A 126,241-nucleotide genomic window follows, 5' to 3' on the forward strand; every position below is an offset into this window, starting at 1 on the left:
AATTAAGGAAGAAACGACTTGATTTAATTACACTCGAGTGAAAGCAAAAGAAAGTTAGCAGTTATGGGGATGTGTAAAGATGAATGAGAGGAGAAAGAAGCAATAATAGTGGAATGATGGCAATATCTTCAAAACATCACAAACATTCATTAACATACACATTTGAATGATTAAAGACTTTGTAAAACAGTAGGGCAACAGCAGTGGGGATACAGAGGCCAGAAAAGATGTAGGGAACAATGCACAATGGAAACTGAGAACAGGCTGGGGTAGTTGATCAGTGTTTGGGAAAAACTTGGTAGAGTATCAAAACATGGATTAGCTACTGAAAATGGAAGGAATTTGGGAAATTTAACAATATCTTGGGAATATAATAAAGATTATCATGAAAAACAAAATTCACTGGGAAAAGATTCAATGCTCTACATCACGTCAGTGACTGCATTTCTAAAGTATTTCATTGGTTGTAAAACGGTTTGAGAGTCTGATGGTAATGAAGAGCACTATACAAATGCAAGCCTTTTTTTTTCCAATGGAAGTAGGGCTGGAAGCCCAAGGTGGTAGTGGTGGGAAGGCAGAGTACAGGAAGGAGGTAGAGAGCTTAGCGGCATGATGTAAAGACAACAATCTCCCCCTCAACATCAGCAAAACAATGTCATTGACTGCCGGAAGCAGAGTGGAGGACACGCCCCTGTCTGTATCAATGGTGGTGAGGTGGAGATGATCAAAAGATTTAGGTTCCTCGGAGTAAAGATCACCATCAATCTATCCTGGTCTAACCACATCAACACTACAGTCAAGAAAGCACAACTACACCTCTACTTCCTCATAAGGCTAAGGAAATTCAGCATGTCCATAGTGACTCTTACCAATTTTTATAGACGCACCATAAAAGTGTCCTTTCTGGATGCATCATAGCTTGGTATGGCAACTGCTCTGCCTAAGACCACACGAAATTCCCCATAACTGTTAAACTTGTTTTGCTTTCACTTGAGTTTAATTAAATCATGTTATTTCTTGTTTAGTTTGAAACTTGAAGATTTACATTTTAATGATTAATCTGCTTTCACCAACCTCAAGACCATCAAACAAACCTGTCTTCCTTCCATTGACTCCGTCTACACCTCTCACTGTCTCTGGAAAGCAGCCAACATAATCAACGATTCGTCCTACCCAGATTATACTTACTTCCATTGGGCAGATGATGTAAGAGTTTGAAAACAAGTACCAACAGATTCAAGAACAGCTATTTCCCTGTTATCAGACTTATGAACAGATCTCTCTTCTATTAGAGCTGATCTTTCTCTGCACCTTCTCTGTAGCTGCAACATTATATTCTGCATTCTGTTCTATTACCCTGATGTATTTACGTAATCTATGATTTGTCTGGTTAGCAGACAAAACAATACTTTTCACTCTATCTTAGTACATGTGACAATAACAAATCAAAATCAAATTTAAAAAAAGTGCAAACCTGTGTACCTCAAGTAGAAAATTGTGGTCTATGATTTGATACTGGGCAGTAATATTGACCCCAGACAGGAAAACAGAGCCACCGATTTAATTCACACTTATCCTACCTAATACTTTTCCAGAGATCCTCACTATCCTATCTTCCAGGTACAATTGTCATGAGTAGATCATGAGACCTCGGAGCCAAAGTAGGCCATTCTGCTGATATGATAATCCTTAACTCTGCATTCTTGTGTTTTCCCCATAACCCTTGATTAACTTACTGATTAAAAAGCTGTCTCTGTCAGACTTGAATATACTTAATGACCCAGCCTTTACAGTAATCTGCAGTAAAGAATTCCACAGATTCACCACCCTCAGAAAAGAAATTCCTCCCCATCTCTGTCTTAAACGTGCGACCCCTTCTTCTGAGATTTTTGCCCATTGGTCCTAGACTTTCCCATAAGGAGAAACAACCTTTTCACATTTACCCTATCAACTAAGAATCTCACCCAATGCCTCATTGGCAAGAACCTTCAACCAAACATAAATGATCATAACACCCTACACTGGACTCACAGCTAGAATCCAATGGGATCATGGCAAGGCCAAGCCAAATCTACATCACACTTTGAGCTACTTTTGTCAAGAAAACACTCAACCTGTAACCTCAATAAAGTTGAATATCAAGTGCAGCTGGGGCTAAGGGACAACATAATCTCCAAGTTTCCCCTTGAGATCACATACTATCCTGACATCAAGATAGGTTGGCTGTTTTTTCATTGATGCTAGGTCAATGTCAGGGACCTTCTTCCCTAAACTTTGGGGACATTTTTATCACAAACTGTAGCAATTAAAGAAGACCCTCCATTAAGTTCTCAAGGACAACTAGGGATGAGCTGTAAAATGTTGGCTTTGCCACTGATACCCACATGCTGAAAATAAATTTGAAAGATAACTTACTTGAATATTGGATACATCTTCAAACCCGTTATTACTACAATCAACAAAACTAGGAAACGCAACACAGTCATGCAGTTTATCCTTGCCATGTTCAATGGTAATCCTGCAGGAAAGAGAAAACTAGATCATTAATGTTAATTTTTAAAAAGATCTTAGAACTTGCATTCATATGTTTTTGCACAGCTTCAGGTCACAGAGTCAAATAACTACTTATGCAAAATATGTTAATTTGGGAAAATGCCAATTTGCTCACATTAAGGTCCCACAAACTGCCAAAGGATGAGTGATCAGTCATCTGATTGGGGTAGTACAATCTCCACCACTTCAAGCAAGTCTTTATTTCACACTGTCATCAATTTCAAAATTGCCATTGATAGTGTTTTAAGTTTAGCTTGGACAGAAACAACTGAGATTAGTGACTATTTCATAGCTCATTAAAGGTGCACATAATGCAAGTACAAACTTCTCTAAATAGCATTTAGTTAATGTTCAATTAGGGTTTTATGTATTTATAATTTCTGAAGTGGTGTGAGGTTGCGGTTTCTACATGTAATTTAAATAAAACTGCAGCTCATAATTAAACTACATGGAAGGTGCATTCCTGCTACTTATTAAAATAATTCCACATGGTATACTATAGCAGTCAAACCATATTCATACAAAAGCACCCACGACAAGCAGCAGGGACTATTATTTGCCAGTATCTAAATACTTGCACTGAAAAGATGCCATGAGGTCTTTCAAGTCCACCTGAGAAGGACATTTGTTTAATAGCTCATCCGAAAAGTGACACCAAACTGCCAAGATGTGAGAAGCAGTTCAGTCCGTTCTGCAGGGTATAATCAGCCAACCACTTTTTCTAACGTTACCTTGAAGTAGTACCTGGAAGCATTGCAAGAATAGCTTAAAATGAAAATGTATCCATGGCAGCACAGTCTGAAGCAATTGAATTGCTTGCTGTTGGAATTTACTGTAATAAAATGAAATGCACACCAACATCAAGTCATACAAGTTGATATTTTCACTTTCTTGATGGCAAAGTACAGGTGAAGTGCTACTGTGTTGCAATGTGTTAGGACAATTCGTTCTATAAGGAACTGTTCCACTATTAGAGGATAAGAGGATAGAGAAACAAAGGCAAGGCTGCAACAAGGTGGACTTTATTCCACAAATGAGATGATTTCAATGATGTGGTTCGGTTTCGTTTTAGCTGCAAATGCTACTCAAGTCTACATGCTGTGCTACAGTGTGTACATGCTAATGGTAAACAAGATGGTGCCATAGTGAATGCAGTCCCTGCTCCCAAGAAGGTCTGATGCTGGGAATTGGATGAACAAATTGGACTCAAATCTTCCAATAGAGTCAGAGTCAGATAGCACAGACAGAGATCCTTCGGCCCACTAGGTCTATACCAACAAACCAAACACCAAACTACACTAATCTCATTTAGCTGCACTTGGTCCCTGGCATTTTAAGTACTCATCCAGATGCTTCTTAAACATTGCGAGAGAACGTTTCTCCACCACCCTCTGAGGTAGCACATTCCATATTTTTACCACCCTCTGGGTGAAAAAATTTTTTCAGAGATTCCCTCTAGTCATAGAATCATAATCATACAGCACAGAAACAGACCCTTTGGTCCAGTCAGTCCATGCTGACCATAATCGCAAACAAACTAGTCCCACCTGCCTGCTCCTGGCCCCTATCCCTCCAAGCATATCTTATTCATGTACTTATCAAAGTGTCTTTTCGATGTTGTAACTGTACCTGCAATCCACCACTTCCTCTGGAAGTTCATTCCACACACCAATCATTGTCTAGTGTAAAATGGTTGCCACTCACATCTTTAAAATCTTTCTCCTCTCACCTTAAAAATATGCCCCCTCGTCTTGAAATTCCCCACCCAAGGGAAAAAACATCTGCCATTCACCTTATCTATACCCCTCATGATTTTATAAACCTCTAAGGTCACTCCTCAGCCTCTGACACTCCAGTGAACAAAGTCCCAGCCTATCCAGACATTCCTTATAACTCAAACCCTCCATTCCCAGCAACATCCTGGTAAATTTCTTCCGAATTCTCTCCAGCTCAATAATGTACATCCAATAACAGGACGACCAGACCGGACACATTACAAGCCACTTGCTCCTCATCTTAAACTTACACCCTCTGGTCTTAGACATGTGTGCCATGGGGAACACATTCTCATGATCTACAGTTGATGCCCCTCATCATTTTGCATATCTCAATCAGACATCTCCTCAGCCTCCCCTGCTCCAATGAAAACAAACCCAGCCTATCCAGTCTGTCCTCATAACTGAGACTTTTCATCCCAAACAACATCCTGTTGAAACTCCTGAGCACATTGTTTCATGCAATCATGTCTTTCCAATAGTATGGCAACCAGAAACGCACGCAGTATTCCATCTGTGGCCTAACCAATGTTGTAATAAGACTTCTTTGCTCCTATATTTTATGGTCTGGCCAGTAAAGACAAGCATCCCATATGCCTTCTTCTTTACTCTGTCTACCCATGCTGATGCCTTCATAGATTTATGGACTTGTACAGCAAGGGTCCTTTATTCCTCAGTACTCCCTAGGGAGTTACCATTCATTTGAGTGTATCCTTCCCATATTGGACCTCCCAAAAGGCATCACTTCTCACTTATCAGGATTAAATTCCATTTGTCATTGCTGTGCCCAATTTACCAGCTGATCAATATCAGACTGCAGCCTCAGACCATCCTCCTTACTAATCAACACCACCACCAATTTCCATGTCATCTGCAAATTTACTAGTTATACTTTCTGTATTCACATCCGAGTTGTTAATGTGCATAACAGACAGCAAGGGTCCCTGTGGTACCGCTGGTCACAGCTTTCAATCACAAAAACATCCCTGCACTATCGCCCATTTCCTACTGTTTGTAAGCCAATTTTGGATCCAGTTTGCCAACTTGCCTTGGATCCCATGGGCTGTCACCTTTTGGACCAGCCTTCCATATGGGACCTTGTCAAAGGCATTATTGAAGCCCATGAAAACTACATTAATACACTATATATTTAGCCATCTCGACAAAAAACTCAATTAAATTAGTCAGACAGAATCTCCCTTTAACGAATCCATGCTGGCTACCAACGATCAATCCCTGCCTTTCCAAGTGTTGATTAATCCTGTTCCTCAGATTTTTTTTCCCCAATAATTCCCTTACCACTGACATCAGACTGACCGTCTTTGTTCCTTCTGATATATTTTCCCTCTCCAGCACTCTCCATTCCCAGATACCTAATTTAATTTGAAATAAGATTTTTGAGTGGAAAGTGGAACTATTTAAAGCATTTTTGACATGCTTTGGGTTTGATTCTTGTAAATTAAGAGAAAATTATTTTATTTCACATTAAAATCTCATGTTCTACCACGGGGAGCAAAACATCAAAGCTCGACAGGAACATCAGTTCCCTTAACTGCCATTTTCTACTGAAATAATAGGACATTTTAGTTTAGAAAAGGGTTATATTTTAATACAAATACTTTGATCAAAGGGTAAGCAGCAGAGCAAAACAAAACCTAAATCTGATCTTGTGAGGAGCAGCTATTTGTAAACGGAACCCAAGCTCTGGAATTCCTCTCAAAACTTCTCTTTACCTTTTACGTTACAGTTTGAAACCTTCATCTTTGACCAAATGTTTGATTAGCTGTAATCACAGGATCATAAAATTACTAGGATGCAGAAGGAGACTATCAGTCCATTGTGTCTACACTGGCTCTCTAAACATTTTAAGTTGGTGCCATTTGCATGTTTTTACCCCATAACCCCACACACTGTTTCTAACTGAACACCCGTGCAATGTCCTTTTGAATGCCCGAAATGAACCTGCGTCCATCACATTTCCAGGCAGTTCTTTCCAGACCCCAATTATTTGCTGTGTGAAAAAGGTTTTCTCACTTCGCATTTGCTTCTTTTGTAAAACTATACGCTCTGGTTCTCGATCTCTTCATGAATGGAAACAGTTTCTCAGTATCTAGATCTAGACTCCTCTTGATTTTGAACACTTCTGTCAAATCTCCTCCTAGCTTTCTCTCTGCCAAGTAAAACTTCGATCTTTCCTCATAACTGAAGTATTTCATCCCTGCAACTAATCTTGTAAATCTCTTCTGAATTCTTTTCACTGCATTCACATCCATCCTACAGTGTGGCACCCCAGAACTGTACATAACACTGAGGTCTAACCAGTGTCCAATGTAAATTTATCATAACCTCTTTGCTCTTGTATTCAATATATGCTGAGACTACTGTATCCTTTATTAACAGCTCTCTCTACCTGTCCTGCCATCTGTCAGCTTCTGCTCACCCTTTAGAATAGTACTTTTTATTTTATACAATCTCTCCATGTTCTTTGTATTAAAATGTATCACCTCACATCTCCTTGCGTAAAACCTTACCTGCCACATGTCCACCCACTCCAGCAACTTGTCACTATCCTTTTGAAGTTCTATAGTGATTGGATAGGAAATAAATAACTCCTCCCTCAGATTTCAGGGATCGAATTAGAAATGATGAAACACAGAAAACAAACAAACATAGTCATATCTATAATTTTACACAGTGTTGCAACATAGAATATTTGTGTCCGCTACTGTTGGGAAGGTTAAAAAACCCAAGTTCAACCTACTGAATCAGACATGTTGCCACAAGGCTGGGCTCCTTAACTGGAAAAAACAATAACCACCCTCTATTTCTCTCAAAGATTCATTAGGACCTTACAAAATCCTGCTCAACCACAGATTGGTGGGTTAGGCTAGGGTATGAACTATTCCATTTCTTTCATGGGATGTGGGTGTCAGCAGCATAGCTGGCACATGTTGCCCATCTCTAATTGCCATTGAACTGAGTGGCTTACAGGGCCATTTAAATAGGGTGGTTAAGAATCAACAACACTGCTGTAGGTCTGAAGTCACATGTAGACCAGACCAGGTAAAGATGGCAGGTGTCCTTCCGGGGAGGGAACCAGATGAGTTTTTACAACAAAAAACAATGGATTTCAATGTCGCTGTTTTGTGACATGGCGGTGCTGTGGTGAGATTTGATCCCAAGTCTCCAATGCCTGTGGACATTACCACTACACCATTGACAAACTCTAGCCCCAAATTCCATGCTAACACTTTATAATCCCATTTCACCAAGAAATTATTGGCGTGACCTTAGAATCGAATTGCTGCCAACTGAATTGTTACCATTTATTTCTCAGAGTATCTGTAACCAGTTCCATAAAGAAAACTGTTCATACCAGATGAAACAATCAATCATTTTTCTTGCCAGTTATGTACCGTGCATGTACAAGAAGCAAAACAGTTACAGACATGTTGTGTACTGTCCCTACCAAGTGCAACAGTTCAAGAAAGTGCACTCTCTCAAGGGCAACTAGAATTAGGCAATAATGTTGGCCTTTCCAGCATCACACACCCTAGGAATGGATTTTGTAAAAGCATTAACTTTACAAAATTAAACAGAGGCAAGAAAGTAAAATTTTAGTTTGTGATATTGTTTGGCAAGTGGGTCATCCCTTATTTAAAACAAAAAACTTCCATTCCAATTTGCATAAATATTGGCCAATGCAGCAGGGAGAACTCCCCTTCCTTTCAGATGGTGCCATTGGATTTGTTTATCCACCAAACCGACTCATTGTACATGTTTCATTTGAATGCAAAAATGCAGCATTCCTTCAGTTCTGCACTGGAGTGGCAAAAACGCTGATCACATACCCAGCTTCCAAGCAACGTCTTCCAGTAGGGAAGAATTCTTATGCCTATAAGCAGCAACAACATCACAACTTTTCCACAACTCCCATTTTTCCTGATCCATTAAACACAAGCATGCAGTAAAATACGTCAAAATGGAACCGTAGCATGTAAATAAAGATGATATTGCCATTAAAATAAACCTTTCATTTGAACTTGGCTGAGGCTTTGCTATAATGCAGTCTCCAGTACAGAATCTATGGACCCAGAGATTAATACAGCCCGCCGAAGACCCATATCTCAGTAAAATACACATTCATCATAGCAGAAACTACCTGAGCCAACGTACATTGTACTACGATCTGAATATTCAAATACAATGATCCACACAAACAGTTCTATGAAGTGGCCTTGTCAACCCGTTGAACGTACGTTCTAGAGATAACAATATTCGACATTTCGCTGTCTCACCACTTCCCACCCATTTACAATATGGTAATAACGAATAAAATTAGAAGAATATTGAACGCAACTATGCCCCCAACAGCTTCCTGGAGATGCATTTTTAAATCCTGGGGATTCTAGGATATTCCTGGAGGGTTGGCAACCTTTATCACTGTCGGGGCTGATTCCAGCCTGAACTGCTAAATCTTAAGTGAAATGTAAGCAAAAGATTGTAATCTGTAATTCTTCAGTAATTGCAATTAAATCTTGTAATGTGCCACGAATCCTCAGAACGTGATTCTGGGATATTCCGCCTGAAGACGAGGAGTGATTAAATAGAGATAGACAAAGTCTCCTCCCACTGCTAAGTCCTTGAGTGTGCGAGGACAGCTTTGACCCACTGGAGTCTTCAGCTCGTACTGATGTGATCAATTCCCCGTCTCCAATCCTGAATACTCACCTCGTTCCCGTCGTCCAGGCATCTCCACTCGGCTGTTTCGTGTCTCTTCCAATGCTACTCTCCTCTTCCGCTTCCCGCAGCTCACTTAAAGCAAGCCACCCAATTCTCTCTCTTTCACTTTAGGCATTTATCGTCGTAGGACCTAAATACCTTGCACCTGCGCAAAGTTAGTTACGAATTATGTATTGTACAAAATAGTCAATGCAGAAAATAATAATATGCAGTGTACAACATCAATGTCTCTAGTACATTTTATATAAGACAAATAATCTACAAAAGAACCTCTAAATTCAAACACAATAACGGATAGTCAAAATGCTCACCCTGCTGTCTCGAAATGGAAATCGCTCAATTCTAGAAATAATTGAGTGTGGGTACATGTGGAGAGTCTGGGATATGGAATACCACTGGGATATAACGTGGTAAACTACTGTTTCCCACAGACAGGCCAGGAACAATTGAAGTATTCAGTTTTTTTTTATCACGTTTTAGACCTTTCTAACATGCTTTGCATGCAGTGATTTTACGCCGAGAGCTATCGCACAAAATGCCCCAAAGTGCTTCATGGCCAATTAATTATATTTCAATTGTTGTTTTTATTGTAACATAAAATAAGCTAATTTATATATGGAAAAGTCTGACATTGAGCTTTGAGATAAATGATTAGATAATCTGTTTGTGATACTGATTGAGGGATAAACAGTAGCCAGCAAAACAGGAGTATCCCCCTGCTGTTCTTTGCAAAGTGTTGTGGGGTCTTTTGCGTTTACCCAAATGGGTAGACAGGGTCTAAAATTTATTTAACATGGTCACCCAACATAGCAACACTTTCTCAGTACTGTACTGAAGTGTCAACCTCAATTACATAGAATCGAAATGCAGAAATTGACCATTCCATTCAACAGGTTTTGCCAATATTTATAATGTGCGGGGGTATCTTCCAACTGTAAATATATCTCAATATTCCACACCCATATGAGGTTGTTGACTTGCTCGCCAAGCTGAACGAGAACAAGCCAGCTCGGCGAGCAAGACAATAATCTCACCCACAACCCGAGCTACAGATCTTTGCCAAAGTTTTAAATCCACACCCATTTCGCTCTATTCTTATCTCCATTATATCTTCCCTTAAACCTAGTAAATCTAACTCTAACAACCACTGCATTTGGGAATGAATTTCACATTGACATTTCTTCTTGAGTTCACTGTTCAAAGGTATTGTCCTGCTTTTTTGTGCATAGGATGCACTTGGGTGTTTTTCCACTCTGTCGAGTATGTGTCAGTGTTGTAGTTGTTCCGTGGTTTCTTGACAGTTTCAAGCTTGCCGAGCATTGTTGGAACTTCACTCGTCAAGGCAAGGAGAGAGCATTCAATTAAATTCCCACCTTGTTGGCAGAGAACAGGCTTTGGGGGTCATGAGGTGATTTAATCGCTGCTAGAGTTCATAATTTCACAAACTAAATTATTTGTACAGTCGGTCCAGTTAAGGTTCTTATTAACGATAATTCCCAAGAATGCCGAGGGGAGGCTGGACTGAGAGAACCCTGGTATCTTACGAGCGTGTAACAGAAGGTGTAAAACTTGCCCTTTACGTCCTTTCCTCACTGTCCACGATCCCCGAAACATCTCCTCGTTGAAGCAGCATTTCACTTGTACTTCTTTCAATCTAGTCTACCATATTCGCAGTTCACAATGTTACATTGGTGAGATCAAATACAGACTGGCTTTGTAGAACACACTCCTTCTCTCCATAAAAATGAGTAATCTTCCAGTTGCTTGTCTTTTCAATAAACTATCTTGCTTCCATGCCAACATCTCCATTCTATAAATAAAGAACTGAGGGGGCTGGAAATCTAGAACATTACGGAAATTACTGCAAAAACTCACCAGGTCTTGCAGCATGTGTGGAGAGAAATCAGAGTTAATGTTTTGGATGCAGTGACGCTTCTTCAGAATTTCTGTTCTATGTCTGTTGTGGTGTTCTTGCAAAGTTTAATGCAAGCTGGAGAACCACCACTTCGCTCGACCTTTAAGTACCTTACAGCCTTCAGAACTCAGATGTTAAATTCAATAATTTCAGAGCATGAACACTGTCCTCAATGTTTATTTTGATTTCTCTCATCCTGCCGCAACATGTCTTGCTAATTTCTTGTTGGCTTCGCTCTCAACAGAACAGACCTGTTTTTCTCTAATTCAAACGAACCATTCATGTCCATTTTACATATAAAACTCTCCCTTGCTACGAGTAGCGTACCCTTTGTCTTTAGCTCCGGACTCCTTCACCATCTGTCGCACTTACTCATCCTTCCCACTTTGTCAAGAGTATTGAAATAATACGTTGTCGCTCGCTTCAAATCCGAAGAAGTCTTTGGACTCGAAAAGTTAATTTTGTTCCCTGTCCACGGATGCTGTCAGACCTGCTGAGATTCTCCAGCATTTTCTGATTTTTAAAAAAATTTCATTCTTTCGGATATTGAATTTCATTTCCTCATTTATTCAGCCACCTCTAAGTCTGTTTACATTTTTCTGTGTTTTGATGCAGCCCTTCACGTTATCTAAACCCACTCCTATATGATGTCAACCGATGTAAAATTTTGATACAATTCCTCCAATTTCTGGGTCTGAACTATGTGGACAATAATGCACCAGGTGCGACAGCTTCACATTTATCCGTCCAAGAGCCTTCCACTAGGTCCGAAGTTTTTCAAAAATACAACGGGTACTTACTTCTCCCCTCAAAATATCCGTGTTGACCAGTGTGTCACTTTGTCTAATTGTCTGTCCCTTTTGCTCTAAGTTTGCTATTTTTGTGCTTTGCGAATGGCTGATATCCGAATGCTGAGCTACTTGAGTTGGTTGTCACCGTGGGTAAAATTTGATGCCACGTTCAGTGAGTGGGCTCTAGGACAAACGTACTGCAAAGGTGCACCAAATGTTAACACTGTTTACGAAGAACCCACAGCCTGCTCTGGGAACAGAAATGTTAGGAGTGGTGCAATAGCAACATAAATGGCAAACGGATCGAAGATTGTGATTCTGGATTTACTGCTCGAAGTCAAAGAGATCAAAACATTTCATTCTTCATCAAGTGGACTTTAGTTATTTCTGTCTCTGATCTCTGCTACAAGGTTGTGTCTCCATCATCATACACTGATGGGGTGATGCTCTTCTGCTATCTATGATTTTAGTTGAATTTGAGACACTAGAAATCTGCGAACACCGGGATTGTAACAGTAGATGATGCGGCACAATAAAGTAATAAACGCCTCACTGTCCAAATTCCATCAATAATCACTCTGACAGCAAGAATATCCTAATGACCAATTCCACTCGCGCTCGCTCGCTGAAGGGAAGGGACGAGCAGCTCGGGCGGACCGATTGTTAGTGGGTGGTGCGGCAGACCGGCACATTTAGATGAATGAACGAGCGGACATATGTAGAAACGGACCAGATTCCTGGTTGTGAGTAGAATTTGCAGAGAGTGAAGTAAAGCAAGGGCTGAGCTGAAGGACGGTGGGTTTGGGGGTGGAACGATGGTGAACAGAACCCAGTTGGAGGATTGCATCGAGTCCAGGGAGGGTAGGATTGATGACGGAGTCTGGGTTTTCTAAACGTCAGTCTTCCTGCTCCTCTGATGCTGCTTGGCCTGCTGTGTTCATCCAGCTCTACACCTTGTTATCTCAGCCTCTCCAGCATCTGCAGTCCCTACTATCTCCGTAACAGTGAGGTTTTGTTTAACAACAATTCGGCACCTCGTTCATTGCCAGATCTTGTTGAATCAGTTTTACAGTTTGCCTTAAGAACATTTGAATTGGGAGCAGGCTTCTTGGTCCCTGGAGCCTGCTCGCGCAATTGCATAAAATCGTGGTTAATCTGATTACTCCTCATTTCAGCCTGCCCCCAATAACTAACCCCACCCCCGTTTCCAAAGAATCTATCTACCTCAGCCTTAAAATATTAACAAAAATATCCACTTGTACCACCTCTGAGGAAGAAAGTTCCAAAAACGCATGAGGATATAAAATCTCCTAATTTATTTATTAAATGGGTGTTCTTTTAGTTTTAAACAACAACCCGGAGTTCTGGATTTTCCAACAAGAGGAAACATCCTTTATATCCTGTCAAGATCTCTCAGGATCTTGCATACTTCAAAGAAGTCACCTCTTCCTCATCCAAACTCTCCTGGATACCAGGACAACAAGGTGCAGGGCTGGATGAACACAGCAGGCCAAGCAGCATCATAGGAGCAGAGAGGCTGACGTTTCGGGCCTAGACCCTTCTCTGATTCAATTTTAACTACTATCTCTGATTCAATTTTAATTTCTCCAGCATCTGCAGTTCCTACTATCTCCTGGATACCAGCTGAGCTTGACCACTTTTTCTTAAAAGTCAACCTGTCCCTTTTGGGAATTAGTCAGTTAAATCTCTGAACTGCTTCCCATGCGTTTACTTACTATCTTAAATAAGAAAACAAATTCTGTACGCCACTCCAGATATGGTCTTATCAATGCTTGTTACAACTGAACCATAACCTCCATACTTTTATATTAAATTTCTCTTGCAATAAATTATAAAATTCTGTTACCATTGTTAATTACTTGCTGTTTCTGCATATTAACTTTTGTGATTCGTGCATTAGGACACAGGTTACTTTGCAACTCTGCAATTGCTCACCATTTAAATAATGTGCTTTTTTATTCTTCCCACAAAATGGACAATTTCCCTTATTGTCCTCAAGTTGTCACATACCCTCCTTTTTCACTTAACTTATTTACATGTATTAATATATACCTTACCTACATATGTAGCCTTTATATTTCATGTTTGCAACTTGCCTTCCTACCTTTCTTCGTATCATCAGCAAATTTAGCAACCATAATTTCAATCCCTTTATCTAAGTGACATATAAATTGTAAAAAGCTCAGCACTGATCCCTATGGCACGCTACTTGTTACATCTTGCCAAACAGGAAATGACCTACTTATGCCTACTCTTTCTTTCCTGTTAGCTGCTAAATCTACTAGTCTTGCCAATGTATTACCACCTACATCATGAATCTTTATTTTCTGCAATAACTTTTGGTGTGGCACCTTATCAAGTTCCTTCTGGAAATCAAAGTTCAGTACATCCACCTTTTATCCATGTCCTTTTTATCCAAAACAGCACATTTAATTTCTTTAAAGAATTCCAATAAATTGGTCAAATATGATATCTCTTTCACAAAACTATATTGACTCTTCCTAATTACCTTAAATGTTTTGAAATGCACTGCTATAATGTCTTTAATAATAGCTTGTAATATCTTCCCTATGATGAATGTTAAGCCAACTGGACTATCATTCAGTTACTAGTGGTGTACCTCAAGGATCTCAGTTACTAGTGGTGTACCTCAAGAATTTCAGTTACTAGTGGTGTACCTCAAGGATCTGTTTTGGGCCACTGCTGTTTGTCATTTTTATAAATGACCTGGATGAGGGCGTAGAAGGATGGGTTAGTAAATTTGCGGATGACACCAAAGTTGGTGGAGTTGTGGATAGTGCGGAAGGATGTTGCAGGTTACAGAGGGACATAGATAAGCTGCAGAACTGGGCTGAGAGGTGGCAAATGGAGTTTAATGCGGAAAAGTGTGAGGTGATTCACTTTGGAAGGAATAACAGGAATACAGAGTACTGGGCTAATGGTAAGATTCTTGGTAGTGTGGATGAGCAGAAAGATCTCGGTGTCCATGTGCATAGATCAATGAAATTTGCCACCCAGGTTGATAGCGTTGTTAAGAAGGCGTACAGTATGTTAGGTTTTATTGGTAGAGGGATTGAGTTTCGAAGCCATGAGGTCATGTTGCAGCTGTACAAAACTCTGGTGCGGCCGCACTTGGAGTATTGCGTACAGTTCTGGTCACCGCATTATAGGAAGGATGTGGAAGCATTGGAAAGGGTGCAGAGGAGATTTACCAGGATGTTGCCTGGTATGGAGGGAAGGTCTTATGAGGAAAGGCTGAGGGTCTTGAGGCTGTTTTCGTTAGAGAGAAGAAGGTTAAGAGGTGACTTGATAGAGACATACAAGATGATCAGAGGATTAGATAGGGTGGACAGTGGGAGCCTTTTTCCTCAGATGGTGATGGCTAGCACGAGGGGACATAGCTTTAAATTGAGGGGTGATAGATATAGGACAGATGTCAGAGATAGGTTCTTTACTCGGAGAGTAGTAAGGGCGTGGAATGCCCTGCCTGCAAAAATAGTAGACTCGCCCACTTTAAGGGCATTTAAATGGTCATTGGATAAACATATGGATGATAATGGAATAGTTTAGGTTAGATGGGCTTCAGATTGGTTTCACAGGTCGGCGCAACATGGAGGGCCGAAGGGCCTGTACTGCGCTGTAATGTTCTATGTTCTATGTTCTATCATTTCCTGCTTTCTGTCTCCACTTTTTTTTAAAAGGAATTGCATTTACTATTTTCCTATCTAATGGAGCCTTCGTCAAACTTTGGAAAACTAAAACCAACTATCCGAATGGCCACTTCTTCTCAGATCTGAGAATGAAGTGCATCAGGATAGGGACTTGTCATCCCTCAGCTCTGACAGTTTACTGAGTACCACTTCCCTGGTGATTGTAATTTCTGGAGTTCTTCCGTAACATTTCCAAATTAACAGTTATTTCTGGGATGTTACTGCTATCCTCTATAGTGGATACTGATGCAAAATACTGGTTTAATTCATCTGCCTTCTTATTTTCCATTATTAATTCTCCAGATTCAATTTCTATAGGACCAATGCTTACTTTGTTAACTATTTTCTTTTATAAATATCTTTAGAAACTCATTATCTGATCTTATATTTCTAGCTGGAGTTTTCTTGTGCTCTAATTTTTTCATCTTTATTAATTTGAGTTAACTTGATTTGAAGGTACAATCTCAGGATTCTAACCCAGGTCTGTGGCCACTATACTACTACATTGACAAAGGTCAGCATAGCAACGGTTAAGGGCTTGATGGTTGGCAGTTTTGGCAGTGAAGCTGAAATTCTTTTCTGTTACAGGTGACTGTTCAAGGCTAGCACAATGAATACAAGCCCGGGCACAGTTGGCAGTGACCCTGTCATCCTGGCCACTGCTGGTTACGATCACACTGTCCGCTTCTGGCAAGCACACAGCGGTATCTGCACTCGAACTGTGCAACATCAGGATTCTGTATCTGTGCCAGTTTGTATGTGATTATACCTGATTATTTCTGTGGTTCATGTACATAGACACCCAGGTCACTCTGAAGACCAAAAACGTCACAGTCTCACCTTTCAAAAAATAATCAGTGTCATTGAACTTTTCCTACCAAATTGTACTCGTTCAACTGTCTCTATCCCTCTACAGCCTTTTTATGTCTTCCACACTGCTAACTTTCCACTTAACTTGTACCATGTCCAGACTATGATACTTTGCATTCAGTTCCCTCCTCTAAGTTATTGATATAACTTGTAAAAAGCTCAGGCCTAAACATTAACCATATCTTTTTACAGTTGCCAACAGTAACGTATTTCTTCTATTCTTACCTACTCTTTCCTCTCTTTTAACCAATCTTTATCCAGTGCAAATATTGCCAATCCCTTGAGTCCTAAGTTTGTTGTAAAAGCTTTTGTGTGACAATTTATCAAATGTTTTTTGGAAGTCAAATACACTCTATACTCATAGGAATTTAGAAGAATATAGAAACAAAAAAAATTATGAAGGGAAAAGGTAAGATAGAAGCAGGGAGGTTGTTTCCACTAGCGGGTGAAACAAGAGCTAGGGAGCATAACTTCAAAATAAGGGGGAACAGATTTAGAACTGAGTTAAGGAGAAACTTCTTCACCTGAAGAATTGTGAATCTGTGGAATTCCCTGTCCAGTGAAGCAGTTGAGGCTACCTTGTTGAATGTTTTTAAGGCAAAGATAGATATAATTTTGAATAGTAAAGGAATTAATGGTTATGGTGAGCAGGCAGGTAAGTGGAACTGAGTCCACGAAAAGATCAGCCATGATCTTATTCAATGGTGGAGCTGGCTCGACGGGCCAGGTGGCCTCCTATTTCTTACATTCTTGTTTGCTAGATCTCCCTTATCCATCCTGCTTGTTACACCTTCAAAAAAATGCCATTGGATTTGTCAAAAGTAAATTTGCATTGACTCTGTTTAATCATACTATAATTTTCCAAGTACCCTGTTACCACATCCCTAATAATTGATTCTATGATTTTGTCTGCTACTAATGTAAGACTAAATGTCCTATCAATCCCCATTTTCTGCCTTTCTCCTTTTTTAAACAGCAAGGTTATGTTTGCTCCTGTCCAATCCTTAGGAATTCTTCTGGAATCTGTGGGGTTGTGGTAGACCAAATAGTTTTGGAAAACCAAGCATCCAAATTAAATATTTTTAAAAATCCTGTTTTGAGCAAGCATGAGCTTCTTCTGCCCTGTCCCTAGCAACTGTGGATCTACATGATTATCTTCCATAAAGGGACTGTGAGCGCACCTCAATTCACAATCTCCATAGTGAGTGAACTAGCCCACTCTACAATGCACTGTGGCAGATACGTCCCACTCCTAGAGTCATACAGCACGGAAACAAACCGTTCAATCCAACTAGTCTATGCTGAACAAGCTTCCCAAATTAAACTCGTCCCACTTGCTTGTGTTTGGCTCATATCCCTCTAAACCTTTCGTATTCATGTACCTGTCCAAATGTCTTTTAAATGTTGTAACTGTGCCTACATCTACCATTTCCTCTGCAGTTCATTCCACATAGCAACCACCGTCTGTGTGATAAAGTTTTCCTTCAGGTCCCTTTTAAATCTTTTCCTCTCATCTTAAAAATATGCCCTCTAGTTTTAAACTCCCCTATCTTAGGGAAATCATTTCTGAACCCCCTGCAATTTAATAATATCCTTCGTATAGGGGTGACCAGAACTGTATACAGTATTCCAAAAGTGGCCTCACCAACATTCTGTACAACCTCAACATGACGTCCCAACTCCTATACTTAGTGGTCCGAGCAACGAAGGCATGCGTGCTAAATGCCTTCTTAGCCACTCTGTCTACTTTTGATGGGACATTCAAAGAACTATGTAGCTGAATCCCATTTCACAACACTACCCAAGGCCCTACCATTAAGTATATAAATCCTGCCCTGATTTGCCTTACCAAAATGCAGTACCTTGCATTTATCCAAATTAAACTCAGTCTGCCACTCCTAAGCCCATTGGCCCAATTGATCAAGATCCCATTGTAATCTTAGATAACCTTCTTCACTGTCTGTTGTACCACCAATTTAGGTATCATCCGCAATCTTACTAACATGCCTCCTAAATCCTCATCTAAATCCTACCTCTTGACTCACACCAAACCTGCTTCCAGTTGTTCATCATTCATATGCTGTTCAACTTAATGTACAATCCCTGAAAAGTCTATGCATCCCCAGAGGTCTATGGATCACAATTGTAAGATATTAATTTAGATAGAAATGTGAATGAGTATCACCTTGTTGCATAAACAGTATGTGTACATCAGCATTCAGATAAACAGCAGTTTAATAAGTTACACAGTTGATGGCACCTACCCTGCTTATACCATTATACAAGGATATGCAGTGGTTGATGCAGCATACTTTTAATGGACAGCAAACATTATGCCTGTATTTTATGAAATGTCAGGAATATGCAGAATTCAGGATTTGTTACAGGAAGTCCCATAAACATTTATATTATGTATGGCTTCTTCATGACAAGCTTCTTCATGACCATTTATTGTGTAGAGTGAACGAGCATCACTGACTGCACATGTATGCATTCAAAATCACCAGTGAAATCTTCAGTGTTTTATTGAAGATCCAGCTAGGAGCTAAGTTTGCAAATGACTGTAAATTCCTCTTTCATTTATTCTGCTTCCTTAACGAAGTTTCCAGCAAGTGAATGCCTTAGAAATCACCCCAGACCGCAGTATGATTGCAGCAGCAGGTAAGCAGAGTTTATACTGTATTCTTCATGGTTTTTAGCCAGCCCTGTGGTAATGACCCTTGCACCTAACTCCATACTGGGAAATGTGCAATAATTGAATTCCTTATCAATAGTGAAAATATAATCATTGTTTGAAATACAACTTGTGTTTAGTTGAAGTGAAATTAGTAACTGATGCACACATTACTCTTAACATCAGGTATTCTTACATCCATAGTTTTGCTTCCCCATGGGTGAGAGAAGGAAAGGAGGGATGCCTTTCTCAATCTCTGTTCTTATTCAAGGCTTATCAATTATTGTACTCGTGCCCAAGGCACTTAATTTTCCTGAAAGGTGGAAATGAATGGCATTATTTCCCCACCGGGCCTGATGCATCATGTTTTGTGCCCACTTTCTTGAAGAACAAGAGCTTCGTTTTTGACCATGTCTCTGCACAGTCTTATAACACAGACTATGATTTGAACCATGTTATGTGATGTAAAATGTGCACACATTGCAGGCGCCACCTGGTAAAGTTACTTTTCTGGTCCACCTTGTAGGGTATCAGCATATCCGAATGTATGACCTAAATTCCAACAACCCGAACCCAGTCATCAATTATGATGGAGTCAGCAAAAACATCACCTCAGTGGGATTCCATGAGGATGGGCGCTGGATGTATACTGGCGGGGAGGACTGCATGGCACGAATCTGGGACCTCAGGTAATTATATGAGACAAACAACAAATTGTCAGCTGTGGTCCATTCAGGAGCATTCTCAGATTTAAGCCAGAAAGTTGTGCATTAAAGTACCACTCCAGAGACTTGAGCACATAATCTTTGCTGACGATGTTGTCGACATTTAGCACCTTTGGAATTGCTGTCTTTTCAATGCAACATTAAATATATGCCTTGTTTGCTGTCTTGGGTGTATGTGAAAGCCTCCATTGTATTGTTCTGAAGAGGAACAGTGCATTTCTTTTCAGTATTCTGCGGACTATTTATCCTTTGTTAATTTTAGGGGTTCATAATTACAGTTACCCGATATAGGTAGTTGACAATTTGCAAGTAATTATTAGATAGTTTATTCAGATTATTAAGAAACGGCAGCTTAGATATGATACATTAGCTAATTAGTTAAAGCGAGTATGCAACGATGATAACCGGGGTGGCTCACAAATACCAGAGAACAAACACACTTTTGGCGCAGAATGTGTCAGTCTCATTTAGTTTGTGAAGGCATCATCCTGCTGTCCAGCCAAAATGTTAGGGAACTCTTCTCTGGGTCTTTATCCTTCTCTTCTGATCCATTTTCTATCTGGAGAAGACAGCTCCCTGATGAGGACTGCTGCTTACAAGGCCTGCCCAATGAGGACTGCCCTCTGCCCCTGAGCACTTTTATTTCTAGGTGATGGTAGTTTACGCTATGTCACTGAATTGTCTGAATCCGTTTGGTCAATAACCAAGGGGCAGCTACGCATGACATTGGATAACTTTGTCTCCTTGCTCACCTCCATCTGAAAGTTAGTTTTTGTTCCTTCCAAGAACAAAATCATTTTATTTTCAAAAACATAGATAGAAGGCTATTTACCACTGTAATACAGTTAAATGAGTTAAAATGCAGAAGAAAGGCAGGCTAATACAAAAGGTGAATTACAGAAAGTTGGTTGAGAGATGGGCAAGACTGGCAGCTTAACATTCTGAGATTTAGATGTTTCTGGGGTGTGGTAGAGAGGGATGTAAAAGAGGTGGGGGTGTTGCTTTACTGATTAGAGAGAATATCACAGTTGAACTGAGGGAGGACACCTTGGAGGGCTTATTCAGCATGGCCATAGGGGTAGAGTTCAGGAATAGGAAGGGTGCAGTCACTTTGATGGGATTGTATTACAGGCCTCGCAACAGCCATCGATTGATAGAGGAACAAATATGTGGACAGATTATGGGAAAATTTAAAAACAACAGGGTTGATGTGGTGGGGATTTTAACTTCCCCTATATTGACTGGGACTCGCTTAGTGTGAAGGATTTGGATGGGGAAGAATTTGTTAGGTGTGTCCAAGACAAGTTTTTTGTAACAATATGTAAATAGTCCTACTAGGGAAGGGGCCACCTTAGACCTGATATTGGGGAATGAGGCTACATAGGTGATCGAAGTTTCAGTGGGAAAGCATTTTGGGAACAGTGACCATAATTCTGTAAGTTTTGAATTACTCACGGATAAGGGTAAAAGTCGTCCTCGGGTGAAAGTGGTAAATTGGAGGAAGGCTAATTACAACAATATTAAGCAAAAACTGGGGAATGTAGACTGAGGGTAGCTGTTTCAGGGTAAATCCACATCTGTCATGTGAGAATCTTCTAAAGGCCAGTTGATTAGAGTTCAGGTTCAGCATGTTTCTGTGAAAATGAAGAATAAGGATGGCAAGGTTCGGGAATCTTGGATGACAAAAGGAATTGAAAGCTTAGTCAAAAATAGAAAGGAGGCATACATAAAGTTTAGAAAACGGAAGAAGTACGGACCCCTCGAAGAATACAAAGATAGCAGGAAATAACTCAACAAAGAATTAGATTGGCTAAAAGGGACCATGAAATGCCTTTGCCGGATGGGATTTTCCGTAATCCTATAACAGTTTGTTCATATGTAAGGGAAAGGGTAGGTCCACTCAAAGACAAAGGAGGGAATTTATATGTGGAGCCAGAGGAAGTGGGTGAGGTCCTTAACGAACACGTTGCATCAGTATTCACAAAGGAGAAGGGCATGCTGGATGATGAATCTCAGGATTGCTGTGTTGATATTGTGGGCATTTCAAGAAACAAAAGGAGGTATTGGGTGTTTTAAAAAGCATTAGGTAGGCAAGTCCCCAGGACCTGATGGGATCTATCCCAGAATGGTGAGGGAGGCAGGTGAGGAAGTTGCTGGGACCCTTGACGAAATCTCTGTATGCTCTTTAATCACAGGAGAGATCCCATAGGACTGGAAAATAGCCAGTGTTGTTCGTTTGTTTAAGAAATGCAACAGGGATAATCCAGGAAGTTACAGGCCAGTGAGCCTTACGTCAGCAGTAGGGAGATTATTGAAGAAGATTCTTAAGCATAGGATTTACTCACATTTGAAAAGTATGGACTTATTAGCGATAGGCAGCATGGCTTTGTGTGAGGAAGGTCGTGTCATGAGTTTTTTGAGCAAGTGACAAAGTTAATTGATGAGGGCAGGGTGGTAGATGTTGTCTATATGGACTTTAATACGGCCTTTTGGTAGTGTCCACCAAGGCATGCTGATACAAACGGTGAAGTCTAATGGGATCTGTGGTGTGCTGGCAAGATGGTTACAGAAGAGAGAGTGATGGTGGGAAGGGTAGAGACTTGGGCAGCGAAATGACAGATAGAGTTTAATCCAGATGAATGCGAGGTGATGCATTTTGGGAAAGGTCTAATGCATGGGAATAGTATACAATAAATGGCAGACCCTCAGTAGCATCAACATACAGGGAGATCTAGGCCTACAGATCCACAATTCCCTGAAAGTGCCAGCACAAGTGGATAACATGGTCAAGGAGGCATATAATATGCTTGTCTTCATCGATTGGGACATAGAGTGTAAAAATTGGCAAGTCATGTTGCAGCTGTTTAGAACATCAGCAGCATGCTGGCTCAGTGGTTCGCACTACTGTCTCACAGAGCCAAGGACCTGGGTTCGATTCCAACATTGGGTGACTGTCAGTGTGGAGTTTGCACCATCTCCCTGTGTCTGTGTGGGTTTCCTCCCACAGTCCAAAGATGTGCAGGCTAGTTGGATTCGCCATGCTAAATTGCCCATAGTGTTCAGGGATGTGTAGATTAGGTGGGTTTTAGGGGGATGGGTGTGGACTTGTTGGACCGAAGGGCCTGTTTCCACACTGTAAGGATTCTGTGATGATCTATGATAGTCAAAGAGGAGGAGCAATTGGAGAGGCTTAGGATGCAGGCAGCTGAAGGTGTAGCCACTAACAGTGGAGTAGCTGAAACTATACATGTGTAAGGGGCCAGAATGAGAGGAGCACAGATACCATGGAGGGTTGTGGGATTATAGAACTGTATAAAGATACATGGGAGTGAGGTAATTAAGGGATTCAAGAGTGGACAGACTGTATCTTTTATTTTTCTGTATTTTTATTGTGGACTTAAATGAGAAAAGAACAGTTTTAAAAATCAAGGATTACTGAAGGATTTTGCACATTCCAAAGATATGCAAGTTGGGCAGATTTGAAATAAAATGTCCTTAGTGTATAGTCTAGGTGGATTAGACATGGAAGTGGGGGGATACAGTAGGGGGCTGGGTCTGAGTGGAAAGCTCTTCGGAGGGTTGGTGTGGACTCAATGGGCCAAATGGCCTCCTTGCATACTGTAGAGGTTCTATGAATTCTCTACATACAATTACAAAATGGCTTGGACAATGCTGAATGGGCAGAGTCAGTATGACTTTGGGGCAGCATGGTGGCTCAGTGGTTAGCACTGCTGCCTCACAGCGTCAGGGACCCGGGTTCAATTCCACCCTCAGGCAACTGTCTGTATGGAGTTTCCACGTTCTCCCCGTGTCTGCATGGGTTTCCTCTAGGTGCTCCGGTTTCCTCCCGCAGTCCAAAGATGTGCAGGCTAGGTGGATTAGAATTGCTAAATTATGCATAGCGTTCAGGGATGTGTAGATTAGGTGGTTATAGGGGGATGGGTTTGGGTGCTAAGCTCTGAGGGTCAGTGTGGACTTGTTGGACCAAAGGGCCTGTTTCCACACTGTAGAGATTCTATGATCTATGAACTTTAGTTACGCCACATTTGGACTAATGTGTACAGTCTGGTCGCCACACTGCAAGAAGGATGTGGAGGCTCTGAAGAGGGTACAGAAATGGATTACCAGGGTATTGTCTGGTTTGGAGGGTATTAGCTATGGGGAGAGATTGGATAAACTGTGTCTGTTTTCTCTTGAACTACGAAGGATGAGGAAGCAACTTGATAGGAGTTTAACATTAAAAGAATGGATATTCGGAGTTTTTTCCCCAGGGTAGTAATGTCAGTTACTAGAAGACGTAGGTTTTAGGTAAAAGTGGGCAAGTTTTTTATACAGAGGACGGTAAGTGTCTGGAATGTGCTGTGAGAGGAGGTGCTGGAGGCAGATACGTTAGCAACATTTAAGAGGCATCTTGTCAGACGTATGAACAAACAGGGAATAGAGGGATACAGACCACATCTTGACAGATATATGAATAGGCTGCACTGTTCTTTGTTGATCCAAAGCATTTCACAAGTGAAGTATTCTAATTTGAAAAATGTAACAACTAATTTACAAACAAATAGCAATGCGTTAATAACGACATCACTTTTTTACTTACTGATGTGATTTGGATATCAATGTTGGCCCAGATGCCAGGGAGAACTCTTCCTCAGATATTACCATGGGACATTTTATGATCACTCGAGACTAGAATTGGCCTTGGGTTAATATGACACCTCCAACAGTGCAGAGCTCCCTTAGTATTGCATTGGACTATCTGCCTAGATGTTTATTCAAGATACTGAAGTGGAGCTTGAACCCATAACCTCTATAAGTCTGTGTCACAGGCATGGATATTGATTATTCTTCTATTCATACTTGAATTCTGAAGCTGGGCCTAATCTCTAAGCAGACATGTACGACAGATGGCAGAATGTTCAGGTGCTTCATATTTGTGCACATTATGTCACAGGCATGTGTTTAAATAGACAATTTTACTCAACATACAAACAACTTAAGCTAAGGAATCGTTTTGCAATCTTATCACAGTCCTTCTTAACATTGTGTATTTACCTGATGTCCTATCATGACCATAACAATCCACAGAAGCAATGACCATTTCAAGGTCTTGTAAGTAAGCAGTGAAGAGCTTTTTCCAAACATTGAAATATTTGAATTCTGCCACAGAGCTAAGAAAGTGGAATATATCACCTGTCCACAATATTTAAATAAGGCAGAAGGAGTGCTCATTTATAAATCAAAGAAAGCACTGAAGTGCATAATCAGTAAGATGTGGGTTTGTGGCTATAACTGACACTACTATTCCCATAAATCACATCATAAGTAGATTGACCTCTTTCATCCCACAAACTCATTATTTATTTTAAATCTGTTACGATGCCCTGGAAAATAGATTTTAACTTGCAAGGGGATACAGGTGTATGTGTATTCAGGGAAGGTGTTAAAGAAGAAGAAATTGCCATGACCTGACATTAACCTACCCACTGCTGTCTTTAACTCATGTGCAATTTGAGGTGGATCTGTGATTTAGATATAGAGATCTGAAGATTTAACTTTCTTCTGACTTTAACTTGGTTTCCTGGGATGTCTGAAACTTGTCAGGATCCACAAGTTAGGGAGTATAATGGAGATTGATGAACCTGGGAAATTAACTTATGGAAATCTTTTACATACTGAACCAAAACAGCTGCTTCTTTATGTCGTTTGGCAGCACAGAACTTGACTATTTCTGAATAAAGATTCACTTTGTTGAAGGGATAGTAAGAACTGCAGATGCTGGAGTCAGAGATAACACAGTGTGGAGCTGGAGGAACACAGCAGGCCAGGCAGCATCAGAGGAGCAGGAAAGCTGACGTTTCGGGTCAGGACCATTTCTTTCTGAAGAAGGGTCCTGACCTGAAACGTCAAATTTCATGCTTCATTTTGTTGAAGCTTTTCTTCTTGCGCTTGTCAGGTTAATTTGCAATAATATAATTTAAGGGGAAACCAACATTTATACTGTACAAGAGGAGAGTACTGATTGATCGGCAAGTGAAATTTGACTGATACAGATATAGAGAATGGCCCAGTTAATAACAGCCAGGTTTTGTTAACATTTTAAACTAAACAGGTTGACTTTGTTTGGTCAAAACTTTGCCCTGAGCAATGATCTATTGAATGGCTGGGCAATTCAAGATATGCAGGGTAATGAGGCAAACTTGGATCTCACCTGAACATAAAGAGGAGCAACACCAGGAATGGCAGCTATCTTTGACTCAGCAACCTGACACTTCACAGGGCAGGATGACCACAGAGCTCCAGTCCACAGGAGACAGTTTCCTAATGGGGTATTTTGTAACTTTCAGGACATGATTTAACAGTTATCCTCTGGAAGCACAGAATTTATTGGCAGAATTTCATGGGATGAGGGTGTTACTGGCAAGTAACAGCGTTCATAATTCCAAGTCAGAATGGTAGGTCACTTGGAAGGGCTGTTGCAGTGGTGGTGTTTCCATGTGTGTACTACCCTTGGTCCTTCTAGACATTGAGGCAGCCTGTTTAAAAGAAGATTTGCTGAGCAGATGCCGTGCACATTGCACATCCATACAAAGAATGTGATTGTTGCTCACATCTGCATTGTTCTGGAAGATTTCCTGTCCAGTGAATCATGTAGGCACATTTTGCTGGTTGTGGTCAAGATGCCAGATTTCTTTGTCTTCAGCGTCTTCCAGGAAATAGCTGGTAACATCTGAAGGATTTTACAATCTGTGCTGCAACAGAATATCTTCCAGGCTACTGCCATGTTTGCAAAGTCTGCCACTTATGTCCGTTTTTGCATCTTAGAATGACAGTCGGAACAAGAGGGTCCTTGTATTAAATGCAGTGACTGGATTCCTACAAGTGCAGACAGTCAGATTACACCCGTGAGGCATTCCAGGCTTCATCAAATAAACCAGGAGTATTTAGGAGTAAAGAAGGATTCCATTCCAATATTGTTTAACTGTTCTATAGAGGATAATCATGCATATCTGTGTAAAACATTTAGGAAGTTGCCGTTGATACATTCATTCTGCATCAGTTAGGTCCCTCGCAGATCTTCCAAACTCCAAGCAGATTTAACAGATGGCTAATTTGAGACAAGGAATAACCTTATCAGATATTGCTGGTGATGCCCGTGAGGATGTTTAATTGTTCATTAATGCACAGGAAAGATATAACAGAAGCCACATGAACATAAAGATGGTTATTGTGTAAGTAGTTAGACTGTTAAAATGTGATTGAGTTGCCTGGACAGATATTGAACACCTTTTAGTATACACTAACATGTATCAAATTATAGTGATCTGATATACTTTGAAAAACATGGCATAGCAGAAAGGATTGGAGCTGCAGAAGACAAATCTGATGACATTGCTTATCTTTGGAGTCAAACCATTGAATCTATTTTTATTTCAATCTTGAATCTCCAAATCTATTCACCATGATTTTTCAAGCACATGCAACCTTTCAAGGTCTCTACACTCCTTATTTATGTAACTTCCTCCAGCTCCACAGCATACCAAGGTTTCTGCATTTCTGTAATTCTTATCTTCTTGTGCATCTCAAGGGTAATTAGGGATGGGCAATAAATACTACCTGGACACAGACCATCATATTTCTGAATGAACAAATAAAAAAATTCATCCCACCATGTGCCTTCAGTTGTCTGAGCCCTGAGCTTTGAAATCCCCCCTCTAAACATGTTTGCCTCAGTTTGCTCCTTTAACATGCACTCCTTAAAACCTACCTCTTTCGTTAAACTTTTTATTGCTGCCTTATGACTCCTTATATGTCTCAACATCATAGTTGATGATTTCAATTTGATGATTTGATTTATTGTAGTCACATGTACCTAAGTGCAGTGAACAGCTTTGTTTGCAAGTAGTGCAGCAGATCATAGGGTGCTTAGACAGAGTGAGGCATACAGGTTATACTGCACAGGAGGTGCGCAAAGCAAGAGCAACATTAACAAGATCAACATTATTTGAAGTTAGGGAGTCCATTCATCAGCCTAATAATGGCAGGGAAGAAGCTGTTGTTTGAATCTGTTGGTGCATGAGTTCAAGCTTCCTGTACATTCTGCCTGATGGAAGGGATTGTAGGAGAGCATTACCAGGGTGGGATGGATCTTTGATGATGTTGGCAGCCTTTCCACAGCAACAAGAAGTGTAACTGTCATCCATGGCTGGGAGGTTGGCTTCCGTAATGGTTTGGGCTGTGCACACAACCTTCTGTTTCATTTTATACTGCTGTTCCAAAGTGTCTTAGGAAGTTTTATTACATTAAAGATGCTAGATAAATTCAAGTTTTTCTCCATCTGAAACTTTCTCTCTCAACAGGTCACGTAACCTGCAGTGTCAGAGAATCTTCCAGGTCAATGCTCCTATTAATTGTGTCTGCCTGCATCCCAATCAGGTAAGGGGCAACACTGCACCCCCAAAACTGCAGACAGACTTTGTCTGTCAACCCACCCTGAGAAGCTGTGTGTGGTTTGTAATGGAGACATGCAAAGAGTTGAAGCTGGAAGTCTTATCTTTCAGTTTAGCCACAGTATGCATTTCCTGCCAGTGTGTGGCACTGCTGCACTCTGCAAAGTCTCTTTGTAATTTGCTGGTACTGACTGGGCTGGTGATCTGATCCAGTCTGACTTAAACTGTTTTGTCCGAGTAGCTCCTAACCTACAAAATCAGCTAAAGCATTGAATGTTTCTGTTGTGAAAATCAAGAATTTAGATAGGATAATAATAGTTATGGTGTTACATCAAAGATTTTCAGTGCTGGACACTGTACATGTGTTGAAGAAAGTAGTAACTATTTCAGATCAGCAAAAATGACTGATAAGTGCAACCTAATTGAAGTCAGCCTTTAAACATGAGCAAATGAAGCAAAAGGATGGAGGTTGTTATGATCCATGACACGACCACCGAATTTATGTTGCAAATTGGCTAGGGAAGAGTAAAGTTTTTGTTTAAAGTAGACAAAGCGTGAAATTCCAAGTACTTATGAAGAGAATCAAGTCACCACTTTCAAGGATTTTGAATAAACAAAATAACATTTATTACACAAAGCTAGATAGTGGAACAGTTTGATTTTTTAAATACAGAATTTATACTCTTAAATTATTCAGAAATAACAAGATAACTATGGATTTTGTACAAACTGTGGTTGAATACCCATAGAGCACATCAAAGATGCAGACCTTTCAAGACACATCCCAGTTTTCTCTGTAATCCTCCCAAATGTCAATGACACGGCACTTCTCTTTACAAGGGATTTCAATTCTTCACTTCCGAAAAATCAGCCTTGAATTCCCTTTGAAGTCACTTCTTTACAGACAGCCTCAACGATAGTTCACATCCCGGCACCTTAAACCCCTCTCCTGACACTCCCCCTGGATTCTTGAAACTGCACTCCAGCTACTTAAAGATACAATTCTAGCTTTTCTTCACACTGCTATTTTCTGTAAGCTAGCACTGTCCCTGGGTTTCTCTGAGCTCCAGTCTTTCTTAGCTGCTGCAAATAAATACTGCATCTGGGCTTCCATCACTCCTGAGCCTTACCCCAACACTCAGCTGCACCTACTGACTCCCCTGACGTCTCTGAGCCCTAACTGCTTAGAATTTGTTAAAGCACACCTTTTCAGGATGGGACTCATTCTCCCTGTTGCTGTCCATTTATCCTTTATCATTGTCATGGGTTTTGTGGCATGGATTTGCACCATTCCATGTCCCATGGCCAATTTTTCACCCTCTGCAATCCTATGGGTGCACTTTTGACATCCATATGGTCAAGCCCTTTAATATGTAAAACAAAAAGACAGAGAGTAAATATTTCCTGTCACACTGCTCTTCTGAGTATGTGCTGGGACTTCAGGGCCTCCTGAGAAATAAAATCCTTGCCAGAGGCAGAAATCAGAGAAGTTTGAGTTTTGAAACCAGTTGAAGAAGGTAGCAATGCTGAAATCATATGATGACCGGATAGTAATAGTTAGGGCGTAGCAGGGCAGCTGAAGTTCTGAAATTCAATGCTGATGGATGCCTCGATTACTAATTATGTCTTCATATAATGGAAAATGGCAAAAATAGAATATTCTTTTAGAGATTGGATTAATGATCAACTCTCACAGCACAATGGGAAGTCATTCTCCTGTGCTAGCTCTTTGAAAGAGTTCTCCAACCAGCTCCACTCCATCCATATAGCTGTGCTAAATTTTCTTTGAAAGTATAAATCGAATTCCTTTTTGAAAAATAGTATTGAATTTGCTTCTTCCATATTTTTGGAAAGTGCATTCCAAATCACCATAACATGCTGTGTAAAAGAAAATTCCCCTCATCTTCCCTGATACTTTTGCCAAAGACATTTAAACCTGTATTTTCTTATCTAGTCTATCAAAATGACCTCAGAATTTTGAATACCTCTCATTATATTTCTCTACTTTAAGGAGAACAACCACTGAATTGCTTATCAATGAAGTCTTTAATTACTAGTAATGTCTGAGTGTCATTGCAGAAATTATGGGGCATTCTGCTCAAGAATGTTAACAGCATCAGCTCCAGGTGTGTTCGTGTGCTCATCATGCCATCCTCACGTGGAATGTAAAACCTGTTTTGGACTGTGGACCATGTGGATCATATTCATGGGATATTGCCACTATTGTTTTACAGGCAGAGCTGATTGTTGGTGATCAGAGTGGTGCCATTCACATCTGGGACCTGAAAACTGACCACAATGAGCAGCTAATTCCAGAGCCAGATGTTTCAGTCAATGCAGTTCACATCGATCCAGATGCAAGTTACATGGCAGCTATCAATAGTTCGGTAAGTGACATTGAACCATGAGCAGTACGTATCTTCTTTTGTGTTCAAACTAGACTGAGGCATAGAGTCATACAGCATGGAATCAGACCCTTCGGTCCAATCAGCCAGGTTCCCAAACCAAACTAGTCCCACTTGCCTGCATTTGGCCCATTATCCCTCTAACCTTTCCTATTCATGTACTTATCCAAATGTAACTCTATCTGCATTCGCCACTTTCTCTGGCAGTTCACTCTTCTGTGTAAAAATGTTGCTGCTTGTGTCCTTTTTAAATTTTTCTCCTCTCACCTTAAAAATATGCTTAAAAATAAAAATATGAACTCACTCCATGCTAGGGAAAAGATCCTTGTCAGTCACTTCATCTATAATTTAGGAAATCACAGATGAATTTTTCAGGACCAATGCTGGTCGGTGAGAGCAGGGGCCTGGTGCTGTTGGTTGGGAGCAGGGACCCGGTCCTGAGCTGTGGGAGCAGGGGTCTTGTGCTTTTGGGTGGCAGCAGGGGCCTGGTGCTGGGCTGTGGGAGCAAGGGCCCAGTGCTGGGCTGTGAGAGCAGGGGCCTGGTGCTGGTGAATGAGAGGAGCGGGGCCTGTGTTAAAACAGTGGGATTGATGGAACCAGTGCTGGTGGAGAATTATGCAACCAACTGTCAACCTAATGTTTCTTCCTGCCTAACACTTGTTTCACTACAATTTCAGTGCACAGTGGCACTGAGCTGTTTTTCCTTGTCCATCAAACTTTGTGTCAGGAGTCAGTAGTGCTTTTTGGTTTGTCACACTGATGTTCAGCCTTCTCGTGCTTCTGCTAATCCTTGTTCTGTTTGGAGGGATTGATTCCCTCCCTTGGTCAATACTATCCATAAAATCTTAGCAGATTAATTGATTTCTCTGTTCTTTCTTTATCTCCAGGGTAATTGCTATGTGTGGAATCTGACAGGTGGAATTGGTGATGATGTCACTCAGCTCATTCCCAAGACCAAGATCCCAGCTCACAAACGCTATGCTCTACGCTGCAAATTCAGCCCTGATTCCACGTAAGTTCTTCCATTTCTGTGATATCCTAATCTGCTATCAAACTGTCTGCTCAGTGTCATAAGTGGGTCTGAAGTATTTCAGGAAATGATAGTTCATCTTATACCTGCTGCAAAATACTTTGCTTCCTGAGACCCACTACATGACTGACTGTTTCACTTGGCTGGTTGACTGGTTTGTGATGCAGAATGATGTCAACAACATGGGTTTAATTCCTATACTAGCTAAGGTCACCATGAAAATTCCATCTTCTTGACCTTGATCCTCACCTGACGAACAGTAACGCTAAGGTTAAATCACCACCAGTCATATCTCTCTAATGAGAGAGCAGTTCTCTGGTCCTCGGGGTCTATTGCGGCTTTACATATATTTTTAGATTAATCTGTAAGAGAGCATAATTTAGGCAAACCATGACCCTACCCTCTTTGAAAGTGTGCAGTAGGAACAATAAATCCATGCACGGACAAATTGCACCCTGAATAGGCCAACAGCGTGCTTCACCCGATCAACTATTTCAAAGTAATAAACGTCTGAAAAGTTTGCAATTTTCTTCATCCATTTGTTTTGTTTAATGTAAAGTCTAGTAACAGACTAGACATGATGAAATAATTCTGTTCTGAGCTTTGTACTGAATCAGTAGACTCTCTCTTACAGCATTTATTGTCAGCATTTATCCTAGTTTTGCTACTTCAAGTACACAATGGCACTGATGCGTCTTTCCCTTGTCCATCAAACTTTATGTCGGGAAGTCAGTAGTGCTTCTCTGTTGTCACACTGATGTTCAGCCTTGTGCTTCCGCTATTCTTTGACCTCTTTGGAGGAGATAGTTTCCTCCCTTAGTCAATATTATCAAAAAAAGGTTAGCAAAATTCATTTATGGCACCCAAGGAGGCCATTCAGCTTCAATGCTGGCCCTCTGAGAAGAAATCCAGTCAGTTTAATGCTGCCTCTCCATCTGCATAGTCCTGCAAGTTATTTCCCTCAAGTGCCTATCCAGCTTCTTTTTGAAATCATTTATCGGTTTCACTTTCGCCACTGTCATTCTGGGTGATTAGAATTTGATACATTAAAGATAAAATTCTACCTTGCCTCCCCTGTATTTCTTTTCTCAAAACCTTAGATTTGTGTCCTCATAGTGCTTGGACCTTTAGCTAACGGCAACAGCATTACTTTATCTTTATTGTAATTTAGCACACCCCTCTTATGATCTCGCCTCAATCTCTTCTGCTCAATGGAGAACAACTGCAGCTTCTCCAACCTTTCCTTGTAGCCACAATCACTAATCCATCCAACATTTGGGTAAATATCCTCAGTTGAATCATCCTGCCTTCCACATATGGCTGCTAACTCTCCCTATATAACAGTTGCTACATTCTAAGTAATTAGTTAGGTGTGATACTCTTTAAAATGTTCCTGGAGATATGTTAAGCACACATCAGTCCCCCATTTAAATTATGAAATGTCAGTGCAACAGCCAACTGAGAAGAATGCAACATCAATTGGGAAAAAAATACCAAAAAAGCAAAAAAAATGCAGATGTTGGAAATACAAAACATTAATTGGGCACTGAAAACAAAGATGTATAACAATTTTCTTCAACAAAGTGCTTAGTATCTGTTTTGGCTATAAAAAAGGACTGTGTCCCACCGTGCTGCCACCTTGGCAATCAGGAGGGAGTAGCCTGAGGAACTACTCAACATTGACTGTGGACTACATGAAGTCTCATAGCATCAGGTCAGACATGGACAAGGAAACTTCCAGCTGAGTACCATGTACTAACCCCCTCAGCTGATGAATATTCCTCCATGTTGAACCTTGGAGGAAGCGCTGAGGGTGGCAAGGGCACAGAATGTACTTTGGCTGGGGGATTTCAATGTCCACCACTAAGTGACTTGGAAGAACCACGACTGAGTGAGCTGGTTGAGTCCTAAAGGAAATTGCTGCTAAACTGGGTCTGCGATAGGTGGTGAGGGAACCAACAAGAGGGAAAAACATACTTGATCTCATCCTCATCAATCTGCCTGCTGCAGATGTATAAGTAAGAGTGGCCGCTATCCAGTCCTTAAGGAGACAAAGTCCTGTCTTCATTTCGAAAGTATCTTCTATTGTCTTGTGTGGCATTATCACCGTGCTATATGGGATAGACTTTGAACAGACCTAGCAACTCCATTGGGTATCCATGAGATGTGGTGTACCATTTGCAGCAGCAGAATTGTACTCCAACATAATCTACAACATTATAGCTGAGTATATATCCCCAATCCACTATTGCCATGAAGACGGGATGAAGCCTGGTTCATTGAAAAGTGCAAGAGGGCAGATTAGGAGCAGCATCAGACATATCGAAAAGTATGTGTCAACCTAGTGAAGCTACAAAACCGGACTATACGGTGCCATAAGCATAAGCAACAAGTGACAGCTAAGCAATTCCATGACCAGGTCTAAGCCCTGCAATCCTGTCACATCCAGTTGTGAATGGTGGTGCACAATTAGACAACTCACTGGAGGAGGAGGCTCCTAAATATCCTCATTATCAATAATGAGATGGCCAGCACATCAGTATAAAAGATAAGGCAGAAGCATTCACAACAATCTTGAGCTGGAATTGCTGAGTTGATGATGCATCTCGGCCTCCTCCAGTGGTTCCCAGCATCACAGGTGTCTGTCCTCAGCCAATTTGATTCACTCCATTTGATATCAAGAAACAGTTGGAGGTACTGGGTATTACGAAGGCTATGGGACCTGACAACATTCCAGCAATAGCACTGAAGACTCGTGATGCAGAACTTGACACGCTCCTTGCCAAGCTGTTCGAGTACAGTAACAACATTGACTTCTACCCAATAATGTGGAAAATTGCCCAGGTATGTCCTGTATACACACAGCAGGACAAATCCAACTCAACCAATTGTCACCCCATCAGTCTACTCTCAGTCATTGGTAAAGTGATGGAAGGAGTCATTAACTATGCTGTCAAGCTGCATCTGCTCAGTGATGCTCAGTTTGGGTTCCGCCAGGGCCACTCAGCTCCGGACCTTATTACAGCCTGAGTTCATACACCTGGACAAGCGCAGGCAATTGAAGGGAGAACTTATCAGAACTAAATGACTTGTGCTGGGTACTACCCTTTCAGAGGATACATCATTGATATTAAAACTACCTGACGATGTCAGACAAGCTGCCACTGAGAAGTCTCAGGCTAACGAAGCTTTGAATAGTTTAGAACAAACTCTTTTGTACTCCCTATTATTGCATATTATAAGTTGATTCCATTTTAAATCAGATTGTTAACAATGTGTTTTATAATAATCCTGCTTGAAATCATCCCGTCAATATGTATTCTAGAACTATATTACAGTCCTGTTACTATTTCCTTCAGACTTCTTGCTACATGCTCAGCTGATCAGACCTGTAAAATATGGAGGACTTCAAACTTTTCACTGATGACAGAGCTTAGCATCAAGAGCAACAATCCAGGAGAGACATCACGAGGCTGGATGTGGGATTGTGCATTCTCTGGGGATTCACAATATATTGTCACAGGTAAGAAGAGTGCCATACAAAAAAGGAACTGGTTCCATTTTAGCTCTGCCTAGAACTGCTCTGGTATTATCATCAGGTTTACAAAGAGGATGACGACTCACTCCAACTTACAGTTGAATTCATGGAAATGTTTGTGATTTAGAGCTCTTAAAAAAGTCTTCTTGATTCATTGCTGTAGATCATGATGCCAAAGTGGGTTCTCACAGATTAGTATTATGGAAATATCAGATGGCAGACCAGTTTAGAGGAGTCATGGGTTTGAAATAGAACTCAATTTGTGCCTTGAAAACCTTGCATACTCTGCTTTTCAAACCAAGCTTTGCTTAGTGGCCTTGAGTTGGAAGGTTGTAAAGTCAAGTCCTGCTCCAAGACTTGAGCGTATAATCTAAGGTGACGTACCAGATTAGGACTGAGAGATGACCACACTGTTGGAGTTGCTGTCTTTCAGGTGAGCCATTAAGGTGACGCCTGAACTGACCTCAAATGGGCACATAGGATTCTATAATATATTTTGAGAACAAGCAGAGAAGTTCTTCCAAAGTTCTGTTGAGTGTTTGTCTCTTAAATAACATCACTGAAATAGATTGACTGGTCATATATAACATTTCTCTTTGTGAGTCTACCCCTGTCAGGAAGTTGACTGCTGTATTTATTGCCATAAACAATGATTACACTTCAAGATACTTAATTGCCTTTAAACCATATTGGAACCCTGTTTAGGATTGTGAAAGATGCTATATAAATGCAAATTATGTCTTTTAAAAGTACACTGGCTTGATAAAACCATTTAGGTAACTGAGCAGTGAGCTCAAGGCCTTTATAAAGTATGTTAACATGATTTTAATCCAGAAGACTAAATTGACGGCTGATGAGCATTCTTTGCATACTGAAGAGTAATGTTGTTTTTCTCGATCACAGCCTCTTCAGATAACCTTGCGCGCCTGTGGTGTGTGGAGACAGGTGAAATTAAACGGGAGTACAGTGGCCATCAGAAGGCAGTCGTGTGCCTTGCCTTTAATGACAGTGTTCTGGGCTGAAGATTTCCACCCCATCCCACCTCCATCCCTCTCTTTGCCCCATTCCCTTTTCCATTCCAAGCTCTTTTTGAAATTAATTCCCAGCCGAAATTGTTCTTTGGAAGCCTCTGTGAGATCAATCTGAGCTGCTCAATGCTGGAACATATGTACATGCATCTTTGGCAGGTTCAACCATCACATGACTTGTGAGACAGTAATTAATAGCCCAAGAACATGCGTTCTGATGCCAAGGTTTTAGTAAAGTCAGTGACAGATAAATGAGCTTTTCACCCTGTGTCCACTTGAACTCTGAAGAAATGTCCAGCAACACTTTTTTAGACCCTTTGCTTCCAAACCTGGACAGTCAGATGTATATTATGAACTTTCTAATACCTCTTGAAGTATTGGTAAGTACAGGTCTATTGTTGGCGGTAACAATATGAATATTTTTGAAGGTATAAATTAAGGATATCCTGTGCAGTGTTAAAGTGTAAGCTCTCTGTTGTTACATCCTTCTATGTAGTAACTTTGATAGAAGAGAAGCTTGTCAACAATTCTAGAATCCTAGTGTGAACAAGTTTGCTTTTACTCCAATTGTAGTGGGAGCCACAATGGAAGCTGTTTGATTTGTAGGAAGCGGGCATATCTGATGCCATCAGCATAATCATCTGACATTTTGCATACTGAGACAATATGGACAATGAGTTTACAATGCAATCATAAATGTTCTGATCGTTAACCTGATGCTGAGTAAAATCATTAAACCTATAGACAAAGAAGCATTATTTCTACACCTGACTGGATGCTGCTTTCCTTTTTTGAGAGAGAGGAGAAGGGGTATTATAAGATTCTATCATTAAGCTACCATGTTTGGAATGCCCTGTGGAGACATGGCAGTGTGTAAGTGCAAGTCTTATTTCTGTTTTGTCTCTGAATAACTGTATAGTTTTAAAACTAGGTAATGTTTCAGCACACATACATAAATAAAATACTGAAGATACTGGAAATTTGAAATAAAAACAGAGAATGTTGGAAATACTCCACTAGTCAGATTGCATTTACGGCGGAACAGATTTAACATTTTTGCAATATTTACAGTGTATGAAATGTGTGTGCAGATTTGATGCTGTTTTTCCTATATTAAAACAGTGGCTATACCCAAACGTCCTTTGGGTGTAAAATGCTCTGGAAGGATCCAGGATCAGGAAAAGCATTGAGGAAGTGCACATACGTTATTCAGTCTAACTTTTTTTGAGCACATTTTTCTGGCATTCTGCATTTATGGTTAGGGTTTAAGGATCTCTTCCCTATCAGTACCGAGTTTGCAATGAGTGGCCTCATTCTACCCTTGTTCTGTGAAATGGGTGCAGTCTTGAGGCTTTGACAAGTGATGTGATTCCATGTCTGGATGTTACAGACTATGGCAACAAAAATGTATCCATGGTGAGTTGATCAGTTTTATTGTTTCTCCGGAAAACTCAAAAACATGTAAATGGGTGGTGTACATCTCAGTAACAAATAGGCAACTGCATGAAGCAATATAAAGAAACTAGTTCTCTGATGCCATTGTAAAATCTTGAATTTTGATAATTTTTAACCACTAATACTTCAATAACAAAATATATTAATTCTGAACTAGGGAAGAAGTGACATATTGTATTCAACAGACTAACCAGGCTAACAAAAGTAACTTCCTCCCCCTTCAATCCACCTCCCCTCTGTACATAGGTTGTTGCATATCCTTGCATTGAAGCTTATTAATTAGTTGCTGGTGCTCTGAATAAGAATTGGGAAAGAAAGGAATCAGAATTGTAAGAGTAAGGGAAAAGCAATTAAGTTACTCTTTTTAAAACAAATCAGCTATGTTCTGAAATCAAAGACTAACGTGAGGAAATAGTGCAGGCAAGGTTTAATCTGGCAGATAGTAAAAACACACGGAGACACAGACATTGTTTGGAAAACAGATATCGATGCAGAAGTAGATCAGCCGTTGCCTCCCAGGCCCTGTGGAAGCAGAAAGGTAGTGTTGTGAGAAAAATCAGGAGCCAAATGGAATGCAGCCGATAGGATCACTAATGTGTCCTTAATTATTGACTGAGTACACAGCATAGCTGTGCCTTTTCTGAGCTAATTCATGAGCTACAGTACCACAAGGACATTGCATGGTACTGTAAAGGTTGTGAGAGCAATGCCTCCCTTCAGTGGCACTTGAATAAACTACAAGTAAAATTATTAAGCTACAGAGATTTTCAGTAAATGTTCTGCATCATGTTCTTGACAAAGAACACTATTGAATGGAGTTTATTGTAGAACAGCAAAAGGGAAATTACACATCTGACATTCTCAATACATCAGAAATAAGTGAAAGGCGTTATTCCAACCCTGACACTTAGTGTTTTATAAAATAATGTTGCAATTGTTGAAGCCCTTTTAAAAACACAGCACTTACTGTTACTTTTCTGCAGCCAATAAACAGAGATGTGCTTGCAGAGACTGTCAACATGATCACCCAAAGTCAGTAGATCCACTTTCTTTTTACTCAGGATTCCAAAATACTCCCTGGAGAATTGGGTTTCATTTCTTGGCAGCAACAACTGGTTAAGTTAAAAAGAAATCAGTGTTTTCTCTGTATAACTCTTCAGGTTTTTCACATGATAAATTAGTTACTTACACTTTGTAAATCCTTATTGTCAACATTCCCCCCCCCCCCCACCCCACCTCCTTTTCTCTCTCTAACCACCTTCACTCTTTCTGCTGCAGTGTTCCAGTGAAGCCCAGCACAAGCTTGAGGGACAATTCATGTCATATTTAGACACCTTACAACTGTCTGGATTCAACATTCAGCTAAACTTCAGACCATGAACTCTGGCCTCTTTTGTTTCTTTATGTCAGTGTTAGTGTGTATCTTCATGATTTTCCTTTCTGACAGAGCTTTCTTTCTTCTGCTGTTAACACTTATTTGGGTCCAAATCTTCATTACAACTACTTCCACTCCCTTTGCCTTTTGTTAGCTTTTTTGCTCTAACCGATCCTGGACCCTCTTCCTTTTCCAATCACTTCAAAGACATCACATTTATACCTTTCTTCAGTTCTGAGGAACAGTCATATTGAACTTTGTATTAACTCAATTTCTGTCTTCACAGTTGCTACCAGACTTGCTGAGTTTACCAGCATTTTCTGATTTTATTTCAAATTTCCAGCATTACAGAATTTTGCTTTGACCTCCAACTCTCTTCCTCACTTTCCTTTTTTAAGTCACTCCTTAAAGTCAATCTCACTTATGAAGTTTTTGGTCATCTGACTTAATATCTCCTTAAGTGACTTAGTGTCATACTTTATTTTGTAAGGCATCTGTCAATCGCCTTTACATTAAATGCCAACATTTATGTAAATTATTGTTATTTAAGGGCTGTTACCCCGTCACCCTTAGCTTCACAAAACTCCAGTGGTTCCTTGCCCTGCATATATTAGTTTTACAATCCCTTCACAGCTTCACCTTCCCATCTTTTCAATGCCACCAATCCCCATCCAACTGAAATGTCAGCCTTCCTGCTCCTTTGATGCTGCTTGGCCTGCTGTGTTCATCCAGCTCTGCACCTTGTTGTCTCGGATTCTCCATCTGCAGTTCCTACTATCTCTGTCCCATCTAGCTCTCTGTTTTCTTTTGATCCTGAATTGTATTGTCAGAACTGCACTGTCCACCTTCAAGATGAGCCTTCATCCTTGACATATCCATGGCACAGAATATTTTCATAAGTTTTTAACCATGTTCTATTGTTCCAGCAGTATAAATCTACCATTGAAGTTCAGCCTGTTGATGCATGTGCTTCCATTGAAATCCTTGTCTCTTGTGCATCAGCACTTTGAAGAAAATCCTTTTTGTTTATCAACACTCGCTGAAGTTCAGCCCTAATGCTTGTTAACTCCCTCTTTGCAGTTCATTCCTCAGTTTATTAACTTTCTGACTGAGAGACAATTATACCTCACATAATTCCTATGTTCTTGCCTCTAATCATTATGCTTAAGATTATTCCAAACATTTAGTATCCTTTGAGGAAAAAAAAGTTTGTCTTTGTGAGTTTGGGGCTGTAAGTACACTGCACAAATGTTCCCTTGTTCAGTACTATTTGTGCAATTCCAGCCAGGTCACAATTGCATTGCTGTGTAAAGTTAATATGTGTTTGTAGCATTGTCTCTACACTTTAAAGATTTGTAAAGAATATTAAATTGAGGCCATATCCTCGTTGAGCAAACTCCAACAATGTTATTCCACAGCTGCCTTCTGTAAACCACTGAAAGGCTGGAACCAAATCGTATGTTTAAATATCACGGTGGACTAGTTAAGAATGATCCCATGGAATAATGAAATCTGAATGCTGCCCTGTTAAATTTCATTATCAGCATGGTTTATATTAGTTATCATTAACTTTCTGTTGCTGCTGCAACTTGATTACTACATCTCAGAGGAAATTGTTATTTTCCTCTGCCAGGATTGTTGTCTTTGTCTCAAACTGAATTTTAAACGCATTAACTGATATTCAATTTATTCCCATGAGTGTAGGAACATAATCCTGGAATTTACTGACAATTAGGAATTAGCAAATCTAAGGTGAAGTACAAAAGATTTTAAGAAAACATAGACCAATAATTGGATAGTTAGATGGTAGTTTCTATTGGCTTTCTTGGTAATGCTTAATTCTATTCTACAGGTATTTAACAATTTTTGTTTCAATAAATCCAATTTGTGGGGCCAAATGATGTGTTTTATGCTGCAAATAATATGTAATTTAAGATGTGTCTCAAATTCCACAATCACAATTTTACTTTCTGATCTTGTCTGTGCTGACCACCTCTTTCACCAGTGCTAAGCCAGACTTGTCGAACATAAACCACGTTCTGCACTTGACTAAGCAACAGACTAAGATGGAATGCATAACGTCATTGGAGAAAGGAATTCCCGACAAAGGAAGAGAGAAATAAAAACAGTTATTTTTATAGTAAATGAAATGCAGAAGAAATGTAATTTGCATGAGATGAATGATCGCAAGCACTAAATATTTGTGCACATATAATTTTGCAAAACTCACGAGTAACTAACAAACACATAATAGGTAAGTGAAATGCTTTGAGCAGAACTTAGCCATACATAGAGAAGGTTTGATACCTTATTGGTGCGAAATTTAATTGAACTCAGATGGAGAATGGTTGTGGCAAAATCGCTTTAGTGACTTTGGATCAGACAGAGAGAAAATTAATGTACATGGACATCTGCTGGAGAGTGGAAATCAGGTAAGACTTTAATCACACATTCTGTGACTCCATCATAGTTCACCAGCTCTGTCTGGGGTCACACATGAAAAATAGTTGCTTAGGCGAGGTTACTGGAACTGTATTCCAGAAATGATCAGTACCAACAGATGAGGATGGGAGAATGTTTAGTGGACCCTGTAGATACAAGTGAGTACTCTATATTTTCCTGGAACCTAATTTTCCCTGATGATGGAAAATCTGTGTGAACGCATGACTGGAATCAACTTGGAGATGTGAGCTGAGATGGTGTTTCAGCGCAGCAGTCCACAATAATGCTACAACTTTTACAGTGAGAGTGGAACAAAGCAGGTTTTGCGTTATATCCACGGCCACTCATGAAGGGATGCATTTCATTTTGGGCCTTAGCCCACCGCCAGAAATACACAGGGTGAATTCTGCTTGCTGGGTGCAACCATCTGTTTTAATGGGTAACAATTTTAACTTTTAGTTAATTCAATTGCCAGGACTATGAGAATATTAATATATTTATTAATTAGTTATTGTCCTCTTCCTTATGAAAAGTGTGTTTTAATACTTGTGCATATCCTGCAGGTATCCTGTCCATGTAGATCCTGGTGTGTTGAAGATATGAGTAGAAACCCCATGAGCCTGCTCAGTCCTTATTCATGGTTTCATTTCAAACTAAAGATGGATTTCAAAGACATTATTTACTTATATTGAGCAATTTATGCTTCTTGCCAGCAAATTCAATACAGTAAATATCACTGGCATTAAAGAAAACCGGAAGGCTATGTAAATGTTCCTGCTTCAGAATAATCATTTTTAAAATCCACTGTAAGGGTATATTGCCAATCATACACTTTTAATAACTTCAGAATTTGAATTTCACAACACAAGAATTAAGAGTAGGAGTTGGCCTCTCAACTCTTGAGCCTGCACCGCATCAATTCTGAAGCTGTCATCCCTTTGTGGACTAACCCAAAATGGGAATATTTTCTCAGCATCTATCCTGTTAAGACTTATCAGAATCTTAAATTGTTTCATTAAGATAATTTCTTATTCTTCCAAATTCCAATGAATAAAAGGTTCAACTTCAGCATTTACTCATGAGAAAACCCCTGATTAGCAGTGATCAACCTAACAAACTGACTCTGATTCAAGTAAATCCTCCAGTAAATAAGGAAACCAAAACTTCACACAGTATTCAAGATATATTCTCACCAGTTCCCTGTACAATTTAGTGAGACATCCCTGTTTTTATACTCCAACCCCCTTCACAAGAAAGGCCAACATTCAATTTGCTTTGCTGATTACTTGCTATACCAGTATGCTAACTGTGTGATTTAGGCATGAGCTACTCAAATGTAGCGATTCTTCATTTAAATAATATTCTGCCTTTTGTTTTCCTGTCAAAGTTGACCAGCTGCTATTTTCCTACAATATTCTCCTTCTGTCAATTTTACCCACTCACTTCTCTCGCCATTTGTAGACTCTTTATATTTTTCTGACAATTTGCTTTCCTACCTATTTTTAAATTGTCGACAAATTTGGCTACAATATACTCTACCTTCATCCAAGCCATTATATAGATTGTAGATGCTGAGGTTCCATCACTAATTCTTGTGACACCCCACAAGTTATGACAATATTTTGTCAACCTGAAAATCACACAATGACTCTTTGTATTTAGTTAACCAATCAGCTATGCATGTTAACAGATTACCCACAGCACCATGAGCTCTTGTGTACTTATCTTTTATGTGATACGTTTCCCTGGAGTCCTGAAGGGTGTAAACCTGAAACGTTGACTTTCTTGCTCCTCTCATGCTGCCTGACCTGCTGTGTTCCTCCAGCTCCACACAGTATTGTCTATAACGAATGCATTCACTACTAAAGTAACCGTTTCTCTAAGACCCCAAGATGAAGGCTATCAGGATCAGGGGACATGTCAGCCTTTAGTCTCATCAGTTTTCATAACACTTTATCTCTATGTGATAGTGATCATTTTAGATTCCTCTCTCCCTTGTACTCCTTGATTTTCTACTATAAGTTGATGCTTTTATTGCCTTCTAGTATGAAAACAGATATAAAAGAAAGTTGCTGAATATCTGTCATTTCCTTATTGGTTGTTATTTGCTCCCTTTGTGCAGGCAGTGTTGTCATTATGGCACATGAACACATCTGAGAACTATTTGGAACACGTTTCTGTTTCTCCATGAAGCTATTTTCTGATTTGGGCTGAGTTTCGGGGAGATGCAAATATTGCTTTACCTTATGCTTCTGGGCAGTGATGACAGTGTGAATATTCTTTTGGTCAGCAGCCAACATTTTCCGAACTAAACAGATGTTACCCCCTCCCGGTTGATAACAAACTAAACGCTGCCAAAGGAAAAAAGAATCAGTTAGTCTGTGTCAGAAACACAATAATTTATGTCAACACTCTGCGGGTAAAGCAAAAGTAGGATATATTTCTTCAGGGTCAATCTGTGTGTAGGCTTGGTAGGGAAACTAACATTTCATGATTGATTTGGTTTAGTTACAATTATACAATCAAAGTATATTCATTTATTAACTGATGTCCTGCTTAAGTATAGCCAATGAAGATCTTGGTACTGTAACATCATATGACTTTGCTTAGTTTCATGTGACAAAAGAAATGCGCCATGGGATTGTGAACAGAGTGAAAACCACATATTAATGTTTTAGAGTTACATCCGCAATGCTGAGAGACCTCTGTCAAGCTCATTCCCATTTCATGATGTGAGAACCTGTGTCTTTGAGGCCAAAGAAGACAGCGTTGATCTACTTCCAAATAAGTAGTCCTTCTCAAGAAATCATAGTTCAGGGCTGTGCCTTTATATTGGTGTGCTTTTATTTGTTTAGACGTGCAGCAATTGACTAAATGTGATTTTAATATTAAAGTTAACTTTGCACAGTTTGTAATTATATGATCCTTTGCAGTTTCATCACACAAGACTATGTAGGCATAATATTTCACTATTTCACTCTTTTTACATCCTGTATAAACTTTGTATTAGTACTTTCTGATTTTCTGTATTGTTTTGCCTTCAAAGTAAAATCACATAACAGAGAGCTCTCAGGAAAGGCAAATGGTCAGTGGTCATCTGATTTACTGGGAACTTTGCCACACTAAACGAGGACTGAAAATTCATCTCAAGGATATCAGTCTTATGGAAAATTGAATTTAAGTAATAAGATCTATAACTTACCAATTGGGTTGCTGCTGTACCAGTGAGCAGTAAAAGAATATCCAATCCTTGGCTTTTGCTGGAGAGTTTAATCACACATCTCATATGTGATGCAGAGCTATTGCACTAGTTAGTATGTAATTGTTTTATAATATTAACAGTTGTCTCATGATGGATCAGAAGTTACAAAATTATGATGTTATGCATCCAGATGTTAATGGGATGGGGTTGGGGAGATACTAACATTTTAAAAATCTTAAACTTAACCATTTCCAGGTTTAACAGAAATAAAATAAGGGATGGGGAGACAATCTGCTTCCAGGAGCTGAGTTGACAATATTTTGTCGAGGGGTGGTTAACTGAAGCCAAGACAGTTTTGGGGGAGATGTCAAGTGTCTGTAGGCTGGATGGAGCAGTACTTTCCAAATTCCACAAGCTTTTCCCCTCCCCACATGGAGTCCAGTGGTTGTTTGCCCTAAAAAGCCCCCCATTGGGGGAGGGGTGAAATCTTACTGGAAAAAGGAGCAGTTTGTGGGGCTAAAATGCCACAGAATTGAGAGAAACCCACAGATTTCCAAGTTCTTCAACCAAAGGGTACCAAGAAGAATGTAACAGTCACTAAAAAGAATCTAATAATGAGTTTGGATTAAACTTTTTTATCTGGACAGTGATCAGTATGTTGAACTTGCTACTACATGGTGTGGTTGGATTGAAGTAGTATTGATGCATATAATACAAGGGGCAACTAGCTAAATACATGAGGGCGAAAGGGAGGGATGTGTTGATGAGATTACGGGAAGCGGAAGGAAGGTTATGTGAAACATTATCCATAAATGCACTATAAATTTATTGGTACTAAGATGAAGTCTACTACAAATGCAACGTGAGGATTTGTCTGAGATCTGAGCAGCAATTCATAATTTAATATATAAAACATTACTGGAACCATTCCAGCCCCTTACTCACATTCTTGCTGTCAAACAGCACCACTGCTGTACGGTTCCTGTCCATTATATGGTATGTTACCAGGTCCCCTTCCTTGTTCACAACTGCTGACTGACTGACCATAGCACCCTGCACATCATGAAATGTAATCTGAACAACCTAAGGAGAGGCAGAAACTTGAATATTAAAACCAGCTACAACCTCTCGTGACTACGATCTCCTTTCACTTTACTGAATTTCAGCAAACGCAATGACACAGAAATCTTATTAGAGGAAGAGAGGTTGACTTGGACAATACAAACATACACAGGAAAGAAGAGTGTATCCAAGTACATGTACTGTAAATAAATGTATACATTACACTGAGTTTACATGAGTTTGCCATATGAACAGGACAATTGTAAGTCAATACTAAGCATGATAGATCCAGCTGTTTGGCTTACCTACAAAACCAAGGTGACAGTTGTGGTCCACCGGCTAGAACACTTGCCCCTCCTGCAGTAGGTTGTGGATCTAAGCCCCATTACAGAGACTTCAGTGTTAAATGTAGGCTGACACTCCAGTTCATTATGAGAGGAATACTGCACTGTTGGAGCTGCAATCTTTTGAATGAGATGTTAAAGCAAGACCTCATCTGTTCTCTTGGTTAGACATGAACACTGCACCACAATAATTCAAAAAGTGGAATTCTTCTGGTGGTCCAGTCTTAACCAAGATAGTTAAAAACAGATTACCTGGACATTAACCTCATTGTTGTTTGTGAGAGCTTGCTATATGCAAATTTGCTCGAGAATTTCCAACATTGTGTGTTTTATTGAATGTAAGGTGTTTTGGATTGCAAATGCTTTCTATCAAAGTGAGTTCTTCATTTACTAGACTCATAATTCAGAAGCTGGGACCAATCCAGGGAATGCGAGTTCAATCCCAAACTTTGAGATTTTGAATTCAATTTTAAACATCCTGAAATATTAACAGTGCATCTTTATTATCTTCGACAGAGATAACACTGAAAATAAATGAAGTGGCCCTGAAATGTTATAGAAAACAATAGTATAATCCGAAACCATCACACTTAAAAGCAATATCTGTAAGTCCTTAGTGTGGTCTCCTGTATGACCTGATTCTATTAATCTACTTTAACCATTAACTGAAATGAAAATACATTTTTATTTGTGCTGGGGACAGGTGACTTGGGTTTATGAAATGTTATGTCCGAGTCAGAAGACTAGGCCGGAGATAAAACCACAAATTCCAGATACACAGCAGACAGGTCAAAATTTGAGATGTGATCCAGCTGCTTGTAAATAAACATTTTAAAGTTCTGGGTTGTTCAGTTTTTTGCTGTTTCCAAATTCCTAGTTTGTTTCAAAAATCCTGAACCTCAGTGTCTGAAATTTACTTCCAAAGTGGCCAATTCCTGTTTGGTCTCAAACTCCTTCCAACTTTTCAAACTCGCTTATTGACCTGAGATTTGGGGTTGGGCAGGGAGTGAGGATGAGTGTTTTACTTACTTGTTGGTTGCTTGCCTTCAGACTTAGGATGACCATGGTTGAGACCCCAATAATTGTGGCTATGACCAGCAAGAGTAAAGCTCCCCATAAGATGCGCAGTCTTGTCCTGGCTTGAGTTCCCAAGGAATCTGCTTGTACCTGCTGTGGGAACTGTGTAAAGAGGAAAGAGTTTAAATGTTGGATCTGCAGAATAGGCACAACTTCCACTCAGGTTCAGATGAATCAGGTGGAATTATTTTCTGAATTTCAGGAATGGAAAGGAAATGGAGTTTCTCCAACCTATTCAGAACCTCAGACCTATTCAGAAAGAAATTCTCCTTTTGATACTGGACAAACTTGAGTCTCAATCAGAATTAAAACTCGAGAATAATGAGGGCCTAGCCCATTGTAGAGTATTAGCTTCTGCAAAACTTGCTACAGTCCCTCATGATTGAACATTCAACCCGACCCTTCTTGACATTAAAGTCCATGGGTTCTGAAATAATAAAACTGGCAGCTATGAAAGAAACGAGTCACTGGCACTCAGCAGTTTCTGTCCAACTCAGCCAACCTATGGTGTTGCTGGTCACGTACTGCATGTTGAACTTGAAGAAAATCTCTCCTTCCCATGCCCCACTGTTACCACATTTCTACAACCAATTTAAGGTAACAGCATATCTGAGAATGTCGCTGATACTTAATACTTACAAATGGGAATACACCCTTCAGGGTATTCACAATCCTGCTGCTTCTCTCCATACTTTGAGAATGCTGCCTGCAATTTCTCTGTCCTTTCTGGCTCCTGCTGCTGCAGTGGACATCGACACTTTGTTGATGGAGCTGAAACCTGTGTGGCTGAACTCCCTTCCCTTTCCCGAGCCTCAGCTTGTTTGAGCCAAGGAATGCAACCTGATGCCAGGTGCGATGGAGCAACAATAAGGAGAGCTCTGAAGAGTGCCAGTATCACAAGACAGGAGCCAGAGAGCAGCAGGTGCCAGAGAGTCTCTGAGATCCGAGAGCATGCTCAAGAATGTGAGGGGAGTTCAAGTCTGTTCAGGTGGACAATGATACACAGTCACTGATAGCAGTTAGAATAAGTTCATGTGTAAAAGAAGGAGTTTAAATCGAAGGGGAGAGAATGTTTGGTGTATCAGTTGGGAGTTGGAACATGTTCAGGTATATCTAAGGGGAGCTTTAATATGTTTCCTTGAGTATCTGTATCTGAGGAGTATTGCAACATGTGTCTCCAGGAGAGGAGGAATGGAAACAAAACCAAGAAAACTAACAACCTACAAAGCAGTAGGAATATGACAAATAGCAGTGACAGAATGTGAAAAGGAATTGAGGTGGAGGTTGATATCAAGTAACAGAACAAGAGAAAGAAGTCGCGTGTGAGGAGCCAAGACATAATTTGCGTAAAGGTCAGTTCAATGTCACATTAATTCTGATAACGAATTTCCTCGTATTCAATTTCACATGTCAGAATTCTTAATTTCTCTCTAACTGTTTGGTTTGTCTGGTGATACTGTAGGAATGTTCAGCATTTTGTTCAACATCTGTTGCTCCCTAAACCATTCTTGGACCCTTCTGTATCTTTTTAGTATCTTGTAATCCGTATCAGTAAATTCTTACACATTCCAGAAATGTGTCCTTTTATCATATGCTCCATGCATTTTATTTTTCTTGCATTTCAGTTACCTTAGTTATTCACCTTCAGGGCTGCTTCAAGTATGTATTTAATTTTCTTGAGTTATATCTTTCTGGGAATGATGGGGAACCCTAAAGGATTCAAATTGTGTTATTGGTATTAAAAACATGAAATGAATTGGGGTACAGGGTGGGCAACAATATTCTCAAATCATACGACATAGAAGCCACTTATATCTGTGCTAATTCCTTGAAAGCAATCCAGTTAGTCCTACTCTGTTGCTCTTTCTCAGTGGCCCTACAAATCTTTCCTTCTCACTTACAAGTGCATTTTCTTTTTAATTAGTTTTGTTAGTATGATTTTCACGGAGGAAGTCATGGACTCAAGTTTTTAAAACACAGATCTAATTTCCAGGCAAAAATGAAGAAATGTTAAGGATGTTAAGCATTGCAATTAAAGCTAAAATACTAATGAAGGAAAGGAACCCAGCCTATGTGAACTGCACTGTATGTTTATTCCTACATTGCAACAGTGGCTGCCCTTCAAAAGTACTCCACTGGCTGTCCTGAGGATAGTGTAAGATACAAATTATTTTTCCATGACTTCATAAAATCAATTTAGTATCCAGGCTTTCTCCATGCTTTTGTTTTTAAGTTGCAAGAATTCTAAAGCTCTTCTAGCTGACCTCCCAATTTTGTGCCTTCCATACATTTAATGCTGTTTAAAACTCTGTTGCTTCTATCCTCATCCTCATGTTTAAATCCCTTCATGGCAATATACTTCTGTAACCTCCCCAAGCCTTACAATTCATCCCTTCCACCCCCCCTGCCCATTCCTACAATACTGAAATTCTGTGTTTTTGACCCTGCAATGATCCTTTAGCAGTCATACCTCCTGTTATCAATGTCTGTGCTCTACAGTTCCCTCCAAAAATCTTTTGGTTAGTCTTTGTTAATGTCCTCCTTAAAACCCACCTCTGACCAAACCAATGGTCATCACTCTGTTTGTGCCTCAGTATCCACTTTTGTACGATTGTAACTCTATAAAGTGCGTTGGGATTTTTTCCTACTAAAAATGCAATTAAATGTAAATTGTTGTTGATGTCATCTGTTATTGGTGTGACTAAAGTAATTGGCTACAAAATGTTGGGCCAGAAAATGGAGTGTCATGCAAGATTGAAATTCCTTGCAGTAAGGTGTGCTTGAAGCACCAGGGGATAATATGCTTGTCTTGGCTTTGCTGCTGTTATAGTGACATAGCCTGCCAACAGTTCATTGATCAGAACCATGCAACAGACAATAAAGAACATCTGGCACTTGGCAACAGCCACCCACTATGGTGTTGGCACCATTGGATTGGGCAGCAGGTCAGTGGAGAGGAAATTGAATGTGTGACAAAAAGACAATTGCTTCAACAATCTCCAGTTATTAGAAAGGGTCATGATGGCAGCTAGAGAACACAGGTCACAAGGGATGAAATAGAGAATAACACCAAGCATAGAGTGAAAAAGAGGAAGCAAATGAGGAATATGAAGAACTGAAACTTCATGAGCCATTGGAGGCATGATTGAGGGCAGCTGAGGTGGGGAAATCGCAGAAAATGAAATTTGGTTTGAGATCCTGCCCCTTACAGTCTTTCCAGAGATGGGTTGCAAGTTAGGTCTAATGAGAAGCTATTTGTGGGACTTAAAATAGCAAACAAAGCCATTTTAAGGATGCAATGGTTCTTTCTCAACCACATTGGGTATATGTTCTGTCTGCAAATCAGCAGGCTGGAAAAGATGACAGCAAAGCAGGAAGTCATTGACTGAATTTGACGTGATATCAGCACTTTAAAGGGTGGAAACCAGCAAACCACACTCAGAGGCTTGTGCTGTACTTAGTGTCAAATCATTTAAGTCCTTTGGAACAAATTTCCTCAACATCTGAGATATTGTACAATGCCATGGGCTCCACATGTATATGTATATAATTATATATGGCTAGACCATTGAGGAGAAAGTGCAGCATCCTCCGGACCAGCAGCACAGTGATTGGACAACAACCCAGGAGGAGCAATAGCTGCAGCATTCTTCAGTCACTTACAACTGGACAAATCATGGATGGCCACAGGAACCTTGAAGATGGCAATACCCTCAGCACATGATCTATAAGCCAAGTAAAAACAGAATACTGTGGATTCTGGACATCTAAAATGAAATCAGATGTTTGTTTGGGTCCCAGCAATTCTTAATCTACATCAGTTAGTTGGACGTGTAGATTAAATATGATTTTTCCAAGTTTGCAGATGATACACAACTGGGAGTGTGAGCTGAGAGGAGGATGCAAAGACAGTTCAAGATTTGGAGCGGATAAGTGATGGGCAGAAATTTGGTAGATTATAATGCAGGAAAATATTGTTAGCCCATTTGTAGGAAAAACTGAAATACAGGTTATTTCTTAAATGGTATGGTTGGGGAGTGTTGAATTTCAAAAAGACTTAGGTGTCTTCGTTCATGAATCATAAGTTACAGGTAGAGCAAGCAACGAAGTGGACAGATAGTACATAGAGCTCTCATAAGACCAGATTTGGAGTCTTGTATGCAGCTTTGGTCTCCTCACCTATGGGTGGATATGCTTGCCCCAGAGGGAATGCAATAAAAGTTCACCAAACTAATTCCTGGGACAGAGGAGTTGACCTATAAGGAAAGGTGAAATAGAATAAGGCTATAATTGCTGGCATCTAGAAGATTGAGAGGTGATCTGATTCAAACATACAACATTCTTAAGGGGCTTGACAGGGTGGATAATTGTAGGGAGAATGTTTCTGTTGGCTGCAGGGTCAAAAACCAAGAGACATGGTCTCAGATTAAGGGGCAGACCATTTAGAACTGATGAAGAATTTCTTCACTCAAAGAGTGGTGAATTCTTGGAATGCCGTGGCCCAGAGGGCAATATCGAGGCTCAGTCATGGAGTATGTTCAAAACTGAGATTGATATATTCTACATTATAAAAAATTAGTGAATATGGGAATAGTGCAAGAAAATGGTGTTGAAGTAGACGGTCAGCCATAATCTCATTACATAAAGGAGTGGATTCAAGGAGCTGAATGGTCTACAGCTGGCCCTATTCATGCTCTTTTGTAACCCAGATAAAGACGAACAATTCATCCAAAGACTAAGATAATAACTCTGGACTTTCAACATCATATCAGATATCAATCTATATCAAAAATTAAGTCAAAAAGAACAAATTACTATACTCTGCACTCACACTATTTAATCTTAAAGAAATAGACTGTATCTCTTCAGTGTTTTGATACAGCTCCTGTTATTATTCCAAGGTCGACAGTATTCAATACTGGCAAAAGTCTATGTGGATGTGGACTACAATAACAATATGTCATTGATAATATTGTATTAACACATTATGAAAGACAGCCAGAGTCAATTGTCACTTCTACAATCCAATATGTTTCATTTAAAGTGTAATTCACTCCTGAAAGTAACAGTACTACAGCATTACGACTGAACAGCAGTAATACTTTATTCTTATTAAATGCATTAAATAGCATCCTTTCAGATACATAAACACCAGAATTGCATCTTACAGGATGACATTATCTACAGACATGATCTTCCACCCCAATGTGCCATATTACAGATAAGTGCATCTGGTTTGTCACTGAAACACACTTTTGTTCCAGCCTTATTCAGAACAAGAAATAACAATGATTGTTATAGACTGCTATTTAAAATAAACTTTATACAAAAACATTTAACACATCATTGCACTGAGGTATTCATGATATTACAGTGATTGTACAGTACAGAGGATAACAATACAGTAAAAGCCATGCATAAAATGAGCACAATGTCATGGCTTTTGTCAATCAAGTGCTGGAAGCAGGTCAGCTACACTGCCCACGTAATAGCTGGGAACCAGCTTGTGGTGGTGAGGGGAGTCACTTTCCAGATAGGCCGTTGCCTCTTCTAGGGTGGAAACGCCAGTTAGAGTTAGGATGGTGCGGAGGCCACAATTGGACCCCATGAGGATGTCAGTGTCCAGCCGGTCTCCCACCATTACTGTCCTGCTTGGATCAATGCCATGCTCTTTCACCATACAATCAAACATGAAAGCATTGGGTTTGCCGATGACATGAGCAGTGCGATTTGTTGCTGCTTCAACTGCCTTCACCAAGCAGCCTGTGCCTGTGGAGAGACAGAAGGAGAGAACAGGATTAGCGTCAAGGTATCCTAATCATGAATCTCACCAGTCCATGGTTAACAGGAAAATGCTGGAAACATTGGAGCTGATGTTAGCAGTATTAATACAAAGTTACTGGGACATTTAGATAGAAAAACAAAGTTTTCCCCCAGTCCCACCCATGAACTGATTTGAACAAGACTTTAATATATGGAAAAGGCTCAGCAAATTAATATTTCCAACATAATTGTTCTTTTGTGTTAGTATATAAGCATTATGCACTGTAGGATACTTAAGGAGGTCCTGCTCTGTTCATTTTACTTATTCCTCCATGGCTGTCTTCTGATACAAATACAGTGCTTTATGAGCATATGAGAAAGATGCACACTGCACTAGCTTCTCCTCAGGTATCAGAACTAAATTATTTAGAAGTGACTTCATCAAGGGTACAGGTACTGTTAAAGGTTATGTGAATGGATCAGAGAGGAACTTTCCAGATTATTTTTCTGTTATAAGTCTGAGTTCTATTTTTTGCTTCTTCCAAGAAACTAAATAGCGGCAGGGTTGGGGATAAGAAATGCCTTATAATTTATGTTAGAGCCATGAGTTTAGGGCACTCTTGAAGAACAGAGGGTCCTTTCCTGTCTGTTAATTTCACAGTATATCAATCTATAGTCCCAAACTCTACTGACGTAGAAACTTCAGGACAATAAACATAGTAAGCAAGTGCTGACAGGAACCCTCAGCCAAATATCAAGCAAACACGGGCCAAGTTGCAGTTGGATTTCAGCTGACAGTACTGATAGAGTCCTGTTGAAAAACAGTAAAATAACGTGCTCGCCGCAGTATAATGTCATATTACAGGCATTCAGATGCTGTTGAAACTGGCGAGGCCATTTAATCGTATTGAAATATGGTCAACTGATTCAATAATACAATTTTCACCAGCGAACTGACCGAAACATACAATTTTCCGAACTAATTTGTCACTGTTTCAGATTGAGGATTAGACCCAATAAATTATAGGCTCCGCTGAAAGTTAGTTTCCAAAACATCATTAAGTAATTCGGTACAACAACAGCTTTTCGACTTGTTCACTTCCTGAAATCCAGTCGCCTTGCGCAATCCTTCATTGGAAACATGATCTCCACCTCGGTCCCTGTCAATGCTTCTGTCCCTCTATCAGTTCTTACCCGGGATCCCACCTCCCTCCATTGGGAGCAGGGTGTCTGTATTTGTGGCAAGGAAGATACAGCAGGGATCCCGCAGGTAGCGGGCGGCCCGGCACAGCTTCATGTAAGTGAAATGCTCGTCGAAACCGATCAGCACGGCGCCCACAGCTGGGTCAAGAGGTTCGGCCGCCCAAGCCTGCATGGGCCCGGGACCAGGGGTGAGCTCTGGACCGGGCCCAGAGCCCGAACAGACGATGCCTTGTGCCCTTAGCTCCCCACGGAGAGCCGCGCCGCCGATCAGGTAGACGGAACCTCGGAGCTTGGCCTCCTGCCGTAAATAGAGTGCGGCGCAGGGCGCGGTACCGAAGACCTGTTCGGGGCGAGCCTGGAAGCCCAGGCCCTGCAGCTTCTCCCCATACATCTGCCTGCTCTTGGTGCTATTGTTGGTCAGAAAGAAGACCCGCTTCCCCCGCTCCTGCAGCCGGTTAATTAATTGCACGGCCCCGGGAATCGGGCTGTCTCCTTTCCACAGCACCCCATCGCAGTCAAACAACAGCGTATCGACCGAGGCCAGGAGCTGTGAGCGTAGAGCCCCGGACAAGTGAATGCAGCTAGACGCCATGATCAAGATGGGGAGGTCGACTGGAGAGGAACCAGCGAAAGTGCCACTCGGGTCCCGCCCCTACCGCCATTACCACGCCCAGACCCGACAAGCCACGCCCGTTGTCACCACAACCACGCCCGTTGTCACCACAACCACGCCCCCAAAATATCAAACCCCGCCCTCTGCCATCACCACACCCCCAAAACGGTAATCCCGCCCCCTGCCACCATGACCACGCCCCCATCGAGATCACGTTCCCAGGCGAGCATATCCCCGACCCATCCCACGTCGACCACGCCCCCAGACGCGGGACCACGACCCAACCAGACAAAGCCACGTCCCCTGTCGTCACGATCACCCCCCACATCCGGCAGACACCACCCCCAGACTACACGACCGCGCCCCCACCACACGGGGCCCGCCCTCAGACGCCAAGGCCACGCCCCAACCTGCCTGTCCCCACCCTCATCCCATCCAGCCCCGCCAGGCCTTCGTCCGGCACCCATCGTACCCCGCCCCCGCACTGCCAGGTCCGGTGTTCCCCCACCTCAGCACCATTCCATCACCCCACTTCCTGATTCACACATACCCCGCCCATTACTGGAGACATCAACCCGTTGCACACTACGTGCAAATTTAAAGCAAAATAGTTACGTGTGTTGGGGATCTGAAATAAAAACAAAGTGCTGGAGAAACCTAAGAACAGTCACATCGGATTCAACGTTAACTTTGCTTCTCACGCCACAGGTGTTGCCAGACCTGCAGAGTTTGTCCAGCGCTTTTACTTTATCCTTAATTTTTAAACCGCGCCCCCCGCCAGCATCTCGATTCTGTCACGAGAAATAATTCTCTCAGCAACTTCGCTGTCAAGCCCCTTCAGAATTTTAAACGTTTCAGTACTTTTCATTCTACTGAGCTCCAACGAATATAGGCCGGCCTGCCTTTCCCAAATTTTGTTTTACCACAATCACTGATAGTTTCATAGTTACTAAGATCAACCGTCTGTAATAATTAATACAAAGACCAAAGGCTGCAGCTATCATATTCAAATTGAGTAAGAAACTCTAAAGAAACAGACTCTGGCATCTCTGTCATATGTGTTTAAAAGAGAGCAGATGAACAGGTTTACGATTTGTTAGAGATAGTAAGAACTATGCTTTCTCCATAGATGGTGCCAGACCTGCTGAGATACCCCCAGACCCCGAACTCCATTCGGTGTTTGTTTTTTCTGGATCCCCTTCTCAGCTTGTTGAGCCGGGGAGGGTTTACGGAGGGGTAGTCCAAGCTGGACTTCCCTGGCCCTTTCCACCTCACCCCAGGTCTTGGGGCGTTGTTTGTTCCACTCATCACCGCGTTCCCATCTCGCTAGTACTGTCAGTTCTGAGGAAGGCTCAACGGATCTGAAACGTTTACTCTTGATTTTTCTTCACAGATGCTGCCAGACCTGCTGAGCTTCTCCAGCAACTGTTTTTGTCGCCAGTGCTGTACAGCCCCAGCCCAACACCCCCACATCAATCTTGGCAGTAGGCACTCCCACAGAGTTGGTCTCCATGATGCGGGTATTAATCCCAGGGTAATTGTTTATAACACCAAACTACAGTCGACTAACGTTGCATTTTCAGCAAACTCCACTACCGTAGTGGGATTTGGCCAAGCTTCACTGGGCAGGAAAAAAACACTGAACACCCAATTATATAATCGGATCTCATTGATAATTAAGAATTTCAATTGATTTGATCTCATACAAAACAAACACAAGAGCTCAGAGATAGTAGGAACTGCAGATGCTGGAGAATCTGAGATAACAAGGTGTAGAGCTGGATGAACATAGCAGGACAAGCAGCATCAGAGGAGCAGGAAGACTGACGTTTCGGGCCTAGACCCTTCTTCAGAAAATCACAAGAGCTCAGCCTAGAAGACTCCATTTCCATTTACTCCCTGTTTAATTTTAAATCAAGTTGAAATTGTTGAATTATTGAATAGATAAACTACATTTCCCAGCGTGCCCTACTCTGCGCAGCCGCACTGACATGAGTCTGCTCCTTCGCTGGCTCCACCTTTGGCGGCAGGTCGTAAACCGCCATTTTGTGGTCCTTGCGACAAGGGAGAGGAAGTCCTGATGAATTCCGAGAATACGGCAGAGAGGCAGTCTGTGGTGGCCCCGAGTGGCGTTGGGGAGGAAGGTAACGTGACATCCTGGCTCCGGCTCCAGGACAGGCCCTGACCTTGGCTTCAGCGCTTCCTTGGGACACCCGAGGTGGTCAGGCCTTAGTGAAGGCCAGGGTTAGTCAGGCAGGGCCGGAGGTTAAAGGGTGGTCTGTTAAAGAGGGAACCTCTACGTCCCATTACCCAGCGTCTCTCAGTAACAGATACCGAGCGTCTCCATCGAGCCCCTATGCCTTCTTCCTAACCACCTACCTGTCCTTTCTATGCCCAGCTTGCCTCTCTCGCAATCTTATGTCCCACCTCTACTCCCCCTTGTATTTTCAATCATCCCCTGACCGCACTGACATGATAAAGTCAGTTTACAAATCCTGAAATATGGGCCATTGGCCTTTTAATTTACAATTGAAATTCCAGTTGCAGTACTTCACATTTGTACCTTTAGAGGCATGTTATTATTTGTACATTTCAGCTCACCGTACTTTGTCTGTTGTAAACGGTCTACCTCTACCATCAGTTCTGAGGAAGGGTCACCGGGCCCTAAATATTAACTCTGATTTCTCTTCACAGATGCTGCCAGACCTGAGCTTTTCCAACAAGTTTTGGTTTTGTTTCTGATTTACAGCATCTGCAGTTCTTTTGGTTTTTATTTATTTACGTTCTATCTCTGTTCTCCCTTCACTCCACACTGTACCATCTCCTAGGTTTATTGAGTGTTTAAGACTGGTTGCAATCACAGTGGCCACAATCAGCCAGACTTGGATGATGGCATATGGTTGTTAGTGAAATCATAATTGAAGGCAGAAACTTCTCAGATCAGATCTACAGTATCAACAGTTTCTGCTTACAAATTTACAGATTCACTATTTGGTAGTAAAAAGGGGGAAGGATTAGTTATAATGCGTCTGTGTGGTATTCCTGTCTACAAACTTTCCCTGTCATGTCAGTTTTTACATTAAAAATGCTAATACATGTGTGTATAATAGGGACCATTGCATTGCTGGATTTACTGTATTTTGGATGAGATGTTACACCATGGCTCCATGTTTGGATGAATGCAGAAGTGCCCATTAGCACAAATAATACTGAAGATGTATGTTCCAGTTGCACCTGTATAGCTACAATACTGGCATCTATCCAACGATGTGGAAAATTGCCCAGGTGTGTCTTGTACATAAAAATATAGGACAAATCCAACCTGGAGGGCTCTAGTGGCACTGTGACCATGTCCCTATTACTAGATCAGGAGGCCTGGGTTCAAGTCCTGCCTTCAGTGGTGTGTAATAACATCTCTAACCGACTGATTAGAAAATATCGACAAAGCCAACCTGGCCATTTCGTACTCCCATCAGTGAAGGGATCATCAATAGTGCTATGAAGCATTTGTCTCGCAATGACCTGCTCACAGATGCGTGGTTTGTGTTTCACCAAGGCCACTCAGCTCCTGACTTTATTATAGCCTTGATTCAAACATGCACTAAGGAGCTGAAATCCAGAGGGGAGATGAGACTCACTGCTCTTCACATCAAGGCCGTATTTGACAATGTAGCAGCAGGCACCCCAGTAAAACTCAAATAAATGGGAATTGGGAGGAAATCTCTGGAGTCATATCTGGCACAAAGGAAGATGTTTGCGGTTGTTGTAGATCAGCCGTCTCAACTCCAGGACAACATTGTAGGAGTTCCGCAGGGTGGATATTTTTGAATCACCCTGTTCAGAGATGTTGTTACACACTTCTGGAGCAGCTGGGATTTGAACCTGTGCCTCCTGGCTCGGAGATAGGAATAGTACCACTGCCACAAAAGCCCTAGATCCAATTGCCTTCAGCTGCTTCGGCAATGACCGTCATAAAGTTAGAAGTTGAGATTTTTGCTGATGATTGCTAAATGCTCAGCAACATTTGTGGCTCCTCTGATATTGAAACAGTTATGTACAAATGCAGCAAGACCTGAACAATATCTAGGTTCGACTTGACCTGTAACTTTCATGACACAAATGTGCCATGCAATGACCATCTCCATTAAGAGAGAATCTAACCATTACCCTTTCACATTGAATGGTATTACTAAAATTGAATCCTCCATTATCAGCTACCTTGGCGTTATCATTGATTAGAAGCTGATCTGGACTAGCCATATAAATACCATGGCAACAAGAGCCCTCAAAGGTTCAAAATGAGGCAGCTAGTAACTAACCAGCTGAATCCCCAAAGTTTGTCCATCATCTGCAATGCAAAAGTCAGCAGTGTGATGGAGTACTCTCCAATACAAGTCGTGATAAGTGGCAACTTGTAAACCTTTCACTGCACTGATGTGAGTACATGTGACAATGAAGCTACTTCAGTTCGATTCAAAACGTCCCTGGATGAATATGCACCAATAGCACTTAAAACTTGACACCATCCAGGACAAAGTAGCCTGCTTGATTGGTGCCACAATCTCTCCACCACTAATGCTTATTAGCAGTAGTGTGCATTATCCAAGTGAGCGATGGCTGTGGACAAAAGGATTCTTTTTAGCTCTGCAAATGGTGAAAATGCAGTGGATCCAGCAGGTGGAAAGGGAGACTTTGTAAATATCTTATGTAAATTTCAAACCTGAAGACACAACTCTGGACCCCCATTTGCAGCAAATGAGATGACAGCTACAGGCTTCCGCCCAGGGACAGGCCTTGGGGGCTGTCTGTCATCTTTACTGGGAGCACTGGACAGTGGGGTGCAAGTGCGGATGCCATTTTTGTAAGGGGCAGTGTTTGGAAAGACTGGTAGGAGCTTGCTGCCCATTGTTCAGAATGGAGACAACTTGTACGTCAAGCTGCATTAGCCTTTCACACTCCATGTCTTACTGATGAAGCAGAGCAACAGCAGACGAGGAAAGGAAAGGAAGCAAATCTTAATATCCAGATCCCATTACCTCATGAGACAACCTGCCCTGTGTGTCCAAAAATCTGGTCAGTCACATGAAGACCTAGGGCAGTTTCTCACAATCTGATTAGACGTCACTATAGAATCGAAGGACTGCCAATCACATTGAAGGGCAATGTTTAGCTGAGAGAGTGTATGTGGTTGCCTGAGCCAGGAGGAGTGGATATTGTGAATTTCTAAAATAAAACACTGGCTCAGCAGTTAGCATTGCTGCCTCTCAGCGCCAGGGACCTGTGTTAAATTCCCCCTACGGGTGACTGTGTGGAGCTTGCACATTCTCTCCGTGTTTGCGTCGGTTCCTTTGGGTGCTCTGGTTTCTCCTCCCACAGTCCAAAGATGTGCAGGTTAGGTGGATTAACCATGGGAATTGCAAGGTTGCAGGGATATGGTTGGGGGATTGGTTTAGGTGTGGATTCGAAGGGCTGAATGTCCTGATTTCATACTGTAGGGATTCTATGATTCTGTGATACAATCTACAAGATGCACTGCAGAAATTCACCAAGTCTCCTTAGAAAGCACCTTCCAAACGTATGACTGTCACTATCGTGAAGGACAAGGCCATCAGATATTTGGGAACATCATCGGCAGGTTCCCCTCTAAGCCATGCACCTTCCTATTGCTGTACCTTCAGTGTCATTAGGTCAAAATCTGGGAACTCCTTTTCTAAAAGCATTGTTGTTCTGCCTACACCAAATAGACTGTTGCTGTTTAAGAAAAGGGCAGATAGGGATGTGCAATAAATACTGGTCCGGCCAGCAATGGCCTCTTCACACAAATGAAATAAAACAAAAACCTTCTATAAAGAACAGTTGAGTGATCCCTGGCATCCTGGTGAATATTTGATCAATATTTCAAAAGCATTATCTGGTCCTTATCACTTTGCTTTTTATGGGAGTTTGCTGAGTGTAAATCAGTTGGTATGTCACAACAGTTCTACATTTCATAAAGTAATTCTCTGGCTGTAAAGTGCTTTGAACATCCAGAAAAACTTGTTATAAAGTCAAGTCTGTGTTTAAAAAAAAACTGCCTATATACTTGTCATTCTGTAATTATAATGTACTCCCAGCAGTGGAGCTAGAGAACCTTAGTCAATCTTCTGCTGCTTAAGCATCCCAGATGCCCAACGTTTTAATATTTAATCACATTCACTGCAAATCAAACAAAAATAATATATTAATAACCGCTTGGTAGTACAAAGCTTAAGAATTTCTGTAAATGATGCAATTTGTTAAAGCATTTCATCGTGAATGGATTAGGATAATTCACAATAATTACTAAAGTCAAGAGAAAATGTATCAGAGGAGAGTTCTGATTGTTTGTTTGGCTACTGGACTGTGATTGCTAGGGATATTGCCATGGAAAATGCGCCAGATAATAATGGCTGACAGTTAACTGTCAAACTTTGTTTAAATTTTTACCCAGACAGATTGACTTGGATTGGTCCAGCAATGCTGCTGAAAAATGAAGCAGAGGATGGCTATCACCTATTTTGTTGTGTTGAAATAAGTACAGGGTGTACATGTTCTCTTTGCAAAGGTCAGACGCTGTTTATTAACATGTGTAGCTTCGAGTATATGCAAAATGCCACAATTAATTGGCACATTATCCATAGCAATGCCTCTACCAATAAGTAGTCCACTTGCCAACCAATAAGGAGTCCCCCCTTATACAGTATAAATATTGTTTTTCCTTTACATTGGTAATTCTTGTGAATTGTCCTGATCAGTTCAAGCTGAAAAGCTTACACAATGTTTTTTTTAGCCATAATGTATTAAGATTGAGAAAAATGTATGCTTTTAAAATGAGGATGGAAATGCACTGCATACATATACATTATAAGGAAGTTAGGCCACTGGGGCCCCTCAACCCTGCTTTGCCATTCAGTAAGATAATGGCTGCCCTAATCACTCCACATTCTCGTCTACTCTGACAAATTTTCACCCCTGTGCTTATTGAGAATATTATTAGCTTCTATCTTAAAAAAAATTCAATGACTCTGCTTCTGCCACCTATTGAAGAAGAAAATTCCAAAGATTTAAAATGGATACTGTGGCCAAATTGTCCCAACACTCTTACCTGAAAACCTTACTTAGTCTTGAATCCCTGAATGCAAAGAAAGAATCAGGAAGTTTCAGTTAATTATGGTGTAGAGATGAGCTATCCAATAATTCGAAAATCGTTATTCATTCTGAAGGTGGCTGACTTCAAATAGTGTTTAATACTAGAAAGTAAGTTGAAATTTTGGCTCGCAGCCTAAACTCTGATTGGGTCAATCAAATGTTGATTTAACAGTAATTCAACTTTGTGGCTTTGAAGAGACACCTTTCCAGCACTACATTTATCTTTAAAGTGTCTTCATGTATCAACTAACCTCACTTGAGCAGTTCAGTGGCTGGGGCCATGAATATATATAAAAGTTTGAATTCATCATTCTGGCTCAAAAATTCATTTTTTTCTGAACAAAAATCAGCCTTTTATTCTGACCTTAAGACAGAGATACTGGATGTACAGAAAAATAATGACTGTCTGTACTCTGGATGTGCTAGTTTATATCAATTAAACTATGTTGCCTGAAAGGAACAGACGAAAGTACACTAAGTGATGTTTTAGGAGTCTGCAGAGGCATAGTGGGAGCACTCTTGTTTCTGAGTCTGAAGGACAAATCCAAGTCTAGAGACCTGACTCATTCCAGGCTCATACTGCAGTGCAATAGAGTGGGGATTATGTGCTGTCAGAGATGCCATGCTTTAAATGAAAACTAAATCTGAACTCTAGCCTTCACTTTCACACAGATATAAAATATTCCATAACACTTCTAAGAAGAGCAGAAAAGTTCTGTCTGGTGGTCTGGCCACCCAACATCCTTAGAAAAGTAACTCATCTGGCAGTTATCACATTTGTAGGATCTTGTTTGCAGAATTGAATTCTGCATTTCCCACATTGCAACAGTGTCAAATTTTTTTAAGTACTTCATTGGCTGCACAGTATTGGGAAGTCTTTAGTCTTAAGGTCCCATGGAAGTGCATGTCCATTCTTTGGTTTTCATTATTTCCGACAATGGTCGGGTAACTTGTAAACCTTGGGGGTCAGGTAGCACCTGAGCCAGAGATGCTGTCTTTGGGATAAGGCAGTAAATCAAGGAATCCTTTTCGATTTCGTTATAAAAGTTGCACAATTTGGAGAATATTAGGCTAATGTGTACGTCAACCCACAGCACAATTAGGTCCTAAGATGGCAGCAATGGTGTAGGAAGTGTTTGGGCTCCTGACCTGTCTGCTTATGATCACCAGGCCTGCTGCATCCCTTTTTGCTATTAATTATTTTTAACATTAAAATTCAACAAACATTCTTTTGGCGGCTTCTGGGAGGAAGGAGGTTTCAAGAGGCTGATGCAGCAGAGAATGCAGTGTGGATCCGTCCGTTCTTCGTGGCCATTGCGGTCATGTCCTGGTAGGTCCTACAACGTGGTGGGCTATTTAGGTGGCGGCTTCCTTAACGAGGTGGGTCCAGGATTCCTCATGGTAGCTTCTGCAGCGTCTTCGGTGGGTCCAGCCCAGCTTGGGATTCCTTGGAGTGGCTTCAGCAGCAGCCTGGATTCCTTGTAGAGGCTTTGTTGTTGGGTTTCCTTGGCCTCAGGAGCCCTGGAGCCAAGAATTAAACTAAGATGGACTTTGTCTTAATTTTTTCTTTTTATTTCAAATGTATATCATTTGTTATTAAAATGGTGCCAGAGTATGGCAATTTACATACTTTTCACTTTTTTGTGGTAAAAAATACAAGTGACAATGAATAACTATTCCATTTAAAAACATTTATCATAAATAGAAACAAATGCTGAAAGTACTTGACAGGTCAGCAACCATCACTGAGGAGAAACACCATTTTGATTTGTTAAACCCTCCTTCATAGATAGTTTATCCTTACTGAGACAGGTGTTTACTTTGTACTGCTAATAGCAATGATTTTCTTTTTGCCATCTGCTTCAGTTAAGTCCCTACAGCCATCTTTAACAATGGCTTTTCTCCAAGGGTGGTATTGCACTGGCAGGCTTCTATCATCTGTTGCTACCAGTTGCTTTGTGGTTCTGATCAAGACTTAGAATTCATTATGAGTTGACCTATATTAGTTTCTGTCTGTCAAAGCATTGAATTTATAATTCATATCCTTACCTTCAAACCTCTCTGCAGCCTCATCCCTTACTATCCCTCCTCCATCCAAAACCCTCACAGATATCTATGTTCTTGTAGTTCTCGCCTGTTGGGCATTTCCCACCTCCTTTACCCGAATGTCGCTAGTGGTGTCTTCACTTGCTAGGAACCTGTACTCTGGAATTTCCTCCCTAAATCTATCTGTTTTCTTCTCCTTTAAGGTGCTCCTTAAAATCAAGATTTTGATCACGTTTCCTCATGTCACCTTGTGTGGCTTAGTATAAAATTTTGTTTGATAACTTCCCTGTTAGTTGTGATGTAGAAATTTGTTGTGTTCATGCACAACCTTTACTTGTGATACCTTTTAATGTACTGAAATACTCTGATTGAAACTTTTTTAAATTCACTCACAGAATGTGGGCATCATGGGCTAGGCCAGCATTTATTGCCCATCTCTAAATGCCCAGAGGGCAGTTAAGAGTCAACCACATTGCTGTGGGTCTGGAGTCACATGAAGGCCAGACCAGGTAAGAATGGCAGATTTCCTTCTATAAAGGATATTCGTGAAGCAGCTAGGTTTTTCTGACAATTGGCAATGGGTCATGGTCATCATTAGACCCTTAATTCCAGATTCTTTATTGAATTCAAATTCCACCATCTGCCATGGTCCCCAGAACATTAGCTGAGTTTCTGGGTTAATAGTCTAGCGATAATACCACTAGGTCATCGCCTCCCCGTTATAAGATAAGAATATTCAAAAAATAGCTCAATACAGTATTGTGGTTGTAACCAATTGAATGTTGTGAAATAGCTTTTGACAATGTTTTTGAAACTGGAGGAGGGTTGGAAGAATGTTGTCAAAATGTCTAATTTCTGATTCATCTGTTTTGGAATGTGGTTTTGAGTTTGGGTATTGAAGATTTTAAAAATCATAATGGAAGCTCCTGGTTTGGAAGGGTGGTAAACATACTTAAGGTGATTGCAATTCAAAGGGTGCCCTCAATTTATTGAGTAAGGGAGGTGGAATATATTGAAGTGGGAAAACATTGAACAGTGAGACATCCTTTTCTGAGTATGGTGGAGACAGTATGATAAACCTCTTTTTGAGGTGTAAATTATTCATATCATTTCCCTGATCAAAGGAAGGTTAGAAAGCAAATCGTAAATATATGGAAGTTCTTAATGTAATGATACTTTTCAAATCAAAGAGCATATTTTGGAAAATGAAGTTAATTAGATGAGATGACCATGTGGGACGTTTGAGGGAGCACTCTTGTTTATTTGTGATTTTTCAAGTCACAATGAGTTTTACATTTGGAGTTGGAAAAGCTTGGAAGCAAGTAGAGAGAGAAAGCTTCCATCATTTGCAGTTAGTTCTTGGGACCAGCTTTGAGAAACAGAGAGAAAATATGACAGAGGCTCTAAGCCAACAGCAAAAAGGCTATCAAAAACAGTGGCGTTTTATGATTCTGGATTTACTGAGCCAGAAGGCATTGAATGCTGTGCTTGAACTCGGATGTTTAAGGAGGCTTCTAAGTTTGCCTAGCTGGAAATCTTATACATTGAGTACTGAGGAGACTCGCTGAATTCCTGAGACCTGCAGCACACCTTAGTTTTGTCCCAAAAGAATGATGGAACCCTCAATGTCCTATAAAGCATTGGGGGACTCTACAGGTGGAAAAACAATACAATAAAGAGTCTACTTCTCTGATTTTTGTGTTTAAAATATAAGTGTTTACAAAATATATCATGTTAACTCCCATATGGTAAAAGTTGTTTAAATATGAAACCTTGTGCCATAATTTGGTTAATTACTGGGAGTTTGAATTACTATTGAGAAGAAAAGTTAATATCTTTGAGATCATGGCAAGACTTAGTGTGAGTCTTCCGGGAAACAGGTCTGAAATGGCCGTTATGTCCATCTGTGTATGTGTCTCTCTCTCAATTCTTGTTTTGCTCAAATTGCCCTTTATTCTCTTCTAAAAGTGGAACATTAGTGCCTACAAAGCTAACCTTGAAAGAGAAATAGAGATTGTATAGTTTGCAGTGTTGTCTGACTTTGCTGAGGTAGAGAGGGGTAAATATGAAGTGATTTATACATTTAGGATTTTAAAACTGTTATGGAGCGAAACTGCAGGGAAGGTGGCAGATAGAACGATCACCTGTGTTGAATGTTGCTGAGAGGGCAAGAAAAGATTCTGCATTGCAGTCACATTTACAGAAGGTGAATGACTCTGGGTTAACTAGTTATTTAGAACAGGCAGAACTGGATTGAAGGATTCTATACAGGAGTGGTAAGGAAAATAGTGATGGACTAGATAAAATCTCAATTTTATGAAGAGAAAGAGGCTATTGTCGTACAGGATGGACAAAACCTTTTGTGAGTAATATACTCCTATTTTAGTGTGCCTTCAACTGTGAAGATAATGTTTACTTAGATATCAGGATCATCACAAGCCAAGTTAGGGTTTATTTAGGTTGTGATTAGTTTAATTCGATTGTGTACTACGCGTTATCTACTCTTATTTCAACAATTGAACCAAAAGCAAACAAGGAACAAAAAAATCTGCTAACCATTCCAACGAAAACAGTTGACTGCTTCACTTGAGACAAAACTCAGGATATGTTTCAATCCAATGTGACTGCTTGTTATACCATACGTGTTACAGCTAAGCACTGGAAAGTTTGGTATAAGTACATTCCTTCTGTGATTTTGTTACCTTGAATCATATCTACAATATTGAAAAGGATTTGTTTGTCACATTTCCTGCTATCTCTACTATCACTTTGTTAATAGCTCTGCCAATGGTATAAAATATCTTCTTAATCATCAGGAGCAATGTAATGGGGATCCTGGAACATCCCAAAGTAATTTGCAACTAATGGAGGTGCATTTTGAAATTCATGCACAAGTAACAGCCACTTTATCTCTCTCAGGTGCCTCAAGCTGTGAATGAATGAAAAATTTACCTCACTTTTGATTTAACAGTAACCAAAATCCTCAGGTCTGCTATATCATTAAAATCTTGCCTTTTAAACTGTCAGCACTTTCAAAATGACTAATACTTTATGCAGTGAACTGCTTCTGACACTTGCCTACTCATCGTGCTGGTCCATTTATGTTTTTCACAATCATCAAAATTTGCAGTGTCTTCCAGTTTGCAGGCATCAGCTCATTTCGATATGGTTTCCTTAATCTTCAAGTTCAGAGCATTTTTGTATATGCAATTAAGAAGAGCTCTTATACAACCTAATTGGAACATACACAATATCTTTCTAGTTTGAGACTCTTCACTCTCCCCTGTCCTTTGCTTTCTCTTCTTTAAACAACTTGTCCATTCATTTGGCCAAGTTTCCCTCCATTGTTGTGACTTCTACTGTTAAGAGTCTTGTAAGCTATCTTATGGATTTTCAAACATTATTTTAAATCAACAATTTCCAATCTATTTATCTTGGCTGGTCATTTACTCTTTCTAAGAATGACATAGAATTATTCAAACCTTTTAGAGCACATGTTGACTGGCTCTGTTTTAACCACCAACGCAGTAATATCTGAGGTAAGACTAAGTGGCCTCACAAGTCTATTCTACCTGTTTAGAGAGAGATGAACTGAATCTCAGCTCTGTTTACCTGCCTTTATTTTGTTTCCTTTGCCATTACTGTTTAACAAAAATCTGTCGGTCTAAGTTGAGTATTATTTGTCTGTGAGTTGGGTGAGGGTGAGAAATGGACGTGAGGGTGGTGATATATTTGCTATGCTAACTCTGGGAACTTCCTTGCAGAGGAACACGATGTTCATAAGTGCGGTCGTTGTCAGGCAGAGTTTTGCAACCTGGAGACTTTCATTACGCACAAACTACAGAAAACATGCCAGCGGATCCAGGCTTTGTCCACAGGTGACTCTGACCATCTGCCTGTCAACCACGCAACTCCCAAGGTAATTGTTGCTTCTGATCTCATATGTTGGAATTTTATCTGCGATCTGTTTCTCTTGCCTGCGTCCTTTGTTCCTATGGTGTTCCTTGTCTCCCTGCCTGTAACTCTATTAGCCCATTATTTTTTCTTGCGTTACTACAGTGACTTCTGTGATTGTCAAATACTTTGCAATGTGCTGAGGTTGTGAATGACATTATATCATTTTTTTCTTTTTCTCTTTCTTCCTTTTCCCTTTCTTTCTCTTGTCTTTCTCTTTCCTTCCTCTTCTTTCCCCAAATCAGTTTTCTCTCTCTTCCTTCCTGTTACCACTATCCACTAACCCACCACTGCCTTTCCCACCAACTTAGATGTATGAGAAAACAAAGCATTGGATATTGATTTTTTTTCTTTGTAGAAGACATTGATGTAGATCACTTGAAAGGGACCTGGATGATAAGGCTCTCCCTGTGGAAAGGGGTTGAACTAGTGGAGAAAAGTCCCATTTTAATTTGATGGGCAGCAGATAGTCTTTTTGTTTTATTTGCATTGTCTTTCTAATGGTAGGTGAAACATTTGTGGAGCTGAGGCAGATTCTGCCAACATGGAGCCAGTGTGTCTCTTAAACCTCTTCACCCATCTGTTTCCAGGAATCAGTGTCCTTGGACTCAGCAATCACTCTCACACAGTTGGTTGTGGCTTCCCTATCACAGCCTGAAACAAACAATAAATCACAGTCAGGTGAGGAAATCCAGAATTTTTTTGGAGGTACAGTACTGTATATTTTCATCCTGGTGTTGGGGGAGCGAAGGGGCTGGTGTCAGCTCTGGGATTTAGATCAATTGTTATGTCAGGTATCCAGTGCTGGCAGCAAGCACTCCCAGGTAAGGTACAACATGGCTCTAATGCAGACTATAGCTGCCATTATAATGTACCATTACTGCTTAATCCCAACATCAGGTGAGTGCATTTAAGCTCAGGTGTATAATAGCTCCAGGAAGAAGCTATTGGTAGCTCTGATCTTTTAAGTTAAAGACATGTGTAGCTTAAAAGTTTTGAAGTGTTAAGAGATAGAGACTCTGGTGTGAGTACTGTATGAGCAGCGTTTTGGAACACCACAAGGTGTGTTTATCGTTGCTGTACGAGGGTGTGTTTAGGGTACAAAAATTTGTTTTTCTTTCTAATTTATAAAGAGTTTTGGGATTAGTGGGATTATGCTTTCACTGTGAGTTTAAACATCTTGTATATCTTGTATTGTTATAAGTAAATAGTTTGATTTATACTATTTATCTTCATTTCTTTTGTCAATAAACTTCTGTATTATTGTTAAAGCAAAATCTGCAACATTCTGTCCCTGTTTCAGTGAGAGATCACTTTGTTAAAAATCAAAAAAAAATTACAAACTATGATCTATCAAGCCATGTTTCAACCTGAGATCTGACTTGTTCAGTAATAACATCAGGTGGAATTATAATAATGAAAACTAGGTTAAGACTGGGCAAGCTCATTTCACTTGGAACCAGCAGAGATCCCATTAACCTGTTTAGACATTGAACAGAGATTCCAAATCAAAATTATTGCCCCATGCAGGCACCCACCACAATTTCTGTTTTTAAAGTTTGGGCTTTTGGGAAATTTGTATAATATCTAGACTTTGAACACTAGAGCTATGAGTCACTACTGGCCTGGGTCAGTGTAATTTGGAGCCTCATTTCTTAATATATAAAATTATTTTCAGATGATGGGAGCAACAAAACATGTCAGATTTTGGAGGAGCAATTACAGGACTACTCTCAGCCACATCAGAGTGAGCAGTCCACCAGTGATGGAATTGATGGCCACAGTAATCAGAAAGGCATGGAAGAAGAGATTGGGGCTGAGAGGAAAAAATATGAAATAATTCTAACTGATGAAGGGCGATTCATATGTCAAGTCTGCGAAAAGACCTTTAAAACGGTCAGTTAATCACTTAAAATATGGAGGGGTTATAAATGCAAAATGTATGTTAGCAAAATTGAAAGGTGAGTAAAATGTAAATGAAATAGAAAACCCCTTTGTCAAATGTTAGGTACGTGTATATGTGGGATTTTAACCTAGTTTTCTTTCCCAAAATCCGTCTTCATTTAGGTTTAACAAACCTTTTAAGACTGGTATACATAATTTTTCTGTGCAGTACATGTATATCATTTAACAATTGGTTAATGACATTGGCACATTGTATTTGCCTGAAGAATGGTGTACTGTGCAAGAATAGTGTGGTCAGGAATAAATGAATGACATCTTTCTTTCAAAATAAACAATCAAAATTTTGTCATTTTAAAAATATTCAATGTACCACTCTTGTAAGACTGTTTGATCTTTTGTAGTCACGTGTGTACCCCTGTTATTTGTGAACTCTGACTGGCATAAATGCCTTGATATGTAGAGCATGCAGAAGTTAAAATTTTGGAATCCCCCATGCACCCCCTCCCAGAAAAAATCCCACTTCTCTGCTTGTGGGAATTAATACTGTCTGTTGTTAAATAATTAATTAGCAACTCATTGATATGGTAATTAGGATTAATTTCTACAATGTCACAAATATTAGCTCAGAAGTTAAAGGCATACAGGTAATTTGAGCTTATTAAAAGAAATGTCTCTATATACCTACCATGCACGTGTGTGTGTGTGTGTGTGTGCGCGCGCGCGCGTGTGTGTATAAAAGAGCTTGAATCTGGCAGATTAGAATTTGTTTTTAGAGGATTTGATGCTGTACTTGCAGGCTGTCATCCTAAAGGCTCACATGGTTACCCATAGTGACAAGAAGGCTTTCAAATGCAAGATTTGTGGGATGGCATTTAGAACAAAGGGATCTCTAGTTAGACACAATCGACGGCACACAGGTGAGAAAAACCAGACAAGATCATTGAGTCTGACTGTAACCAGTTTAGGTTTCAGTGAGCAGTTGCTTAGCCTCTGTCTTTTTTCCTTAATATTATCATTGACTATTTTTAAATCTCCAGTTTGCTAGATGCTGATGGCCCTTTTCTCTGACCCTTGTTGAGGCTGCCTATGGATCTGACTTATTTGTAGTCTCCTGAGTGATCTCTGTCTGTCCACCACACACCACCCTGTCTGGCACTGAAAGGCCTGAAGTTTTGCAGCTGTCGCAAGTTGAACAGCACCATATGCTGCTGATTACCTTTCTATTGATTTCAGTCAAGTTGCCTTGCAGTGTGGGGCTATGTATCTCCTCCCAAAACAGATTAACCCCAGGTGTTGTTTTGTGCTTCACCTTTCCCACTTTCATTTGCTTGTACCCTCTGTAAGTTTACATACAGTCTGCTTAAAAATGTCTTAATCCACTGTGTGCTTCTAACTATCCCCATATCTAGTTTAAGGAAATCTCCACTATATATTGAAGCAGTTCAGTTGAGTTAGCTGCTTTGTGATAATTGCACTGTGAATATGGAATAATTACATTTCGGTTTCTAATGAAATAAGAACTGGCGCTCTCTCTGTTAAAATGAATGTTATTTGACAAGTTGATTCATTGATTTGTTCTTAGTTTAAAATGTTTCAAGGTACCATAACTGAGTGGCATTAAAATCACTGAGCCCTCAGTAGGGGTTGTGAATGTTCAGCGCATGCCTGTGTTTGAAGGGTTATCAGAGTTTAGTCTGGAGCTTTAACAGCTGTGTTACGATGTATTCCCAGATGAACGACCATACAAATGCCGGATGTGTGGGATGAGTTTCCGAGAGTCTGGAGCACTCACTCGTCATATGAAAGCTATCACCCCCTGTACGGAGAAAGTCAAGTTCCAGCAAATGAAACTTGTTTCAACACCCTATCAGGAAGAGCCTGAACCAGTAAATAAAACTGAGACTCAGGAAGGTACTACATTGACCGTGTGTTCTGTGACATGAACTGTTAATAACTCGGCATGCTTATCGAATTTGATTGAGAAGGTTTTAATATAGATTAGAAGAAATCGAGATTAATCATTGGAGCAGTTAGAAAGGCTATTAAGTGGCTGGAGTACAAAAGGAGGGATGTTCTCCTCTTGTTAGTCGTTCAGAACTCTGGTTCGACCCAAATGGAGTAAACATCCAGTTTTGGGCAAGGATACATGGGCCTTGGAGAAGTGGCATTGTAGATTCACTAGAATGTCATTGGAATTGAAAGGGTTAAGTTATGACAGCAGATTGCATAAACTGGAATTGTATTCCCTTGAGTTTAGAAGAATGAAGGATCTAAATTGAGAAGTTTAAAATGACTGAAGGAGTTTTATACAGAGAAATTATTTCTTTATTGGTGGAGTCAAGAATAAGGGACATAACTTTAAAATTGGAGCTAGGCCATTCAGAGATAATGTCAGAATTACTTCATCGCTCAAAGTGTAGTAGAATTTGAATGATCTCTTTCAGTTTTTCACATTTTGTGGATGTTAGTTGGGGGATAGGAAACTGGCCAAAAGTTCAGAGACCAATTGGAAATGTTGAAAGGTTAATAGATTGCGTATATTAATGCAGTTTTGTTAGACAAGGTAAGATAGTACCTGTTCTAGAACTAGGTTGGTTGGGCAAAGTTGAGATACACATCAGTGATGATCCAACCAAATGGCAGAACTAGCTCAAGTGGCTGAATGAACTCTTCCTGTGCCTATGTTCCTTCCAGTCTTCCAGTCTGAGCAATACCTTCTAATGTCCTAATAAAAAAGGAAGGGAAAGAAAAAAAGACAGTTTGTTTAGATCACTTAGCTGCAGTCTCAGACGATCATCCCCATCTGTGGAGGTTCAAGCTATTGAGGAAAAACTGGTTGAAAATATAAAATTAACAGGTAGATTTACCAGGTTCCACATCAAAAAGGTTAGACTGTGTATACATGGAACTGAGCGATATTGTACTAGAAAACTATCAACTTGTTTAGTGACACTGCAGGAGAGAAAGCAAGCTATTGGTAGCACAGTGAACCAAGCCCCCCACACACAAACCACCTTCATATCACCAGCCCCTGAGAAAAATAGTGCGGTAAGCAGTGTGTTTGTAGCCAAGCAGTCAAGTGATCTAAGCACAACAAGTGTTTTCTTACTCTTGGTCCCCGATCCTTATCTTTTTAACTTCCAGTAAATAAACAGATTGAGGAACTGGTTTCCACAGCAGCATCAAACTCCCCAGAAACAACAGCAGTGATCAGTGTGCTGGCAAACTCTGAAGGAAACTTCGAGGAGCTGCAAGTCCATAATGTGAGCCAGACTTTGGACCCTGAAGTTGAACAGAAACCAGAGGTAAAACTTTTCCAACATGCTTTGATGTCTTCTGTGAAAATATTCCCCTTTCTTAAATAAAAGGGGAGATAATACAGAAGGAAACTTCAAATTTATGTAAGACGTAGTTTAAATCCATTAATATAACGTCTCAATTTTAATTTTGTTTACCTTCAAACAAGGGAATGATAATTTACCTGTAATTCCCTTCCTTATGCCTTTCCCCCTTCTTATTTAAGATAGTAACATTTCCTGTTATTTCCTTTGGCCAGTTCTGAAGGTGGTTAGAAAATTCTTGTTAGTTCTGCTATCTCTCCGCTGAACTCCTTTAGTATTTAGGACTTGCACTGATTAATGGGAGGAGAAATAGAAAAATTAATTTTTTAATACCATTTCTTTTCAATATTTATCTTCAGTAGTTGCCTGTCAGGTATCCGTACGATCTCTTTTACCTCCCTCCATTGAAAATGGAAACAAAATACTTAATAAACAGTTGCACTTTTTCTTGGGCTAAACTCTCACTTCTGAGGCTTCTGAGTTCATGTGTCAATCTGGAGCCCAATGTTAGGTTTACATTATTGTACAGTCATGTGGAATTTCTGCACTGTGTGAAGTTTAATCTTACGCTGATGTGTTAAACCATAGCCTGTGTGTGTTCTCTCGGGTAGATCCAAATTATTCCATGACACCATTTCAAAGAGAAGGGAAGTTCCCCTGAGATATGGCAGCTCATATTTATTCCTAAATCAACATCTCTAAAACGTACAGTCTGAAAATGTAATGGTGAGCTACCTTTTTGAACCGTTGCAATCTGTGTGGTGAAAATACTAGTATGTAGTGCTGTTAGGTAGGAAGCACCAGGATGTCGACTCAGCAACAACTGAGGAATAATCATATATTTCCAGGTCAGGGTGGTATGTGATTTGGACGAATCGTTGAAGGTACTGGTGGTCCCATTCACCCGCTGCCCTTTTCTTGAATGTGATAGAGGTCATGGATTTGGAAGGTGCTGTCAAAGAAGTTGCTGCAGCAAATCGTAAAGATGTTGCACAATACATATATGTTGTGCCAGTGATGGAGGAAATGAATGTTTAAGATGTATGTTTCCATCTTTTGTAAAAATTGTGACTATGCATAAAAATTACTACTTTGGCTGCAAAGAACTGTGGGAGATCCTGAGATTTTAAATAGAACTATGTATGTTTTAAAAAAAGGTACAAAATGGAGCCCCTTTTTAAACAAACTGTTTTATTTCTTATATGCTTATCCCTTGCAAACTATTTACTACCCTGTCTCTCAGGGATTCAGGTGTCATCCTTTAAATGTCTTCTCAGAGTTGCTCCCTCCTTTCTGCATGACTCAGACCCCCGACGATAGGCACCAATCTCATGCCACAGCCCAATACTACCCGCAGTGCTCAATTTCTTTATATCTCACCAGTTGGCAGTGATTAAAATGTTTGAAATGCAGTTTGACTGTTAACTGTTTCTGATTTATATTCTAACTTCTGGCTATCTCATTCAACATTCTGTTGCACTTTGACAAAAGGTATTGAAAACATATATGTGACATATTACTTTGAAATTAAGTTGTGACAATAGAATAAGGGTTCAAACTAATAAAATTTAGACTTAAGACTGACGACAGGAATGAACTTCTGGATAGAGCAGAGGAACTGAACATGCTGGAATTGTTGAGTTAACAGTTAGATATTATACTGAGGGGAGTGTAGGGTCTATCTGAATGGATGAACAGACTAAAATAGGCTGAATTGCCTTCCTCATCCGTAATCATCTTTCAACCTTTCAAGTATTTTTGAGTCCTATTATGGGGGAAACAGGGAGGAACAATTCTAAAGCTGAATTGCAGAACCCTACTTCTCTCCAAAAAAATGTGTATTTATTGACCCAGATCTTCTGGTCTCCAGTCAGCCAGTCACTAGATGCACCCTGAAGGATGTGTGTCAGTATTTCTCTTCTCAGACTATGAGGTAAATACCAGGGACGTTCAAACTTCTGATGGGCAATTGCCTGGTGACTGGAACCATTCAAAAATGTCCCCAGTTCTGAGTTAGAGTTGGAGATTTTGGAGTTACTCACCGTAAAAGGTAGCAAGGAAACTTTAGAGAGATTAAAACCCGATTTTCCCCATTTCCCATCCAAAAAAAATCTGACTGCTCCCCTTCCACCCTGTGGGAGACCTGAGCCCTTCATGCCACCACTGGGCACTTTGTCAATCTCGAAGACACCTGACCCGCTCTACCTTCTCATTCACCCAACTCCCTCACATACTCGACTGCCACATTAGCCCCCCTCACCCGTTTTCCATCCTACCACCTGACTCACTTCATCCACCTGCCACCCCTGCTCTCTCATTCATTTATCTTAACTTCCTTTTCCTTCTTTTAAAGGAAGCTTTGAGCTTTTAAACCCCAGAAGATGATAGATGGCAGTCACTGCTGTATAAAAGTTTGATTTTACTTCTTGTTAGGATTGTTGAAGGGATGATCAATATTTTTTTTTTCCCTACAGTCACTTACTTCCACTGAGCTGCCTCCAGCAGGAGAGACTGGCAATGAGAACCTGATCTGTCAGGCTATGAGGAATTCGGGGATTGTCATAGAAACTGTGACAATTGGAGATACCCAGAAATCTGAAGAAGCTTCTCCATTGACTGTCGAGGAAGGCATTGAAGAGGATGTCATTGAGGACTGTTGCAATGAGATAGAGGAAAATGATACGGTACCTGCAGTGCACTATTATACTCAGTCTTGATTCAACGCCGCCGGGTTGGATTTCTTCTGCTTTTATGTATAGGAGATATCTGGGCAATTTTCCTCTTTTACAGGTAGATGTCAATTTTGAGCAATATGTTTAGGAAGGGATCCATCTTTCAGTCTGTCATCTGTCTTGAGTGCCCCTGAATCAGTAACACTTTTATTTTTCTCATGTTTGTGTGTTTTATTTGAATGTAGATCCTGTCTCTGGAGTTGGAGAGGTTGCTTGCCAAGTTCCTCCCATGCTATATATCACCCATGATGTAGAGGTGCCGGTGTTGGACTGGAATGGACAAAGTCAGAAGTCACACGACACCAGATTATAGTCCAACAGGTTTATTTGAAATCACAAGCTCCAAAAGCTATAACCTGGTGCTGTGTAAATTCTGACTGTGTCACCCCTAAGGCAACGCTTAAACAATGAAGTGATAAGAGAGAGCCATGTGGTCCAACTAGCTCCTTGCCCAGGAAATAGTTTGTGGGGATGGATCTGATGGGTTGGTGTGTTTTATGGCATTTTGTTTCCATTTAAACTGTTGTTTCAATATATACATATTCAGACAAACTCGAAAAGTGAGAACAGCTGCAAAAACTTCCAGTGCCCTCACTGTGGTCGAGTGTTCCGAGGATCCAGCTATCTGCGTCTGCATATTAAGGCACACTTGGGTAAGTACAAAAGGCACAGAAACCAGACACTCAAGTTACTGCCTCTTGTACTCAAATTTCATCAATGCTTATAAAACAATTATCATTCCTTTCTTGCCTCAACAATAACTTGCATTTACATAGCACCTTTAACATGCCAAAATGCCCCAACACACTTCACAAGAACAGTTATCTGACAGTGTATGACACGGAGTCATATTAAAATGTATTAGAACAGCTTGGTCAAAGAGACAGGTTTTAACAGGTGCAACTTAAGGGAGAGAGAAACAGGCATACCTAGGAAGGGATTTCTGGATTTTAGGGCCAGGTTTGCTGAAAGACAATGGTGCAACATAGGAAATTGTGGAAGATGCAAGAAGCTAGAACCGTACAGATTGCAGAGAATCAGCCAAATAGACCCATCTTTTTAGATCAATAGTAATTTTTTTTTGGAACAGAAAGAGATATATAAAATAGATCAATGATCCTGCGCTATGTAGAAGACATAATGGAACTTATTGTCTTTCCAAGTGCATGGGGCAAATTTAACATGGATGTAAACGGGGAATTAATCTCAAAGCACACAATCACATTGATGGTTTCCAGTTTCAGTTCATAGGAGATATGGGTATACTTTTGAGGTTGGTTTTCTGCTATGACCATGAGCAGAAGGAGTTGAGGGAGACCCCAACCATCTGCTGTCTCCATCATTAGGCTGTGTAGTGTGACTGCCAGAAATTTGCTAAACCTGACGTATTTTTCTAGGTTACAAGCCCCACAGGTGTGAGCTGTGCGAAAAGGAGTTTATGACGGCCTACATTCTGAGGAAGCACCTGGAATCTCACTACAATGAGCGGCGTTTCAAATGTGGGGAATGTGGCAAACTCTACAAGAGTATCGCCCATGTAAAGGAGCACATGAGAGCGCATTCAGACGATCGGCCGTATTCGTGCCCAAAATGTGGCAAAAGATACAAAACCAAGGTCAGAGAGACAACATGATGATAAGATAAGCCTGTAAACCAGTACCATGGCAGTATTATGAACCAGTTAGGAGGGGTGGACTGATTACTTGTTGCAGTCTTCAACTGGCCACACCAAAATTTGAATTTATCAAGGAAAGTGACACAGTCAGTTATTTATATTAAACTATATATATGTCTGTGTCAAAAACAAGACAGCCATGTTGATAAATCATTTTAGAGATGTAAAAATTATTAATAAAAGATTTAAAAAGATGCAAATATATCCACACACACACACACACATATAGATCCTAAAGGACTTTGACCAAGTAACAGTTATATCAGGATAAATGGATTCTTTGATTGTCCTGAATGCTGGTGTGCGCTCAAAGACATTTTCCACATAAGCTATTGACACTTGATTTTTCTGGATCAGTTATGCCTTGTTGAATTCTCCTTGTCAGTGGTTTAAATTTAGAGGACTCCTTTAAGAACTCTCAGCTTGTGGTAATGAGTTCTTCTGGTAGGTTTTCAATTCAAACTTTGCAGGGGTTTTAGAGAAAGAGAGAGAAAACAAAGGCTGTTGAGTCTGTGACAACTTCTGCATTTTCAAGAGCAATATATTTTACACTCACCAATTGTGTCAACTGACCTTTCTCTGACAGTGTTGCAGACTCCGTATTTTGATCTAGCAGCTTGTGTTCAACATTTTTTGCTGCTGAAGCCAGTGTCCTCTGCTTTGAAAAGTTATTTTCACATTGTTTAAGATTTTTTTATGTACGCATGCTTGATATTATAAATTAGTAATTTAGGTAACACATTTTCGCAATTGACTGCCATTGCTTGTGAGGAAGAATTTGCATTTTTATAGTGACTATCAATATTCAGAAGGTCCTAAAGCGCTTCACAGCCAAAAAGGTACTTTTTGTTTCCATTTAAACTGTTTTTCCAATATATACATACTTAGACAAACTCACAAAGTGAGAACAGCTGCAAAAACTTCCAGTGCCCTCACTGTGGTCGAGTGTTCCAAGGATCCAGCTACCTATGGTAATTTTGTCATGTAGACAACATAGCAATCAATTTGAACAGAGCAAAATCCCACAAACAGTCATATGTTAATAACTATACTCTCTTTTAGTGATGTTTGTTAAGGGATGACTATTACCCAGGGCACTGGAGTGAACTTTGCTGCTCTTCAAAATAACAATGAAATCTTTCATCTTTTATCCAAAAGATGACATCCATGTCAGTGAAACGCTCCCTTGGTAATGTCCTGGGACTATTAGCCTGGCTGTCTGGACTGGATCTTGAGAGCACAAGCTTCAGACTCAAAAGTGTGTGTGCTACCCTCTGAACCACAATTGGCACTTATATAGAGACCAGAGAGGTTGACCGAGGCTACCTGAACTCAAAATAGACTTGACCCTGTCCACCCACCTTAAATGAGAACATCAGAGAATTTTATCTGCTCCAGTGATTTGCTTAGGATTTTGTGTAAGGGCAGCCATGCTGAATAAAGGTTTTAACCTCTTTCTCTGGAAGTCATGCAAGTCGTAGCTAGATGGCATTAAAGGAGATTGAACATTTATATGGGGCGGTCAGATAGAAGGGCTGAATGTCTGTCTTCCTTCACGTAATCTTTATGAATAATCTAATTATTGTCGAAACAGCATGTTAATGAGTTTCAGAAATCTTTGCCACAATAGTTACTCAGATTTAATGAGTGTAGCATTGGAATAGATCTGCCTCCCTGCACAATTGATTGTAGCCCAGTCTCAGTTTGCATTAGATCGTGGGTTGGTCTGGCTGTCTTATCACAGGTGCATTTCTGTAGTGTTGACTGTCACTCTTCTTTCTGTAAATTCCAGTAACAGCCCTGCCTCTATACATCTGGTTGTAGTTTTGTTGAATGTCCAATTTTAATACAGTCCTGCCTCTTATAATAGAAAACTACCTTCAATCTGATTGTATCCCTGTATGTTCTGATCATAGCTGTGTCTCTCTCTCTCTCATTGCCTCCTAGTTGTAACCTTGCATCTCTGCATTCCATTTGTAACCCTTCCACCTCTAATCTGGATTTAGTGTTTTCTATTTTTGGATTAAAATGGTGCCATCTCTCTTTACATTTCATTGCAACTGATTGTATCTCAATCTCTGTTGGCACTCCAAATGTAGCTTTGACTCTGTTCTGATTATGTTTTGATGGCGCTGTAGTAGAGAAGAGCAGATGTTTTATCCACAGTATCCTGACAGATGTTTATCCATCAATCAATATCATTTTAAAAAAACAGGTGATATGGTCATTAACACATTATGGAAATTTGTTGTGCACAAATTAGCTGTGAATTTCATATAAAACTGTAGTGAGTGCAGTTTAAAAGTACTTGACTGGCGGTATAGTGTTTTGGAATGTCTCAAGATTTATGGAGTCCCAAGTTTGTGAAGGGTGCCGTATAAATTCAGTTTCTTTCCTATGTATATTCAGTGGGAACTGTGTGCATTGAAGAGAGATGTTTTTTCTGTTGGATCTCTAACGGAGATTTCTGTCTTCACAGAATGCACAGCAAGTTCACTTGAGGACACACTCTGAGGACAAACCATTTGCGTGCGACTATTGTACCCGTGCATTTCGAGAGAAGGGCTCCCTCATCCGACACGTGCGCCTCCACACAGGAGAGAAACCATTCACATGCTACAAATGTGGCCGAGGCTTTGCGGAACATGGGACGCTTAATCGACATTTACGTGCCAAAGGTGTGTATGAAGCCAGGTGGGTACTTGGTGGGAGGGAAGGCATTGCTGAACAGGATTAGATTTTAACAATCTGTACCTGCCATTTGTTACTCAGTTTTAAGGTCTCTATTTTAGTAACAGAAACTTTGTATTTTTATAGCCTTTTTAATGTAGTAAAAGATTCCAATACACTTTACCGGAGAATAATTAGGCAAAAGTTGATATATGGAGATATTAGAACAAATCACTAAAGGTTTGATCAGAGAGGTAGTTTTAAGGAGACATTAAAAGAGCAGAAAGGGATAGAAGGGTTGAACGGATTTTGTAGGAAACTGAAGAGTGCCTAGACGGCTGAAATCTAATGTCTTTGCTGAAATATCTTGTTAAATAGTATCAGCCAATAATTGCAGCGTAGAAGGAGGCTATTTGGCCTGTCTTATCCATGCTGGTTCTCTGTAAAAGCAACTCAGCTATTCCCACTCCCAACCTTCCCCCACATTATTTCTCTTCATATAATGGCCAAATTCCCTGATGAAAGGCACATTAGGATTTGTGACCACCAAACCAATGCATTCCAGATCCCAAGTATTCGTTGAGAGAGAGGAAAAAAAACTCCTCATGTCACTTCTGGTTCTTTCGTCAGTCATCTTAAATCGGTATCTGTTCCTTCACCCCTCTGAGTATGAGAACAGTTTCTCCCTATGTGCTCTATCCAGACCCTTCTTAATTTTTTACTGTTCTATCAAATATTTTCTCAACCTCTCTTTGGAGAACAGTCCCAACTTTGCCAATACATAAGTGAAGTCTGCCATCCTTGCAACCATTCTTGAAAATCTTCTCTGTATCCTCTCCAATGTCTTCATATCCTTTATAAAGTATGGTGTCCAGAGTAGGATATAATATTTCAGTTGAAGTTGAACCAGTGTTTTTAAAAAAAGTTCGACATAATTTCCTTGGATTTGATTTTCTATTCCTCTATCTGTAATTGTAAAATTCTGCACATCCTGTTAATCACTTTCTAAAACTGCATGCCATCTTCAGTGGTTTCTGCATATGCATCCCTAGGGCCCTTTGCGCTGCATCCACTTTAGAATTATATAGCTTATTTTGTGCTGCCGTTTATCATTCTTTCTACTGAAATTAATCTCTTCACAATTTTCTGTGTAAAATTTCAGTTGCCAAGTGGCTGCTAATTCCATCAGCCTGTGTTATTGTAAAGTCTATTGTTGTCCTCACAGTACACACTACTTCCAAACTTTGCAAATTTAGAAAGTGTGCTCTGCATGCCTAAGTCTGGATAATTAATATGGACCAAGCCACGTAACGGTCCTAATAAAATCCCCTGTAAAATTCTACATTTATACCTTTCTCCTTTTCAGAAAATAAAGTTCACCACCACTGTCTGTTTCCTCTCTTTTAGCAAAATTATTTTCCTTGCGACCACTGACCCTTCTAATTCTTTAACTTTGCTCACGAGCCTTGGAGTCCATGTAAACTACATCAACCCTCTTTGAAATCAGATAAGCACTATTTGTCCTTAACATCTGTGCTTAATATGATGAAATCTGGTTAGGAGGTAGGAGTCCAAGAGTAGAGATAACTGGTATGTGCTTAATTTGGCAGGATGTGACTTATGGTGTCCACCAGGAATTTGTACTGGATGCTGAACTTTTCACTGTCATTTATAAGTTACTTGCTTGGATGAAAGAATAGAGAACTGTATATCCAAGATTGCTGACAATACAAAGTTAGGTGGCACAGTAAATGATGTAGACCGGAGCAGAATGTTGTAAATGGAAGTTGGTAGTAGGCTAAACTATGGCATGTGATTGCTGTGGAAATTCCCCTCCAAGCCACTTACCATCCTGACTTGGAATTATATCACAGTTCCTTAACTGTCACTGAGTCAAAATCCTGATTTCTCTCCCTAAGGGTATTGTGGGTCAACCTACAGAACATGGACTGCAGCAGTTTAAGAAGGCAGCTCACCACCACCTTCTCAAGGGCAACTAGGGATGGACAATAAATGCTGGTCAGCTGGTGACATCCATGTTCTGCAAATGAATAGTTTTAAAAGAAGAAAGGTTCAAGAAGTCCAGAAATCGCCAGTAGCAAGTGGGCAGGAACAAAACATAAATGAAAAATGGTATCGGGGACCGAAATACAAAAAGTCAAAGTTCTCGTTACCAGTTGCTCTGCTTAGACCCCATTTAGAGTACTATGTTCACTTTGGGCACCACGCCAACATCTCCCCTTGAAGGGAATGCAGTATGGGTTAACCAGGGTTGTATCAGAACTGGAAAGGTTAAAATGTGGAGACATCTTGCACATATTAGGTGTGTATTTCCTTAAGCTTAGAAGATTAAGGGGTGATATAAAGTATTTTAAAATGAAGTTAATCAATATGGTACATAAGGGGAAACCACTTCTTGGTTGGGGAGTCCGGAGCCAGCCAGGCATAACGTTATCATTAGAGCCAGGCCATTTGTAGGTGCAGTCAGGAAGCATTTCTTCATATAGAGGGTATGATAAATCTTTCTCCCAAAAAAACTGTGATTGATGGATCTTTTTTAGAGAATGTATTAACCATTATGGTTAAGAGTTAAGACACAGATTTATCATGATTTAATTGATTGGTAGAGTGGTCTCAATATAATTTATTGTAAATTAACCTGATACTCTTTTCTCTGGAGGGGGTTGTCATGTTGGATGTAAAGAGCTGGAACAACAGATCTCAACAGATACCCAGGCCACCGACAACGTTGCTGCAACCATTATCACTGATGACCCCCATACAGTGCTGGTGGAGTTCTCCTCAGTGGTGGCCAATACACAGGAGTATATTATTGAGGTACCTGGGGGATTCTCAATATTTAAAAACACTTAGATCACCACCCTTCTGAAGAATGGTACTGGTGGTATAACCATTGATCTCCCCTAAGTGTAGCTATGTATGATTTGTTGCATGGGGCATTATCAAAGTTTGATCTCTGCCTGGGCTGTTAGTTTATGTGATCTGTGTATTCTTAGTGGTCATGTGAATTGTGAGCAAATTACTGGTTTACTTGAGTTGCTTGCAATGTTCCCACTAAGCTGCATGGACCTCTGGCTGTACAGGTGGCAAACAGACTATGCACATGAAGTGGTCTCTTAAAATAACATAAAACTTGGGTTATTAGTATACACGTGAGTTGCACGTGTGGGATATTAACGTGTGTGTGAGATTTGTGTGTGCAGGTCGTCTTTGTACATATCTGTATGAGGGTAGCTGTACACACGGATCTTTGATAGAGTCATTGTGTACATGTGAATTATACTGAGGCAGCGATGTAGTTGTGATTTGCGCTGGTTGCAACTTTTGTAAAGCTGTCATATCTAATATTCCTTTTGTTTCTGTGTTTTATTGCCAGGCTCCTGCTGAAGTTGCTGGAAGCAGTGACATGGGTACTCTGATCCAAAGCTCTAAGCATCAGGTTGGTGGTTGGTGGTTGATGGTTGCTCCTTGACTCCAGACATTTAGAGAATTAATCACTCCCCTGGTTTTATATTCTTTATATTTACTGCCCATTGTTAAAATGTTTCCGTTTGACGTATCTGGCATCAACGTGTCTGATGCTCAGCTATTTTACCTTCCTTTTCAGGTTGACAGTCAGATCATGAAGGTTGTGCAGCAAATCGTGAACCAGGCCAACTCTGGCCATCAGATAATTGTCCAAAATGTTTCCATGGAAGACAACCATGAAGAGGTGGCAGACACAATCACCATAGCAACTCCTGATAGTCTCACTGAGCAGGTTGCAATGACACTGGCATCCAGCATTGAGGAAGGAGAGACCTTGATGACGGGAAACAGCCTAGAGACCAGCCACAATACTGTCACTATGGTGGCAGCGGATGGTATTGAGATGCTGGAACATACTGATGAATATATGATTACTACACAGGATGGAGATGTAGAAATACAGACTGTGGTAGTGGGTGAATGATAGGAGCTTTTACAGGCCCTCCCCACATCCCTATTAAGGGAAAATAATTAATAAATTGGGTGCCAGAACCATAAATACTGCATTACGTGGTTACTGCTTCACACCAAGAACCAATGCCTGGTTGTTCCATTTATTGGTTCCAAGCCACACTGTGATGTGTGTCAGTATTACGTTACATCAATGAAACACTCAAGCTGAAGGTCTTCCTGCATCACTCAAACTGTAAGTCATTTTGCAGAGGACTGTGCCAAGATATCTAATTGCTTCATGCTGCAGCTGAGTGCTATCTAGTGCATGTGCCCACAGAAATGTGTCAACATGTGATCTGGTTACTGAACAGTGTTGGGTCTGTGCCCATAGAATGTCTGTTGATGTTGAAAGCAGGGCTGGACAGAATCTGACTGACTGATAAACTGAATTATTGCTGGCCAATAGTGGAACTCCTCCTGGTTGCTTTGTGTCTGATTCTTTCTCCTACCTCTCCTCCTTAATTTCTGTAAATAACTACCTCGTGCCAAAAAAATGGCCCCTGCCACAGATGGAGCTGAGTTGAATGCTCTAGTTACTCTGCCTTATTTAAGATTCATTGCTTTACCACGGGTTACCAGGGGTATTAGAATGTTGAGGTAGCAGTAAGTACTGGAAACCAAAATAACTGTATAAGAGGGAGGATGGCACAAGGCAGGCAGTTGCGAGAAACTGACATTAAAGATTGGCAGTAAAAAGAAATTGAGATCCAGATTCAATTAAAAGACCTTCACGGCCCTCACAGCTCATGTTTTCCATACAAAGTGGGCTAAAAATTGAAAATTGTATTTTTTAAATTGAAGATTGAAATCCCAGAAACTGCAAATGTGGTTCAGAGCTGTTTCCAGTGAGACACTGGATATGACGAAACTGTTGTCAACTTTTTAAAAACAAAAATTTATGAAGTGTTCTTGTCTTGGTGCTTTCTCAGCTCTAATGATGGGAACCTGCAGTAACAATCTTGACAAAGAGACACTGTGTATGTATCATTGGAATGCTTATTTCTGTAATAAATGATACCTCACGGAGCTCACCTCTGAACTCTGTTGGAATCTCGAAGAGAAGCTTGTGCTCTCTGATTTCATCTCTTGAAAGGTCAGGGGTTATGTTTCATTTAAATGCTATGTGTAGAAGGAATAGTGAACAGAGCCACAAAAAACATAGAATGAGAAAAAGTCCCCAAAATCTTGGCTAAAATCTCCCAGAATACTGTGTAATAAAAGTGGAATTTTGGTTATCGCAATGTCTCAGCCAATGGCCCTGATTAAGAATGTTTCCACACTCCATGGGATTGTTGAAGAAAATGTGGCATGCTCACTTTCATTACATGTACAGGATTCTCCATGGTGGAGTACTGTTTTCATATTGTATGATAGCTTGTTGCATGTACACAATGAGCTTACTTGTACTTTGCAGACGGTTCACTGCTGACTGCCTCTATTGTAAATAGGACTTGAGAGTTGCCTATCTGGCTGTAAATAAAAATGCAGGATTTTTTTAAACAGATTCTCTACAACAGCATGTTTTCTACCCCAGATTACAGCTTATTTAATCAGATATTAATCTATTTATGAACAATATTTGTAAGCCATTGTTTCAGGGACATTTATCCAAATGTTAGGATTTTTAAATTACTTTTGAAAAACAGAAGGATAGATCTGTAGAAAGTGGCCTTAAGTATGACCAAAACTAACTGGATTGTAACAAAAAAAATGTGACAGATCAAAGTGATGTAAGGTATATGTCTCATCTGAGATTACCTGGTAAACTTTTCAAGAAAGATTATATTGGAATTGTACAAATTGTAAAGTATCCCTTTTAAATGTTACCAGCAGTGCTATAGCTTGTTCATATTGGTAATGAAGTGCGTGCATGGCATACAGCAATTGCCCATTTACAGGATCACTGTTTCAGGAATTAAATAAAACTTGAGATCGGCACCAGAGTCCAGAATGGACACAGATATGCTCAGCTGTACTGCAGGATCTTCCTGCCGACAGACATTTTTTTTCCCAGTTGTATGTGTAAGTGCTCTGGTAAACTGCCATATTGTGGCATTCCTACCAGAAAGGGCTACATCACTGTGTCCTGGATAAGAGAGACTCTCCATCAAATGATAAATGGATGTGTTTATGATTGAAAATGCCATGTGGTTGTGTGAGAGAATTTCATCTTTTTACATTAATCTAATGTTAAATTTTCAGTGTACTCAAGGCGTGTAAGTTATTTTGCTGATCATCACTGGCGCCTCACTATGTGACCTGGTTGACCTCAAATAAAGGTGGAATTATAACATCGCTCTTACCTGCAGCATCTATTTCCTTTATTCTTTTATGGGATATGGGCATTTATTGCCGTTGAACTGAATTACTTGCTGGACCACTTGAGAGAGTAAAAAGACAACTATATTGCTGTGTGCCTGAAGTCATGTAGGCCAGACCAGATAAGGAGGTCAGATGTATTTTGCTAAAAGACATTAGAAAGTGGGTTTTTACAACTGATAGTTTCATACTTATCACTAATGAGACAAGCTGTAGATTAAATTAGCTTTAATTTACTTGTAATCTCCCCAGTTATTGTGGTAACATTTGAACCAGTGTACCAAAGCATTACCTTCTGCCTCTCGATTACTAGTCCAGTGACATTACCACGATCACCATCTCACCCATTAACTGTCAAAGAATCTGAGGTTGTTGACTTGCTTGCCGAGCTGGCTTGTTTTCATTCATCACCATGCTAGGTAACATCATCAGTGGGGCCTCCAATGGAACAATGTTGTTCTACTCCACTTGGTATTTATACTGTTTGGCCCGTTATGGTGAGTAGTGTCATTTCTGGTTTTGTTCTGTTTGGGTTTGTATATGGAGCCCAATTCTATATGTATGTTGATTGCATTATGGGTTGAGAACCATGCCTCTAGGAATTCCCGTGTGTGTCTGTGTTTGGCTTGGGCTACTACAGTTACATTGTCTCAGTTAAACTGGTGACCTTCGTTGTCCAAGTGTACTGATATTAAGGAACGTTCATCATGTTGTTTTGCTGCTAGTTGATATTTGTGTAATCTGATGGCTGGTTTCCTTCCTGTCTGCCCAATGTAATGTTTGTGGCAGTCATTGCATGGTATTTTGTAGACTACATTGGTTCTGTGTGTTGTGGGAATGGTATCTTTAATCCTTGTGAGTGTTTGTCATAGAGTGGCTATGGGCTTGTGCGATACCATGATTCCTTGCGGTCTTAGGAGTCTTGTCAGTTCTGATATGTTCTTGATGTAGGACAGTGTGTTCAGTGTGTTAAGGGGTACTGTGTCCTCTTGTCTATTTAGTAGGCACTTGCGGATAAAGTTGCGGGGATATCTGTTCATAGCGAAGATTTTGTATAGGTGCTCTTCCTCTTTACCGCATAGTTCTGGCGTGTTGCAGTGAGTGGTGGCCCGTTTAAATAGTGTCCTAACACAGCTTTGTTTGTGGATGTTGGGGTGGTTGCTGTGGAAATTGTGGATTTGGTCAGTGTAGGTTGTTTTCCTGTATACCGAGGTTTGGAACTCCCTGTTGGTCATACGTTCAACTCTGACGTCCAGAAACGGAAGTTGATTGTTGTTTTTTTTCTCTTGTGAATTTGATCCCAGTGAATATGTTGTTGATGTGGTGGTGGGTCTCTTCTAGTTTGGTGCATTGAATGATGACAAACGTGCCGTCCACGTACTGGATTCACAGGTTAGGTTGAATAAGGGTGGTGTGTTCTAGTCTTTGTATGACTGCCTCTGCGGTGAGTCCTGAGATGGGTGACTCCATGGGTGTGTCATTGATCTGTTTGTATACTTGATCATTAAAGGCAAAGTGTGTGATGAGGCATAAGTCTAGTAGTTTGTGTATGTTGTCAATGCTGATGGAGCTGTTGGTCTGCGTTCCTGCTTCCTCTAGTAATGTGGCCAGTGTTTCTTTGGCTAGTGGGATGTCAATTGATGTGAATAATAACGTGATGTCAAAGGATACCATAATCTCATTGTCTATGATTTTTATGTTCTTGAGGGTATTGAGAAATTCTTGAGTTGAGTGGATGGGGTGATCTGTCAACCAGGAGTTTCAGTCTCTGTTGTAGGTCCTTGGCCATTTGTGTGAAAGTGTGACCGGTAAGAAGACAGTGGGTCTGAGGGGGATGTCTGGTTTGTGTACTCTAGAAAGTCCATAGAAGCGGGGGATGTTCATGCCTTCTGGTTTCATTCTCATGTAGTCCGTCTTGGTTATCTGTCCTGTAGCCTTTAGTATTTTCACTGGGTGATCCTGTTACCTAGCTGTGGTGTTGGGTCTATCTCCACCTGTTGGTAAGTGTTTGTATATGCGAGCAGTGCCTGTGCTTTCTAAATGTAGTCCAGTTTGTTTGTGGTGATGGTCTTGCACCCTTTGTCAGCTGGTAGGATTATAATGTTCTCGTCTTTCTTCAGTTTTTCTAGTGCTTTTCTCTCTCATGTGTTCAGGGTATCTCATTTGTTCCTTTGGCTTAGTGTGGGGATTATAGTTTGAGGTTGGTTGGCTCACCGAGCTGGTTTGTCATTTCGCAGACGTTTCATAACCATGCTTGGTAACATCCTCAGTGCAGCTTCTGACGAAGCGTCGGTGTGTTTTCCTGCCTGGTCCATCTCAACGGACCGCAGAGTTTAAAAACCAGTGTGTTGAACCAATGGCCTTATGGGTCCTTTATTTTCTTTGATCAAGTGCCCAATCCATTCCACAAAACAGCTCCGCCAATCAATTTTAAATATACAAGGTAATCAATCAGAAATATTTACATTAGGGAAATCAAGTAGAACGTGTTTGTCGTATAGGAAACAGGAGTTGTGAACTTAACTTAGAACTTAATTGGGAAGAGTGTGCAGAGAATAATGACTCACTGTTCAACAAAATGTAAAACAAATCTCAATGAGACCACTATAATGACCAATTTGCTGGATTGCTGGTCAGGACAAAAGTAAATTAATGCTAGGTTTTGTGATAAACAGAAAATAGCTATTGTAACATAAAGTGGATTTAGATCTTTTTTTGACCTCAGAATTCTTTCTTTTAAGCTTATTTGGATTTTCTGTCTTTCTCTAATCATGGGGAGAGATTGATGCGTTCTGTCTGCAGATGTTTCTTTCTGTTGCCCTGACACACAACTTCTTAACACTGCAACTAAATCAATCAGTGCTGTTGTAAGGCAAAATTTCCTTAACGTGGAAGATTCTTGGTGTTGCTCCATTTCAAATTCTCCCCCTTTCTGGCTTCAAAAACTTTCTGCTGGTATTTCAGTTACAGCTGTTCAACTTGCAATTTAATTTATATTCTCCCCTCACATCACACCGCCCCCCCCATAAAATGTTGTGTCTTACATAGAACACTATCATTAAAGAAAATGAAACACTTTTAAAATGTATTTCATCACCAGATAAAGATAACATATACAAATACAAAAAAAAGACATACATTCACATTCATTAATTCCTTATTCAGGCTTTAAACAATTTTTCATTTACTCCCCAGATTCTTAAACTATTTCAGCACAATCATATTCTTGATAAAGGATCAGCTATTTTTATTATCTTTTCCAGCAATGTGAACAATTTATGTTGAATGAATAAGCTCCATTTGAACAATCTTGCATTTTGAGTCTTAAAATTCTGTACAAAGCAAGTAGTTTATAGTCAGTTTATGTTAGTGTATTTATGTAAATATGACTGACATAGATTTCAAAATGTTGAAAAGCCAAGAATAATACAAAAGTTTTTTTCTACAGTATTTGATATTGGATGAATTTCTGAGAAAAGCTCCCCCCATTCCTGATTCTTCATCTTGCAATAAAACTGCACTTACTCGCCAGTCACTAGCATCAACTGCCATTTTAAAATGTTTCATAACATCAGAGGTGGCCATCAGATTGTCTTCAGCTTCACAAAAGCTGCTTGGCACTCTGCCGACCATACTACCCTTCAGTTTTTGTCACAAATCTGTTAAAGGTACAAATACTGTTCTGATCTTAGGCTCAAATTTACAATAAAACCCATACACTCCCAGAAATCTCATGATTTCCTATTTACTTTTAGGAGCAGCGAATTCAATCAAAGCCTTCACTTGCTGTTCTTGGCAATGCTTGCCCTTGGCCGATGATATTTCTTATGTAAGTCACCCTTGCTTTTGCACATTCAAAAAGGGAGGAATGTGCTTCACCAATAAGAATGTTGTTTTATTGGTACTGTTTCCCCAACATCCACATTAAATTTGGTTAACATAGTACATTCAGGTGTATCTCTATAGATTTCCTAAGTAACCTCGCTAGATCTTCCCATTGTCCTTCCTAGAAGCATATAAAGTAACTATCCCAGTATTTAAGTATTGGCTCGTCAAATTGTAGGAGGTTCACCTTGCCTTGTTTTCCTCTACTGCTTTCACCAAATGACACCTTTACTCTTCATCTTCCTCCCTACAATGATATTACTTTAATATGTTCAGTGACATAACTAGTTCTTCTTGTGTTCAGGTGTATCTACCTGATGAGCCACTTATTTACCCTAACTACCTTGTATGGACCACAGCATCTCACTTTCAAAGGTTCATTTTGTAAAGGTAATAACTAACTTGTCTGCTATTTGAAATATTTGTCTCCCCATTTCTTTCATCTTTGGCTATGATGTTTTAGAATTCTATCCTATTAACTCTGCACACCCACTACACTGCCTACTTGCTTCAGAAACCTCCCCATGTGCACAACTATTAATAGTTGTGCAACTCACTTCCATCCTCCATGATACTTGCCTGTCCCTCAATCCAGGAACAAAGCAGCCCACAATAGGGCCGAGTCAACTCAAATGGTGTGCTATCTGTCATTCAGCTTCTCACCCTTTGTGAACAGAAGATCCTGGCTGACTTCTCCGGGGAGGGCCTGTATGGGTATTGGAGCCTCTATTTGACTTACTGTGCTGGGATCAAAATGTATACGTGTATAAAATCTCAAGGAGACCACCAACACGACCAGTTTGTCTGACTGCTATTTCATCATTAACAGAAAACAAATCTATTTTTTTTAAGCACACAGCTTTAACGCAAACACTAAAAGGAAGGATCTCTAATCTATTATGCAACTTAAAATACACCCTTTTCAACCCCCCTCCCCATTTAATCTCACTCATTCATGCTTAAGGTACGCAAAAGACAAATGATTTAACAGATGTATGGTGTGAAAAGAATCTAGACAGGGTAAATAAAATTCCAATGATCAGAACTCCAGACCACAAGGTGGAAAGTAATTTTCTCTCCGCTTATGATTTTAGCAATATTGATGCACTTGTCTATAGGGGGGTGGTCATTCTTGTTTTAGAATTCTTTTTAAACTTTCTTGTCTTTTTCTGTGTGTTTTCTCAGAAAGAGAGGGGGATTGGGGAAGAGATGGATGTTTCCTATCTGCAGGTTCTTAGAGTTTCTCTCTACTGCCCTTACTCTTATAGCTTAACACACAGCAGCTGAACCAAACAGAGGGCTCTTGTCAGGCAGAACTTCCTTAATTCAAAAGATTCTCCATGCTAGAGATAACAAGGTGTAGAGCTGGATGAACACAGCAGGCCAAGCAACATCTGAGGAGCAGGAAGGCTGACGTTTCCGGCCTAGACCCTTCTTCAGAACCTAGGCCCGAAACGTCAGCCTTCCTGCTCCTCTGATGCTGCTTGGCCTACTGTGTTCATCCAGCTCTACACCTTGTTATCTCAGATTCTCCAGCATCTGCAGTTCCTACTATCTCTGAAAAGATTCTCCATGCTGCTCAGTCTCAAATACTACCATCTTTTCGAAAAGCAATACAGCATCACACAGCTCAAAAATATGTAGCACTTGATTTGTTGAGTTGCAAAACTCTCCTGGTATTCCATCTATTACAGTCCAACTTCTATTCCAGTTTATTAGCTCCAAATAATAAAGGTGAAAATGTTCTCTTTCAAAAGACATTGAATTTTGAATTGTTAGTTATGCAGTTTTCCTCTCCTCTCCTCACGTTGCAGCTAGTGTGATGAAAGGTGTATAATTTATTTATACTAATATCATTTTTGGAGTTTGGATTTCAAAAATCGATGCAGGTGGGTGTTGGGTACTTCTGTGAAGGGTTTTCTTTTAAAAAAAGATCAAGCCCTTCCAGAATATTGTTCAAATGCAACATTTTGAAGTGACAATAGACTCCCGTGGTGTTAATGGAAAAATGTTTATACTGTTTTGTTTACAAAACAATAAACATATAGACCAGTAGCTCTGGTTTCCAATCTGAAGAATTTAGGAAGAACAAGTTTTTCAGGTTTTATTGGTAGAGGGATTGAGTTTCGGAGCCGTGAGGTCATGTTGCAGCTGTACAAAACTCTGGTGCGGCCGCACTTGGAGTATTGCGTACAGTTCTGGTCACCGCATTATAGGAAGGATGTGGAAGCATTGGAAAGGGTGCAGAGGAGATTTACCAGGATGTTGCCTGGTATGGAGGGAAGGTCTTGAGGAAAGGCTGAGGGTCTTGAGGCTGTCTTCGTTAGAGAGAAGAAGGTTAAGAGGTGACTTGATAGAGACATACAAGATGATCAGAGGATTAGATAGGGTGGACAGTGGGAGCCTTTTTCCTCGGATGGTGATGGCTAGCACGAGGGGACATAGCTTTAAATTGAGGGGTGAAAGATATAGGCCAGATGTCAGAGGTAGGTTCTTTACTCGGAGAGTAGTAAGGGCATGGAATGCCCTGCCTGCAAAAGTAGTAGACTCGCCAACTTTAAGGGCATTTAAATGGTCATTGGATAAACATATGGATGATAATGGAATAGTTTAGGTTAGATGGGCTTCAGATTGGTTTCACAGGTCGGTGCAACATGGAGGGCCGAAGGGCCTGTACTGTGCTGTAATGTTCTATGTTCTAAGTTCAGGAGACATTGATGTTGTGTTTGGAAGCAAGTTTAGTTTCTTGCCTAGGAGGATGATTCAGAGCAGTTCAGAAAACAAGTCACCTCAGCAGAAAGGTTTAGCTTGTGGAGTTTACAAACCAGAAGAAATCTGGTTAGAAATCTGTGGGTTATTAGATTGGCAAAAGTTTAGGCTCTCAGATTTGTGAAAACTTCACAGCAGTAGATTTGGAAATGACTCCTCAAACTTGCCATAATCCTCAGAAAAGAATATGGAGGGAGTCAGTTAAGTGGAATGCTAGAGATGTTGAGATAGAGGGTGTAATTACAGGCTGAAACAAGCTGAAACTTTGTTTTGCTTTGTACTTTGAAATAATTCTGTCAAATATCATTAGGTGGCTTGTTTTTTAAAGTTTCTATTGTGCAATAATTTTTTGTTCTGTAACCTTGTGTAAATATGACTCAGTGACTAACCATCATATTAATTAACTTGTGAGCATCTGTCAGATCACATTTCATTCTGGAATCCAACTTCTCCAGTAGGACCATCAACTGCAATCTTAACACTAGTCACTCTTTCCTTCCTGTTTCACTTTCTCCTTCAGGTGTGACCATCTTGACAGAAACCTCTCATTGCTGAGTGTGGCCAACTGGTGCAGGAGCTTGAAATTTCTCCTGCATATTATTAAATACCAAAGCTCTGTGCATGCATCTGGATTTCCACATCACACTCTTCGTATCAGCTTCTTGATCCTACCCTTCCTCTGCTCTGTAGTTCACACCCAGTCTAGGTTTCATTTATATTAGTTGTGCCACTTTTTAAGTCTTGTGCATTCAGGTCCACTGTAGCAGTGCTGAACTCTTGTCAAAAATAAAACTGATTCTTTCACCTTTTTGCAGCAAATTCGGTTTTCCTAAGTCCTTACAGCTCAGCAGAATTGAACACAAGTTGGACGCAGTCATGGTATTGTCGAAAAAGTGCCTGAACCTGCACAAGAGCCAAAGATGATGTCTTTTGTACAACCTGCCCAATGGAATGGAGCAATGAGACCAAGGAGTAATGAACCCATTTTCAATTTTAATTTGTTAACTAGACAGTAAAAAAATAGGTGGTATAAAGCATCAATTTAAAAAATTTACAAACCATTTAACAATTGAACAGAAGACCTTTCTCTGAAAGTGAACAAAAAGTCACTTTCTGTCCCTGTCATCTGACTTTTTTCTGCTGTGTCTCAGGGCTTATGATTTCTTTCACATTTCTGACAAACCCTCTATGATAGATGTTTCCCCGTAAGTATTTGCTTGGCTGGCTGTTGTCCATGTGGCATAGGCAACTGTTCTTATGTTTGTACCACTCATTTGAAGTCTGATTGGTTATCAGCAAATAGAAGTGAAATGCAGTATAACCTGCCAGCAGAAAGAAGATGAGGAGTGTGAAGCCCAGCATGAAAAGGATCCGAGGAAAGGTCAGGAACAGTCTCTGCAAAAGAGACAATGTTAGTTATCAAGGACGTGGAGTCAGAGAAAGCATCAGTAAGTGACAAGTCCATAGCATCCTATATGCAGTTTCTTGACCTCAAAATTATCACAATGAATTTTTAAGAAAGATTTTTTGCACGTATATCACATCTTTCATGCCTTTAAGAAAACCCATATCATTTTTGATTTTTGCGGTTATGATGTAGAAGATGAGGCAGTCAATTTGCTTACAACAAAATCCAAACAGTAATAAAGATTTGATAATCTTTTCAGGTGAAGGTTTTGGCGGAAAACTCCCATGCTCTTTTTTGAATTGTGCTGTAGGTTCATTGATGACCAGCTGCAAGGTAGACAGGGCCTTGGTTTAATGTCTTATTAGGTTGAGCTGTACTGTCTCAGTACTGCAGGGTAGTGTCAACCTAGATTTCATGCTCTTGTTTCTACAGTGATATTTGAGCCCAAAGGCCTTCTGCCTCAATATTGTACTACAGTGACAGCTTGCTTAACAGGGTGGAACTAGAGTTCAGTACATCTCAGCAATTTTAACCCAAACAGTTGCAGATTTCTCAGAGGCTTCAACAGATCAGTTCAAAAGTTAATTATTTCATAATTGAGGCATGAATAACACTAAGTGCAGGGCAGCTGCAAGGAGAGAAAACATAATTAGTAAATAAATTATGCAACCAGTGGGCTATAAAAAGCTTGTAGGTTATTAGAACAAAGGACGATTGAGGAAGATGAAGAGTTGCATTGTTTTGAGGCCTATGAGAGAATTAATTGTTAAGAATTGATCTTTTGAATATATATTTAAATTACAATGGACCCATAGCAAAGCTGTCAGCAAATGTGATAGTGCTGAAAATAATGGAACAAGTGGATTGAACACAAGGATTTGGACAAGCTGGTGTCAATCTTCTGCATTATTCACAAACTATGTTAATTGAGAAACTAGAAGTTTATTAACTACTGTAAAATGATGCTTCATTGCTAAAGTTTTATTGTTCAATGCTAAACTTTGAGAGGAAGTTGAGGCCTGTCCAAGTCCATCATTGTTCTGCTGATGACAATAAGGACAAGTGAAATTATTCATTAAAAACAACTTTCTGAACCAACATAAAATGGGGCATTTAGAGTTTGATCCCTGGGCACAAGGGGAAGATCGACCATTTTTTTTTCAAGTTATCTCTGACATTTGATTGATATTTTACTTTGTTTAAAGGAAGTTCTACTCCTGCAGGCCAAAATCGATTTCCTAGTAAATGGCTTTTCTGCCAATTATGTGAAGCAAACAACCTTTCTGTAGCACAAGGATTCTGGAAGTTCATCTAACAGCAGCTGGGTTTTGCAAAATCCTGAAAAAAAATACAGAATCCTCTGCAGAATTAAAGAGTTATCAAGAACCCTACCTGGACTATATATAGGTTGCCAACAGGCACATGTTCGCCATCAGCATTCACATACATTGCCTGATGTAAGTTGGACATCAGAGCCACCTGGACAAGGAACCTTACAGTCACTGTTCCCACTGCGGCTGCCATCCCAGACAGTGTCACCAGGTACAACAGGAAGTAGCGTATATTTAATGCCCCAATGCAGTTATTCACCCAGACACAATGGTGGTCAAATCGATGGACACACCGGTTACACACACCTGAGAGGGAGGAGAGGGAGAAGAGGAAACTATTACCAGGGGTCCCTGTATTTCTGATATCTAGCACATACAGGAGGAATAAAAACCTTCTCTTTTTGCAATTCTGTAAATACTGCTTATAATTAGGGAAGGCAATGGCCTAGTGGTAGTATCGCGTGACTGTTAATCCAGAGACCCAGGTAATGTTCTGGGGACCTGGGTTTGAATCCCACTACAGCAGATGGTGGAATTTGAATTCAATAAATATCTGGAATTAAGAGTCTAATTATGACCATGTCAGGAAAAACCCATCTGGTTCACTAATGCCCTTTAGGGAAGGAAACTGCCATCCTTACCTGGTCTGGCCTATATGTGACTCCAGACCCACAGCAATGTGGTGGTTGACTCTTAACTGCCCTCTGGGCAATAAATGCTAGCTAGATGCCCTCATCTGCTGAATGAATAAAGGGAAAAAAAAGGAAAATCAATCCCCTAGAGAAGACTGTGTCTGGGTTTGGCACTAAATATCCAAACTCTCTCAGGTACTTCTTGGGGAGTTGGAAATAATGCTAGAACACATGCTGGGTGGTAGCTCAGACGAGGTACTGGACAGCACATATGGATCTGTGAAAGCTAACACTTTCAGGAAGGAAACAATGATCTAGTTTCAGTATCACAGCTAGTAGAAGCAGTTCATCATTAACACCCATATGATCCACTCACCCATATAATCCATAAGGGATCTGTTTGTTAATATATATTACTAGTCATTAGTAGATCAGTTGAATGTTCTTGATTCCTCTGAAGGTCGCAAAATACAAAAGCCTATTGTTTTCCCACTACTACTCTGATGGCCCTGTCCACTTTGTTTGACCATTTCCAATCTGCAACTGAGCTTTTTAAATATTTGCATGTTTTATGCATTGTTTAAAGAGGAATTCCTGCAACTTCACTTAATCTTGTGAATTTTCTACAATTAGCAGAAGTCAGTGGCCTCAGTTTGTAAACAGTGAGACTGTAGGATCCAAACTATCTGACATCTCACAAATTTTTAAGTTGTGACTGGCCACGTGTTCATTAGCTGGAGAGTAGAATTCACTCCTGTGCTAGGAGAAAAGAAACAAGACACTGCAATAACACAGCAAGAATCTTAATGGCGCTGTTTTCCAAAATTGTTTTGTAAATTTCTTACGGCAGTGCTTTGATCGTGCAGGCTTTGTAAGTTCACACGTAGGGCAGATGTGGGACTGATGATACAAAATTCCATCATAGGTGTACACTTTCAGCAGTTGCTTGTGGTTTGAAGGAGAAATCGTACCTATGAGAATCAAGCACAAAATTCACATTGAGCTCAAAAACTAATGATCAATTGCTCCAGATTCCATGAATAAATCAAGGCAATCATAGCCACAAATTAAAAGTATCTGAAACCGAGTACTCGTGGAAGGTCAGTCACCTAAACCATTGATTCTTGTTGTTCTCTCTCCACTGACGCTGCCTCACCTGTTCACTTTTTCCAGGATTTTGTTTTTAATTTCAACCATTCAGCAGCAACTTGTACTTTGTTTGACCTAATTTGTAATATAATTCCTCTAACTCCCTGACTCTGCCCAGGCTGTTGAGGGTTGTTGTATGCTCAAAATAAACAGCTGATCAGGTGTTCTGCTCCTTTCTTCAGGGAAGCATGAGGCTTGGCCCTGCTGACTCCATCTGGCAACCAGGATGAGATTGGCAATATCAGGTAGCTTTTCCGCAGAAAGTTCCCAGAACCGACCTAGCTCAATACATGGTCAGTATTTTGGAGAACTTTAAACCAAAAGCAAATGATGTTTAACTTGAATAAAGGCAATATACTATAGATGCTGGAAATTGGAAACAACACACAAACTGATGGAGAAATTCAGTGGTGTGGCAGCATCTGTGGAAAGAGAAGCAGAGTTTACATTGAGACTGATATGACTCGTCTTCAGAAGGCGTTTTTTGATTTGTACATTGTAGTCACTTGTTTGTACAGATACAAATGGCAGGCGAAGAAACTGTCTTAAAAGATTCCCATTTCTATAGTTCCTTCATGCACCGCTGCCAATTTAATACTTTTCTGAGTGCAGTTACTATTGTGATTCAGGACGCATGGCAGCCAATTAACCACAGTAAGGTCCCATAAACAGGAATGGGATAATGACCAGGAAACCTTCAGTAATGTGGTTTGAAGAATAAATATTGTCCAGGATACGAGGGGAGAAGTTCCTTGCTCTTTTTCAAAATAATGTTGCGAGATGCTTTATGTCCAGCCGAGAGGGCATATGGGACTTTTGTCTCATCTGAAAGATGGCACCTCTGACTGTGTGGCTGGGATGTCAGCCCAAGTTGCAAACAGAATTTGAAACCACAATCCTTAACTCAGTGGCAAGACTGCTACCAACTGAGCCACTGCTGTCAGTGAAAACAGGCCTTCGTTAGCTAAAAGAAGATGACAACTGATTTGCTCGACACATCTGTCTATCTAGTTGCTTTAACAGTCTCTCTCTTACCGGGGTCTCTGGTGCAGCATAGATAGAAAAAGTACATCTTCCCAAGCACCAGGATGTAAGGAAGCAGCAGGATACTATGTCCGAATCCCAGTTCCATGCAGTAAGGAAACACTTCCCATGAATACTCTCCATACACAGCTACTTCTAAAAGAAGGTGCAAAACCAGGAAAAAGGAGTTTCTGTTAAAGGAAGAAACAAGTGAAATATCAGAGTCTTGATTTGCTTCATTGTGCTTCACAATAATTCAGGAAGCCCAAGTGGAAAGGAACATCATTTATTGTTGAACACAAAAATACTTACGGCATGCATAGGTTAATCCCAGCCCAGGGCAGACAGTTCTGCAAATGCATCCCTGCAACAACCTCTACAAGGAGATTAATTAGTGATTCCCCATAGGTCTTATAGAGGTTATTTGCATGCCTCAATTTTTTTAAGCTGAAGTATTCTTGTATTCACAAAGAATTATCCTGTATATTACCTTTAGAATTCTGCTTGAGGTGATCTTTCTTTTGCATTGTGCAAACCTACTTGTTCAACTTCTATTATGCAAACCGATACGGAGTTTGGACCAGAATTTCAGAAACACATATTTCTGTCAGGACTTAATGTTTTCAAATGAATAGAAAATGCCACAAGGAAACAAATGTTTGACAACAATAAGGGATTGTGGAAACTGTGAAGTAAAATACAGGAACTTTAGCAAAGTGGGTAGCAAATAAATAGAATAAAGCACATTTTGGAACAGAGTACAAATAGATCTTTAATGTTGAAATTCTCAACAGGATACTAAGTGCAAAGCCATAAGACCAAAATGATATCCTGGCTTGTATAGGTACGTTCCTGAATATAAAATCAAATGGTTAATGAAGAAAGTCCACATGCATTGGTTAGACCACTGCAGGAATACTGCACATCAATAAAATAATAATGGAACATAAGAAAGGTGTTACACAGATTAAATGTGATGAGACCCTGAGAGAATACAACTAGAATGAGAGGCTTGAAAAAGAAACATTTACATATATGTAGTGCTTTTCACAACCACCTGACACCTCAAAGCACTTTAAAATGATGTAGCTCCAAAGCACAGTAACAATTAAGTAGGAAACACAACTATCAATGTACAACAAATATGCCCAAACATTAATTTGATAATGATCAAATTATCTGTATTTAAGATATTGATTAACAGATAAGTATTGATTTGATTTATTACTATCATATGTACCAAGGTACAGTGAAAGGTCCTACATGCTTTACAAGCAAATCGTACTATATAAATGCATGAGGGTAACAGAACAGACTGCAGCATATGGTGTTACAGCTGTCGAGAAGTGCAGAGAGAGATCAACATTTAAGCAGTCCATTCAAAAGTCTGATAACAGCAGGGAAGAAGCTGTTTTTGAATCTGTTCGTACGTGTATTCAAATGTTCATATCTTCTGCCCAAAGGAAGAGGGTGTGAGAGAGTATAACTGGGGTGGGAGGGGTCTTTGATTATGTTGGTTGCTTTCCCAATGCAGGGAGAAGTATAAACTAAGTCAATGGATGGGATAACAAGGTGTAGAGCTGGATGAACACAGCAGGCCAAGCAGCATCATAGGAGCAGGAAGGCTGACAGTTCGGGCCTAGACCCTTCATCAGAAAATGGATGGGAGGCTGGTTTGCGTGATGAACCAGGCTGTGTTCACTCTCTATTGGCCAAACACTGGGGTTAACTGGTCTGCTCTTCTTCAAAGTAGCACCATGGAATCTTTACGTCCACCACGCAGATAGAGCTTCAATTTAAGAATCTTTATCAAAAGATTGTGCAGCAGTCCCTCAGCACCACACTGGAGTGTAAGCTCTGCTTTCAAACTGAAGCCCTGGTGTGGAACTTGAACTCAATCTTGTGTTTTAGAGGGGAGTTCTACCAACTCGCCCACAGTTGGCATTATTCACTGAAGAAACTCATTGGAAAACTATTCATTAGGTGCAGTGAATGGAGGATCTGATGAAAATGTATAAAATTCTTAAAATGTTTAGTACCCAACTGATTCAGCCAACCAGGCTAAATCCTAGCTTTAACTGACAGCAGTACTGCAGTAAGCAGATCGTAATTCGGTGCCAAATGTGACATACTGATGGAGAATAGATATGTGCAGATGATTTCAGAATGTCCTCACTTACCTCTGGTGGACGAACCTATGTAAAGTAAGCTGTACTGCTAACTGTAACCATTGAGGAATCACTGGTCCAAACACCTATTCATGACAGAAAGAAAACAGGCGTGAGAAAGAGCGAAGGAACAAACATAGAAATGGCTGGAAAAACTCAGCAGGTCTGGCAGCATCTGTGAACAGAAATCAGAGTTAATGTTTTGGGTCTAGTATTCTGAGGTAGGGTCACTGGACATGAAACATTAACTCAGATTTCTCTTCACAGATGCTGCCAGACCTGCTGAGCTTTTCCAGCAACTTCTGTGTTTTTTTCTGATTTACAGCATCCACAGTTCTTTCGGTTTTTAGAAAGAGAGAAGGGACTTGCAGATGATCAGGTCCAGAGACTTGTTGGTCCATCAATTTTCATAATACTTTTACTCTATGTTTAGTGACTGCGTTAAGTTCCTCTGTCCGTTTTAACCCTGCTTTTCTTCAACTCTGTGAAGACAATTACAAAATACTTGTTCAAAGTCTATGAATTCCTTGTATTCCAATATTAAAGCCTGTCCGTCCTTTGCATAATCATTCTTTCATTGTTGAGAGTTACAAAATAATTATTTCACCACTGATTGTTCTGAACTAGCAAGGAAGGAAAAACCTACTTGACTTCACCAATCTATTTGTTACTGATGCATCTGTCCATGACAGCATTGTGGGAATGACCACAGCAGAGTCTTCATGGAGTCTTCATACAGGAGGACATGTTCCTTTGTGTTGTGTAGCAAGAACCCTGTGCTAAATGGGATAGAATCAGAAGAGATCTAGCTGCTCAACCTGTGTATCCCTGGGCCATCAAAAACTGAATTGTATTCCACTATAATTTGTAACCTCAAGGCCAGGCTTATTCCTCAATCTACTCTTCCCAGCAAGTCAAGGGACTGAGCCATTCCAATGAGGAGTGCAGGAGAACTTCACAGAAGCAGCACCGAGCTTACCATTTAAACCCATCACCTCTGCTGCCTTGAAGGGCAACAGCAGCAAGTGAGAAATAGGAGAGAATGGAAGTTGCTTTCCAAGGTGATAGAACATCTGGATGTGGAAATATGCTGCCAATCCAGGATCATCACTGAATCAAAATCCTGAGACTTCCTATCCAACAGAAATATAGGTATGGCTATACAATAAAGATTGCAGCAGTTTAAGACATGGCTTATCACCTTTGCAACAGCAGACTGGGACAAGCAATACGACACTACATCCTACGAACAACTATAAAGAAACTAAAACCATATATCCAGCCGGGATTTCGACCATATACCAAAAAATTAACCTGTTTAGGCAGCAACATGAAGGTCGCCAAGTGGAGCATCTCCTAATGTAAACTAAGAGAATCAAATCGCTTTCCTAATTAATTGATTCAGGATCTTATTCCCCAAATGTTCACAGTCTGTAATAATCAATATTGTAGAATATAAAAAGAATTATTGGAGATGATTATAAAAGATAGGATTAATGGACATTTAGAGAGGCAAAAATTGATTAGGGATAGTCATCATGGTTTTGTGCCAGGAAAATAGTGTCTCACAAACTTGCTTGATTTTTTGAGGAAGTTACCAAAAAGATTAATGATGGCAGAACAGTAGGCAGTAATTAGTAAAGCCTTTGACAAAGTTCTGCATGATAGACTAATTAGTAAAGTTAGGTCAAATGGGATTCAGGGGGAGCTTGCCAATTGGATACATAATTGGCTTTATGAGAGGAGAAAGAGAGTAATGGTGGAGGGTCGCTTTTTGGACTGGAGGCCTGTGATCAGTAGTATTCCACAAGTTTAAAGTTTTGACAAAGAACTGTAAACTCGGGTTGTGAGTGAGGTTGTTGACTTGCTCGCCGAGCTGGCTTGTTCTCGCTCAAACATTTCGTCACCATGCTAGGTGACATCATCAGTGCAGCTTCCGATGAAGCGATGTTATTTTACTCCGCTTGGAATATATACTGCTTGGCCCGTTATGGTGAGTAGTGTCATTTTTGTTTTTTTTCCATAACTAGAAATGGTACTACTCACCATAATGGATCAGACGGTATAAATTCCAAGCGGAGCACAATAACATCGCTTCATCGGAGGCTGCACTGATGATGTCACCTAGCATGGTGACGAAACGTCTGAGTGAGAACAAGCCAGCTCGGCGAGCAAGTCAACAACCTCAGTATTCCACAGGGATTGTTTCTTGGTGCTCTTTTGTTTGTCATTTATATAAACGATTTGGATGAGAATATAGGAAGCATGGTTAGTAAGTTTGCGGATGACACCAAATTTGGTGGAACAGTAGACTGTGAAAAAGGTTTTCTAAGATTACGCAAGGATCTTGATCAAATGGGTGAATGGGCCGAAAATGGCAGATGGAGGTCAATCTGGATAAATGACAGGTATTGCATTTTGGTACGACAAACAAGGGTAGGGCTTTTACAATTAACGGTAGGGCCTTGGGTAGTGTTGTAGAACAAAAGGACCTAGGGGTTCAGGTACATAATTCTTTGAAGTTTGCATCACATCTCGATGGGGTGGTTAAAAAGGCATTTGATGTGCTTGCCTTCATTGCTCAGTTTTTTGAGTATTGGAGTTGGGAGGTCATGTTGAGGTTGTACAATCTGGAATACCATGTCCAGTTCTGGTCACCCAGTTATAGGAAGGATATCGTTAAGCTGGAGAGGGTTCAGAAGAGATTTACCAGGATGTTGCCGGGTATGGAACATTTGAGTTGTAACGAAAGGCTGGATAGACTAAATTTTTCAGTGGAGCATAGGAGGTTGAGAGGCAACCTGACAGGAGTTTATAAAATAATGAGGGCTATAGACAGAGTTAATGGTAGTTGTCTTTTTCCTAGGACGGGGGATTCAAGGCAAGACGGCACATTTTTAAAGCGCGAGGAGAGAGATTTAAAAAAGATATGAGGGGCACATTTTTCACATAGAGGTGGTTCGCATGTGGAATGAACGTCTTGAGGAAGTGGTGGATATTTAAAAGACATTTGGGTAAATACATGAATAGGAAAGTTTTGGAGGCACATGAGCCAGGAGCAGGCGAGTGGGACTAGTTTAGTTTGGGATTACATTTGGCATGGACTCGTTAGACCAGAAGGTCTGTTTCCATGCTGTATGACTGTATGACTCTATAGTCTGTGAGTTTGTGCATTCCATTCTCATAACTCTTTCCCCACAGATTGTGATATTTTTCTGAGATCTTTTCTTCTACTTGCAGTCAATTCTATAACATTGCCATATATTATGGTCAATCACCAAAAGAAATTCAGGAAAAGCTTTATTACTCAGAAGTAGTTAGAATGGGATACAAAATGAAAGTGTAAGATCGTGGACAATGACACATCCCTCCCTGAGACACTCGATGCTTTCTATGCTCGGTTTGAGTGTGGCAACACCCGCCCCGAAAGCCCCAGACACACCTGTTCCCTCTGTCACCGCTTCAGAAGTCAGATCAGTCTTCCTGGGAGTCAACCCAAGGAAAGCAATGGGCCTGGACAGTGTCCCCGACCGAGCACTCAGATCCTATGCGGACAAACTGGTGGAGGTATTCACCGACATCTTCAACCTCTCCTTCCTACAAGCTGAAGTCCCCATGTGCTTCAAAAAGACGACTATCATCCCCATACCCAACATAACACATGCACTGTGCCTTAATGACTACCACCCAATAGCTCTGACTTCAATAATCATTAAGTGCTTTGACAGGCAGGTCATGACCCACTTCAACTACAGTTTCCCAACCTGCCTTGATCCTCTCAGTTTGCCTACCAACATAACAGGTCCACAGAAGATGCCATATCCCTAGACCTGCACTCATCCCTGGAACATCTGGACAACAAATACACGTACCTCACACTCCTGCTTATTGACTACACCTCTGCCTTCAACAATTATCCCCTCCAGCGTGGTCTCAGCTCCGCCCTCTGCAAGTGGATCTTCAGCTTTCTGACCCATAGGCCACAATCAGTGAGGATAGGTAACTGCACCTCCTCCACAATAACACTCAACACCGGAGCCACCCAAGGATGAGTCCTCAGCCCCCTACTGTACTCCCTGTACACCTAAGACAGTGTTGCCAAATTCCAAACAAATGCCATCTACAAGTTCGCTGACAACAGCACCGTAGTCGGACGGATATTTAACGAGTCAAAATACATAAGGGGGAGGGAAAGAGGGCTTGGTGACGTGGTGCAATGAAAATAATCTGTCTCTCAACTTCGGCAGAACTAAAGAACTGATCATTGTCTTCGGAAAGAAGGGAGGAGATCATGCCACCACGTACATCAACAGAACTGAGGTGGAGAGGGTGAAGAGCATCAAGTTCCTTGGATTGACGATTACCAACCTGTCCTGGACCTCCCACATAGTTGCGACAGTCAAGAAGGCACAACAATGCTTCTTCTTCCTCAGGTGGCTCAGGAAATTTGGCAAGTCCATAAGGTCCCTCACCAACTTCTACAGATGCACCATTGAAAATATACTATCCAGGTGCATAATGGCCTGGTATGGCAACTGCTTTGCCCAGGACCATATGAAACTTCAGAAGATGGTGTGCACAGTCAATCTTCCATCCATGGATTCTATTTACACGGCTCGCTGCCGTGGAAAGGTGGCCAACATCATCAAAGACCCATCGCACCCTGGTAATGATCTCCTACAACCTCTTCAGTCAGGCAGAAGATACAGAAGCCTGAACACAGGCATGAGCAGGTTCAGGAACAGCTTCTTTCCGGCCATTATCAGACTGTTGAATGGACTCTAGCCTCAAATTATGTAACCTGCAATGTAACCTGTATGCCTCTAAGTCTTTTTGATCTGCCTGTGCCGCTTGTAAACAAAGCTTTTCACTGTATTTCAGTACATGTGATAATAAAATCAATCGAATGAGGAACTCACTATCAAGTGGAGTTGAGGCAAATAGGATAGATACATCCAGGGGAATCTAGATAAAAACATCAGGGGAAGAAAGGAATAGAAGACTATTGAATTCCAGTAGTACAACCAGGTGAATCAGGAGGCTGCAGTGGGGCATTACAACAGCATGGACCAGCTGGACTAAATGTCCAGTTTCTGTGCTGTGTTATGTCGTACTTATCCTGTTCACATTTAAATATAGTGATTACATCAGTTTCAGTAATTGTGAGAAGAATAATAATTTCTACAGAAGGACAAAAAGAGAAAGAAAATGAATGACAAGCACAACTGATAGAGAAAAAAAGAGCTACAGGAAAATAAAGCACATCAACACCATAAAAGACCCATTAGAAAATCTGCCCAAAGGCAAACTGGAGAATGGGATCCAACTGAAAAAAATTGTACTCATTTTGCAAAGAATGTCTGCTGTTTGGTCCATAAGCAACGACTGACTGCATCTCACACCAGTTCGGGCTACTATCTACAATCCTACTCAGTCTCTATTCACTGTTTCAAAACATTTATTTCAAATCAGCAAGCTATTTAGTCAGAGTGGATATCACAGCCAAGCAGTCACTTTTATGGATTCTGATTAAATCTTATCGACCTGAAACATTAACTTTATTTCTTTCTCCACAGATGCTGCCGGCCCTGCTAAGTACTTCCAACAATTCTTATTTTTTACTTTCCAGAAGAGGTCACTCGATAGTGATCAGTACCAGGAACCCTTGCTGTTTTCCCCTTTACCAGTTCTGGGATATACAGCCCAGATTTTGCACTTCGGCTCCTAGTGATGAGATCAGCTGGTTCAACATCAACCTGGAAAGGAAACACATTCCTAATAAGTTGCAGTTACCCGAGTGATGTAGTGCGAGATCCTTGTGAAACATTCCTGACTTTGCCTCGAGAATTTGATGGCAACCACCATGCAGAAGAGGCAAACAGCCAAGTAAATGAGAAACAGAATAAGGAAATCCATCTCCGTGCCCAAAATATAACCCAGTATCAAGGCCAGGATCTGTTCAGTTGTTGAAAGTCAGCACCTGAGAGACAGAACAAACCACATCAAAATTGTTGACTTTACTGTTGCATTTTATTAGTATCTTCAAATGTTGGGACTAATGATTCACAAGGTGTATTTTCCATTATAAATTAGAATCAGAGACAAGAGAGAGAGTAAGTTAGGAATAGCTGAGATAGGAACCTGTGCCGGAATTATCATTCCAGTCTACAATACTTGAAATTGTCCAATTCCTCCACCATTAATTTTGTGTTGTTCCAAATTATCAAAATATAATTATAGATAAATGATATACATTCACTTGCAATATCTTTACGATATCATCAGCTTGAAGCATTAACTACAAGGACTGCAAGGGAGTTGCACTATGATCTATGGGCTGTGCGAGACCATACCAGAGCTTAACTGGGCAGGGGTCCATATTGAGTTAGCCGGATAGCTGAGACACAGAAACTATCAATATGTTTCCTGTGTCTACAGACAAGCTAATAGAAAATCACCTGGAAGACTAATGTTTGAGTAATATAGAGCAAATACTGCATCTCCTGGACAATATATATGTTCCTAGAAGTATAGCCATCTCAGGGATATGTCGGTATGACTAACCAGTGATTCTGCTAGAGATTGAAGATCGAAAACCATTATTACAAATGCAGAAAATGAGAAATTGTGAGCGCTATTTAGCCAGGAAGCTTTTCTCTATAATTGTCTTTTTATGAATACTTGTGGTTCACTGGTAGTCTGTCTGGTTTGTATTATAAGAGTTCGGCTATCTTTCAACAGGCCTTCAAGATCCTGATGAGTTCTGTGCTCCTATACAGTATTTTCTCATTTGCTTCCTGGTACATTTTCAAATGCTGTCTATTGTGTTTTATTTTTATTAATTAAGTTTGAAATTAATCAATATCATAATTTCACGAACTTAGTTACTTCCTTTATCTTACAAATCAACACAGAGTATTACTATTGATCAGAAATTTATGGGGACCATCATATAAACATTCTGGTGATATGATCAGGTCAGAGGGCAGCAATTATGTGGCAAATAACTTATCTTGACACTCCAAAGCCTGTCCACAATCCACGAGGTGCAAGTCAAGCTTCTAATAGAGTACTCTCTGATTGCCTGGTGAGTGCAGCTCCAACAACAGTTAAGAAGCTCAACACCACCTAGGATAAAGCAAACCTTAAACATTCACTCCTTGCACCACTGACACATGCAGCAATTACACACCATCTACATATGCACTGTAGCATCTCACCAAAGGTCCTTCAGCAACATCTTCTGACTAATGAATTCCACTACCTAGAGGCACAAGGGCAGAAAATGCTAGAGAACACTTTCACCTGGAAGTTCCCCTTCCAGCCACACACTGCCCAAACTTAGAATTACATCTTTCCTTTACTGTTGCTGCATAAAAATCTTGCAACTTCCTTCTGAGTAATACTGTATCTACACCACATGCACCACAATGGTTTAATAAGGCAGGTCACCATCACCTTCTAAAGAGGAATTAGGGATAGGCAACCAATACTTACCATTCGGTGATGCCCACATCCCTTGAAAAATATTATTAAACTCTTGCCCCACTTCCCATTTCCCAACCTGTCACTTATTTGTCCCTCCGATCCCCACTTTCCTTGTCCCCACCTTCTTCCATCTACTTCCCTCCAAACCCAACGCATCCTTGCCCCTCCAGACCTGCATCCTGCCCACTAACTTCCCCTTCGCGCACAAAAACACAAGATTATATGGCTCATCGAATCCACTCTATCATGGCCAATCCTGGACTTCAGTTTTACTTTCTCACCCTCTTTCCTTATCCGTTCATTCCGTCAGGTCCCGGGATCTCAGCCGACCCTCTGGGGTAGGCAAATTCTACTCCAGTACAGCTCATGCACTGTCCACCTCCTCCCACTGACCTCTCTGCCCAACAACTGAATCCCGCACCTTTCCCACCCACTCTCTCCCTCTTACCCCACTCTTTGCCCAGTCCCTCTCCTATCCCCCGTCTCACTCCAAGCGCCATCACTGCCGTGTGTTCCTTACCAGCTGAGATTCCTTCACAAGTCAATGAACCGAAGCGGAGCGGACGTACCGGAAATGCGGACGATGTCACTCAAACGGTCTCCATGGTGACCGGACCAACCAGCTAATTGGCTGCTCCTCGGGAAGCTCGGGCGAGCGGCAGCGCACGCGCAGTGGTAAGCAGGCGAATGGTGGCTCACGCGCTCTGGTAAGCAGGCGAACGGCGGCGCACGCGCAGTGGTAAGCAGTTGAGCCGTGGCGCGGATCCCGGGAGCACGTGAGGAGTGAGAGACGGATCTTCCAGCTGTCAGTAATATTTGAGACTCTAACCTGATGATTGTTTGTTTACAGCATCGTCCGCTTTTATTTCTGTTCAATCTAATCCCACTTTACAGCCTTTGCAAGATATGACATGTCCAAGTAAATCTAGCCTCTAATCTCTCTGCCAATGATTTTAAACCTGGGTTGCCTGGTCAGTGATCTGTTCGCTAATAGAACTGGGTTATTTCTGTTCACCCATTCGAGGCCCCTCATAATTTTATGCCCTCGATTAAATCTCCCCTCAGCCTCCCTGTGTCCCCAGAACAGGAACACCAGCCTATCCAATCTTTCCTTATCGCTAAAATTCTTCCTTTTTGGCTCTGTTCTTATAAATCCCCTCTGTAGCTTTCCTTATTCAATCATCTTTCCTTAAGACAGTGCCAGAGATGTAAACACTGTTCTCTGCTGTGATCTAATTAGAATCTCATACAGTTCTGCTACAATATCCCTGCTTTTATTTTGTGTTTTGGCTAATACAGAAACCAAAAGCCAAGTTGAACACTTTATTTACCTGATCTGCTATCTCCAGGCGTCTTTGGTCATACATTCCAAGGTTCCTCTGCATGTCACAGTATCCTATCATTTATCGTGTATCTCTTGCCCTGTCTGTCTGCCAAAATGCATAATATCATATTTCTCTTGATTGTGTTTCATTTGCTATTTTCTGCCCACCAGTTCAGTGATTTCTTCCTGCAATCTACAGCTTTCTTCCTGACAATTGCTATAATGCCCACAGAGACAATAATTTTTAATAAGATAAATAAATTTCCTACTCGAATTGTGCAACAAGGTTTTGTGTTTTAAGATTTTAAGTCAGGAGTTTAGTCATCACTGCTGTTGTCTGTCCCTCTGGGCTCCATCTCCATTCCCCAACCATGATTTTCAGCATAAATACTGCCTTTCCCAAGCTAAAATCAGTTCTGAAGGTGAGCCACTGGATCTGAAACACTGACTCTGCTTTGTCTCTACAGCTGCTGCTAGACCAGCTGAGTTTCTCCAGCAACTTCTGTTTTTGTTTCAGGTTTCCAGCATCGACTGTTTTTTGTTTAATGTTTCTTTGATATTTTGATGAGAAACGTTAGTGCTAATTAAAAGAATACAATAATGCCTGGATTGTGTAAAATTCACTGTTAGCCCAAAAGCAGATGCCTTGTCATGTTCCTTATCCAGTTCAATTTGAGCCTTTTTCACAGATGGCCTCCCCAATGGTATTTGATACCACATCTATGCTGAGAAAGTGATCTACCACTACTATTTTACATGGAATTACCACTCTTTTAATTGATTTTAGTATGTTGTCATCTCCAAACCTTAAGAATTTAGAACTCTCAAATTTCTGAACCTTACTTTGGTCATTAGTATTTAGAGGATCTAGCTAACACTTCAAGAATCCACTCCACATCCCATGGATGTGAATCCACTGTCCAACCCAATACAAGAGAATGGATCTGCAACTAGGACATTCTTTACTGAGCTGAAGATTCTTGTGACTAGTACAATTTTTTCTGCCTGAGCAGTGTTGCCCTCTTCTACTTCTGAAAATTGTCATTTCTAAAATCTTCCATTTTGGACAACCCATTGCATAATGATTTCAGAGACAGTAGGAACTGCAGATGCTGGAGAATCTGAGATAACAAGGTGTAGAGCTGGATGAACACAGCAGGCCAAGCAGCATATCAGGAGCAGGAAAGCTGATGTTTCGGGTCTAGACCCTTCTTCAGAAATGGTGGGGGGGGGGAATGGAGATTCTGAAATAAATAGGGAGAGAGGGGGAGGCAGATAGAAGATGGATAAAGGATAGGTGGAGAGAGACAGACAGGTCAAAGAGGCGGGGGTGTAGCCAGTAAAGGTGAGTTTAGGTGTGGAGTTAGGGAGGGGATAGGTCAGTCCAGGGAGGACGGACAGATCAAGGAGGCGGGATGAGGCTAGTAGGTAGGAGATGGGGGTGGGGCTTGAGGTGGGAGGAGTGGATAGGTGGGAGGACAGGTTAGGGAGGCAGGTACAAGCTGGGCTGGTTTTGGGATGCAGTGGGGGGAGGGGAGATTTTGAAGCTTGTGAAGTCCACATTGATACCATTGGGCTGCAGGGTTCCCAAGCGGAATGTGAGATGCTGTTCCTGCAACCTTCGGGTGGCATCGCTGTGGCACTGCAGGAGGCCCAGGATGGACATGTCGTCCAAGGAATGGGAGGGGGAGTTGAAATGGTTTTCGACTGGGAGGTGCAGTTGTTTGGTGCGAACCGAGCGTAGGTGTCCACTGCATCCCAAAACCAGCCCAGCTCGTACCCGCCTCCCTAACCTGTCCTCCCACCTATCCCCTCCTTCCACCTCAAGCCCCACCCCCATCTCCTACCTACCAGCCTCATCCCACCTCCTTGACCTGTCCTTCCTCCCTGGACGGACCTATTCCCTCCCTAACTCCCCACCTACACTCACCTTTACTGGCTCCAACCCCGCCTCCTTGACCTGTCTGTCTCCTCTCCACCTATCTTCTCCTTTATCCATCTTCCATCGGCCTCCCCCTTTCTCCCTATTTATTTCAGAATCCCCTTCCCCTCCCCCATTTCTGAAGAAGGCCCTAGACCCGAAATGTCAGCTTTCCTGCTCCTCTGATGCTGCTTGGCCTGCTGTGTTCATCCAGCTCTACATCTTGTTGTCTCAGATTCTCCAGCATCGGTAGTTCCTACTATCTCTGTATCTATTCTAATCCCATTTTATAGCACTTGGCCCATATCCTTGTATGTTATGATGTTTCAAGAGCTCATCTAAATAATTCCTAAATGTCTTGATGGTTCCTGCCTCTATCATCCTTTTAGGCAGTGAGGTCTAGATACCTACTACCCTTTGGGTGAAAAAAATCTTCTTCAAATTCCCTCTCAACCTACAGCTCCTTACATTATACCTCTGACCCCAGTCATTGACCCCTCCATTGAGGAAAAGTATAGCTTTCAAAAGTAAATTCAATAAATACCTGAAGAGAAAACTGTTGTTGGACTACAGGGAAGGTGATTAAGTGTAGCAACTGGTTGAGTTGCTCTTGCAAAGAGCTGACACAGGCATGATGGGCTGAATAGCCTCTTCCTGTGCTGGATCCATTCTATGATTCTAGAAAGCATAAATCAGGAGTTTGATGGAATACAGCCCCATTGCCTGGATGAGTATAGGTCCACCAACATTCAAGAAGCTTAACATCATATATGACAAAGCAACTGGATTAATCAGCATCAATACACAAACCTAAACACTCACCCTCTCCTTCACTGGTGCATAGTAGCAGCTGTGTGTATTTTTGTTTTAAACATACACTAGCAATTTGCCAAGGCCCTATGATAACTCTTTCCAAATTACTGACATTTATCACTTAGAAGAATGAGGATAGCATGCACTTGCCTGTACCACCACTTACAAATTGCCCTCTAATTCACACAATGGCCTGATTTGGAATTATATTGCTATCCCTTCACTGTGACTTGGTCAAGAACTTGGAGCCTCCTTCTTAACCTCTTCCCTTATAAATTTACCTGCACCACCGAACTGTAGCAGTGCTAGAATGTCGTTTGACATTGCCTCTCTGGAGTAATTAGAGAAGAGTAATACATGTTGGCCTTTTCAGCAACACCATCCCATGAATAATTTTTTGAAAAGCCACTTATTTTTAACTAAACAATTACTGAACTATTGAATCTTGAAAATATATTGAATGACTCAATATTTGATGATTTATTATTATTTATTATTGTCGAATGTGCCTAGGTACAGAGAAAAGTTTTGTTTTGCATATAGTACAGGTGTTAGCATAACAGGCTCCAAGCACCAAATGGGAATCAAGGCAGCAACAGATTAAAATGAGTAGTATCAATAGTGGGTGATAAATTAGAAATATTTTGTAGTTCCCTACCAAAAAGATGACTTCTGTCCCATTGGTAAGGACTTTCACTGTCTTTAATCTTTTACCTAGGTCTCAATTAAATTTTACCCAAGTTGATATGGAAGTCTGTGCAGTGGTGACAAAAATATGAAATCTGAAGGTATATTAGTAGATTAAAAATATTAGCAAGAAGATCAGAATATGGAAGTGAAAAAGAATTGGCATTTTGAATAGTAGAGAAGTGGGCATGAGTGATCCAAGTGAGCAGAGGTTGTGTTAACTGTACAGTGATGAGTACACAGATCACTGATCTTGCAAAAGCACAACATTGAAATGTATCCACAGGAGCCAGTCAGCGCAGTAGCAAGATCAGAGTGAAGCTGAGTGTTAATGGTGACAGCAAAGCTTCTCAATAAAAGCCTGAGGGTTGAGTATGAGATTGAGTCACTCAGGAATGAACAAAAGTGGCATCAGTGGAAAGCAGAGAGCTGTTGGGTAGCTAGTGGCTAAGTTGTTTTTCTTCACTTTAAAGCTGCATTAAGGAAGGGTAAGAGTTGTAGCTTATTTTTTTGAAAAGGTAACTTAAATAATTTTCTATATGTCTTATGTTTAGGCTAACTAGGGTAGGAATATTTTATCTAAAGGTATGGCAGGGGAGCTCAGTCCCCTATGTTGCACGGCCTGCAGTGTGTGGGAATTCTTAGATACTCCTGCTAGTCCTGCAGCTGGAGGCACAGCAATCCACTCACACGTCTGAGATTTATGTGGCTAGCACTTTTTAAAATATGGTCACCTCACAGCTTAAACAAGTGTGGCCAGGGAAGGAATAGATGACTACCATTCAGAAGAAGGAAAGCAGGTGGGTGGACAGGAAAGCGCCAGACTGCAGCTCACTCGAGAACAATTTTTCTGTGTTAGAAAATGGTCAGAATGACAGTTCCTCTGGGGAGTTCAGCCAGACCCTAGCTGTTCAAGGTGGGAGAAGAAAGAGAGGAAGAGCAATAATGGTAGTGACTCAAGAGTCAGACTTTTTGCAGATACAGATGTGACTCCAGGATAGTGAATTACCTCCCCAGGAGAGGGAGGGATAGTCAGAGGTTATGGTTCATATAAGTACCAGCGGAAAGGTAGAAAGAGAGGTTAGGTCATATAGCAAAAATTTAGGGAGCTAGATAGAAATTTGAAAAGCAGGACCTCAAGCTCTGTAATCTCTGGATTACTATTAGTAGGAATATGTGGATAGATGAATGTGTGGCTGAGGAGTCGGTGCAGGAAAGAGGGCTTTAGATTCTGCTGTTACTAGGTCCATTTCTGGGCCAGGTGGGACCTGTACAAGTCTAACAAGTTGTACCTGAACCAGAATGAGACCAACATCCTTGCATGGGGGTTTGTTGGTGGGGGATGAGGGACAGGAGAATGGGATACTGAGTAAAGGTACAATAGGAGCTGATGCATAGACAAATATAGAAGAAAAATCAAGACAGCCTGGAAGGCAGAGTGTAGGTATAGGTATATAAAGTTAAGGTATAAGAGATCATAGTAAGGCTGAATGGCATTTATTTTAATGCATGGAGGAGTCTTGCAAGGAAGGTAAATGAGTTGAGGATGTTGATTAGCACATGGGAATGTGATGTCATCGCTGGGGAGACAGAGGTGGTGTGTGTGTGTGTGTGTGTGTGTGTGTGTGTGTGTGTGTGTGTGTGTGTGTGTGTGTGTGTGTGTGTAAAAGAGGAGGTACTGCATTGAACAGAAATATCTTAGAAGCTTCCTTAAATGAGGACATATGGCAAATGAGAACAAAAAAAGGGCAAACACATTGCTCAGAGTGTACAGTAGACCTTCAGACAGTCAGAGAGAGATAGATGGCCAGATCTCAAGTGTAAGAATAATAGGTGATAATAGTAGGAGATTTCAACTTCACCAATATAGATAAAGTGTGAAAAAAACCATAGGGACTGTGAATTCTTCAAATGTATCCAGGAGAGCTTTTGAAGCCAGCATTATAGGAAGGATATGATTACACTAGAGAGGGCGCAGAGGACCTACATCCAGGTGTGCCTAGGCTGGAGCTTTTCAGCTATGAAGAGAGACTAGATAGGTTGGCATTGTTTCCCATAGAGCGGAGAAGACTCGGGAATCTGAATGAGATGTGCAAAGTTATGAAGGATGTAGAGTTGATAGGGAGGAACTTCTCCTCTTAGTACAGTGATCAGTATCCAGGAGGAATATATTCAAGGCAGAAGGTTTAGAGGGGATTTCAGGAAAAAAAAATTGCCTGGGAGTGGTGGGTATTTGGAGCTTACTGCTTGAAACCGTAGTAGATATGGGAACTCTCATAATATTTAAGAAGTATTTAGATGAATGCTTGAAATATCATAGCATGCAAGGCTATGGGCCAAGTGCTTGATGAGCAATGTGGACATGATGGGCTGAAAAGCCTCTTTCAGTGCTGTTAAACTATGTACAAGTCTGACTTCAGACTTTACATCAATGAGCTATGAAGAGGCACCTTAGGGAACTGAGCTGTTGCAAATTAAGTCACTTTGGAAGGAGTAAGAAAGAAGCAGACAGATGTGAACCAAGTGTTTAAAGTGATGAATAAAATTGGTGCAACTTATACACTCAAACTTACCTTCCCAGCTGCCCCTTGACTCGCACTCTCATCACTCCCACTGCTGAAATGGAGGCCGCTGACTCACAAGGCAAGTATTTTATACTCAAACTTACCTTCCCAGCTGCTCCCTGGTTCGCGCTCTCATGACTCCCACCAATGAAATAGAGGAAATAGAAATAGAAATAGAGGCAGGTGGAATTCAACCCCAAAAAGTGTGAAGTGATTCATTTTGGAAAATCGAATTTGAATGCGGAATACAGGGTTATTGGCAGGATTGTTGGCAGTGTAGAGGAACAGAGGGATCTTGGGGTCCACGTCCATAGATCCCTCAAAGTTGCCACCCAAGTTGATAGGGTTGTTAAGAAGGTGTATGGTGTGTTTGCTTTCATTAGCAGGGGGATTGAGTTTAAGAGCCGCGAGGTTATGCTGCAACTCTATAAAACCCTGGTTAGACCACGTTGGAATATTGTATTCAGTTCTGGTCACCTCATTATATGAAGGATGTGGAAACTTTAGAGAGGGTGCAGAGGTGATTTACCAGGGTGCTGCCTGGACTGGAGGGCAGGTTTTATGAGGAAAGGTTGAGGGAGCTAGGGCTTTTCTTATTGGAGCGAAGAAGAATGAGAGGTGACTTGATAGAGGTGCACAAGATGATGAGAGGCATAGATAGAGTGGATAGACAGAGATGTTTTCCCAGGGTGGAAATGGCTATCACGAGGGGGCATAATTTTAAGGTGATTGGTGGAAGGTATAGGGGAGATGTCAGAGGTAGGTTCTTTACACAGAGAGTGATGGGTGCTTAGAATGCACTGCCAGCAGTGGTAGTAGAGTCACATACATTAGGGACATTTAAGCGACTCTTGGATAGGCACATGGATGATAGTAAAATGAAGGGTAGTTTGATCTTAGAGTAGGATAATAGGTCAGCACAACATCGTGGGCCGATGGGCCTGTACTGTGCTGTGCTGTTCTATGTTCAATGTATACAAATTATCATTCCTGAGCTGGAGCTGGAGCTGAAGCAGGAGGAGGAGAAAATGAGCGTTCATGGGTATAAACAAAGGAAACTGGGATAACCAGCAGGAGGCACACTCCCTCGTGACATTGCACAGGAGCGAATGCACCATGACATTGTGCAACTCCTGGATGAGTACAACCTTGTCCGGAGCCCACAGGGCCCTTCTAGGCCCGAAACGTCAGCTTTCCTGCTCCTCTGATGCTGCTTGGCTTGCTGTGTTCATCCAGCTGTACACCTTGTTATCTCATGAGGCACGATTACTTTATTTCTAGAGTTATTGGAGTCACAGAAATACTGTTTATATTTCGTTTATGGTTCAGTTGAGAACATTCTCACTTCTGAATCACAAATTTCGATTCAAGTTCCCTTCCAAGACTTGAGCACGAAAATCAAGGCTGACATTGTATTGCAGTATTAAGGAAGACTGCACTGTCAGTAGTGCCACCCTTTGGATGGGATGTTAAGTTGAGCTGGATATGAAGGATTTCATGGCACTATTTTGGAGAAGCCTGAGAGTTGTCTCTTGTATCCTGCTCAATATTTATCCCTCGATGAACATCGCAGAAAACATGGTCTCTGGACCTTGCTCAACTTTTCATAAACAGCAATTTAGCAGCTGGACTTTCAGCATTACAAGAATATATTACATGTGTTACATTTCAAAAGTATTTCAATGGCTGTAAAGTGTTTTCAGTAACCTGTTAGGTATGAAAAATGTGCAAGTCACTTTTTTCTTTATAATCATAGGAAATTCTTGGACAGTTGGGACTGACGAAAGGTCAGTGTTGGAACAGTCAGAGTTGTTTTGTTTATTTTAACACAGTGTGGAGCTGGAGGAACACAGCAGGCCAGGTAGCATCTGTTTTGTTTATTTGTCTTTTAGCAGAGTCCCTCTATTTTGCAGAGGTATTATTTTAACTGTGAATGTATTGGGTTGTCTGTTAGACTGCAGGATGTTACTGTGCTTGTCATTGAATGGCTTATTATGTTACAGGAGATAGATTAAGTTCGCAGCAGACATTCTGACAGCCTTACTCAGTCTGTAATTGATCCACAAACCTTTTGAACATTGGGGGATGATTTTCCACGTAATGTTCGATGTACTGGGTGTTCATGTCCAGCTAGCAGCTGTGTAAAAGGTAAGCATGTTTTAATATGTTCTGAGTGCTGTGAAAGCATCTTATCTGTTCATGACAGTGAACCAAAGGTATTTCAGCATGCAATATGGTGTTTGAAGTGCGAAGAGTTCGGTGTGTTAATAGTGTCAGTGAGCTTTAGTGTGTTAAATGGATCAGGTGTGTGTAAAGTTTGGCAATATCTGTGACAATTGTGGGAGTGAGGATGGGAGGACTTTTATGACCATTCATGTCATGTTGTACCTGAAGGAGGAAGTACGCTATGTCTTACTCAGTCAACTTGCAGAAGTCATTAATTTGTAGATGGTGCAAAAGGTGGCCATGTGATTGAGAGTAAGAAACAATAAGCTACAAGAAGATACCAATGTATTTGTAAGGTGCACAGAAAATTCATTAATTGAACATCAGTTGTAGTTGCGTCCACACACACCTGTATGTATGCATAGTCATATCCACACTCAGCTGAGGGTGTACCCACAGACGTTATCACACACCTGTATGTGTACACAAAAACTTTATCAGGACACCTGAGTGTGTACACACTGACATGTCCATACACGTCCATACGTGTGCACAGTTATAAACACACTTTCCATAGACCTACATGCATGATTAAATGCAGAAGAACCATGAAATAGAGAGACAAGATTGCATAAGGAACATAAAAAGTTAGCATGCAGATATAGCCAGTAATTAGGAAAGCAAATGAAATATTGGGCTTTATTACAGGGACATTGGAGTACAGGAAAAAATGTCTTTTAACAGGGCTTTTCTAATATCACAATACTGGGTATTCGTTCCTGGGATGAAGGTGTTTGTTCTGTGATTAGAAGCTGAGTAAATTGGGCCTACAATCTCTAGAGATTAGAACAATGAGAGGTGAACTCCTGAAAAAAAGCTTACAAAATTTTGAAGGTGCTTAATAGTGTAAATCCTGAGAGATTGTTTCTGTGATTCAAGGCATCTAAAACATGAACAAATTTCAGAATAAGGGGCCTATCATTTAGGATTGACATGAGCAGAAATTACTTCATTCATAAAGTTTTGAATTTTAGGAATTCTCAATCCCAGAGTCTTGTGGATGTTCCATTGTTGAATATATTTAAGGCTGAGATAGATTCATTGTTTCAAGGAATTAGGGATAGGGGCAAGGGTGAAAAAGTGAAGCTAAATTCCAAGCTAAATAACTGGTCTTGGTAGAGCAGGCACAGTGGTCCAAATGGTCTGGTCCTTCTCCTATTTTGTGTATTCTTGTGTTCTTTTATCATACCACCAATGGAGTAGATCAAAACTTTGCAGCCATTTAACATTTAGTGTGAGTGGTATTAGACAACTAAAACAACTAATCTGAGAAGGAATAGGAGGCTCCATAAATATCCCCATTCTCAATGACCCAGTACATCAATGCAAAAGGTGAGGCAGTTGTGACTATATTCACCTGAAAGAGTGATGTGGATAATCCATCTTGGCCTCTTGCTGAGATACCTAATATCATAGACATCAGTTTTCAGCCACTTCAGTTCACTCCAAGGTGATATTAAGAAATAGCTAAAGGTGTTGGAAAGTCTACGGGTGCTGACAAAATTACGGCTGTATTGCTAAATATGTGCTCCAGAATTGACTGTGTCCTTAGCCAATATGTTCCAGAATAGCTACAACATCAGCTTCTATCTGACAAAGTGGAAAATTACCCAGGCGTTATCCACAAAAAGCAAGACCACTACAATCCAGCTGTCATTTTATCCTCAATCATCACAGAGTGAGGGAAGATGTTGTAGACAGAGCTATCAAGTGGCACTTTCTTAACAACAACCTGCTCACCAATGCTCAGTTTGGCTTCTGTCAAGTCATTACAGCCTGGGTCCAATCATGGAGAAAGCTGATTTTCAGAGGGGAGGTTTGAGCGATTGTCTTTGATATTAAACAGCCCAAGCAAAACCGAAGTGAATCAAAATCAGAGGGAAATTCTCCTCTGGTTGGCATTATACGCAGCACAAAGGATGATGATTGAGATTGACAGCTATGTTAGTCTCAAACATCGCTGCAGGAGTTTCTCAGTTTAGTGTCCTAGGCCCAACCATCTTCAGCTGCTTCATGAGTAACATTCCCTCTATTGTATGGACAAAAGTGAGGATGTTTACTGATAATTGCACAGTAATCAAAACTGTGCAACACCCATCAGATGCAGATTGATCCTTCATGCAATGGGACTTGGACCATTTTAATATGAATTTATGATCCCAGCTGATGTTATAAAATCTGGCTTGAAAGCTCTCTTTTATTTTAGTTAATATGGTAGCTAATCACTAAAATACAGTAACATGAGACTGCAGATTCTTCAACAACAGAAGTTTACTACACAAAAAAACAGGTTATTGAGACATTGAAGATAGTTTACAAAATTCAAAAAGGAAAAAGCAACACAAAGTCTTCAACTTATTTCCCAAAACCATCCATTAACAGGAATTAAAATCCAGAGAAATTATCCTTCTATTTCAGAAATTAATGTTCTACATGTTATGCTTGCAGCTGAAGTTACTACTGGACAAGTCAAATCCCAGATAGGAACCTGACTTGATAGATCATATTTTGATTTGTTGTAGTTTGAACAAAGTCGTCCTTCACTGAAACATAGACATGCAATGCTGCAGGCCTTGCTTTAATGATAAGACACAAATTTAGTCACAAAAGAATTGAAGATGAGATAGAATCAACCAAATCATTTGCAATACAATACAAATTCAAAGATTTTTAAACCATTCAGTAAAACCACAATCCAATAACTCTCAAAAAATCCTTTATAAATTGAAAAGTGACAACAGCTCTTGTGTGATGCCCAAAATACACCCCTGATACAGTGCACAATTTTCATTGTTCAGGGGCATGAGGTATGGACTTCCTGCATTAATCAAAAAATGGTGCTTCCACATAACTCTCCTATGTATCATGTTGGATCGTGCACTCAGACCGCTCAAGTCAATAAGACAAAAAATAAGATGGGTGCTGGGGCCAACCTCATGATTACATAGATGCTCAGGTGACAGATCAGCAGATAATGAGGAGTGAATGTATCTAAAACACCACTAGTATAATACTCACACCGGAGTTCCTCTATCTAATATCTCAGTAGATTTAAGTAAATTGTGACTTCAGCTTTTAGACTGGAGCTGCAGGTAGCTTTTTCCTGGAACTATCATACACCTGAGCCTCAATGTACTCAGCTTTAAGTAATCTCTTCAGGGTATCTGGTCTGGGAATAACACTAACTCCTCACTCCAAGGTAACCTAGTTCACTATACATTCTTCCCTTAACAGGAGCATGGGTCGATATGGCCATCCTATTCCAAAGACTTCATGGAACTACTCCAATCGGAGAATCAACTGAAATCCAAAAGTCTTCCTGTCTCATCTATGGGCATATCTTAAGCTTAAAAAAAATACGAGTCCCAGAAGTCTGTAACAAACCTTGATGCCCATTATTTATCTTGCTGGTCTACGAAACAATTTAGAATGAACAAAAATCCATTAATAGTGCATAAAATCCATTTACTGTAAAGCCAGGCCTCAAAAACTGTTTCAAAATAAATCATCATGGCTACTCAGAACTTAATTATTAACTTCAGATAGAGAGAACACTAACTGGTTACTAGCTCAAAACCTAGAAACACAAACTTACATTAAATAATATTTTTTTAAAAAATGTAAATCCCAGTTTACATCACATACTTAACTGTTTCTCCCCAGTTTCTTCCATGTGAACAGTGGAATCTCCTTATATGAATACCAGAAAACTGAAAGCTTAGACTTTCAAAGCTTCCAATAACCTGCAGATTTCTAACTAAACCCTTGTGGTCTCAAAGATGTACAAAGTAAAATTTTGCTGATAAAATGATTCCATGAACTGCTCTGAGATATTCCTTTCTTAGATACAAACTGTATTTGCTTCTGACCACAGGCAGGTCTCTGCCAAACTGCCTTAAGAACTTTCAATCTCTGGATTTTCTAAACTAAAATCAATCCTTGATTATTATGAAGTGCAGACAAGCTAATGGCTAATATCTGCCCTAATTATCGTAAAACCACAGTACAGTTTGTTCTGCTATAATGTGTGTACCGACAATGCGAATTGGCTGTAACGCTATTGATGAATAGAGGAATGCTATTTCTAAAACGTGAACTTGTGTTGGCTGTAACGCAATTCCATCAGTGCACGGAGGAGTACATGTGACATCACATGATTGTTTCATGGGCTTTGTCGTGAATATGTACAAAGTTAGCATCGAAAGAGTCTCCGCCCCGGCATCATGTGATCACTTCACGGGCTTTGTCATGAAGTGCTTTCTGTGAGAGGTACAGTACAACCTGCTCCCCCATCAAGTCATCTTGACATTTTTTCAAGGTAAAGTGTTAAATTTACTTTAATTATTAGATATGAATTAAACATTTATTCAAATTGTGCTATCCTTTGTGTTAGGCTTTTGAGAGATTTTTGAGTAATTTTGAGTGATTTTTTTTTGGTGGTCTGTCCCTTACCCCATGTTTCCCATAGACCCCGTTATTTCTATAGCGTAATGTTCTATAACGCCGTGTTGCACAGGAATGCAATCATCGCGTTATAGCAGAACTGACTGTACAAAACATCTTATTCCATGAACACACTGGGGGTTTGCAGTTGCCTGTTCTCTGACAAAGTCTGTATTGGGTCATTGTTCTGAAAGGTCTCTGACCTTTTTTATTTAAACAGAAAACACTTCACAAAAGTGACCAGTGCTCATATGCCACTATTTTGAAAGCCAAACTCCAAAAATAATATATATTTCACCTGTCATCACAATGGGTTCTGTTCTTCATATAATCTCAGACCACATTTTTAGGTTAAATTTAAAGAATGTTTGTTCGTAGCCTGTGCATATTGTACGAGTTCTGACCTCATAACAGTCATATCACATGACTACTGTTGTCCCAGTGACATCACAGCATACTTCAGAGTTTCATCTACATGTTCATTATACTCTATGTCTAATTCTCCTCTGAAATACTTTTCCATTTTTCAATATTATTAACTTTTCTTAGTATTTTCTTAAGATTATTGACTGAAGTGTTTAACTAAAAGCATTCCCATTTAACTGACTGTGTTTCCAATCCCACCAACTCCCATAGTCCATTGTTCACAGAGTTAGGCGCTATGGGGATCTCATAATTCCTCCTGATCTGGTCATTTAAAATGCCATAAGGTGCAATGGCCTGGAATCACAGCTGAAATCAGATGAGTAGAATCAGTAACGTTATCTCAAATCTCATTATACTTAAAAGGACTGGCTTCCAATGGGTTGCTGTATTGGAAACTGAAGAATAGGGATCCATTGAAAGGCTATAATTACTGCTTGACAGGACCCTAATTAATCTTACCTCTTCCGTGATTTCTTCTGTTAAAGAGAAGCGCTCAGAATGAAAGATCATTGAATGCGAAGTCGCACCATCGCACAAGAGGTGTGAGGTATAAGCATTCAGCAGCATGTTGAAGCTCTTATGGCATACTCTTATGTTTAGGAGTAGGAAAGAGGGTTGTGAATCACTGAGAAAACTGCAGAATATTGACTCACTTCTGAAGGATTTGGCAAGAATATGTCTATAGTTATGGAAAACCATTCGAGATGAACTTCAACATTGACTGCTTTTGTTTCTGATGGCATATTGGGACACTAGACAGAGATAAAGAATATTTCCAACTCTCATTATTTTTATGCTTTAGTTTTCTGAAAGAATTCCCTGCACATCCAGAGTTCTCTATAATCTTAAACGGTGTCATTAGGCACATTTTGTTTGCTGCTTGTTGAAAGATTACCTTGTGAATCTGAAGTACTGAAACTTCCAGCACATCCTCAATAGACACATACGTGTAGTAGTTCTTCATGAATACTGTTGGTCAATTATACTAGCATCACCACAGAAGGTGAAGAATTCTGCTCACCTTAATGTTGAAGAGTATTAGAGGGATCTTAATGTACTGTTTTGAAGTCTGAAGAGTCAGATGCCACATGATTCTCTTCCTGAAATAATGAAACTGGTCCTGAAAGTAACATCAGGCTCGCCCTCAGATGTGTATCCTGGTCAGAAATCTCAGGACAGAGACTCAACCACTTCTAACACAGCTAATGGAATATCATAATGCTGATCAAAGCTGAGAAAGTTCTCCACAAAAATAGTCATCCAATCTTCTTGGTATGAAACTTCAGTAGTTTGAGAAAGCTTTAGGAATTCTTCACAAATAACCATCCAGTCTTCTTAAGATGAAAGCTGTCATTCCTGGACAGAGACAATTCCTCACAAAGTGGAATGCAATCATCATGTTGGAATAGAGCATCTTTATGTGGCTCGTCTTTTGGTAGCTGTTGTAGAAGATCTAATTGGACTCATGCATTGCAACTGAACAAGAATTTATTGTGATTCTGTACAATGTAATTGTGCTGTAGATAATTACTTCAAAATGGCCTTTAGTGGAGAGGTTGTGGCTTCTTGACTTTTGATGGACATACCGTATGAAGCCATTCTAAACTGTCAGGCAGCACAATAATTGTTGCCCTTGAATTAAATAAAAGTATCAGATTCCTGATTTTCAAGTATAATGACCAAGCATCCTGCTCTAGATCATCACCTTCTGCTGTAGGACCAACAATATCCACTTAACCAAGAATGTGTGTAATTTCTATGTCTCCTTTCTCATCCTCTTGTTAAATTTGCTGGATTCTTCTTTATTCCAGAGATCTTTGCAAAATTGTTAGAAGTGATTGAATCTTCCAAAGTGAAAGCATCAGATAGCGCCTGCTCGCCAATTTTGTTGCTTGGATTGCCTTCTTGCACGACATCTGCAGCACTTCAAAATGACAGTTCCCACCTTTTTCTTGATTTTGACATGCTCCTTTTTGGGTAAGATGGACAGCTTTGGGAAGAGCCAACTTATGTAGTTTGATTCTATCTTCATGAAGGAGGCCACAAATAATGTCCCAAAAATGTTGGTGAACACTGGTTGCCATGAGAGAAATCAGTATTAATGGGGAATAAGTGTTGGGGAAGTTGATGGAATTAAAGGCTGATAACTCCCTGTGGCCCAATAATCTACATCTTAAGGAAGTAGTTCACAAAATAATAGATGCATTAGTGGTCATCTTTCAACATTCTATATACTCTGAAATAGTTTGTATGGATTTGAGGGTAACTAATGTAATCACACTACCACAATTCTTCCTACGTTTACCCTGTCTAGTCATGTTAGAATTTTATAGGCTTCTATGAGTTCCCCTCACATTCTTCTAAACTCCATTGAATCTAGCCCAAACTGATCCAGTCTGTCTTCATAAGTCAGTCCTGCCATTCCAGGTCTGGTAAATCTTCATTGCACTCCATCCATAGCCAGAACTTCCTTCCTTGGATAAGAGACCAAACTGTACACTATTCTCCAGGTGTGGTCTCACCAAGGTCTTGTACAGCTGCAGCAAGATATCACTGTTCCTATTACTTGAATCCACTCGCTGTGAAGGTCAACATACCCCTTGCCTCCTTCACCATCTGCTGCATCTGCATGCTTACTTCCAGTGACTGGTGTACAAGGACAGCCTGGTCTCGTTGCACCTCCTTCTTTCCCAATCTATCACCATTCAGATAATAATCTGCCTTCCTGTGTTTGCTGCCAAAGTGGATAATCTCACATTTGTCCACATTCTGCTTCATCCGCCATGCATTTGCCCACTTTTTCAACTTGACCAAATCACACTGAAGCATCTCCGTATCCTCCTTGCAGTGCACCCTCCTATACAACTTTGTCTCATCTGCACGCTTGGCGATAGTACATTTAGTTCCCTCTTCTAAATCATTAAGATATATTGATCCCTATGATACCCCACTAGTTACTGGTTGCCACTCAGAAAATGACATGTTTATTCTTACGAGGGATAACAAGATGTAGAGCTGGATGAACACAGCAGGCCAAGCAGCATCATAGGAGCAGGAAGGCTGACGTTTCGGGCCGAGACCCTTCATCAGAAATGGGGGAGGGGAAGGGGGTTCTGAAATATATAGGGAGAGAGGGGGAGGCGGATAGAAGATGGATAGAGGAGAAGATTGGTGGAGAGGAAACAGACAGGTGAAAGAGGCGGGGATGGAGCCAGTAAAGGTGAGTGTAGGTGGGGAGGTAGGGAGGAGATAGGTCAGTCTAGGGAGGACGGACAGGTCAAGGGGGTGGGATGAGGTTAGTAGGTAGGAAATGGGGGTGCGGCCTACTAACCTCATCCCGCCCCCTTGACCTGTCCGTTCTCCCTGGACTGCCCCCATTTCCTACCTACTATCCTCATCCCACCCCCTT

The 126,241-nt window shown here is 40.6% G+C and overlaps 5 protein-coding genes and 1 long non-coding RNA gene across 14 annotated transcripts in view; 3 read left to right on the forward strand and 3 right to left on the reverse strand.

Annotated features, from left to right (window-relative positions):
- The window catches only part of zgc:113333 (beta-N-acetylhexosaminidase), a 46,063-nt gene extending 36,895 nt beyond the window's left edge, over positions 1-9,168 (reverse strand). Inside the window, exons 1-2 of the mRNA XM_048609501.1 lie at positions 9,060-9,168; positions 2,416-2,518 (exon numbers count right to left, since the gene is read on the reverse strand). Coding sequence (XP_048465458.1) covers positions 2,416-2,518; positions 9,060-9,081 — 125 coding nt within the window. The 5' untranslated portion in view covers positions 9,082-9,168. The remainder of the gene's footprint in view (positions 1-2,415; positions 2,519-9,059) is intronic.
- A 3,248-nt stretch (positions 9,169-12,416) lies between these two features.
- Positions 12,417-36,969, forward strand: mlst8 (MTOR associated protein, LST8 homolog (S. cerevisiae)). Of its 4 annotated transcripts, none has more exons than XM_048609576.1 (9): positions 12,417-12,520; positions 16,097-16,247; positions 18,988-19,039; positions 19,579-19,741; positions 28,138-28,213; positions 30,462-30,614; positions 31,520-31,644; positions 35,022-35,185; positions 36,104-36,969. In XM_048609576.1, the coding sequence occupies exons 2-9, from the start codon at positions 16,119-16,121 to the stop codon at positions 36,220-36,222; spliced, it is 981 nt and encodes a 326-aa protein (XP_048465533.1). In that variant the 5' UTR covers positions 12,417-12,520; positions 16,097-16,118; the 3' UTR covers positions 36,223-36,969. The 4 variants fall into 4 exon arrangements, with proteins under 4 accessions (XP_048465533.1, XP_048465534.1, XP_020390599.1 ...); XM_048609577.1 differs by having other exon boundaries at positions 12,496-12,572; XM_020535010.2 differs by having other exon boundaries at positions 12,505-12,638.
- Positions 36,970-52,264: 15,295 nt separating this feature from the next.
- LOC109936396 (phosphoglycolate phosphatase) lies at positions 52,265-54,849 on the reverse strand. Its single transcript, XM_020535004.2, has 2 exons — positions 54,143-54,849; positions 52,265-52,954 (listed from the first exon to the last, which is right to left on the reverse strand). Exons 1-2 carry the CDS (start codon positions 54,741-54,743, stop codon positions 52,632-52,634), a joined length of 924 nt encoding a protein of 307 aa, XP_020390593.2. The 5' UTR covers positions 54,744-54,849; the 3' UTR covers positions 52,265-52,631.
- A 1,907-nt stretch (positions 54,850-56,756) lies between these two features.
- Positions 56,757-86,551, forward strand: e4f1 (E4F transcription factor 1). Of its 3 annotated transcripts, none has more exons than XM_020535012.2 (14): positions 56,757-56,908; positions 67,742-67,896; positions 68,522-68,612; positions 69,610-69,827; positions 70,633-70,753; positions 71,568-71,747; positions 72,981-73,141; positions 75,652-75,861; positions 76,457-76,562; positions 77,307-77,524; positions 80,064-80,262; positions 82,935-83,092; positions 83,652-83,714; positions 83,883-86,551. In XM_020535012.2, exons 1-14 carry the CDS (start codon positions 56,845-56,847, stop codon positions 84,225-84,227), a joined length of 2,289 nt encoding a protein of 762 aa, XP_020390601.2. In that variant the 5' UTR covers positions 56,757-56,844; the 3' UTR covers positions 84,228-86,551. The 3 variants fall into 3 exon arrangements, with proteins under 3 accessions (XP_020390601.2, XP_048465474.1, XP_020390602.2); XM_048609517.1 differs by lacking the exon at positions 56,757-56,908 and adding an exon at positions 64,439-64,486; XM_020535013.2 differs by lacking the exons at positions 56,757-56,908; positions 68,522-68,612 and having other exon boundaries at positions 67,791-67,896.
- Positions 86,552-93,064: 6,513 nt separating this feature from the next.
- Positions 93,065-109,018, reverse strand: zdhhc4 (zinc finger DHHC-type palmitoyltransferase 4). Of its 4 annotated transcripts, XR_007264413.1 has the most exons (8): positions 108,949-108,992; positions 106,734-108,068; positions 100,953-101,026; positions 98,785-98,963; positions 97,446-97,571; positions 96,030-96,274; positions 94,289-94,624; positions 93,065-94,168 (listed from the first exon to the last, which is right to left on the reverse strand). XR_007264413.1 is itself a non-coding variant. In XM_020535006.2 (7 exons), exons 2-7 carry the CDS (start codon positions 106,854-106,856, stop codon positions 94,352-94,354), a joined length of 1,020 nt encoding a protein of 339 aa, XP_020390595.1. In that variant the 5' UTR covers positions 106,857-106,920; positions 108,949-109,018; the 3' UTR covers positions 93,065-94,351. The 4 variants fall into 4 exon arrangements, 3 of the variants coding, with proteins under 3 accessions (XP_020390595.1, XP_048465845.1, XP_048465846.1); XM_020535006.2 differs by having other exon boundaries at positions 93,065-94,624; positions 106,734-106,920; positions 108,949-109,018; XM_048609888.1 differs by having other exon boundaries at positions 93,065-94,624.
- A 93-nt stretch (positions 109,019-109,111) lies between these two features.
- On the forward strand, positions 109,112-121,477 carry LOC125485711. The gene is made up of 3 exons (XR_007264418.1): positions 109,112-109,135; positions 117,741-117,885; positions 121,198-121,477. It is a non-coding gene; the product is annotated as an uncharacterized LOC125485711 (long non-coding RNA).
- Positions 121,478-126,241: the final 4,764 nt, after the last annotated feature.

This window comes from Rhincodon typus, chromosome 21, assembly GCF_021869965.1.
Source record: "Rhincodon typus isolate 14 chromosome 21, sRhiTyp1.1, whole genome shotgun sequence".
Lineage (NCBI taxonomy): Eukaryota > Metazoa > Chordata > Chondrichthyes > Orectolobiformes > Rhincodontidae > Rhincodon > Rhincodon typus.

Bases quoted from the DNA above. Each gene is read 5' to 3' on its own strand.
- zdhhc4 (XM_020535006.2), bottom strand. From the start codon at position 106,856: ATGGATTTCCTTATTCTGTTTCTCATTTACTTGGCTGTTTGCCTCTTC. The intron at 98,964-100,952 runs GTAAGTGAGGAC...TTCCTTTAACAG, and splicing joins CATAGGTTCGTCCACCAGAG to AAACTCCTTTTTCCTGGTTT. The intron at 96,275-97,445 runs GTAAGAAATTTA...CCTCCCTCTCAG, and splicing joins TGCACGATCAAAGCACTGCC to GTGTGTGTAACCGGTGTGTC.
- e4f1 (XM_020535012.2), top strand. From the start codon at position 56,845: ATGAATTCCGAGAATACGGCAGAGAGGCAGTCTGTGGTGGCCCCGAGT. The intron at 71,748-72,980 runs GTACTACATTGA...TTTAACTTCCAG, and splicing joins TAAAACTGAGACTCAGGAAG to TAAATAAACAGATTGAGGAA. The intron at 76,563-77,306 runs GTAAGTACAAAA...GTATTTTTCTAG, and splicing joins GCATATTAAGGCACACTTGG to GTTACAAGCCCCACAGGTGT.
- LOC109936396 (XM_020535004.2), bottom strand. From the start codon at position 54,743: ATGGCGTCTAGCTGCATTCACTTGTCCGGGGCTCTACGCTCACAGCTC. The intron at 52,955-54,142 runs GTAAGAACTGAT...GTCTCTCCACAG, and splicing joins GGAGGGAGGTGGGATCCCGG to GCACAGGCTGCTTGGTGAAG.
- mlst8 (XM_048609576.1), top strand. From the start codon at position 16,119: ATGAATACAAGCCCGGGCACAGTTGGCAGTGACCCTGTCATCCTGGCC. The intron at 19,040-19,578 runs GTAAGCAGAGTT...TCCACCTTGTAG, and splicing joins CAGTATGATTGCAGCAGCAG to GGTATCAGCATATCCGAATG. The intron at 30,615-31,519 runs GTAAGTGACATT...CTTTATCTCCAG, and splicing joins TGGCAGCTATCAATAGTTCG to GGTAATTGCTATGTGTGGAA.